This window comes from Uloborus diversus, chromosome 1 (assembly GCF_026930045.1).
Source record: "Uloborus diversus isolate 005 chromosome 1, Udiv.v.3.1, whole genome shotgun sequence".
Classification (NCBI taxonomy): domain Eukaryota; kingdom Metazoa; phylum Arthropoda; class Arachnida; order Araneae; family Uloboridae; genus Uloborus; species Uloborus diversus.
This window is the reverse complement of record NC_072731.1, coordinates 182969572-183089454: the sequence shown is the minus strand read 5'-3', so window position 1 is coordinate 183089454 and position 119883 is coordinate 182969572. Positions and strand designations below refer to the sequence as shown.

At 33.4% G+C, this 119883-nt stretch overlaps 4 protein-coding genes across 4 annotated transcripts; 2 read left to right on the top strand and 2 right to left on the bottom strand.

The window, feature by feature from the left end:
- Positions 1-1377: 1377 nt before the first annotated feature.
- On the bottom strand, positions 1378-41758 carry LOC129233923 (popeye domain-containing protein 3-like). The gene is made up of 8 exons (XM_054867848.1): positions 41656-41758; positions 33839-34027; positions 31894-32075; positions 27638-27768; positions 17269-17377; positions 16971-17123; positions 13708-13810; positions 1378-7688 (listed from the first exon to the last, which is right to left on the bottom strand). Exons 2-8 carry the CDS (start codon positions 34008-34010, stop codon positions 7618-7620), a joined length of 921 nt encoding a protein of 306 aa, XP_054723823.1. The 5' UTR covers positions 34011-34027; positions 41656-41758; the 3' UTR covers positions 1378-7617.
- Positions 41759-42140: 382 nt separating this feature from the next.
- On the top strand, positions 42141-53334 carry LOC129223543 (uncharacterized). The gene is made up of 3 exons (XM_054858071.1): positions 42141-42532; positions 49766-49932; positions 52106-53334. Exons 1-3 carry the CDS (start codon positions 42403-42405, stop codon positions 53306-53308), a joined length of 1500 nt encoding a protein of 499 aa, XP_054714046.1. The 5' UTR covers positions 42141-42402; the 3' UTR covers positions 53309-53334.
- A 10216-nt stretch (positions 53335-63550) lies between these two features.
- Positions 63551-89278, bottom strand: LOC129223526 (zinc finger protein 593-like). Its single transcript, XM_054858070.1, has 3 exons — positions 88984-89278; positions 80128-80190; positions 63551-63668 (listed from the first exon to the last, which is right to left on the bottom strand). Exons 1-3 carry the CDS (start codon positions 89175-89177, stop codon positions 63551-63553), a joined length of 375 nt encoding a protein of 124 aa, XP_054714045.1. The 5' UTR covers positions 89178-89278.
- A 693-nt stretch (positions 89279-89971) lies between these two features.
- LOC129217527 (E3 ubiquitin-protein ligase MYLIP-like) lies at positions 89972-90895 on the top strand. The gene has a single exon (XM_054851847.1). The coding sequence runs from the start codon at positions 90019-90021 to the stop codon at positions 90829-90831; it is 813 nt and encodes a 270-aa protein (XP_054707822.1). The 5' UTR covers positions 89972-90018; the 3' UTR covers positions 90832-90895.
- Positions 90896-119883: the final 28988 nt, after the last annotated feature.

The window sequence follows — 119883 nt, the reverse complement described above, 5'->3', positions numbered from 1 at the left end:
AAGGTCAAAAATAAGTTAAATAAATTAACTTTGACAAAGTACAATTGAGAACCAATTATCCGGGACCATCGCTATCCCGGATATCTGAATTTCCCGGTTTTCTGAATCGCTTAAAACCTCTGTTGGCCGATTGTTTATAAATCTTAAATTACTATAATAAATAGTAATACATATTAAAATAAGAAGAAAACAGTTCAGAAATGCTTATAAATACTATCGAAATATTAAAAACTACTAGTGAGAATGAATAATTTAAACACCAAAAAACTTCAAGTTATTCATAAGACCTGAGACCCTCACATTCAATATGAAAAAGAAAAAAAAACACCACTTTTCGATGTTTTAAAACGAAAAAAAAATGAAGGGAAGGGCTAGAAACAAGTTTTTGAACGGAAATGTGCGATTTTCTTGCTATTCTGTATGAAAAAATTTGTTTTCATGAACGCAGTTTTTTTTTTTTTTTAAATTTTTTATAAAGATTTGTGTGTTTATGATTACGGTGGTTATTGATAACTAATGCTTTTTGCAATATCAATAGGCGTTTGATTTATGAGTTCTTGCAGTATTATTACAGTCATGCGTTTAACGATTTCTAGATTCCACGATTAATTATCCGGAAAATTCGCGAATCTGGTTTTCGGCGTTTTCCGCAATTTCGTCACATTACTGACACTCTAAACGGCTTTAATTTTAAAGGCCATTCAATAAAATATTGCATTAGAGTTTGACATTATTCATTTCTTCATTTCTTTAGTTTTCAGTTAGAATAAAACACGAAAATTTCCGACTTAAGAGTGTACTTCTTAATTCAAGAAAATATTTCGGAAATTTTGCCCCGCGTAAAGGTTAACCCTTTGAAGTTCGTTTTTGTAAACATTTTCCCCAGTTTTACGTAAGTAATATGGTATTTACTAAGAAATAGTTCATATTCTTTTAGGTATTTCAAAAAAAAAACTTAATTTTTCAAAAATTGCCAAAAATGCGTATTTTAAAAAAATGACGGGAAAATCTGCAAACAGTTGCCGGTTTTCTGGTTTCCCGGTTTTTTGGTTCCCGGATAAAAGGTTCTGCACTGTAGTTACTTGGAGATTTCAACCAGTAGAAAGAAAATCTTTTGGAAAAGCAGATACTGTAAAAGCACTTATTATGCGAGCCTTAATTTTCGCGAAACTGAAGAAATTGAAGATTTTGCTTCGCAGCCTATATTTCGCGAGGCAGAAATTTTCGCGGCTGTGAAGGACTTGCGAAAATCAATGATTTTACAATTTTCAATTACAATGTTGTTTTTTTTTTATGTCTATAAAGTTTGAGTGAGTTTTATAAATGTCACGCAACATTTTTCGAAGCTAGTAAGAAACACAAATAATCAAGACACGCTGTAGAAAGAAATTTATAGCTTTAATATTTACATATATTTTAAACAAGCAATAAATTTTCCGACGTACATAACTTTTACTTGAATCTATGGAACTAAACGATCTCCCGTTACATACTTATAACAGTCTTTAGCAAATCAATATGTTATGTCGTATTCAAATTTGTGTATTAGAATAAAATATTTTAAAGAAAAGTGTCAACAAGTAAATATCCTTCGTATAAGGATACTTGATCCTGGGGTAATAAGTGTTCTTATCAGTGTTTAAAATAAGAATCATTGCACCCTATTAATTATTTATTCATTAAAAAATTTAAATTGCTCACATCAAATTGAAAAAAATAACAAAACAATAACAATAACTATTAAAAGTAATCTAACCAACAAACCAACTGTGATAGGAAATAACTAACATTGTTAAAGTGTACTTCTTCATGAGTCTTAATCAAGTTTTCAGCGGAAACTTTGAAGACAATATTTAAAAAATATTAAAACTTTAACGTTTTTATTATAAGTCCCGAGCAAAGTTAGTGTTTCAACGTCATTAACAATAAAAATATTTCAAATTCGCAATTTTAAAGAGCTGAAATTAGTGGTTCGCATGAAAAGATTCTCAAAAAAAATTTTACTTTCGAATTTATGTGACAATTTTGGAGAAGAAAAGCCTCCTACACGTTTAATGAATGGTACAGGATGATTCAAAGAGAATAGTGGAGTTCAGTGTTGGATTTCATTTACCAATGGGGGAGGGGTGTAAAATGTGCCAAAATCAGCTCCTTGCTACATCCTACATAAAAAAAAATGTAAAAATCATAGTTCTCACTCTTCTGCATCATAGTGCTTGGGATACTTTTTGTAACTTACCTGCTTTATATCTTGCATATTATTATTTAGTCCCGAATTCAGTATTTTGAAAGTTCTTTTGTTGTTGCTTTTCCTTTATCTTGTATTTACCGCATGCTTTCAGTCTGTTTAGTACAAGCAAAAATACTACACTGTCTTTGTTCGTTTTCTCTTTCTTGTAATTGAAAAGAAAAATTGTTGCAATGAGAAATCGATAGTGATTCAATTTTATTTCTTTTTAAGTGTATAAAACCAATTGCCCTTTTTAGAGATCATCTGACCTAACACCATGTGGTTTTATTTTATGGGTGGCCTTGCCTGCTAATTTTGACGAACAGAAAAACCGAATCAATGCAGCAAATGCTTATGTGACTATATGTACTGTACATGCTACAACGTGTATGGCAAGAGTTTGAATACAGGTTGGATACCGTTCAGATCACAGGAGAAAGAAATATCTTTAAAATGATTAAAGTACGTAAAGAAAAAAAAAAGTGTTTCGTATAATTTTTGCTTTTAGAAATACTATACACGCTTCACTAGAAATACTATATATCGCTCCACCATTCTTGTTGCATCACCCTGTAGATTTAAAAACTAATGTGGGTATTTTTTTTAATAATATGGCAACAGTTATAATACTATTTTTTTCTTTATTTTTCAAAATAAGTTGGCAACACTATATACAGTCAACTGTACAATCTTACAGTTCTGTAGTAACTGTTTGTAAATCACTCTTGAGAGTGCTGATTTTGAAGTTGTTGAAATCTCCCACCACCGTACATTATAATATTCTATGCAGTACAGTACAGTACATTTGTACATCATAGAAATCTTGTGGTGCTATGAAATAAAAATGACATTTTTCAAACATCCAGAAATTATATATTTCTTGTGCAAAGTCGGGCTATTTTTATTAAAACACTTTTTTTAACATCAAATTTCTCACATGGTTCAAAGTCACTCTAAGTAGCAGGATAACTTTAAATCAGGTTAATAATTCATTTTAAATAGTTTCCACAATTAGTATTTCTTAACTTCGGTTAACTATACAATACTTAAGGAGTGGGCAGGTAAAAGGCAGTAACTGCAAATTTCTCATTTTTCATTATTTAACACTTTTGTCATCTACTGTACGTTATCTTTACTGTACAGTGGTGGTCAGAATTATAAGGACATCAGAAAAATTGCACAAAAATATATATATATATTTCTTAAATAATTCAGTGAAATTTATGCACAAAATACCTCTTTATGCTAGAAATCATTGTGCCATGCAGAAAATTTGAAAATATGAATTATAAATGTATTGTCGTGATTAATAAAAAAATGTCATTGTTAAAACTGAACAAAATTACAAGGACAACGAGCATTTTTCCCTGATAAACCCTAGTATGGTGTGTAAGCGGCGATGCATACGTATGTCGTGTTTACATGAACACCCCGAGTTTTATCAGTCCCAACGACGGAGCTCTGGTATAGTCACTGCATGACAGGTACAGAGGGCCCTCGGAGAGTTCCAACGAAGCAGCAGTGAAGCGGCATTGCGCAACCAGGCTTAAAATTTAAAAAAACAAAAAATAAGTTTTGTAACTTGTGATTAGTCGAACACCAGCTTATTTTTTTGGTGGTACGTTATTCTCACACCATCCACCTACAAACTACGATAGTCATTTCGTTTGTTTCTTTTTAGCCTACTTTCCCAGTAAAAGTGAGAAAAAGAAGAAAAAAGCATGAAAGAAGGCTCAATGCATCTTAAAAATATCGCGAAAAACAAAAAAATGTAAAAAATAATTAAGTAAATATCGAAAAATTAAGAATTGGAAAGTAGGGTATTGAGATGGGGAAAAATGTCTGTCGGTCTGTCTGTCGGTCCGTCTGTCTGTCTGTCTGCCCCCCCCCCCTAATAACTTTTGAATGAATAGTCCGATTCGAAAAAACTTTTTTTTGTTCGAAAGATCTCGGCGAGGACACCTCATTCACATATTTTACTTTTTGATTTGAACTATTTTTTGTTCAATTTTGAACAGTTCAAAAAAGCTTAACATTAGCGTCTACGGGGAAATTAAAGGCAATTCGGAACTGTGAGGCGAATTTGCTTCAAACAAATTTTGTAGGAAAAAGCTTTTGATGAAAAACTTGTATGTAAAATATCTTTTTGATTTGAACAATTTTTCGTTCAATTTTGAACTGTTCAAATCCCTTAACAATAGCGCCTACGGGGAAACTGAAAGTCAATGTAGATTCCGTACTTGAAGGCGGATTTACTTCAAACAAATTTTGCTGGAAATAACTCTTGACGCCGAACTCCAGAGTTCGACTCCGAGAATTTAGGGGCACTTGACTCCGACACCGACTCCTGTGCCCGATAATTAATCGGACTCCGACTCCCCGACTTCGACTCTGACTTCGTAGCTTTGGCAAAAAATTAATACACAAATGACTAATGACTGACTCCGATTCTTAAATATTCGACTCCAACTCCTTTATCTCAAAATGAGATTGACTTCGACTCCGACTCCGCAGCTATGGTTTTAACTGTGAAATAATTATTGTTGATCTGACTTGTTTTTATTTTTACGCTAAAGTTTTAATTTAGGTATTCAGTTTTCGGCGAATGAACTCGAAGTCATTTATATTTCTACATAAAGATATGCGCAGACGATTTTTTTTTTGGACAATAAAAATTATTTCTTTAAGGTTTTTTTTTTTTTTTTGTAAGTGCATTAATTCATTTAAAAAAATGTTTTTGGCAAAAGGGGAAAAAGACGATTTTTTTTTGATATGATATATTTATTTTAATGAGCTCATTAATTTTAATTATTATTTTTTCGTTTTGAAAGCTGTTAAAGATTTTTTTAATGGAAAAAAGTGTATTAGCTGCTTTGTTTAAAAATTGCTGCTATTTTATTTGTTCGTTTTTTTTTTTTTTTTTTTTTTTTTTTTTTTTACGCATCTAATTTTTTTAGATGAATGAGGAATATTTTATTCCTTGAAATCAGCTTAAAGTATTTTAAAAATATGTTTGAAAAAATTTGCGACTTTAGCTATTTTTGAGAATATTGAACAGGTACTAGAAAGTAGTATGGGTATACGGGAAAGTAGGCTCGTCTAGTTCTAGACAGCACTTCTTGTTTTTTAAATTTAAGTTTATAATTATTGAAATAAAAAACGTGCCTTCAGGCAAGGCGGGTATAGGATTTAATAATGTAATAATTTATAATTTCTTGACTCATGTGTTGACTTAGATTTTCTATTTTAATAGGATAAGTATAACTTTAAAAAGTTATTTTTTAGGATGGCTATTAATTAGTCTATTAATTTAATCAGTAATTTCTTTATGTGTTATAAACAACTGTGCTGACTTTAAATTGGATAAATACGACTGTTTTATTTTTATTTTTATAATGGCAGGTAGCTAGTCATCTATTTTAATCATTTATAACTTCATATTTGATTGGCAAGTGTACTAAATCACAATTAGCTAAGCTTACCCGCTATTGGTTCCCTGGTAGGGCAAAGCGGGTTTTTCAAGTGTTTGTAAAGTTTGATAATAAATAAATACTGGGTTTGAAATAGTACAAATATCATTTTAAATTTTGAAGTTCAAGAACCCTGCTAGAAAATAAAACCGAAATTGTTGCGATAAAAATTTAAAAGCTACAATTTTCGAGCGTTTTTCGAAAACCTACCCGCTTTAGGCCACCCTCCCCTATCCACTTTTTTTTTTCAATCACTTTCATTAGTCTTGATGTCATGGAAGTTGAAGAACGTTCTTGAAAACTTATATCCTGGCTTTTTTCGATGGGGAAAAGGAGATCTTACTTGTTTCGATATTGAAAACCATTTTTTCATACTTTGGGTGCCAGAATGCCTTATTAAGTTTCCATTAAAGTTGGATTGAGCCTGTTGTCCGACCAGTACAGTAATTTCACAAAATCAGCATCATGCAATGATTTTGAGGTTTGAGAAACATGTAATTAGGCATTATTCTGCTATAACAAAAAGTTTAAACACGTAATTAACGGTGATTTTGGTGAGAAAAAAAACATTTTTCAGTACATCAACATTTCAGAATTCATTCTGCTCTGCACAAAAAATATTGGTATGGTTTCCGTCCGTTGCGAAACTTCCGCAGACCACTACTTAAGTGCCTCCAAACGTACGCTTTGAGATTTTTTTTTCCGTCAGAGATCGTACCAGATGTAGCATAAACCACCTAGTCCATCCTAATTAAACTTTTTCTCATCGAAAAGCATTACATTATCCCACTTTTTACCCATAACAAAGCATTTTTGGCACGCTCAACCCTTGGTCTCTTACGAACTTTTTTAAGAGTCTGTCATGACATAAGTTTCACATAATGAAACTTTTTTCTCTTTTTGTAAAAGATGTTGAATAGTTCGAGCACTGTATCGTTAACTTGAGTTCAAATCTAATATCTCTTGTTGATTTTTTTTTTCTTTTTTTTTTCTTTTTAAGAACAAGCTCGTCTTATCATCATTAGTTTCACACACAGAAATCGATGATTCCCTACCTTTTCGTCTTGGTCGACCTTATTTCCCGGAATTTTTGAGAAAGCTCAAAATGACTGATCTCTATCTATTCAAATTTGTTGCGATTCGACGTACAGTACGTCGTGAAATTCTTCAAGCAACCGCTTTCCTTGTCTCAATTTTTTCAAGTTTTATGCCTGAGGGATGACTGTAAAAATAGAATGTGCCTTCCACGATCGCTTACTAAGCATTTGTATCGTTAAGTAGCGCAGTTTGCAGAGCGAAAAACGTGCAAATTTTGCTTTTAAGAACACACAAATCTAATTGTCCTTATAGTTTTGTCCATATTATAGGGATGTTTAAATTCAAACTTCATTACGTGAATACGAGACTCCTATGTATTTCCAATAAAAGTAATTAAAAATCCTCGCTTTATCATTAGTTACAAGTTGTAAAATTTGCATAACTTTCCAACCAAATGCAGCGAAGAATTGGTGGTTTTTCCTTTGTCCTTATAATTTTGACTACCACTGTATAAGCTTACTTAATTGGTTTCCGCTGGAAAAAAAAAGCCCGAAAAAGCGTCCTACTCCATCATTTCCTTTTTTTTTTAGTATGGAATCTAAAACGCGTTTCTACAAATATCTCAAAATCTCATTTCTGCAGATACTGCCCTTTAATTGCCCTTGGCAGAATAATACACTGTTAAAATACGAGTGAAGCAGTTAAAAATAAAGGAACTGGGAATCAAAGTTACCCTGAATAACTATATTTTATCTGAAAGTAAATTCGATGGATAAACCAAAATGGAATCATTGCTTAAGGTTTCTTGTAAGAAACAATTCCATATTTTCCTCTGATCTCAAAAGTTTATTTATTTATGTTTCTTTGGTTTCTTCTTCTTTATTCCGATGCAAGGGGTCTTGTGTGTCCCGTTGCACTGGATGGTTTGGGAAATTCTTTACTTCCAAAAACTAAAATAAATCAAAGAAAAATATTTATCGTAAATGTACTTCAAAAATAAATGTTTCGCAATGCGAGAGTAAAACAAACTATTAAAATTATTAGTAATGATTTACGAAAGAGAAATCTTCTAATTAGGGCTTAGCTTCGAACAAAAAGAGTGCAGAAGCGCTATATTCTTGTCCACACGAAATTAGTCAGATTTTCATATTATGTATACATAAAACTTAACTGGAAGAGAAAAAGAAAGAACAGGAACTCAGTCCCCGTGAGTTTCCAATATATTACCACCTGATTTTAATGCTGATAAAAATATTGGTTATGAAAATTTTATTTAAAAAAAAATCATTCAAGTACATGTCAAACCGTAATTCACTCCAATATTTAAAAACAGCTGCTAAGATTTAAAACAAAAAACACTTTTTAGAACAAGAAATTTTTATAATTCGAAATGATTGTTTTTTTAACCTAAAATGCACAAGAAATAACGATAAATATAAAACATTTAGTTTCCAAACGCATTTTTTTAGATGGCCATCATGCCACCCCTCTGTTCACAAGCATTCAGTATGGCTTCTGCTAAAATCGCCCATTTGTTGCAGCAGCTCTGCAGAAATTCGTAGAACGTCTTCCTAAAGTTTCTACTAAACTGAACTGTGTGTCGAATAGAAAAGAAATTCAAAGAAATCTTTGAGCTTATACTAACTTCATTGTAAGTAATAGGAAATAAGACTATTTATAAAGCTGAATAAATACATTTGTGCTTGAAAAGTAAAGGAAGAAATATCAACGTTTAATCGCACAAAACTGCAGATTACTGCATACAAGTGTTTCGGGTTACAAGGAAACCCTTTTTCAAGGCAAAATAGGTGAGTTTATGGATGATTTTATCCATTATCTCACTTATGTATGCAGTTATGTATGTCTATGCAGTAATCTGAGTTTTTGCGCAATCAAAGACTATTTCTGTCTAAAATTGCATGTACCATGCTTGTGTACGAGACATCACTCAGATAATTTACTGTAAGTAAATTTTTTTTGCTCCAGATTTTAAACGAACAACTTCTCTTTGGGAAAACTTGGGATGATTAGATTTTAAAAATCAGTTCTCGTACTCTAAAAGTGGGGAGGGGGGATAGAAAAATGTAAGTAACAAGTAACGTGTTTGGCTGTTTAAAGCTGGTGAAGCCAGAAAAATTTTCTGGATAGGGTTTTCAAAGTGAAAAATTCATATCATCACGAAATACTACTTGTATGTACAAACTAATGTGCAAGTTCATGCGGTATAACACATGTACTTGTATATTAATTAGTTTTTTTTTTTTTTTTTTGAGCAATCACGATTGCTTATTGCTTTCATTTGACTGTTTTTGACGTCCTATCATTTTATTTTCCCACCAGCACCCTCTGCAGCACCACCGTCGACCGGCCGCCTCACGATGCTGCTCCTCTAGCGAAAACCGTCTCCAGGTTGCATCTATATCCTACACACACGTGCATACACACACAACTACACACACACACACACGCACGCACAAACACACACACATACACAAATACACACTCAAACACATACACACACATACAGACACTTACACATACACACAAACACCTATACACACAACTACCCACACACTCATGCCTGCACACAGACACAAACACATATACCTAACACATACACATTCCCCCCACACACAAACACTCATACCTGCACGCAGACATAAACACACATGCCTACACACATACACATATCTCCCTACACACAAACACACATACCCCCTCTCCACACACATGTAAACACACACGCCTACATACACACACACACTCGTGATTGCGAAAAACATAATTTGAATTCAAGAGGTCAAAATTCAAATTAATTTTTTTTATTTATTTATTTATTTTATTTTTTTTTTTACTATTTATTACTATATTTTGCTAAGCTTTGCTTTCAATCGACGAGTTGAACGCACCCATTGCTACATGAGGACTCTATGTGCTAAACTTATTTTAGCTTCTCTGGGTATCATAACAGGGCTGTCTGTATAATACACGCAGTTTTGCCTTAGCCCTGTCTTATAGAGCGGTAATTTATTCCTTATTACTTGCGTGTTTAAGAATTGGAAAATAATTTGTGACTGATTCCTCTCAGTAAGCTATTTTGTTAAAATCTATTCCGTTCAAAAAGTTTTAAATACTGTTTTACCCTTTATTTGTGGGAAAAAAAATAACATACTGGAGTTTTGGGAGGATTTTTAACTCCCAAACACCTCCCGTGGTTGTGCCACTGGTTCAAGAATCATCATTTTGTATGTTCCTTTGTGTCAGAAGAATGTTAGTTCATATGAATTCACCGTCTACATTTCGTGGGCACAAAATTCTTTCACAGGGACCTTTCTAACATAACAGCTTCTTTATGACCGAACATGAAATAAGATTTTGTGGTTTCATTTTTCCTTTGAAAATCCATCGAAATACGACCGCACTCAAAAAAAAAAAAAAAAAACTAAATATTTTTGAAGATAATAGTTGGAAAAAGACATAGCTCTGGGTCGGAAAAGCACTTTCGTTTCACATTTCAACAAACAAAACAACAAAACTCCATAAATTCGTGACTCTAAAGCAGACTAAAAAAATACTAGAAGTGAGAGTTAGATATTCATGCAAATTGAATGCATCACCCGCTGTTCCCTCGGAGGTTCTCTAATTTTATCTTTCAGTGCATCAGCTCCGTATTTTTAGTTTCGTTCAGTGGCGGATCCAGCCGATTGTTTTGGGAGGGGCCATTCGAAATTTTTGAACAAACTCCGAATTCCCTAGAAATTTTTATTAAAATGAAGTTTTAAAAACTCAATTTTCGGGGTATCGATACATTACTTGAGAGAGTGGTTTTAGGATTCTCCCCCGAAAATGTTTCAAAATTTAAAATTCCGAGTAATTTCTGAAAATTAGGAAACTAAAAACGCATTTTGTCTATTTTTGATTATGTACGGAGAAAGGCCAGGCTTCGGGCGCTGGCCCCAAAATACTTTTTGAAAATAAAGCTTAGAAACCAAAATATTCTGAATATATACATTGAGAAGTCAGAAGAGGAGGGGTGCTCTTCTAGCTCTTCAGCTGTCAAGCCTAAAAATGCACCTTTAGGTAATGTTTGCTTGTGCAAAGAAAGTGTGAATGTGTTTAGAATCCTTCCTTCCTGGAAATAATTTGCCTTTAAAACTCTAAAAATTCGATTTTTTACTATATTTATACATATTTCAGAAAGGAATGGAGGATTCGTGAGCTCCTCCAAAAATCTCCTTTTAAAGCTATCATCACGATATAAACAAGGGAGGGAGGGGGTCCTATCAAAAATCGTTTGTAATTAAAGTCCCAAAAAAATTCATTTAAGTTGCTTTTAAGCAAGTTAAGTGAAAAGGGCTGGATAAGCTAGCTTCCGTTGACATTTTTTCCAAATAAAAGACTTAAAATGCAATTTTTTTCTACATATCAAGGCATTTGTGAAAGGGGGTTCTTCCCCTAGTTTCGAAATTAAAGCCATAAAAACAAAAAGTTACGCTCTCTTTGGTCTTGTGAACAATAGGTATACTCTGAGAACAGCAGCATTTAGAGATCGTGCAAGTATCTGTAATTGGAATCAAGAAATGATTAAAATATGGAGAAAATTTTTGGAAATAAAAGTTTTGTTTTGAGGATAGGGACATAATTTATCTCCCAAAAAAAAACCTATGCTTCTTTTTCAGTAAAATGCATGTGTTAAATTTTGTTATCTTCTCATATTTTTTCTTTTTTTTTTTCTTAAAAAAATTCCTACAATCACAAGGCTTTGGGAGGGGCCATGGCCCCAATGGCCCCCCTCTAGATCCGCTCCTGGTTTCGTTATCATTGAAATTCAAAGTGCGGAAACTATGGATGGAAATAAAAAAACTTCTAACACATTTGGAGACAAAAAGGGAAATGGGGGGGAAAATGGAAAAGTTAGTTTGAATAAAAGTAGAAATGGTTTGAGGCGTCTTTCTGTGCGGAAACTGTGACTTTTTTCACAGATGCCATGATGTTCTACCCAGCAAAAAGTATCACTACAAGTTCAGCAAAGACGTAAAAACCAGGTCTGTCATTTGAGGGGTTAGGGGGTTGGTGTTTAGCCCTCCCCTCCCATTTTAGAAATTAATGGAATGTTATACAGTCAAACTCGCTTAGCGCAAAGGGTCCACGATGCTTGCTCGTTGTAACCATGTGCTCGTAAAAAAACAAGTTCGTAAAGAAAAATCATAAAAATTCATCAAAGCTGCGTTTTTGTCCCTTCTTTTTAATCACTGAGAAAAGAAGTTGACTGGTTAATTTGCTTTGAACTGTCTGAATGTCTCTTTGTGGCATTGTTTTTGAAGAATACACAAAATGCACATAATTTTTAAATGCATTTTAACTCCACAAATTCAAAAAAAGTTCTGCCATCGCTTGTTCTCCAGATTTATGATTGATCACTAAAATCCGGTTGACTTCCGTAATGTTAAAGAAAATGTACCAAAAAAGGACAAGCTGGGTTGGAAATCAATAGAAATTTCATAATTCACGAGATCTTGCTCGCTTTAACCGGGGTTTCCTCGTTAAAAGCAAGTTACGCTCCCATAGACTTAACATTGCGCCAACCAAGTGTTTCTGATTTCCCCGCTAAATCCGGGTTCTCGTTAAATCAGGGCTCGTTATAATCGAGTTCGACTGCAATGCATTTATGCACGTATTTTGTTCTCGTTTTCCATAAAATGTTCCTTTATCTTTTGGCAGAGAGCCCTGGAAATTTTTTATTAAAATTTTCTTATTAATATTATGAATGCGAAAGTGAGTTTGTTTGTAACGCTTTCACGCCTTAACTAATCAATTATCATGAAATTGTGCATACACATTGTCAGCTATACAGAAAAGGACATAGGGTACCTTTCATTCAGAAAAAAAGTACTGTTCTAGGGGGGAATTAAAAGGACTCTTTCTAAAGCGAATTAATCATCCAATTTTATAGAATATGGTGTATCGTTGAAAAGCCCACACAAAATACCCATTAAAAAGATTTTCCCTATGCTTCGTACAAAAGTTGCATTAAATTGTAAAATTTCCGCCAAATATATGAATTAGACCAAAAAAAAAAAACTCCATTAAAAGTTCAATTTAAAATAATCCACTAAATACAAGTAAATAAATTTAAAAAAAAAAAACTTTGAAAAACATTAAAATTCCTGACATATGGCGGATTATTTTTAATTTTAATGAAACCTTCTTTTTTATTTATTTTATTCATTTTTTTTTTAAATTTTAAAAGATTTATGATTCCTAGGATTTTCTGAGATTGATATTTTCTATGGGACCGTTGACGTTATTTAGGAACTGTTTCCCTCCTTCTAATAAGAATTTTTAAGTACTGTTGTTCTCCCTTTAATTCAGCTCTTTGGGAACTGTTTTCAAATGAGGATTTGTAGGGTCTGTTAACGCTATTTTGAAACTGTTGTCTTTACTATAATGGCAATTTTAGATACATTTCTTCTTATTTATTCAAGAAGGACGTGCATCACGTGATATACGTGCCTTCCTCCAACAGCAAAGGAGGCTAAAGCCCTGTACCGTATAAGTAGTGACATATCCGCCATCTTGGGGCTAAGTGCCACTTACTTTCTATGTCTGCTATAATGAAGAAGCTTGCTTTGCTTCTTGATTATGGGTTAACATGCAGTTTGTAATAAACCACATTTAAAGAAGCAAAGCATACTACTTCATCAAAGCACAGAGACATAGGAAGAAACCGGATTTTCAAAAGAAATGTTGATTTTGCTTAAGAACTATTGATCTTATTCGAATGGGATTTATAAGGATGCCCCGCGCAAATTTTTTCTCTGCTATTCTACACCTACACTTATTCCTGAATTATACTAAGCAGTTTACTTTTAATGCTTATTGCATCGATCGATAACCAGAATTGATTGAGAAAATTTTCATTAACACGAACAAAGCGATAAAAGCTAGTAGTAGTATAATTTTCATTACCAGACTCCGGCTTCTTCTTTGATGTTTCTTCTTGCGAAAATGCCAATGATCCAGTGAAACTGGGAAGGCGGATATCCAGATGGGAACCTCTCTCTGTGACCATCTAAAAAAAGTAAATACATAAAACTATATATTCTATTTTCCAACTACATTCTTTGAACACGGAAGTTCCTCACATTATTTCATTAGCGGTGAATTTTTCATGGTGAATCCTCATTTATATAATAACTAAAAGTACTTATCGAGTAACGATCTGACGTCACCAACAATGAAACTCGTGCTATAGCATGCGTTGACGGCATTATTTCATTGTTGAAATACCAAAACTTGAGTAAGTTATTTATAATTTTTACTAATAATAAAGATGAAAGTGTGTGTCTGGCTATCTGGATCTCTGTTACGCGCATAGCGCCAAGATCGTTCGGCCAATTTTCATGATATTTGGCACAAAATTAGTTCGTAGCATAGCGGTGAGCACCTCGAAGCGATTTTTCAAAAATTCGATTTTGTTCTTTTTCTATTCCAATTTTAAGGACATTTTACCGAGCAAATTATCATAACGTGGGCAAGTAAAGTACCAAATTATCATAACGTGGAACCGTAACATGGGCGAGCAAATGAATGCCAATGATCCAGTGAAACTGGGAAGGCGGATATCCAGATGGGAACCTCTCTCTGTGACCATCTAAAAAAAGTAAATACATAAAACTATATATTCTATTTTCCAACTACATTCTTTGAACACGGAAGTTCCTCACATTATTTCATTAGCGGTGAATTTTTCATGGTGAATCCTCATTTATATAATAACTAAAAGCACTTATCGAGTAACGATCTGACGTCACCAACAATGAAACTCGTGCTATAGCATGCGTTGACGGCATTATTTCATTGTTGAAATACCAAAACTTGAGTAAGTTATTTATAATTTTTACTAATAATAAAGATGAAAGTGTGTGTCTGGCTATCTGGATCTCTGTTACGCGCATAGCGCCAAGATCGTTCGGCCAATTTTCATGATATTTGGCACAAAATTAGTTCGTAGCATAGCGGTGAGCACCTCGAAGCGATTTTTCAAAAATTCGATTTTGTTCTTTTTCTATTCCAATTTTAAGGACATTTTACCGAGCAAATTATCATAACGTGGGCAAGTAAAGTACCAAATTATCATAACGTGGAACCGTAACATGGGCGAGCAAATGAACATTGGAAATTGGCGAGAAATTCATCATCCATTATTTGTAAATATACAGGGGAACCAAATGACCCTTTATTTTCTACTACGGGCGAAGTCGTGCGCGTACCGCTAGTTTGATAATATTTTTGGCAATGTTTCACATGCAGGGAAATGCTTTATTGTGACAAAGCTGAACTGGATCAGTTTACTTAACTGTTTTACTGGTAAGACTAGTTTTAGGAGAATGAAGAAACGCAAAAGCGGTGAATAAATTAACGCTATCTACTGGAGTTAGGGTTAAAATTTCAACTATCAAAATATTATCAAATAGTAGTTTTACAAGTTTCGCTCATGAAGTTTTACATTAAGTATTTGTTTCACTTTCAGGGTGATTCATGAAATTATATGATTGGCCGTTTGACCCCTCCCCCAGTCGATTCTATTCTCTCTCCTTTTTTCTTTTTATCAATTTATTTATTTATCATTTCATTTATTTATTTACTTCATTATATTACACAATTCATTTTTATTATTTTAACTAATTCATTTATAATTTTTTCTACAAGTTTTTAGTTAAAAAACTTTTTACATTCGCTAGAGTTAGTTAATTTGAATCCCGGTGATCCAAAATAAAAAAATTATTAAATCCGAATGTGTTTTTCGAAAATTTTTGAAATTTATTTTTCAATTTTTGAAAAGAATAGCCAGTATCAGTCACAACGGTCTTCTCATTGAAGTTATGTAATTAATGCACAGTAGTCTCCTTCAGATGTAGGTAATTTTTATTTAGAAATTGATGCTCCAATGTTTAACATTATGAATTACAGTGCAATATAGAACCGGTGTGGTCAATTATATCCAGATCTAATGCTCAAATATGTGAGATTTAGGCACATTCTTCCTGTAAAAGAACCGATTCATCCAAATTTTTAGTAATTTGGACAACGCCTGATCCTCGATTACTCCGAATTTACTGGTCTCTAGTCAGTTTATATACGCATAAAGAAGACAAAAAAGTATAGGAAAATCTAACAAGTATTATTTCAACTTTAACCCTTGAATGCCTGCCTTTTTCAAAAACATTTTTAAGAAATTGTTCAGTTTTTTTATTGTTTAAACCAATGGAAAAAATGCTTAACATGTCAGATTTTGATTTAAGTATGATTTATGATTTAAAAAAAAAAAAAGTTTAACAACATAGTGATTTAAACTGATTGAACAAGAAATATTTTTCAGTCAAATATCCCAAAGTATTGATAAATATTATTAAAATACCTCAATGTTCAAGTCAAGTAGTAAATTTTTATTCTTCACAAGATGACGTGAAGTATACATTCTCAAGAGTATCAAACTAAACAAAATATAGTGCAGTTCTGGTTAGTTGAGTCGTGACCTTGACTATATTTACCTGTTTTAGGGGAGTTTAGTGAAAAATAGAGGTGTTATTGGCTCGGATTTTAATTGGAATAGTATTGAAAAACTACTAAGAAAGTTTCTCAACTTAACTTGGCGCAATTACCCCTCCCTACTTTCCGAAACGGAAGTAAACATTGTCCGCGTCGGAACTCAACTTCTCGGAGCCTCACAATACACTTACTGCAAATGGTGAATCAATTTTTATCTTCTGGCAGCAGTTGAGCAGCTGTTGTGCAGATGAAAAGTTAATTTTGTCGTCTCTTCAGCTCCTTATTGCTTTTATTGGCAACAACAGAGCTTTAGTTTTGTTCTCATAAAAGACTTAACTAGGTAAGTTGCCAAATAAAAATACGCTTTATTTAAGAATTGAAGCATTTTTGATGAGAATTCCTTCCGCGTTCGAAACACAGAAAAGGCTTTATTTGCCAACTTTAACACTAAGAAATGTTTTACCGGCAAGTCATAAGTAGAGTACGGCTCTGATAAGTTGACTTCCGGTCTGCTGAAGCTTAAACGATTCCATTTGTTAAAATAAGGGTGAGGAAAAAACCGGCGTGCGTTATGATAGTGATTATTGGCGTTGGGTCAGTTAAATAATTTATCCTTTTTTAATCCAAACATAAATGAGCTCTTCAAGTTACCAGAGCCACAATATAGTGTCCCAAAATACCTTTTCGTTCATAGCATAGAGCTTTCTGGTTATGTCCCTAGATAGAAGGAGGGCAAGGATATTCGACAGGTGCATCTCCTTGATGAGCAAGTATTCCAAATTCTGCCTCTGCCACACAATGCAGCGACAAGGGTTGATGGCGATGATGGAAACCTAATATCACGGGATAAACATTAAAATGAGCTGAGGGTGAAACATTTGTTAGTTTTCATTGCCAAAGAAAAAGTTTATTTTTAACAAGTTTGTGGAATTTTATTCTAAATAGAGCTGAAAAATAAAGCTGTCTCATGCTCTCTACCTTGAATTTCTCTTCGACACCAGATCTACTCGATTCAAATTCAGGCGAGTCCAAGAATTCTTTTGCTTGAATATGGTGCAAAAAGTGATGACCGGAAATAACATGGGCTCTGTTAACACAAGAAATAGAAACTATGTAATATTTTTGAAATAAATTAATAATAATATGTAGAAGAAGAAGAATAACATGCTGCTAAAATCTAGCTACATACTATACAAGATGTTCGAAAAGTTCTTGACACATTTTACAAATTCATAGAAGAGCAATTGTTGTATGAATATGCGATTTACGTCATAATACTTCACAGGTTTATTTATTTAAACCCCACCAATCACCACCGCACAGTGGCCAATACAGCCGGCGGGAAACCGAGCATTTGCCCGGTGGGCTGGTCATGCTTCGGGCCGATCAACTAACAGCAAAGTCTTTCGGGCCTGTCTACTAACAGCAAAATGTAAATTTTGCACGCATGTGTTTAGAATAACGCTAATTCGCAAAACACAGCCTCAGCTCCTCTTTACACATGGGCTAAAAATTTTGCGGGTGGAGGGAGGCAAAGCCGTCACCAAGAGGGGGGAGGGGGAATTTCTGAAATGGGGCTGCCCTGGGCCTTATTACCACACAGGCTGACTAGGCCTAGGCCCCCATGTTCCTAAGGGGCCCCCCATTTTTTTTTAAAGAATTATGCATAACATTGCAACGATATGAAAAATACATGTATTTTTTTAAAAATAAAAAATTATGACTTATTAATTGGAAAACAACTTCTTTAAAGGGCAATTTTTAATCATTCTGCCGGTACGAATTTATTTGGTCACGATTATGAGGGGGCCCAAAGGGGATTCGTAAATGCACATAAGTGATTTATACATAGTTGTATGATTAGACAAAGATGCCTCCAAAAGTGCATTCGTGCCTTAAAAATGTAAATCAAACACTGCATAGTCTTCAAGGGGCCTCCAAATTAATGTGGGCCTAGGGCCTCACTTTTAGATAGTCAGGCCCTGGGGCTGCCAATATATTTTTAGTGGTATAATAAAAAATAAATGAATAAATTAAAAAAGAAAGGAGAAAAAACAGAAAAACCTCATCGATCGTAAAAATTTAAAATACTTTTGGTCTCTCTGACACTTTTATTTATAAATGACGATTCACAATTGCTATAAAATGCAACTTACAGCGAGGGCCGACGTGAGGTCATATCAACTTAGTTAGAGAATAAGGGCCCGGCTCGGAAGGAACTCGTGCAGAGGGTAAAATATCCTAATGGTGAAAGGTGTAGAAGGAGGGGGCTTGTGAAAAAATTGACCTTTGGTCATTTTCTACCCGGATCTGCTTTTGCTTTCGGCGACCATGTTTATAACAATTGTAATAAAAGTGACAAAATAATTTTTTTCCGTAAAATTATTTTAAAAAATGCAATCTTAAAATACCATTGAGGAGCATGAAAGACTCTACATTATTAAGACTATCAAATCAAAGGCCAAAAGCCTCCGAAATGTGAGTTTCAAACATTTCTTGATGAAACATAAAGTATTCTGTACGCTGTACAAACTCACGGTTTCGGGCCCCTCAGTTTAAAAAGAAAATAAGTTGCTAAAAACCAATGCCGAAAGAATTCCAGTAGTCCGCAGAACCTCCCCCCCACTCCTAATATCATCGAAGATCGTGTAACATTTAAATTTTTGGACTTCAATTTTGAATAACTTCATAAGAGAACAGCCGAATCCACTCCCGCCATAACATGGAATTCCATGGTTGGGCTGATGAGTGCTAATAAGCACGAAACTGCAGTCCTCGGCTGGAAATGACTGAGCTGGCGGTGTATTTCACGTATTTCTGCTTTAGCTCTGGCTAATGGGCAGTAATTTACTGAATGGAATTCCAGTTTCGAAAATTTGCTGGAGGAAAGCACTCGAACCTCTCCCATTTTTTTAAATTCCAAAAGATGGTCTAAAACTGTGTTTCTAAATTAACAGTATCAAAAATTTTCTGGGAAAGTGCCCCGTCCCCTCCGCTCTCTCGGCATCATCAATGAAGAACGTTTTAAATCTCGTTTTTAGTGCTTCAATTTCGAAAATTTTCCGTGGTGAGACTTCTGAAAACTCCTTTTCCTACATCACTGAAGATAAGCAGAAATTTCGTTTTTGGATCTTGACTTTCGAGTAACTACCGGTGTCCTAGTTTTTACCAAAGGCTTTTAAGACTTCAATTTTAAAATTTTCTGTTGGATGGCCTCGGAATTTATCTCGACTTAAAATCCCCAAAGATTTTCTAAAACTGCGTTTTCAGAGCTTATATTTTTTTAAAAAATTTCAGAAGAAAGCCCCCCCCCCCGAACCACTCTTTATACCATATACTCAAAAATAATTTAAAATTCTGTTTTTGGATTTCCCCTTCCGAAAAATTGCAGCAGGAGAAACCCTGAACCTACGCTCCCCTAACATCACCAAATACTGTCTAAAATTGAGTTTTTAAGACTGCGATTTCGAAAATTTTCCGGGGGAGAAGCCCCCGGACCCTCCTTTTTCAATCTTTCCATTAAGTTTATATTGCTAATACTTTAATGACTCCCAGAAGCCAGAAAGCTAAGTCCACTCTCCTTTTCTCTTTGTATTGATACATGCGTTTGAAAAAAAAAATTAAGGGGCTGCCAAACTCGCACCCGACCCCCTCCCCCACCAGGTTTTTGACCTCGCATTGAGTCCGGGGCTCGTCAGGGTATGGCAGTATAAAAAAGGGAATATTTATGACAAGGACCAGTAATGTATGTTTGTGTCAAGGGACCCATCACGTTTTTTCATTCACGTTTAGATCAATTTCATATAACAGGGCAATTAAGTTACTTGTTATGACTGCAGAAAAGGACATACTAGCCAAGCAGCGTTATCATTATGGAAATATTCATATCAAGTTCCGGGCAATATAAAATTAATTAAATGGACAATTACAATCACAATTTTCCCCCAAAATAAGGTTTAGCTAATAGAGTTTCAATTTGTTCACCATTAACCGCAGAAGTGTTAATATCTGTTAAATTTTGTTTAAATAAAACATATTTAGTTGTTAAGAATTATTTCCTTATATTTAAGTGATATCCCAATCGTTAGGTAAAATTTAATATCTATAAGAGCTATGGGGCCGCTACATCTCCAAACGCCAGGGCCGATTTTTTCAACCAATCCGCCACTGCTCTGGTGGTGGTTTGAGCTCTTTTGAACGGTCTGTGTGTGTGTGTGGGTTTTCGGTAAACCTGGTGGCCGACAGTCCCGTCTTCCTTTTCTGTCACAAGAACGTCGAAGAAAGGTAGCTGATTATTGCTCTCTTTCTCCATGGTGAACTGTATGTTGCGGTGAATGCTGTTCAGATCAGAGCCGTGTCCAAGAGGAGGGTTTAAGGGGTTAAACCCCTCCCATTAGGGGAAAAATAATAAGTCAAATGAAGAAAATGCATATTTGACTTAATTAACTTTAATGTTGAAGCTTAATGGGGGCCATAGCCCCTCCCAGAGCCTTGTGGTCATAGGAATTTTTTTCGGAAGAAAAAGAGAGAATGAAAATATTATGAGAGGATAACAAAGTTACAGAGAGTAACAAACTTCAAAAGAAATTAAGTTCTTGATTGGGAAAGAAATTATATCCCTCTCCTAAAAGCAACTAGTATTTTCAAAATTTTGCTCCATCATTAACACCATTTCTTGATGTCAACTTAAAAGACACTTGGACGATCTCTAAATGGTGCTGTCCTCAGAGTACCACCTATTGCTTGCAAGAACAATGGGAGCCTAAATTTGTGATTTTATGAATTTAATTTCGAAAAATTTCCGAGGGAGAGTTCCATTTTCCCGTGCTCCTCCTCTAATGCTACAAACGAAAACCAAAAATTGCATTTTAGGACTTTAGTTTGGAAACGTTTTAGCTTACTTACCCTTTTCCCTCAATTTGCCTAAAAGCGAACTAAATGGCCCTTTTGGGCTTCAATTACAAACGATCTCCGATTGGACCCCTCCTCCCCCTCCTCCGACTAAAATCGTGATGATAGCTTTAAAATGGGGTTTTTTGGGGAAGAACTCACGAAGTTCCATCCTCTTCTCTAATTCGTCCAAAAATAGCTTAAAATTGGATTTTTAGAGCCTCAATGACAGAATATTTCAAGAAATTGGAAATTCCAAGCAAGCTCTTTTTAATGTCAGCAAACATTGCCTAAATGTGCATTTTTCGGCTCGATAGCAAAAGAACTAGAAGAGCATCCACCCCATCTCCTAATTTCTCAACAAAAACGGCAGAATATTTCGGTTTTAAAGCTTCATTTTCAAAAAATATTTTGGGGTCAGTACCCCAACTCGGACCTTTCTTCTTACGTCATCAAAAATAGCCTAAAATGCGTTTTTAGGACCCCAATTTAAAAAAAATTACCTGAAAATTTCCATTTCGAAACATTTTCAAGTTAGATTCTTAAATCAATGCCTTTCACCTAACGTCCCCAAAGATAACCTAAAATTGAATTTTTAAAACTTCATTTCAATAAAACTTCTGGGGAGTTTGCTCAAAAATTTTGGATGGCCCCTCCAAAAATTAACGGCTAAATCCGCCACTGTACCAACTAAAACAATATTTTAGAAAAACTATGGTGGAAAAACCGCTAAATGGTCTACAAATGCAAACCATTAATATTGCTTATTGTAAGGAGGTTATGAAGAATTTGGCATATGTTACAGCTATGAAGACACATTAATGATTGTGTTTGGTAATGTAATTTGCATCTGTAATAAGCTCTTTCTTGCTTAGTTTATAGGGCATTCATTATTTCAGAACATAAAACCTAATATACATTCTACATTATAAAAGAATTTGTGGAGAGTTTTTAATACTTATTGCAATGTATCGCATAGTAAACAGATTTAATTAAAAAGAAATTTGAAGTGAACTTGTAAAATAAAGGAATACTTTGGACACTTGTGCAGTAATTATCAGGGGCGGCTCTAGCGCCGGACAAACCGGACCCCTGTCCGGGGCGGCAAATTTGAGGGGCGGCATTTTGGTTCGAATGTCTAAAATACATTTTACATTAGGAGCAAATTTGTATGAGAGTATTTTGCGAGCACAATAGCTTGGGAGTCTGAAAAATACGTGAAGGTTTTCTTTCCTCTTCGTTTATTGTACCTTAATTGCTGTCGCCGACAGCAAATGGTCAACAGTTGCCTGTTTTGGTTGGGAAACGAGACTGAATGGGTGGGGGGTCAGGGCGTCAGGGTCTGATTACCAGAACTCTCGCCTGATTCTGGGATCTGCTGGGCCCTAGTCTATGTGCTTTACTGCCCTATTATTCATCCCTGATTATTCCATGCTCTCTTCCTCTCTTCCTGTCAATTGCTTCGCCGACTCGGGGGTTTTGCAATAGCAGGAACCGTAGCCTTTTTTTTTTCTGCTTGGAGATTTAGGTAGATATTTCAATGATGTTTTAGTATTAAATAACGTATCATCCTAATACTAGTTACATTATAACAATTTAAAGTATATTATATATATATATTTATTTATTATGTAAAATACTTTTTATTGAACTTTCACTTAAAATGGTATATATTATTGCCAGTATTAGTTTTTATTTCATTATAAACACAACTACTATTTTAACTTTTGAATTCTTATAGCTGAGATAGAGTAACATTCATACATGTCCCGTGCATGACACAAATTAAATAAATTTGTAATTTTTCTAATTAATGTATTTGACCAAAAGGCAAGAGAATTGGATAGAAGCACTATAGCATTTGAAATTTCAGAATGAATCTTGATTTATGATCCAATTGCAAAAAAATATGAATTAACATCCTTTTTAACTGTTTTTTGCACTTTAAATGTCTGCAAATATCCCGTGTATAACAGGAGAATGACCCTTCTACATTTGCAATTTAATAGTCAAAGTGGCATTAAAACCGGATAAATCCACTAAAGTAAGGGGAAAAATAAAAAGAACGCCCTAAAAAAGACTAAATAGGGGAGGGGGAATTATAATACAGGCCATATTTCTGAACAAAAATCATGTTATGTGACAATTATTTTTTACTAATTTTTTTATTATGATAGAAATGCGTAGAATTTTTATTCGAAATTAAAACATAAAATATTTAGTAGCCCCCCCCTCCCCCCTTAGCTGCATTTCTATGCTCAATAGTTATATGGTATAAAATTTTAAATGGCATAAATCCAATCAGTAAGTTATTGCAGACCATAGACTATGACCTTCCATCCGCAATAGAACTCATAAAAAACTGTGGAGATTTTTTTAAGGATCTGCGATCCGATGCATCTTTCGAGGAAATGCTCTCTGATGCAACGGAATTGGCTGAAGAGATTGACATCCCGGCTAATTTTGAGCTGACACAACCTCGTCATAGAGTAAGACGAAAAAGTACTCATTTTGTGTATGAAGCACGAGATGATCCAGTGGAAGATCCGAAATTAAAATTCAAAATAGAGTTTTACTTTTTTACAATAGATCAGGCAATTAATGCCTTAGAAAGTAGGTTTGAATTAATGAGTACCCACAGCAGCTTTTTTAAATTTTTATACAATGTGTATGACTTAAGGGACACCCCAAAAGAAGAGTTAATTAAACACTGCAAAGATTTAGAATTAGTGTTGACGGATGGAGATTCACGAGACATAAGTGCAGTGGACTTAGCAGACGAAATAGTGTCAGTTTCCGCCTTATTACGAAAAAGGCAAAGCCCAATTGAAGTTTTGTCGTTAGTTTCAACTCTTGATATCGCACCACATTTAGCTATTAGTTTGAGAATTTTATTGTCTTTTGCCAATAAGTGTGGCAAGTGGAGAGAGGAGTTTCTCAAAACTAAAATTAATAAAAAATTTCTTACGCTCCACAACTCTTCAAGATAGGTTAAATGGTTTAGCTACATTGGCTATTGAACATGAGTTAGCTGAACAAATAGATTTAAAAAAAAATAATCACTAAGTTTGCAGAATTAAAAGTAAGAAAAAAAGCCTTTTAAATGTGTTTATTTAAGGTGCGCAGTAGTAATAATTTAGAGGAGGGGGGGGCGGTACACATTGAATTCTAATCTTTGTCCTGGTATTCTTTTTCATTTTTAGTTATTTAACAGACTTGATGCAGACTGAACTTTTATTATAAGTTACTACAAGAAGAAAAACATCGGTAAACAGTAATCTGACTTCTAAAACTTTTGTACAACACGAGAAAGTAATTTTCATTAAGCTGTCATGAAAATATGCACCAATACAAAAATTGTTTAATTGCATTCCTACTTTATGATTATTTTTAAAAAAAAAGATGAGTTAATGTTTTTAAAATAACGATTCTATTTTTTTCGTCCATTTTAGTATTTTGCTTTGCTGTCACTTTAATTGTCAGTAATGCATAGCACTTCCAAAATCCTGTCTGTTCTCAAGAAATATTGTTAAATTAATTAAATACTATAATTGTTTTTTTCTTCCAATAATTTGATAATCCAGCTATGTTTCGAGGTCTTTAATACAAGACATGTTAATTTGGTGTTTGTTTTGAAGTGCCCTTTTTTTTGTCTAGTTTAATGTACAGCTTTAATAAATTTGATTTCATTTCATTGTGCTGTTTATTTATTGGCATGATCTATTAAAGGTTTATTGGCATGTATTTACTGTCAATTTATCCCTTTTTATTTTTTCCCGTGGGGAGGGGCGCCGTGGGATATTGAAATTGCGGAGCAAGTAATTATTATATACCACTAAAGTAACGTAAAGTAACAACGTCTAAAAAGCACAAATTCGCAGAATTTGTGCTTTTTAGACGTTGTTACTTTATGTTACTTTACTGTTCAGCACAAAGGTATTTATTTATATTATTTACCACGTTTTAAATAATGATACATATTTGACGGTCCAGTTTTTAAACTTCTGCATGTTGTCGGAATTGGATCGCGCACAGAACTCCTCTCTCTCCCCCACCCCCTTCCTAGATTGAGCATTTTTAAAAAAATGTTCCATGCTATTAAAGAGAAGAAATTAATGCTCCTTAGGGAAACAAAGTAATTTTAATTGGAAAAAATATCGATTGTCGTGAAAAAGTCTTAATTTATTTTCAAAAGAAACTTAAAATTAAATTTTTCTATAGTTACAGATTATTTCTTAGTTAATCACACCCCACACTACACTTCATATTTGTTTTACCCCCACCTCTCCTTTTTTTTCTTTTTACTTTTACTAGACGATCAAAAAATAAGAAAATACTTAAAATTCTACGCTTCGGAAGCCTCCTCCCTCAGTTAAAATCATTAAAGTGCTCTTCAAATCTCGTTTCACCCTGCTTTTAATATCATACAAATCGTCTAAAAACGACGCTTTGTTGAGGTGCTTAGCGCGAAGTCCTCTTTTAATACATTGAGACGATGCTCCCGTATGCAATCTGAAAATGAAAAAACTATAATTTCAAAAAATTAAGATGAGACCTTTTAACCCTCACCCCAGTCCTTGAAAATGGCTTAAAAACATCGCTTTTTATTACTTCTCTTTTGGAATGTTTCTTGGGGAGATTCAAAGAGCCCTTTCCTGTAATCATGAAAGTTTGTCGGTAACTGCCTTTTGGAACTTCAGTGTCAAAAAATTGGGGTGAAAAGTTTACGTCATCTCAAATCTATTTAAAAAAAAAAAAAAAATCATCGAAGACCCAACCCTTACTCTGAAGGCAACACATTTCGCCTATAATCGTGTTTTTAAGACTTCAGTTTCTTAAAATTCCCCCCTCAAAAGACCCCCTGAAACTTTCCACCGTCTAAACCGCCACAGAGCGTCTAAAACTGCGTTCTTAAGACTATAATTTCAAAAAATTCTCCGAGGGAGAACCCCCAGACCCCCCTAGCAGATACGGGTATTTTTTAAACGTACCCCCCCCCCCATAAATATTTTCTGGTGGCACAGCCCAAGTGCAGGAAAGCCATGGTCGTACTTAGGATTGATGAATTGATGAATACGTGAAGACAACGCGAAACTGCTTTCAAGCATGACCATTTTAGGGGGTGGGGGTGGGGGCTTATCGTTTTTTTTGAAAGAATGTTTTATATTTAAAAAAAAAGAGGAATTACCAAAAAGAAAGGACTATATTTGTAATGCAAAAATTGTAATGTTTGATTTTTTTTACCGTGGAGAGGGGCGGCACTTTGGAAATTTGTCCAGGGCGGCAAAACTGCTAGAGCCGCCCCTGTAATTATTATCCTTCTTTGGGGGCGAGGGGGGGGGGGGTACAGCAGTCCTCACAGGTGTATAAACCCGTACCAGGATCGGCAAGTTAAACTAATGTTTGTGAAGGGTTGAATCCCCCTCCCCCACAGGTAAGACTAAAACCCCTCCCTTTATGAAAACCTGGACACGGGCCTGGTTCAGATGTTGAAGAAACAATTGCAGATCTTCTTCACCATGGCTCCACACCACAAAAGTGTCATCGACGTAGCGGAACCAAACTCCGGGCTTCTTCGGAGGCAAGGGCTTTTTGTTCGAAAAACTCCATATAAAAATTAGCGATGACTGATCTTAAAGAGTTCCCTATGGCGACTCCATCCTGTTGCTCGTAGAATTTTGAGTTCCACCGGAAATATGTGGTCATTAGAATGTGCCTGAATAGGTTTCCGATGCCAGGAGAAAAAAGTGGATTAATCAGGTTCAGGACATCTTCAAGTGCGACTTTTGTGAAGAGCGAGACGACGTCAAAGCTAATGAGCAAATCGGAGGGTTGGAGAGTGATTCACTTGATTTTTTGAACAAAGTCACTGGAATCTTAGATGAAAAATTCCAGTTACCCCTCTTGAATAATGTCCTCCCACTTGAAATGTAATACTCTCCAAAAGTGGCCTATCCCCATTATTGACGTTACAGACATAAAATCCTTTTCGAATCAAATAATATATGAGAAGCATGGCTTCAAAATTTTAAGCAAAAAACCTTAAACTTTCTTAAATTTTTAATAGCAAAAAATTCCAACTTTGGCTGAAATGGGGCGTCAATTCAGTACAATAAGCAGATTTTTTAAATTTTAGCTTAAAAAATTTTCATTTATTTCATGTGTGGATTATAAATATAATCGGAACAATTCTCAACAGCAGCTTGATCCCTCTATCCCGCAATATGTATACTGAAGCCCTTGCCTCTCCTCTGCCCTCTCCACCCCTCCCCCTCTCCCTACAGTCTGTCCAGAAGAGACGAGACGGACATTTGTCAAATAAAGAGTCGAACATTTGACCTTTTTATTACCATACATATATTTGTGCCTCCAATATTTTTATTTATTATCGCGGTTCACCTTAAAGTAAACAAACGTGAAAATACTATGCTATACTAGAACACAATCAGAATCTTACCTTCCAGAAACGAGGAGACCGAGCCTATCTGTTCTCGTTAGTCCTTGCATGGCATACGCCTCCCCGGGATGTAGGGACATCATCTGCGCACATTCCGGACTCACCAGTTTCTGGAAAGTAAGCCGAGATACCTGCAGTAAAAACATATATGTGTTAGTAAAAACCAGTCATCTCACAAGTAATGATTGGTTCGATTACATTGCACAAAATGTTTTCAAAAAGTTTCAAGATGAAAATAGCCATTTTCTAATGAGCTGATCTTGATCATGGTTGCAACCTATTAAATGTTCATATTTTGGCTATTGCATATTGTTAATTGACCCTCAAAACTAAAAAATTCACCATCGCCGAATTTTAAAACACCGTGGTTGATTTTTAATGAATTTTTAAAAATCCACGCGCAAAAGTGCGCTCTTCTGAAACGTCACGAGCCTACGTCACAGGGCGCGAATGGGCAGCCTTCCGCCGAAGATCCCTTGTTTTCGCTAGGGACATTTTGAGCGCGCTGATATTTTTATTTTTTAGAAATTCAATAATCCTTTTGAACACACTATGGAGGCCGGATTCGTTAAAGCACAATCTAAATAATCTTCCTCAAATAATATCAATGGTGATATTCGAATATTTCCGAGAGGATGAGAGGTTTAATGTTCCAGAAACGCGAGGAGTTTAATGCGAGGAGATAAGCCTTTTACGTTTCATCTTCGAAGTCGAATGCACGTTCTTCGGTTTCTCCCATGACATGGGAACCGGTTCGCTAGCGTTTCTCTCCTATCGGACGTCACTTCCTATGCCATCTGACGTCACAGGCGCTTGAACTTTAAAAATTAATTAAAAAAAAACTACTTATCGTATCGCAAAAATTTTTTCACCTATGATGTTCATACATGTTACTCTATCATATAAAAATAAAATTGAAAAATCAAAAACTTCCCTATTGAACTGAACACTTTTTTCTTTTTTAGTAATGCAAATTAATTAGAGATATTGTATTTATAAATACACATTAGGAGTATCTTAATCTGTTCTACTATTCTTTAATTTTTTTAGGCCTGCATAGCTGGTAATTGATGTGGAGAACGTCTCTGATGTGCGTCCGACAGTAGTCACATAGCATTGCCGTGAACCAATTCCCTGGTACTATTATTCCATGTTTGCAATGCCCTGACGGAAACGTTTACCGAGCTCATCTTGACGTCACATTAACTAAACTGCTGTTATCAGAGAAGAAATTCAAATGAGAGTTTCGAAAGTAGATTTTTAAGAACTTATTATTGCCGAAAGCTTAAGCCTCAACCCAAGCCCAAGTCCTCAATCAGATCTTTGTGGTTTAGCACTTTGCATTCCCCAGGAAGCTTTTTGACAAGACTTGACAGAAAGCATCTTAAATATTTTTTCTTTATTTTGAAGAAGTCCCTCTTGGGGTCTTTAACTGTCTAACTTCTGCCAGCGGGAAGCAAGCCGTGATCCTTGCTCCGGGCCACTAAGCGGCATCTTCTGGGGACGACGAACTCATCCTATTTCTTGGACAGATGAGGGGGGAGGGGGTCCGCTGTAACTTGAATTTGATGTACAACTTGAAAAAAGATAGGTAAGGGCAGCAGTTTCATTTTTTCCCCTTTGGTTCTCATTTCTCAGGCTTTGAGATATAAAAAAATTGCAGTAAGGAAAACAAATCTGGAAGCAGCAATTAAATGTCTAAAAACTGCTTTAACTGAAAGCCGTTACCGAGTGAACTTCACACAAACTAGCTCATTTGAAGGTGCGTCTTTTGTTTTTTCGTTCTTAGTTTATTTATTTGAGTTCTAATTGAATCGATTATTTCAAAAAGGGCGCAAGTCCTACGGGAATCCATCGGACCAACGCCTCCTAAATACTAAATGCCTGTCGCTTTCTCCATTTAGCATAGAGCAAAATGACCCCAATACGTCACTGAAGTTGTGACGTCACAATATGGCGGCTGGGCAATAACAAACTTGTTTATGTGCCCAAACGCATTGTAAATCAGTCTGTCATCGTGAATAGTTTATATTTAAGAAAATGGTGCTTTGTTTTGCAGCTTGTTGTAATCATCAAACTGTAAAAAATCAATGTTCATTTTTTAGATTTCCGAAGGATAAGAAGTTAAAAGCATTATGGACAAATATGTCTAGGTGTGTATTGCATGTCTCGATAAGCTAATATGTACGTGTTTTCTTGTATTGAGTTTTAGTAAATTTAAATGTTATTTGTTATTAATTTCGACGTACGTTTGTAAAATGTGGAATAGTCTTTCTTTTTTTTTTTTTTTTCGAATTTATTTTGTGTTTAAATTTAATATTAAACTCTGGTAATTAAAAATGCAAACCAAAAACTTATTTCTGTGTGCAAAAGCATGTAGCAACAACTTCAATATAAGCGGACTACCCTCCGAGTTAATTTTTAGGAATTATTTATTTATTTAAATAACAACCTACTATTATGCATCAAGAGAAAAATTATAGAGTATTCTGCACATTTATATAACCATATGCAGTCGGACCTCCATATATCGAAGTAGCAAATTGCCGGAAAAAAATTCGATATGTTGAAATTATCTTAGTTTATCATAAATTTTGGCCAACTGTAATGCCCTTTCATGTTTTTGAGTGCGTTTACTGTAAGTTTAAGCCTACTTTTATTAGTTTTTTGATTTCTCATAATAGCAGGAACTCTGCTTGCGAAAATACTAAATTTACCAGAAAGGACATTGTTGCGCCTTCATACACCTTCCTTTTTCGGCTATTCAACTTGATCCGCAACATTAGGGAATTTTCATTTTGACATTGTAATCGAGAGAAAAGTAAAAAATCAATCTAACTTGAATGATTTTCGCTGAAGCTAAAAAGACTTTCAATGATAATCAACAAACAATATTGATAACTTGAAATTGACTTTACTATATTACTGGTTGCAACGAAGATTTGAAATAAACTTGAGAGAATTTAAGAACTCTATTAAAACTGAGTATGTAGTATCCCGCATTGATGCTTGTACAGTTCCTCGAATATCTTCCTTTTCGGGATCAAAAGTAAAACTTTGAAGATGAGAAGATTTCAAATGGTTTTCCCCTCGTTCAATTAATTTAATATTTTCGGAAAAAAAAAGACGGTAATATCGTAGAACGAAGCCATTCTCGACAAACACTGCGGTAGTTTCAACACACTAATCGTTTGTTGTTGCCCAGCGCCATGTTGTGACGTCAGGCTTCAGCGGCGTATAAGCAAATTTCGGTACTCTTGCTACTGCCATCTATCGAAGGTCAAAGGAGTTAGAAATCAATAGCAAAGTTAAGCAAGTATAGTTAACTTCTAAATTTGAATTTTGGAATTAACCAATCAACAATCAGATTTGAATTGTTTGGATCCATCGCCATAACAACGCTATCCTCTATTGCCACCAGGTAGCGTTGAAAGTGTACCAGCGGAGGATCACTTTTTGAAGCAAATATGATAGTCATTTAGTATTTATAAGGCGTTGATTGGACTTACGCCCTCTCTGAATTATTCGATCGAATTTTTTTCTTTACTTTGTTTAATAGTTTGTGTTCTTTTGTATGTAATATTTTGGAGTCCCTCCCCCCCCTCTGGTTTTGTTTGCAGAGATTTCGGGGAACTCGTATCGCATTTTTTACGCATGAAGCCGGTGATACTCACGAAACATCTCATGCCTTTCACTACCCGGGTAGTCTTTCCTGATAAGGTTCCTGGGTTTTTTGTGACCTTTTTAATCTTTTCGTGCATTAAATTTCTAATTTTTAATTTATCATTGCGTGTTGTGTACTAATTTTCTTTTATATCAACTATCAGTCTCAATGAGCTGTCTTTGGCGTCTGAAGAGCTGAGTGGTTACGCAAAAGGTTTTTTTTTTCTAATTTCCTAGAACTTAAGTTCAGTTTCCTATTCATTTTTACTTTGAGTAGGTAGATAGATAGACAAATAGATATACGTACGCAATATCGATAAGTTTACATCGGAAAGGAAAATAAAAAATTGGATTGCCACGTTTTCACGGAAAATCGTTCTTTCTTCCGCAGACAGGTGTACCTAGCTTATTTTCAAGTAAGGGATCTGTGAACGTTTACTTGGTATCCCAGCATCCTGACCTCAATTTCAGTGAATTTCAGCCCCCAGTCATTCTTTTTCTTTCTCTCTCTCACTCTCTTTTTCCTTTGTTTGTTGTAATGGGAAAATTAATCGTCGTAAGCCATAAATAATAATTCTTTTCAAATCTAGTACCTGCAAAGGCTGGAAAACAGTGCGATAAATATCCTCCAACTCTAACGGGAATTTCACTTTTCTCATGGTGTAGAGGATATAGAGTATCTGTCCCAAATTCAACAGCACAAAGAAAAAGTTCCAGGAAAATATATTAGGTGCGCAAATGATATTCCATGCCCATGCAGAATATAAGAGAAAACCTGTTGGGGAAAAAAAAAGACTCGCCTTAAAACACAATTACTAAATTGCTTCGTGCCATGACAATCAATAATTTTAGGGATAATTGGCTAACAACTTAAGTGTTGAAAATATCAATTAATTAAAATTATTGAATAAGAGTTCATTTTATCCCCATAAGTTGTGAATATTTTCTATTAATTCAATTCAACAAATGTAACAGTTAAAATTATTAATCACTGACTCTATATGAAACCTATATCAGGTGTTTCAAATACTTTTAAATAGATACAACATTTAAAAAAAAAAAAAAAAAACATTTTTCTGGCAGTGATACTTTTAAAAGTATAGCCATACTTCATTAAACTATGAGAAGTATTTGTACGATAATTCTTTTGATATTCATCTGTGAGAGAATAACTTACCCACTCCTTCTACCTGAACTTGAACGAACGTATCTTAAAATGAGCTTTTTCATGACATCAATACAAAATAATTTTTTCTACCCGCCACCCCCCCCCCCTTCCCCGTCCTTTATTTTCTAACGTCGCCAAAGATAACTTTAAAATGCTTTGAGGAAGGAGAGCTCCCGAAACTCCTACCCCTCCCCTAACATCTCTACAGATAGTTTACAATTGCGTTTCAGGACTTCAATTTCGAAAACGTTCTGGAGGAACCTTCTGAAACTCCCACCTTTTTTCTAACGTTAGAATCAAAGATAGCCTGAAGAAATGTCGAAAAGATTTCAATATCGGAAAATTCTGGAAGGAAATTCCTTAACCCCTCCTCCCTTCATACCTAAAGTCTCCAAAAATAGCATAAAATTACAGTTTTAAAACTGCAATTTTGAACAGTTTTCGAGAGCAAGCTCCTTCCATCTCCACTCCCTCTCAAACGTCACAACAGATAGCTTAAAATTTCCTTCTCGGACATTTTATCAGGAGTATTCACACATATTTCCTAGACAAAGGTAAATTAAAATTGACTTCAATTTCAAAAAAGACATCGGAAGGGACGGGAACCCTGTACTACCATCCAACTCGTTCTTCTTTACTTTACCAAGCAATGCTTTTAGGACGCCAATTTCAAAATTTTCTTAAAAAAAGTCGCCTGATTTAACTTTTCTTGACGTTAGGGCCCCTAAAGTTAACTGAGATTGTCTGAAATTGCGCTTTTCAATCTTCAGTGCTTAAAACGCTTTGAACAACGCCTCTGAATTTCCTGCATTTCTTTAATATCACCTGAAATAATAATGCAATGAATATTTTAAACTGGTTAATGACATTTGGTTTTTATCTCTTACTCATTTCTTTCACAGAATGGCTATTTTTGAAACCGACTGCGCATAGTGAAGGGCATCCCTCCCCCATAACTTTATAATCTCTCCGCATCACCCGGCAAGATTGTCATGTCATATCAAACTGCATTATACAATTATCTTCGGTAAAATGAGCCAAAAATAACATACTTCCTCGGGTCCCAATTTGCATTGTTAGTGGTGTAGGACAGCATCATTGAGAAGAGACATAATGGAGGGAGTGAATACTTTCATTCGGAGGTGAAGCATAGAACCCAAGTCACGTGATATATTTTAAAGAAAAGCATTGGAAGCAATCAAGTTTCTTTCGCTTGTTTCACGCAAAAGAAGTCACCCATTCGTCGTTTTTGAGTCACATGACTTGGGGGTCTTTGCCTCAGCTTTTGTTACGGAAATGATTGGACTTGCTCCCTCCATTTACCAATTCCTGCGTGAAGGTAGCATAAATACCGAAAACGGGTGTCTTACCAAAGATAAGCAGTGCATGCATGAACAGCAGTCCCTTGGGGTCACCGGGCGCCAGAAAGGAAATGATAAAGCAGATGTTCGCTAGCTGGTAGAGAACATGCTGGGGCTGACGTTCTTCCGCTGGACATTCCCCCATAGTCGTTCCATTGCTCCACGATACGTTCGAATGCATAAATATTTCGGGAATGACTGAAAGAAAATCAGAATGTGATTTTGAAAGATTTTCAATTGGAACTAATGACATTATTTCAGACTTCAAGAAGTAAGTTGTGTGTGACCGATCTTAAAAATCCGAAAATATTGATCGATTTTTCTCCACTTCAGCCACGTTTTAGAGTATTATAGAGATATTTATCGGCTGAACTGGTATTTTTTGTTGACTATCACAAACTTTTTTACTATATTCTTTACATGAATACTTTGATTTTTTAAAACTGTGAAGGGACACTTTCCTCTTTGATCGATTGCTATAACAACTAATCAGAACCAGTTCACAATGGTATAACAACTTTTGTTTAGTGCTTTACATTTTTCGTCCGATTCAGAAGCCACTTTTATCGACAAAAACGTTTGATAGTCCATAACTCTTGAGTTAATTCGTGATTTAAAACAAAACAAAAAAAAAATGTTTCAGCTACTATCGGCGTATCAGTACATCTATTATACAGCATACTATGAAAACCCAACAAAAAATTATTCTTCTTTGGTAGAATTCAACGAACTACCATCTAGGACAGATATAGCTGTTTAAGCATGTCGAACACGATTTTTTTAAGCATTGCTGAGGAACCTACTGCTTAAGAGTCTTTTTTTTTTAAAGCTCAGCAGGCCCTTTATGGGGGCCTGATAGTTGACATCTTCAGTTTTCCTGAAACTTTCAGGACATTTTTACTAGTATGGTGATAAGAAAAAGTGAAGCTTCTTTCCTCTCTAATTTGACTTGTTGGCCCTCGAGTGGAGGTCAAAGTTTAGGGTCGTGAGAAAAAAGAGTAAATATATGATTACTTTGCTTCAAAAGCAACGAGTGATCCAAGCCAATTCTTTTAAATGTGGATACTACCTGATACTAGGTACATGCTAGTATAAAGACTTTGGTGGCTCACTCATGGCTTTGATTGCAAAGGTCAATTGAAAATGCTAAAAATGCGATTAAAGTTTTTGACCTCTAAACTTGGGCATTAAAAAAAAAAAACATCGACTCGACTTTGAGACCGTTTACTACTAAAGAGAAACGAAAGCTATTTTATATTTTTCTTAGTACTATATTGTGGTGAGTAGTTAATCATATACTTATTTCCGAGGGTTACTCACGACTTTAGCAGATATCCGGGCCTAAACAAGGCAAAAAAAGTTTAAAAAGTAGCATTTTCAATTGACTTTGCCCTCAAAGCCATGAGTGAGCCTCCAAAGTCTTTATGCTAGCATGTACCTAGTATCAAGTAGTACCCACATTTAAAAGAATTGGCTTGGTTCACTCATTGCTTTTGAAGCAAAGCAATCATATATTTAGCTCTTTTTTTTTCTCTACCTTAAACTTTGACCCCTACTCAAGGACAAAAAAATCAGTTTTCTAGAAAAAGAAGCCTCACTTCTTTTTATCATAGTACCATTAACACATCCTAAAATTTTTACGAAAATTGAAGACATCAACTATCAAAAGTGTCCAGCTCTTAAAAAAATGACTCTTAAAGTAAATCAAGAACCTCTAGATAGAATACGATTGGAAGTAAGGGGCGTAAGCAAGCCCCTCCCAAAGACAAGACGAAATTCAGAAAGGAACATTACCTCCTTCACTAGACCAAAGAGATGGCCTAAAATTGCGATCTTAATTCTGGAAATTTTATGAAATGGTTGAAAATTACTTCTCTTGAAATGCGGCTGATGCTAAAATCTTTTGCCGAGAGACTTACCATTCATGAGGAGAGAGGTCATTCCATTTGACGGAACGGGACATTTGGAATAGTTTTTCACAAGATTTTGTTTCATAAATACAAATAATACAAGCTAGAAATTTTATTTTTGATAGCAACAGTAAAGATTTGTCATAAGAACTATGTAGAACATCAAAAGTTAGTCCGTTTGAAGAAAATAGTTGAACAACATGCAATAAAATGCCTGTGACGGAACGGGACTCGGTAAGTGTCCCGTTCCGTCACATGCATTTTTATTTCATATTCTTTGATTATTTTATTTAAAAACGATAACTTTCAATGTTCTACGTAATTTCCATGACAAATCCTCACTGTTACTATCAAAAATAAAATTTCTGGTTTGTTTTGTTTGTATTTATAAAATAAAATGTACTGAAAAATGTCCCGTTCAACCAAATAGAAAGGCCCTCACCACTGAGCTTCTTCTTTTTCATTAAAAAAAATGATATTCGCTGCATCTTTCTATATTCAAGTTTCCCCCCCCCCAATTTGAGCATAATTAGATAAATATGTGTCTTTTATCATTTGCAAACTTTAACTGATTTTGTAGTTCGATAGATAGAGAGAGAGAGAGAAAGCACTATTTTTTATTCTTCTCTGAAATGTTATTAAGTTGGTATATAACTAAAATAAAACTGTGTAATAAAACTTTACTAATACGAAATTAAAAAAAAAAAAAGTGGAGAAGGTGGTTAAAAATTAACTGGTTTTGCCTCTCACTACTCGAATCCGAGTTCCTTAAAAAATGTCGAGCCCCTACCAGGAAGAAGTCCTGAGAGCGTCACTGATTATGAACGCCAATTTCATAATGGGGTCGTTTCCAAAATTTTGAAAGTATTTTTTTTTTTCTGAAAGAGCATGTTTAAAAACATAGGATCTGACCATTTTTGATAAATTTGTTTAAGTTTAATTTTTTTAAAAAATTACTTAAATCGGAGCGCTTTCACTGTTTACGGCTTCTGCCGATGACATCACAAATGATGAAATGCCATTCAGTGTTGCCATTCAGAGTGCAAAATATTTAATTCGCATCTTTACGTATTGGCAACGATATGGTTGATAGCAAGCGTAGAGCGCAATATTTAATTCGCTGCTTGATTACCATAACGTGGAAACGTAGTAGAAAGATGCGGTAAAGTGCATCATTTGTGACGTCATCGAGACCACGCCTTGTTTGGAAAATCGGACATTTTGAAAAATTAATTTAAAAAAAAAAACTGTTGGGAAAATGAAAGTTTTTTCTGGGTTCATGTTTTTTTTTTTTTTTTTTTGCTCATTCTATCCATTTCAATGACTAAAAGTAGTACTTTTGACTGAAGGAAACCACTCCATTATCGAAATCTTCTTGCTTTTGCGAATAGCAGAATTTCGTAGTAGCGGTTAAATGAGCGATTATACATTAGATCCAAGAATTCATAAGATAGATATAGAAGAAAGTTTCGTGATGGTCATAATATGCTAGTTAATATTTGACTTCAAATTTGAAATGCTTACAAAGAGGTCATATGACCCTCATAACTTTTTTTTTAAAGTAATGTAAAATGAACAATTTTTAGAACTTTTGTATGTACTGTACACTTATTTAGCGCAACCAACCATTTATTCTCAAACGTTAATAATATTACCCTTTATTTAGGGATGATTTAAAATTTTATTTTTTGGAATATCATAATATACTTTTTCTTATTTTTTACACATTGCCAAAATGTTTCTTGCTAAATGGCCACAATAATTACCTTTATAAGTATAAACAATCATTTTCCTATGTATCCGATAGAAAATATTTTGTGATCTATCACGTTCAACATGAAGAAAATTCTTTATCATATTTTTTTTAACATGCCCTAAAAATTTTAGTAGTTCATAAAATGCTTATCCAATTCGGTTTTGTTAGATGTATCCAACTGATTGCAAAAAAAGAAAAAAAAGGAAATATATATAAGTTGTTTTAAAAATGGTATCTTTAAGAGAAAAAAAAACTAATTGGTTTAAAATGCTTCTAAACGCACACACAACACACACATAAGATCACTTAAAAGTTTGCTTTTACTAAGTTTCAACATACATGACCTAAGGGCCTGATTATTGAATAGGCCAACTAGGCCGTGTCTAGGGTCCCCATGTTTTGGGCCCCCCAATTTGTTAAAATTATTTTAGTCAATGCTAAAATTGCAACGTTTGACAACAGTTTGGCCTAGGGCCTCTCATTATGTTAATCGTGCCAGTTAAAGCCAAAAAACTTTTTGAACAATCGAGCTGTCGCAATGAAATTTGCTTCCGTGTGTTAGTTGTAAGTTTTAAAATAAGCAATAAAAAATTTGATTATTTTAAGGCAGCCTTTACCTTTAATCTCCCACAGGTTGTCACGGTAGGTATTCTGCCGCAAGGATGGATACAAGGGAGGTGCGATGGGGGCGATCGCCACTCCCTTAAAGGATCCTGTCCCGGCATTTTTTCCGAATTGAGGTCCTAAAAAGAATGTGTAGATTGTACTTTTGAAATGACGTTGAAGAAAGGAATCGGGTTCGAATTTTCTTTGCGGAAACTTTCTGGAATTGAAATTTCAAGAAGGCACTTTAGGCGATCTTGGAGATGTTAGGAGTAGGATTTTTTGGAGGCCTTTTCCCACACATATTTTCAAAATGTAAGTCTTATTAAAGGCGTGATCAGTCGCGGATCCAGACGATCCTGTTGGGAGGGGCGATTGAGTAATACATTATAGGGGACCGGGCGGGGAGGGTGACTAATGAAAATAAAAAAAATAAGAAACTGAAGCGCACTTTTTTTTTTTCAAATAATGTGTATTGTTTAAAGAGTTTGAATGAAAGTTATAAGTGTTTCGAGTATCACACACACACAATAATAAAAAATTGAAAAAAAAAAAAAGAATTTCTACGAATATTCTCTCTGGATCTATTATCTAAATTAAACCCTTTTCACGTTTTGATTCGTTTGAGGACTCGTGAAGTATTTTCAGTAGCCACTCAGGTCCTCAATTGAACTTTTTTCCTTATAAAAGAAAGGTTGCAGAAAGAAAGGTACCCAACATAATGAAGAGAAAGGTACATGAAATACTAAAATTGCATTTTTAAATACAATTTGAAGATATTTATGAATTTGTTTGTTGATTGAGTTGTTTAATATTCGTACATAGGTAGGAGTCTTTGCAGGCTCTCCCCCAAAATTTTTTGTCAGGAATGCATTTTTAGACTATTTGGTGGTTAATAAGAGAAAGTGTGATTTGGAGGTCCCTCTCCGGATTTTTTTTTTTTTTTTTTTGAAATTTAAGGGTATATTTCTGAAAACGCATTTGTTTGCTAGCTTTCTTTTCTTGAAAGGAAAGGATGAGATTCAGGAATTCTCCCCAATCGTTTTTCAATATTAGAGCTTCAAAAATGCAATTTTAGACATCTTTAGTGATGCTAAAAAACCAGGGGCTTCGGGGGACTTTCCCCCGGAAAAATTTCGGAATTACAGTCCTAAAAACGCAATTGTAGGCCATCTTTGATGACGTAGCAGAAGACAGGGGGTTCTGAACTTTTCCCCAGAAACTTTTCGATGTAGAAGCTGCAGAAACTTTATTTTAGACTATCTTTGAATGATATTGAAAGATGAGGAAAGCAGAACATGGGAGCTCCTCTTTTCGTTTTCAGTACTACAAATTTTTCGAAATTGTAGTACTGAAAACGCAGTTGTAAACTATCTTTTAGGACGTAGGGGAAAGGAACGGGGTTTGAAACTTTCCATCGGAAATTGTTCGAAATTGACGCCTTGAAATGCGGTGTTTCGTCAACTTTGGTAGCGTTAAGGAAAGGGATGGGTTCAGGAGCTATCCTTAAACTTTTCAATATTGAAGTTTCAAAAACGTTATGTTAGTGGGTCTTTTATTGATGTTAAGGGAAGGACTCGAGATCGAGGGCTCTCCCCCGGAATTTTTTCGGAATTGAAATTCTAAAAACGTAATTGAAGGCCCTCATTAACGACATTTTCGAAAAAGTTTTCGATTCCGGCGATTTTTTCGAAATTGAAGCTCCAAAAATTCAAAATTTTTGACGATCTTCGATGACATTGGAGAAAGAGGGTTGAGGGACTCTCCCCTGGAAAATTTTTGGAATTAAAGTCGTAAAAATACAATTGTAGGTGATTTTTTGTGATGTGTTTGGAGGGGGAGAAAGATAGTTTGGTGACCTCTTCCGAATTTTGCGAATTTACAAATCTTTTGGGGGGGGGGTCGCCCCAATCGCCCCCCCTCTCCTTTGGATCCGCCACTGGGCGTGATTGTAGACAGCTCAGGTAGTGTTAGAGGAAGGAATAGGTTCAGTAACTTTCTTCAAGTAATTTTGAGAACCTGAAGTTCCATAACGCAGAATATTAGACAACTTTCGGTGATGTTAGAGGGAGAGGTTTCGAAACATTCCTACCGAAATATTACGAAATTGAATTTCTAAAACTCAGTTTTAGAATACCCTTATCAACGGAAAAGGAAAGAATAGGTCCGAGGATCTCCATGGCTAAATCTCAATATTTTACTTGTTTTAAATAAAAATGATGTGACACCCCCCCCCCCCCTCCATCTAGCAGTAAATTTGTAGTGAGAGGTCAGGTAAAAACAATATCACTCTCTCCACGAAAAAAAGTTTCTGGATCCGCCCCTGTTCTGCCGTGGACGAAGTTGCATATGATAGCACCATTCAAAAAAAAAAGAAAAAAAGCCATTATATTTTATTTTCTGCAGAAAGTGAAAGCTTTATCTTTCCAAACTTTAAAACAACATTTTTAGACTTGTTCTGCTGGGATTCGTTTTTCTGTCATAAAAATCTTCTATTAATTTAGTATAAGTTAATGTTACGTAGTAAAATTGTATTCATTGCACTAATATAACCAGGGGTGGACTGGCCATGGGGGAGAGGCGGATAATTCCACATGGGCCGTACCTAACTTGGGCCGTTTTCTTTTTTTCAATGTGTACGTACCGTTTTTCTCAATTTTATTTCGGAAGAAAAGTATTTTAGCTGGGCTGGCCGTTCTAAGACCCTGGGCCGTTCTCGTGTTTCTAGAGTCAGTCATAACTGTAATTGGGGGAAAAGGATGTTGATGGTTTTCCTTGTTACGAAGGGAGGAAACAATGACTTTAAATTTTGGTGCTAAACCGCTCCAATAGGATCTCGACTTCTTTCGTTGTCATGGAGTACTCTCACACCGAAGTGGAACCCTGATGGGAGTTCATGGGGACCACTTTGGAAACATAGGAAATTCAGGGGTGCCCAACGAAGGGAAGGGGAGGGTCATGGCGCAGACTGTGTCATTAAAATTTTTAGGGGGGCTAATTTTAGAGGGTATTTTGGCTTATTTTGGAGAGGGACTCGTTCTTGGGAGGTGGACCTGCCGAGATATGGGAGGGGGGGGGTTGCCATAATCGCCAAGATGGTCACACCAGGGAAATTTAAATTATTTCAATTAATGACACGATAATAGGCACATAAAAACAAATCTGCAGATTCAGAACATCAGAACTGAAGTTCTTATCGTGAAAAGAAAGATTTATAGATCTAGAATATTTCTTAAAAGCACTAAAATTAAGAGCATTTTGCAAAATTCTGAAGACTTTCTTTTCAATAATTACTCGCGGTTTTATCAGAATATTGATGATTAATTAAACTAAACTTGTCATGCAATATGAGCATGCAATATGCAAGGGAAGAAAACAATTCATTGCTCATCAGAATACAAAGCATAATCATTCAAAATAAAAATAAAAATCATTATTGAGTACTTTTAGAACTATTTCATCAAAAACCTTTATAGTTGAAAATGTGCCAGCCTATTTAAGCACTCAAAACGACTTACTATTCTAGTTATATAAAACGGTATACTTTGACAGATTACCTGTTTATTACCATATGTAGATGGAGAGAGCTGAGCTAAGTTCGCAGTAGTAGCTTTCAATAGGACGCATGATTATATTACATAGGAAAATAAGTATCTGGACATAAATATATAAAGGCAAAACTTTCAACAGATGGCAGCACTACACACGTTTCTCAAATTATTGATCAATTCTCCCAAATTATTGTTTTATTCTCATGTTGAATTTCTTTTGCAATTAAGTACTTTCACAAAAAGACGGTCTGTCATTATTGTTAAGATTTTAAAGGAAAAAAAAAAATGGAGAAATACGAGTAAGAATCCTCGAGCGACGTCATGAGTGCACATTAGAGTTGGGGTATGTTCGAATGGAGCAGCTGGTCAACCGGTGACTAACCAAAGAGCAGAGGTGCTCATCAAATGAAAGAACTCCCCAAGAAAGAGACAAGGCGCTACCCACTATCACGCGCGTGTGTCTCTTTCTTTTTCTTTCTTCTATATTTTAGCGCATAGCATGCTCCCAGAAATTTTCAGTAAAATCCTGCCAAACATGATTTTATTTAAAAAATTACTGCCAATTTTATCAATGTTTACATATTTGCTTTTGCAACCATGACTGTTTAGGACCCCACCATGGTAATATGATCATGATGGTAATTTCTTAATCTACGTCTTAAAGTTTATGACCTATAGTATTGTCAAAACTTATAACTCGATTATCGACTTCGAGGGTATAGCTAGGTGTTCCTTAATTTAGTCAATATCAATATGTCATGCCAATACGAAGGAAGCTTACAGTCTGTTTGTGTCAAAGTCATTGCACACAATTTTGACAGATTTTTTAAGACATTTGAATGTACTAGAAATAAAGAATTTAAATTGGCTTCAGAAATCATTCGTAAGTATGAAAATTCTTTAGCGTCACATCTTTAATTCACCTTGTGAGTTGAAATTCTTTAAATTTCATAATCTTTCGCTAAATGTCAGAACTACCTTATGCAAAATCTTCCTGTAAATCATCTTCAATTTTTTTTGGAGATTAAATGTAGCTATGGGTACGCTTTTCTTGTAGTTTCAAAGCTTTGAAACTTATACACTTGGCCAAAATAAAACTTTTTAAGAAACATTTTCTCATTATAATTATTTTATTGGGTTTGAGATGATATATGTCTAAAGAAAAATGAATTATGGCATACATTTTTCCAGAAAAGTACATGTTAAGTTTCTGCCTACCCTTCCCGCACAGTTTTATCTTCCCTGTTTTGGCAACAAAAGCCTTTTTCGAGTTGAATTTCCTACATGGCGTTTGCTATTTTAGCATTTCCTTTCACAGCTGGCATAGAACTTGTAAAGCAGACTGACATCATCACTGACTCAACCCATTGTGGGTCTTGGCTTTTTCTATAAGATCCTTCTCGTTGGAGCTATTCCCCCCCCCCCCCCGACTTCTCCAATTTGGGGGTTTGATAGTTTTAAAGTCTCCTTCGAAACAATCCAGCTATCTAATTTTTGGTCTTCCTCTCGGACGTTTGTCAGCTGGTCTTGCATTTAGGATCTTAAGTGGGATGATGGACAAAGTAAAATACATTAAACTGCAAAGAATGAGACTGGCAGGACATGTTATCTGCACATCTGCTGAGTACATCCCACTTAAATATTTGTACAGCTCAAAGTTAGACTTTTTACTCCTTACTCGGTTTATTTCCACTAATAGGTGTAGCGTGACCAGACGTTTTGGAAGGCACCCGGGCCGTCGCCAAGAAGGGTTTTGCTTCCCTACCCTCTCAGTTTTTCAGAAATGGGGGTCATCAATTTCATTTTAGTGATGAAAAAAAAAGCAGAAAAGAAACTTTTGAAATCTTAAGAACATTGAACAGAAATAATAGGTGAACAAACAGAAAAAAATGTGGGTTTTTTCTGTGAAATTTTGAAAGCAAATGCAATCTTTAGGGGTCTGTCCAGGATTTTTCACATGGTCCGTTTTTTGTGAAAAATAAAATAATTTTGTGAAAAATCAATTATTTTTGGGAAAAATCAAATAATTTTTTAAAAAAATTTCTTGTAAAAACGAAAGTTTAGACTCTTAGGATGGTGGAAACTGCATCATTGACACTTAAAGTTGAGTGTTTTCTCTCTTTTCTGTTGAGAAGATCATTCTTGAGTGTTTTTCTAGTATTTGGGGAGAGGGGGGAGGCATCGCTCCCTGGGAGATGGGCACCCCTCAAGTATCAATATTTATCTACCATTCTACATCATGTTAAATTATACTAGAAATGTTTTTTGTATAGTATTTAAAATAACTGTAAGAAAAAAAATTAGGCAGGGGTTCAGCATTTAACTTTTTAACCCAAGACACTGTTTAAGAGCACAGAGTTTCGTTCAAACCTTATGAACTCCGTGATTTTCACAAAAATAAAAAAAATATTTTATTTCTTTACCTCTTAACTAAGCGTAGTAAACATCGAAAATTCGAAAAATCAGATTTCCACAGCGGATGCAAAGAGATTGCAATCCTCAAAGTGAAGGAATCATAAGTATAAAAACAGCTTGTAAAATAAATATTTTTGATAAAATTACTTTTGAATTGCATTTTAGAGTCCTATGATAAACATATCATTAATATCTGGACACAGTTGAAGCAAAAATAAATAAAATAAAAATAAACCATCGATTCAGCATTTTAATTATTGACTCATAAAAGAAAATGGAATTCCCCTTTAAAAACTTGAAATAAGCTTTGTTACAAAAATAAAGAGACTTTTCATTTATTTGCATCCTAATAAAGCGAAGTTAGCTTGAAAAAAAAAAAAAATATAATTCTCATATCGGATGTAAAAAGATTGCGTTTTTCAAAATGTAGGCATCTATAGAAAAAAAATAACGGTAAATAAAAGTTTATTTAAAGTTAATTATCCTTTTTAGTATCGAAAAACCAAACCCATATAACTTTCTCCCAAAATAACAGTTTAACATTGCACCACCAGACACAAAATGGCTATAAGTTTGAATTTTGTAACCCTATCTGAAGCAATCACATCCGCCCCACCTATACTATCCTTTGCAGTTCTAAATTAATTTTGCTGTATATTATTGATGATTAAATCATGAGTGGGGAGAAAAGTGCTTACTGCGCCTATTCAGAGAATGTTGACGCTTTTCCAAAGAAGTTTACAACAAATCTCCTGCATAAAACAAACAAGCAAAATTATAAACCAAACTGACTTTCAGCTGTTAATTTCTTTCAAAGAAACCAACAACAGGCATTATATTTATTTGGTGGTAGTAATTATTTATGGCTTGCAGGAGCATCACAAGAGTGCCGTTTTTTTTTCTTTTGCAAAATTAGCTGATTTTGTATAAGTTGATTCCTCTAATTTAACTTTAAATATACTGTATTATTTTAATTTGAGATTTGCTCTTTCAATAAACAATTTGTGAAAGATCCGTTTTTGTTTATCAGAATTTTGTGAAGGGTCCGTTTTGGTTGATCGGATTTTTGTGAAAGGTCTGTTTTGGTTGATCGGATTTTTGTGAAAGGTCTGTTTGGTTGATCAGATTTTTGTGAAAGGTCTGTTTTGGTTGATCGGATTTTTGTGAAAGGTCCGTTTTGGTTGATCGGATTTTTGTGAAAGGTCCGTTTTGGTTGATCAGATTTTTGTGAAGGGTTTGTTAATGGACCCAAATTTGCTCTGGCTAGACCCCTGATCTTTGTATATTATTTAGGAACATCCAAGGTTACCACAATTTACCTAACTGAGGAGCGCTGAAACAAACGTTTCAAACATTTTTTAACAAAAAGAAAGTATTCAGTGTATAATATAAACCTATGACAAGCGTCAGTCAAATAAAAAATGAATGAGTAAATAAACATAACTTCATAGGGGCTACTTGCATTTTTAAATTTTTATCTTTTTTTCTTTTTCTTTTTTGTAAAAATAACATCATGAAAACCACGGTTAAGTAGAGAAAAACATATGTGCCTCCAAAATATGTTTTAAATAGAGAAAAAGAGCAGAGTAAGGTGAGATTAAAAAAATGTCATTACTAGTCACACCACTAGTTCTAAATGTTTGAATATAAAAGGCGAAATTAACCCCCTTGCAGTTGAACAGTCCCAGAATTACGTGTTAAATGGACGAGATATCTCGTCATAAACTGCAAGGTGGTTAAACAAAAATTTTATAGCGATATTCAGGAGACATGACATTTGAAACAAAAGAAAGTGTAAAAAACTTGGATAATTCTAACCATATGAGTTCAAAATGTTGAAAGTATTTTTTTTTTATTATTATTATTTTGACGGGGGCCTCAAATGCTTGTATTTCAAACATACAAAAATATAAGGCTGGAAATTGAAAATTTCATTCTGGAAAAACCAAAGCACTCACTCTAATAAATTTGGGGAAAAAAAACCTAGTGGCAAGTTTTTCAGAATATTTATCAATATTTAATCAAATAAAAACGATAGTGACGTTGTCAAAGAAAAAGAGGAGGAAGAGAGATCCCAAACTCTATTCCTCTATTTTAAGCCATCAAACTTAGCCTATAGAAAAGTGATTTTGAAACTTTGATTTTAAAAACGTCTCTGAACCCCATCTTTTCTCTTATCACCTTCAAAGATGGCCTACAATTACGTAAGCACTTTGATTTCAAAAAACTTCTAGGAAGGCGCCCCAGCCAAAACCCTCGAAAAACAGCCTGCCTCATTACTAAAGATCATTTAAAATTCCGTTTTTAGGACTTAAGGCAAATTCTGAAGGTACCTGAACCTTATCTCTAATATCACCAAAAACTCTAAAATTTTGCATTTAGGGTTTAAATTCTGATAATTCCGGGAAGAGTCCCCGAACACATTGATAACATCATTGAACATCTTATAAATTTTTTCTCCAGCCTGTTTTTCTGTCGTTACAGGAGATTTTTTTTTTTTTTTTTAATCAAATTCTATGATTTACCCCATCATTTTGAAGCTAATCATATCTGCTAATGATGAAAAATATATCCAGTCTAAAAATTGCTTTTTTTAATTTGCCAAAAAAACTTTTTTTTTTTTAAATCGCTCATTACTTTAATGAATAGCAGCCGAAAGCGAAGACACATTGGCTTGGTTGGATAAAGCAGCGTGCAAATGAGGGAAGAGTGTGGGTTCAAATCTGGACCGAAAAATATTTTAATGTGTTTTTTTTTCAGCAGGATTTTTATCCAAGTTTCCATTAACATGCAAAGTTATACTCATAGTAGAATTCTAAGCTGTATATCTGTTTGTAAAATCAGGAAACAAAACATTGATTTTAACAGGCTAAATCGCAGTTTAACTTTGTTGAAGCATAAATTTCAATTTATTGCTGCTTTATGACGTATTGCTTTGGTCTATAGCTGCATCGGTCTCGAGGCTGCATTGGAATCATAAACTTCTTGCTTTGAGCGCGAATGTTTCGTGCCAGTCAACTAGTCCGCCCCTTCCCCTCCTCCCTTGCCAGTATAATTTAAAATAGTCTTAAATTTTGTTTAAGCCCTTAAATTTCGCATAATTACTGGGGTTAGAGCTCCCGAAAACTCTCTCCTAACATCATTAAAAGTCGAATAAAATTGTTTTTGGAGCTCCAATTTCAAAAAATTTCTGGTCCTCATAACAATATCAAAGATGGCCCACAATTGCATTTTTTTAATTGTTCATTTTTGAAAAATTTCTGGGGGGATGGCCCTCGGCTTTCTACTTTCCTTAATCTCTCTGAATATCATCTAAAACTGTTGTTTTATAACAACAATTTTGAAAAATTTTCGAGGAAGAATCCTAAAACCCCAATCTGTGTAACGTATTAGAGGGAAAATATAAAATTGTGTTTTTCAATTTTGAAAAATGGCGGGGAAAAATACCCCCAGGCCGCCGTTTCACCGTAGCATCAGCAAATATCGTCTAGAAAGCATTTTTAAAACCATACAATTTAGAAAAAAGATTTTTTTTTGTGCTAATTTTTTTTTATAATTCTGGGACACAAGGTCCAGCAAGTTTGAAGGGAGGCATGTGCCCCCCCCCCCCCCACCGACGCTACGCCTATGTTTCCACTCCCTCAAACATGCCATGGAGAATTTTTCTTTCGCAAAATTGACAAAAGTGATCTTTGTTTTTCGTTCATTGCCCATGCCTCTGAGCCATAAGCCACAATTGGCCTAGTGATGGTTTAATAAAGTAAAACTTCTGTTTTCACCTTAATAAGTTTAGACTTGAAGTATTATTTCATACCATAATAGGCTCTGTTTGCAGCAGTTTATCTCTTATTTATTTCTGATGCTAAAGCATTCTGAGTAAATAGACTAGAGTCTAGAATTGTTTTGGATACAATATTTATTTCAGTTTAATCTGAAGAAAGACATTTTATGATTGGAGGTTTGCTGATATTGGTTGAGAACAAAATCAAACAAAATGTGGTATCCCCTAACCGTAAATTTTAATTTTGAAGCCTTAAACTCTCCAATTTATTAATTCTTATTTCTTCTTTAAATTGCTGTATATTTTTTCAATTTATTTTTATAACAGTTTTGATATCTTGGTTTTTATCATTGCCATTGCTGTGATTGTTCCCTTTGAGTACCCTAGTATTTCTTGAGCAATGTCGATCAGTTAACAAAATCAAAGCATATAGTTATAACAATGGTGTTTGTTTTTTATAACTCTTGACATTTGTTATCAGAATTTTTTTTTAAACAGTGTTCTAATATTCAGTACATTCTAAAACATTATGAAGAAATTGGGGGGGGGGGGGGGGGCATAGTACAACCTGATTTATCAGGACTAACTTGGATAAAAAGCAATCTGGATAATTGAAAATTGCGGTAATGTAGATAAATAGCAAACAAAATACCTAAATAAGTAAACGTACTATTTATGCAGAATTGTTTACAGGACAATAAAAGATATTGAAATAATTTTTCACATCATTTCTCAAGAAAGAATTGGCCCAATGTATTAAGTTTCAAACATGGGTGGTATTTGATTGCAACATGGGCACAGAAGCATATCATCAATAGAAAACAAAAAGTAAATGTTTAGCATACTTATAATCATGTTCTTATTATTATAATATAAAAATTTTCTGTGTAAGCATGAAATTAAAAAAAAAAAAAAACAAAAAACAAATCTTGAAATTTGATCAGGATAAAGGAACATTAATTTATCTATCAATATAACAGGTGACAGTGTTTTTTTGTTTTATACCCGAAGACCCCATAGCACCTACAGCCCTGAAACTAGGCAAAAAAATTTGAACGTACCTCGGGTCCATGCACCTCGAAGCCGAAATTCTAAATTTCAAATTAGTTTTTTCTAATTAATTAAGCTAAATTTCGGCTAATTAGGGGGTAAAAAATCCCCCTACCCCCAAACATTATATATCATTAGAAAGGGTTTTCCTTCCCAAACAAGATGATGTTTGTTCCATTTTTTTCAATTAATTAGAACAGGAGATATAAGCGATTCTAATTTAGCCAATTTTCAAGGCTTCTCTTTCGAGATATTGCTATAACACTAGGTCCACTTTCCAAACAATTTTCAACTATAACACTAGGTCCATTTTCCAGATATTTTTTCAATTACTTTCTTTTAAAACATTTTGGAGATAGTTGCCTATGTTGCTTATGAATATTTTACTGTAATTACTTGATTTTAAATTCATTGTGTGTATATTAATTGATTTTCTTTTTAATTAGAAAGTCGCTTGGTGAGTTTGGTGATGAATTATGGAGATTTTTATATTTGAAAGCTACTGCAAATGCAATTTTGATCTAATTTGTTTTTCTTTAATTCAACGGATTTTCTTTAATTTTTAACACAGGCATCGCTGTGCGGGTTCTGCTAGTGAAATATAAAACAACAAAGGTTTGTCCACTGTTCCCTCGAGCCAGTGCGCCACTTCATTAGTGCACACAATTTACTTTTTTATTCATTAACATTTAAAAAAAAGGATAAGGCAAAATTTTAAAGTGTTTGATTTTATTTTTTTAGTACATTACTGTTTCTTTTTTGTCAAAAAAGAAAAGAAAAATACATATGTATGATCCACTGACCTGGCTCCCCTAATTAAATTCTATTATTTTAAGTTAACTATGCATTTTTTTTTTTTTCATTATTTAGAAAAACTGTATGGAAATGATCTTACAAAGAAACTTTATCTGGAAGGAAATATAAAGAATGAGCATTTGGATTACTTGATTAATAGATATACTAAAGATTTAGATGTGCAGTGCTTTGTGAATTGTGAATCTAATGATATTGAAGAAAGAATTCAGCAAATTGGAAATGTAAGTGACTTTTAGCATTTATCATTAAATTCATCTTTATAGAGTTTCAAAATAATTAAAAGCATAGCTGTGCATGAATTTGTATTTTCACAACATTCGTGGGCATCAGGTCCGGATCTACAGACCCTGCAGTGTGGCTGGTGAGAGGGACACGTCCAGGGCCTGATTAACGCACGGTCCGGCGGGTCCGCGGACCTGGGCACCACAAATTAGGGGCACCAAAATAGCCTAGCCTAAGTCCACTTACTTACTTCCTTTCTTTCTTTTTTTTAAAGCTCATTTTACTTTTTCTCAACTTTAAGGGAGAGGGGGCTCAAAATTTTTTAAAAATCAGCTCAAAAACTCATAAAGTTGAAAAAATTTCGCATAAAGAAGTCGTTGTCCCTTAACTTTGGAATTTCAAAAAATTACTCAGATGACATAGATGGACATTTTCCAGAAGAATTAACACACTTTCAAATTTTTGCAAAAGGTAACCCTTCTGCTGGAGAATGTTTTAAAAGGATAAGATCACTAAACATTACACATACATTTTCGAATGTGGATTCACCCCTTGCAGCTTCTTCTTACCTTGCCTATCAGCAGCTGTTCCAGTGAACGTTCCTTTTCATTTTTGAAAAGAATAAAAAATCATTTGAGAAGCTGCGTTTCTAAGGATAATTTACAGGCGTTTTCCTTATTGACCACTGAAAATGCTGTGACATCAAACATAGATTTCGATTATTTGATCGACACATTTGCCTGTGTTAAAGCCAGAAAGAAGCTTTTTTAAAGCTTGATGTCAGAATTAGTAAGATTTTTTTTGCAGTTTTAAATTGTTTTTTAATTCTTTTTTGCCTTAAGAGGCAATTTCAACTGTGATTAGTTTGGTGACTATCAAGTGTTTGGCATTCAAATCCCAGGTTTCCTTTTAAATGTAGTAATGTTCCTTTAAAATATAGTTTCTAGTATATTGGGCTTCTAGTATGATACATTGACTTTAAAATTGTGCAGATTTTCTCATGGAGGGGGAGGGGGCACCAAGTTCTACTCAGGACCTGGGCACCAGTTTGGCTTGATCGGGCCCTGGACACGTCACTCTGCTCAAAAAAACTTTTTAAAAAAATCAACTGATACACAAATTTTAAAATATTTTTTTCAATGTTTCAGTTAAAAGTTGAAGAAAAATTGGAACTCAAATGAATTTAGGAACATCAGCAAATCTTTAAAAAAAAAAACTTACAAAGATGGGAACTTCACCCAAGTTTTTTAAAAAGGAAAAAAAAAAAAAAATCCAAAAAGTTTGAAAATATGGCAATAAAAAGTAGCCTTAGTGCTAAAAAAGTGAACGTTAAGTTATACAAAAGTAAGCATGTTTTAAAAAATGGAAGTTCAAGCATTGTACCTCTAACTTATATTTAATGCTATGTAGGGTAAAAGCACCAATTATGGGTTGCTTTGCGATTTTTTGTCACCTACAACTGAGACGATTAAGAAAAAAATATAATAAAATTAAGTGAATATTAGAATTTAGGATTCTGGGATTAGGATCATATTAAAAGCTTTTAACAAAAATTTTAGCTATGAGTTTTCATTTTGAAAACTCATAGTTGTTTACATGGGATGCCTCATATTATAGGGTACCGCAAATGTGACATTAGGAACCAAGTGTTTGCATTGCATTAACTATAGGCAATTCAAACAAATAATCTCTTATTTGCATTACTACCAGCAAGTCTATTTGGAGCATTTTCGGCATTAATCTACTTGTTCACCCTGTGATCATTTGAAGATCACCTAGTGCAACGAACACTTTCTTCTTTCCTTTCACTTCTCCACTCTTCTTTTCCTGAAGGAAAAGAAACTTGTTTCGCCCTGTATTGAGTATTTTATCCATATCGTGCTCTTCACCAACCTGATTTTCATTCTTAATCACACTTATTAACGGTGCAGTCTGATTAGTGTAGTATTGTAAAACGTTTTTGGAACTGTAAAGCAAGCTAACACCTTTGTGCTTCAACTGCAGCTCAGACTACTGTTTCTGGTCACAACGGAAATCATCAACCCTTACACAACTAGTTCCAACACTCTGTGCGGTTGAAGTATTAGAATAAGCTGCTGAACTTTAAAAGACAAATTTTATTGTTTTTAAAGTTTTTACTCTTATTTATTATGAACTCTTTTCTTCTTGCAGGTCATCACCAAATTTACCATGACTAGAACAAGGCATTTTGATGTCAATAATTTTCTAAGGCCATTGTGTAAAGTGCAAAGCCTTATCCTTAGTGATACAAATTGTTCAGATAAATCTCTCATGACCATTGCAGATGTTTGTGTAGACTTGAAAGAACTGGACCTATACAACTGTGAAAAAGTTTCAGACAAAGGATTAATATATCTTAGTGATAAAAAGCCTGCATTAGAATTTCTAGATGTTTACGAAACTTCTGTTACTTATAAAGGTGTTGCTCTAATCTTGAAAAACATTTCTACAATTTCTGAACTAAAATTTAATAATGTGCCAAGAGCAATATTTGAAGCTACTGGTTTGCATACCACTTTAGAGGAAAGTGAAGAAAGGACTTTCAATTTAAGAAATCTTGTAATCCTAAACAATCCAATGAGGCCGGAAAGTCATTTAACTGCAATTCTGAAAGTTTGCAGTACATTTTGTCCTTATGTAAATGATCTTACTGTTACCGAAATTATTAATGAGGAACAGCTCTACTTGTGTTCTACATTTGTAGAATTGAAAACCACTCGACTATCTTTAAGCAGTGTAGTACAACCAAAACTTAGCATCAATGAGTTGCTTGAAAGGAGAGGAAGCCAAATAACTTCTCTTTCACTAACCTCATTTGCACTTTCAGTAGATGTGCTAGCTGAAAGCTGCCCAAATTTGCAATATATTTCATTGAGTTCACCTTCGTTTGAAGATACACATTCGTCAACCATCAATTTCCCTTGCCTTAAAATACTTCATTTCCGACACTCTGTTTTGAAATCCGTAGATGGTAATAACTTGTATGAAAATATTATTTCATGTAGTCCTAACTTAGAGGAACTTCACATAGTATCTAGTGAATCTTTGGAAAGTTTAACTGATGTTATTTTAGGCTATCCAGAGAAACTTCGAGTTTTAAACTTTAGTAATACTATTGTTGATATCGACTTCATTCAAAAAGTTATAAAAAAGCATGAGAAATTATCCACTTTAAATATTGATAACTCTGGTGTATCTTGTGCAGATTATGATGATTTAATGGACATGGTTGACGATATGGGTAGAAGTATACGAATTGTATGGGCTGATTATTCATCTGCTATCAGAGAACTGTACAGTACTGACTTTGGATTAGTTTTTCAAAGGCTGCACAGGCATGTTTTGAAATTGTAAATATAAATTGCTCTTTCGGTATAAAATCAAAAACTATTTTGTTACATTTGTAAAAATTGAATAAAGTTTTCAAAATTTAAAACTGTTTTCTTCCTTTAAGTAACATTAGTGTGTTGGAAAATGAAAATAGCTATTCAATGCTGCATTTCATTTATTCATCAAATTAAAAACTTAAAGCATGTTAAAACACTTTGTGTGTATACACCAATACAACGAAATATCAGTTTCAACTATGTAAATTTTCAGTCTCATTTTGATTTCCATTACACATTGCTGGAATTCTATTACAACAAACAAAATTTTTGTCCCCGAAAGTTTGTTGTAACAGGATTTTACTGTACACTAAGCAATCCATGGAAATGGTTGCAAAACAAGGGCATATTGAAAGGGGAAGTCAAAAGAGTTCAGGCCCTTTACGAAATTAAACTTAAAATAGTCATTGTTAATAAGGATTTTGATATTTTTGAACTCATATTTTGCATGGGGCCTCTTCTGAAATAAGTTCCTATATGCACTCCAGTTGTAAACCATATGATAAGAAAAAGAGTACATTGTGCAGTTATGTGAAAAGAAAGATTTAACTTATTCAAAAATGCTACATCTGCATGGTTTGCTTAGCTTGCCATTGTGAAAGAAGTTATAGTATCATGTGTTTGGTTTTGGCTTTCGGTGGGTGTTGCAACACGAGTAGGGTCTTAAGTTTTGCATTAATCCAGAGGGGACTCAAAGATGTTTTTTTTAAAGCTTTTATTAACACGTACAGCTTTGGAGCATTGGACCGTAAGATAATGGCTATTTAATGAGTTTCAGATGTAGAATTTTTTTTCCCAAGGGCAAAGGGACTCTTAAGAGTCTCTTTGCTAACACTAAGATTTCGATTGGTGAATCCATCTTTTATTTAACTGGATTGACTTTCTTTTGTTTTAAAAATTTAGCTTGGGAGAAAAAATTAATTGTATTTGTTTTGCTGTGTGAATGAGCTTAAAGATTATATTTGAATAAAATTACAAAAAAAAAACTTTAAGCATGAAAATTATTACAATAATGTATATATTATGGGTTAAAATAAGTATTTTGTAAAAATATAAAAATCATTAAGTCATAAAAACTGTTCTGTTTTTCCAACAGTTTTCAAAAATTTTCATTTATTCTTCATCATAAATTATTTTGTAAAATGTCAACACAAAATATTTTAGAACCATTTTCCCCCCTAAAATTACTACATTTTTTGCACGCAGAAATCCTCTAAATAAATTTAAAATTTACATTTCATCATCACATTCATCAAGTAAAAAATTACTGTTTTTTTTTATTTAGAACCCGATACCCCCCCCCCCCTCCGAGTTAAAAACTCATTTCAAGGGGAGGGGAGTCTAAAGTTGAAGTGCTGTTATAAATTGAGTAATAAGTTGTAATGGAATGATTACTGTCACTGAAAATTGATTTTAATCAAATAAAAATAGGAACTATTCATGTTTCAACCTTAAACAATTTTAACCATAATTTGCTTGAAAAACAAAAACATGTGCACATAAATGGCAGAAACAATAAAAAGCACCATGATTTTTTTTCTCCTCAATGCTGGTAAAAACGATGCCAACCTTGGTTGCTGGCACTTATTTACTATTCATTTCAGAGATATTAAAGCACATAGGTCTCTCTTTGAGAAACAATATTGTAATCTCTACTCCTTGAAATAAAGGATTTTTTAAAGCTTTGAGGAGAGTTTTAGTATTTAAATTTAATCCAGAAATTTATGAGAGCAATATCAAGAATGTTATAAACGTAAACTGGCCATCTTCTTGATGCCAAACATATTGTGTATGGTCCGCAGATTTGATTCAGCATATATACTCAATACTACTCAGAATTGTAGAAAACTAGTTTCTGGAAGATTTCTATTTTTACAGTTAAATGCATAGTGCCTAAATGGATTTTTTTTAATGTTTAGTTTACATCAGTGAACAGTGTTTTTGTCCTTAGTAAGTATTTTTGATGAGAAGTGTGCTGTAGCAAGATCGTACCTTTTGGTCTTACTACCAAAAGACACAACCTTGAGAGTCACAGATCTGGATAAAATTCTGGATTTAGGTCAATGTGCTCTAGAGAAGAGGCCAGATAAAACAGTTTGATTGCATAGACCCTAGTTTGGCTGCAACGGGGGTCCAAAGTTGCTGGTTTAGCTCCAGAAAAGCAATGTTTCCTTTAAAATTAAACCTTTTAAACCCTTTTCAAGCCGAACACATAAATACACAACAGAGTAAATCCCCTCTAAGTTATACTGACAAAAACCACCAAATGTGCTAAGAGAGGAAATATTGAACCTAAAGTTTCAAATTCCAAAGAAAACACCATTGAAGTTCTGGAGTCTTGGAAATCAGTCTGGTTCAGACCGCAAAATCTTAAGGGTCATGGATCTGGATTTAAGTCTATTTGTACCAAACAAGAGCACAGTTAAAATCTTTTCAGTGCACATGTTCTACTTCGGTTGCAAGGAGGGTATAAGTTTGCTAGCTTAACTGTAGAACTACAGTAGCATTGGAATTAGGAGCTTTTGCACATAGTTTGCCCTCCAAACATATTTAGCATATCTTGCCAGACTACGTAAAAAGAGGAGGATTTTATTCTATTTTGTGAATGCATTCATTTTGCTCAGTGGCGCACACAGGAATTTTGCAAGGGGAGGGTCCAAGATCGAAAGCCTCATTCTCATATCATACCCCAATACGCCGTCAAACATATTGACTTGATTTTATAGTTTCTCGAGAACGAAAAACAGTAAAAAATAAACTATTGAATAAATAATTAGCATTAATTAATGAACTATACTTAAATACATTACCAGAAAGCAAAATAATATATGCATTAACTTTTCTCATAATTAAAAAAAATGATTCAGCAAAGCAAATTCATTGTTGCAGAAGCACCATATGATTAAAGAAGTTCATAAAATGTCACTTAATATGATCTGTTATTACAAAACTAAAAACATGGTTATTACAGTGTATTCATTTATAATCACCATTCTGCTTGTTATAGGCAATTTGTTATAGGAAAAGTGCTCAATATTTTTTTTAAATCTTTTAACATGAGGATTTTATTTTTTCACTTATTAAAACTGAAATTATTGTTACCTTTTGTTTGAAATTATTTTAGGCACAAAATACGTAGAATCATAATCAATCGGGGGAAAAAAGCAAGACCTATGGGAGGGGTCCGGACCCCCTGGACCCCTCCCTTGTGTGCGTCACTGATTTTGTTCATTCTGTGATGTAATAGCAAGAAAAGAGTGAAATAAGTAATTTCAAAGGAAAACCCATGGCTTTCATGGAACTATACCAGCAACTCTGGACCCTTGTTGACTCTCAAGGTCGTGCCGTTTTGTAGTTAGCAACTCAGGGCGCGTTTATAAACTCTTGATCTTCGGTTGCTCCGTTCTCGACCGGTCGGGGCTCTGACGTCACGGTCATCAACTGAATCGAAGGAGTTTATAAACAAACGCGCGGTCGTTCCGGTCGATTTCGCTTATTTGCGTTATGGAGTTTACATTTTGAAAGTCAGTGTTAAGTACTGTGAAAGTTCGCATTTAAAATTCAGGAATAATAATATCCTTTTGTTGTTTTTGTGGCAGTCTAAAGAAGAGGCTTGTAAAAAGTCAATCGGATGAATTTTAAGTATTCTGTGGCTTTCGTCAATTTATAATCATGGAAGCTTTGAAAAAAAAACAAGAACAGCTTATTCATTAGCTCTTATTTGAATTTGATTGATATTTAGCTCTCATTACTAATTTTGTCGAGTATGCATTGTAGCCGTAAGAATCAAAGAAGGTTTTTTCAAAAAGTGTTTTGTTTCAGTCTTTATTTTGTTTTCAACGGAGCATCGTTTTTTTTAAATACAAAGTTAGTCAATACTACGCTACTGCATCAAACGAGCTTTATTATGGAAATATCGATAACAAAATGGGCAGCAAAAGAGAGTGCTAGTATACTTCAAAATCTAACATACTCTATTGCTGACCTTTTTTGTTCTATATGCTTCCTTTTTTTGGATTGTGACAGGTAAGTAAGAATAGTTCTTGTCCAATGTTACTTCAATTATGGTGTTTTGATGTTCGTTCTGTCTCAATTGCTTGCACAATGTAATAATCATGATACATTGATAATATTGATTGTTTTGGTGAAAAACTCTATTAACAAACAAAATTACTTGATTTTTCCCGCATGTTTTGCTGTTTCAAGTTGATAGGATTTTATTGAAATCAAAAATAACAATTTCAAGTACACAATAACCTCAACCAGAATCTTGATAAGATTTAAAACTGTCTGTGATTCAAATTATATCTTAAAAAATTTCTGCGAAAAAAAGGCTGTACTTCTCCCGAGTCTAGAGTGCCATATTATGACGACAGCAAAAATGTCCTTAGTAGAGTTCCACAATGATACCAGCATATTTTTTCTGTTATTCTTGTTGCTTTTTCAACATTGGGAGTACCTCAAAATTTGTGAACAACCTTTGTTGCTCACCCAGAGCCGACCATGGCCATGTCAGGAAATGTTATAAGTTTTAAAAAAGCGGGACACCCATCGACCAAACGGACAAGGGGCCCTCCTTGGCTCTCTGTTACCCATAAACACTGTCTGCAAAGAGTTTTCCAGTTCATCCACATCTTCAAAACTAAATGGGTCTAAAATCCAGTCAGGAATTTGTAAGTTGATCAAATCTGCAAACCTTGATTTCATGTTCTTTTTTAACTGATCCAGATGACCAATAAAAATTAAAAATATTTCTTCAGGAAGTTCATCATCCACGATTAAACTTTTTTTTACAGTCGGAAACAGAATAAATTCTTTACGGCCAATATTTGCCTTGTTGATTTCGAATTTGGCAATGAATGCTGAAATTATGCTTTTGGTCTTGATGAGGTTCATCTTGTTTCCTTGAAGCTTAATGTTGACTTCATTCATTTTTTCAAAAATATCTGCAAGATACGCAAGTTCTAATTTGCGCTGTTTCAAATTCTCACTTAAAGCAGGATCATGCAAGTCGAGAAACTCAGCTACAGAGTTGAATATTTCAAAGAAACGGCGCAAACAGTTTCCTTTGGAAAGTCATCTCACAGACGTATGTAAAAGCATGCTTCGAATTTTTCATCATTTTCATGGCAAAGCTCTCGAAACAGGCGATCATTGAGAGAATTAGCTATGATCTTGTTAATACCAGTAATGACTAACTGCAAGGTTTCATGTAAAACACCACTCAATTTTTTTGCAGCCAAGTGTTCACGATGAATAACACAATGGATGGTAATCACTTCTGGCACTTCTTTTTTAAGGTGTGTAAGAAACCCAATATGACGACCCGCCATGGCAGGGGCACCATCTGCTGCGCAGTGGCGGATCACCGCATAGGCGCATGAGGGGACAGCTGGGGCCTCCAGAAAAGCAGGGGGCCTCGGAGCTGCGAAGTGGCCTATCCTCGAAACCAAAATTTTTTGTTTTGAGGATTTGCCGCTGACAGCAATAATTTTGTGTGGAAAATGCTCAAAACTCATGAAAATTGATATTTAATCATGAATTTTAGGTGCGGACTGATTGCTTCCAATAGGGCCCCCAGAGGCTTAGGGGGGCCCCCTGGCTTCAGGTACCTTTGTTTGGATTTTCCTCTTTCTTCCCAAAATTTCAGCATAAAATTGTGTTGTAAATGCTCGACAAAATTATTCTGATGAAATGCACAGTTAGTCTTGCTAGCAGGCCCGAATCTGCGTACCCCCAAACCCCGCAGTGCAGAGGGGGGGGGGGGACACGACCTAAAAGGGCCCAACGTCCCAAGAAATTGAAAAAAAATGAATAAATAAATTAATTAATTAAAAAACTATCACTAAGTTCTCATTAACGGTACGAATGTACACTGCTGGCCTCTGGGGTGGTCCTACAGAGTTTTTGCAGGGGGCCCCAAAATTTATAGATCCGGGCCTGCTTCCTAGAAGAACTTTTCCCGTTCCAAGTAGTTCTTTGACCAGTTACCAGTCGGCTTCGTCTGAGTAAGGAGTATGCATCTTGTGTATATCAATAGAAAAGCACTATTGATATACACATGATGATATTTGCTTTAATTGGAGTAGTCATACAGTTAGGAAGTGTCGAGAGGGGTGAGGCACCCCCCCCCCCAAACAAATGTTAACCAGTCGTCATTTTTGTGTCAGTATTATATCAGTCCTCAAAATATACCAGTCGTCATTTGTGCGATTATGCCCGAGTCGGTGTTTATCTAAATAAAGGTTAGCAGACAGCAGGATTTATAACATGGGGTGTAAAACTCGACCTTGGAATGGTCACTTTTCTTGACGAACAATTATATTGCCTTTCCTTATCTAGAATGCTGAAGGGAGAAGAGACAGATCTGTGGGGGGAAGGGGGGGTCCAGATCGAAGTCGTTTTCACACGCCCGGCACAGCTGTGTTTTCTTTCCTTATTTTTTCCCACTTTCTCACTAGTGACCAACCTGTAACAAGATAGTTTTATGACGCATTTAACTAAATAAGTAATTTGAAAAAGGCGGGAATTTTTTCTTTTTTTTGAAGGAAGAACGAAGAACCTATGTTATTCGCTGTTTTGATTCAATCGTGCTCCTGAACGTGCTTTTGCTCTGTATCTTCATTCAACGACAATGCCATTCCTTTTGAGATAAGTTTAATATGTTTTAATAACTATTTAATTTTTTGAATTATGCTGCAATCTTGGTGTTAAATGATAAATTTCGAAATATAATAGGCTACAATTAAAGTGGTATAAAGGTATTGCTTTTGAAAAAAAGAATATACTGTTAATTCTTCTTTAAATTATATTTCCATTACAGAGAAAAGGACCATTTGTCAATTCATTACAAATACGCTTTATAAAATTACTATAAAAATTTTAAATGCCTTTGCAGCGAAAGTAGTTGATTTTGAGTGTTCTCCTTCTTTCACTGGTGCCACTTGTTTGTAATATATTTTACAATTTCAACTTCATTAAGATTGATTTACTTATTAAAGACAAGCGTTTTATATTAAAACTGTAGTTGGGGCAAACCTAACCTCATAGGGTCGTAATGCAATAATTAAGATCTGCGTAGCTTTCTTAATGCTGCCAGGTTAGGTTCTCCCCAACTATTGAAGTGTTTCAGCTTTATTTTCAGGAGTGTACATTAACATTTGCCCTGTGCTAAAGAGTAAGTTTCAATACTTCAAAAAAAAAAAAAAAAAAAAGGAAAAAGAAAAAAAAAAGATAATGATTATAGGGAAAAAAAAAACACAGGCTTTAAGATTTGCTGGAAAACTTCCGAAGAATCAGGATTTTCAAGCCTTAAAGGAAATTAAATTATGAATTTTGAATTTCAGAAGTATATAAATATTTCAGGAAAAGTAAAAATATGAGAGAAAGAATTTCACTTGGATTTATCATAGTTGTTCGCGAACTCATTATACTTTTCTCCTCATCACCCCATTTCTTAGCGTATGCCTTAGGATTACCATCCGGGGGGCTCCGAAGGCCGATGAACTCTTTGAATTTCAGAAAATACTCAAGCAAGAAACTAGAACAAACTTTTTCTTTAATATCATAAAAAATTAAGTTTTTTGAACTACAATTAGAAAATAATTAAATGGTAAAGCCCCTGAATATAAAATATTACTGAAGTTTTTAGGACCATAGTTTTGAAAAAAAAAATTCACGGAAGAGCCCAGCACCTCTTTCCTGTAAAATTTTTTATCATGTAAACTTTGTCTGCAATTGCGTTTTTGAAACTTCAATTTCGAAATTGGGAAGGAGGGAGGGGCAAAGAATTGATTTCGATCTATTTATTTTTTTTTTATAATTGGGGGCATTCCCTGGGCTCCATCCCTTACCCCTAACGTTAAATGGCCTATAATCGTGTTTTTAAGACTTCAACTTCTACTACATTCCGCTGAGACAACTGCATCTTTTTGTCCCTAAACATCAGCAAAGAAAGTCTAAAATGGCGTTTTTAAACCTTCAAGTTTCAAAAATTTTCCGGGGGAGAACCCCGGACCCCCCTTTTCTTAGCAGATCAGAAGTTTTCTCTCTTTTTTTTTCTGCTAAATGCCTCACCCTCCTTGGACTTTTTTCTGATGGCACCACTAAATTATACTTGCATTGGAAAACTGGAGAAAGCTGGGATTTTGCTAAATGCCCAGGGGTAGGAATTGTTCTAAAATTCCAGGTTTTGTCCTCACACTATATTCCCAACTTCTGTAGAAAAATGAAACTTTTCATGATGATATGCCTGTATTTTAGGACAAAATACACTTCGTAGACCTTAAGAAAAAATTTTTTAAAGAAAGAGAGAAAAATCTTTGCTGTTGCTACTTTTTTTCTAAAGAAAGGCGGGGGATGCAGTTAACAAAAAAAAAAAAAAAATGCTCAATATAAAACTGTTTTATCTATACTTTCTAAATCTTGCAGTCATTCCTCTTCTACAAAAAAGCTAAAATAAAATAAGAACTCAAATGTAAGCACTTGGTTCAAAAAGTATATTTAAAACAAAAGTTAAATGGTTTGTCCCCGGGTGTACTGGGAAGTAATATTTATTTTTATAGTGCTTATCTTGCGTTGTGGTCTGAGCATTAGCTTGTTCTTCCAATACAAAGAGTCAGTTTGCTTTGTGTTTCTGTTCAGTGAAGTTGCATAATTTCTTGCACATATAATTTTTAAATTTAGTCACTAACTTTTTGTTTTTAAAATGTAAATAGTAATTTGTTTTATTAAAATGCCATGGGAAACAAAATTCTCTTTCTTATGGTTGAAAAAGTAGGCAGAAATAGATGCAAAATTAGCACGTGGTGCCATGCAGAAAGGGATGAATTTAAAGCATTTTATTTTCACAGGTACTGTCTCATACTGATGCGGCGAGACATAAGTGGTTGACAAGTAGCTTGAAAAATTAAGCTGCATTTTAAATTCCATGTTCGTTGTCTTTTACTGAAAACAAATTGGTTATGATGAAGCAATCTAAAGTTTTTATTTCGAATTCACTCCAAGATAAAATTTCGTAAGCGGAGGTTTTCTTATAGTTTTAGTTGTCATAAAAAACAATTATTCATTAGCATCTTTAAATGATTTATCTGGAATTTACAGGGATATTTTTGATGATTCTGAGATACTAAAAAGTATCAGATTATCTGATAAAATAAAAGAATGCAACAAATTTTGCACTTGCACCTTGCACTCTACTTTTAATCCCTTCTTATTAAGGACATTTTTTCAACAACAACAAAGCAAGTAAAGAAGCAATTGGACATATGTACATTTATTTTTACTTCATACTGGTCACTGTGTTAAAGAATAAAAGATTGAATGCATTGTATTGTAATTTTCAAGATTGAATTTGAAACGTTTTATCATCCAATGGGAAAATCAAGCTTATAAATCGCGTTTAAGACAAAAAAAAAAAAAACTTGAAATTTGTTGTCCTAATAATTACTAAGCTTTTATCAAAATTGTGTCTTAAAATTTTTGAAATCACTACTCCGACCCCTGTAAATGCCAGAAAGCGGAGCTCGGAGAATCGCCCGCCCCTGTACTGACTAAATTACGAACAAATATAGGAGGCAAAATTTTTCACTGTAATGTGTTTTTTTTTTTTTTTTTTTTTTGTCAGAAATGTTTTTTTCCTCTTTTAAATAAGAATGTAACTGTACCTCCCCCCCCCCATGCTTGTTCGTTTATCCAAAAAATAAAAGAAGTTATGATGTCCTGCATTGTTAATATTAGTAAGACTCTATTGTTTTTGTTGTGAGGGCCTCGGGATCAGGCTGCGCCTGGGGCCTCACAATCCCATGATCCGCCACTGCTGCTGCGCAAGCACTTACATTTGTCAATGGAATTTCTCAGTTGTTCTTACGATGCAGAGAATGTAAAAGGCTCCTAAAGGGAGACGACTTTAATCAGGATTGAAGTATATCAGCATGTGTTCCTCTAGGGCACCACAGGAAGAGTTTGATGAAGGTCACCGTCAAATATGAAGGCGACACCTCTCATTATTTTTCGAACATTTTTCTTTCCTTTTAGGGTGATATCTATGCCTTCTATAGCGAAACGGTGGCTCATTGAAAATTTGTCATTATAAGACACCCTCTTGAAGAATTTCTCCCAATAATTGCCAGTTTTTCTTTGGGTAATTAAAAAAGATTTACTTAACACTAAAAAGTATGTATTATAAAACAATATTTTTAAAAAATATATTTTATTCCTTTAATTCTTGTGTTTCAACTTTCCTTTTCTTTGGAGCAGTATAATTTCCTATTCCTGCAGCTGCTTCTGCTTCTTTCTGAGTATAAGGCTCTGTCTCTAAAGCTTTCAATCTGAAACAAAATTTAAATTAAGTTTACTAATACAACCTCACAAATAATGTTTCTATAGTTGGAGTAAACTTAACCTGGTATTATTATAATGCCATGATTTAGAATCTGAGTAACCTTCCCAAAGCTGCAAAGCTTGGTTTGCCCTGAGTATAGAACTTCATTTTTTTTTTTTTTTTTAATACAGTCAATTCACAAACACTCCAATTTTTTTTATCAGGTCACGACTTTTTCTCAAATTTCATGTTAAGTATCTCTCATATCTTAGTTTTCACTTCTTTTAACTCAAATATTTTCTAAAGATGGCTCAAAATGTAATAGCTAAAATAACAGAAAAAACTTACAAGGAAAAATGTGAAAATTCGTTCACCTTCTCTAGCAATTTCTATCCCAAAAGCCAAAGAAAACACCTGTTGTAGCAGTGTGCAGTAAAGGAGTAACATTTGTGGAAATAAGTAGCTTGTTTTCTCTTGTTGCATTGTTTGTACTTAGTGGTGTGTATGGAATATCAGTAATAGGGTAGGGTTTCTTTCAGAAGAAACCTGGTCTCTGCTGGCCCACAAATCGAGATAAAATTTTATTCCACCACCAAACTCAAATAATTTCTTTAAAAATTTTCCACAAAAAACATGCTACACTTCTCGAGTCTTAGATGGTATTCAACAGCAAAATTAAACCAGGATTTTTTTCATTTATATATGCTCCTCTTTCGGTATCAGGCTTGGAGCAATCACCGTTTATGTAATCGTAATCTGATTAATTGATTAGGTTTTTGTGTAAGCGTAATCATAATTGTAATCTGTCAATGGGATACTCTTCCAATCATAATCAGGTTTTTCATGCGCAATCGCAACTGTAATCTAAGTTTTAAAAAAAATCATGATTTCAACTTGTAATTGTGTAATCTTGACTTTCTGAAAGTGGAAAAATTTAAGCCGCACTTTTACTATTGTACGAAAAGATAACATAGTTCAACAGTAAGATAGAAAACAACTTCAAGCTATTCAGTGCTCGTCTCTGTTTGCAAATGAGAGTCATAAATCGAGATCTATCTTAAGTAGTTAGTAATATATGTATTTTTTTTTTTTTTTTTTTGCTACATGACACCTAATCTAAACCTCATCTCTGGAAAAGATTTTTTTGTTTGCTTCCAAAATAACTTCTCACATAGTTTTATCTAAAATTTATGTTTTATATGTTTACAGCTGATATTATCTTTATTGAATAAGTTTATGAAAGAAAAAAGTTTGCATTGATAGATTTTATAAAATTTGTTTACGTTTTATTGTATTAATGAAACATTTTTACCAAAATTTTGAAATTTAATTAATCTTTTTATGCTACTTTTGAAACCTTTTAGCACTTGTAAATGTGCAATTCCTTTAGTAAGTGATTGATTCAAAAATGAATTAAAAGCACATGTCTAACACTCATTTGTACCCTTTGGCTAAAAAAATAATACTTCCGAAGTATTTTTTAATTTCCGCGTCATCTGCACCAGTGCAACAACTGCTTAGAATTGTTGGAAATTTTTTCAGTTCTCAAAGAACGACAAAGAAAACAGATCTTTAAAGCATTTATTACATTTAAATGCATTTAATTCCCCCCTTTTTTTAATTTTCAATTGTTAAGTTCCATACCTTTTATTTACACTTTCTGCGTATTTTATTACATTGTGGTTTTTCTGCATAAAGAACCATATACAAGGTTCTATTTTTTTTTTAAATATCTGCGTATTAAATTAACTAATGTTATGCTAAATAGTTGAGAATACAATGCTGAAATATACCACACAATTTTCAGAAATTATAAACTCTAAAATGTTGAGCAGTTTAGCAGTAAGTAACCGCCCTTAAGGCTCTTCTAAACCTCTCCGTAAAATCAGATTCGACGAAAACACGAAATCTGTGGCAACACAGGGGGTGTATCTGGGAGGGGCTAACTCGATTTTTTTGCACTGCTAATTGGTCAGATTTCATGATTGACAACGTCAATCATTGAGTTGTTGAAAGGACAGTCGTAAATCTAAGCTGTCCCCATCGGTACTCCTTTACGGTCGGACGAGGGCAGAGAGCGAGCTAAGAAGGATTCTGTTCCAAAACATGTCCCCCACCCCTCCGGCCTGTTTCCCACCACGACAACAGATCGGGTAGAAGGGTGTAGTATGAGGGTGAAGAAAAAAGAATCCAATTCTCCTATTCTATTCTACCACCCTTCTCACTTTTACTTGAAAACTTTGGAACCGCGGGACAATTCTACACATTTACTCTTCGAATCGAATTCTGTATTTGTTTTGCAATTCATGGGCGGCATAATCTTCGGGTTTTTTTTATTTGTTTTATATTTATTCGTTCAGTTCATTCATTTATGTATTTTTCAATATATAATTGAGGGGGAGAGGGCTAGCGGAACACTGATGACCTTTATAACTTTATCGATAAAAGATTGCTTTACTTTTTACAGAAATTTCTGAAACTATTCTTGAAAAGAAAAGCAAATTAATCATAGAAAAATGTCGAAGAATTTCTGCGGATGTCGGTGTGAGCATAAAATAAAAACATTTGGTAGTTGTGTAGTTAGGTTTGCTGATAGCTAGTTTGATGAATGTTACAATTAATAAAAAGGCATAAATAGTAAATCTTTCGAAAACAATCGCGCCCTGTACAAGGATTTTCTGTGCAGTTTTTAATTAGAAAATTATGCTTTTGTTTTGTCTATGAATTTTCTGCGCATCAAAAGAGGAAATAAAGAAACTGACGAATCTGCATGTTGGCACGATAGAAAACAGGAAAAGAAAAAAAATGCTGTTGTCTTGTTAGTGATCAGAAGGATACCATATTACCAGTGGCGCACATGAATTTTTTAAAGGGAGGGTCCAAGGTCGAAAGTCTCATTCCATTATTACGCCGTCAAACATATTGACTTGATTTTATCGATTCCCGAGAACAAAAAACAGTAAAAAATAAGCTAATGAATAAATAATTAGCATTAAGTAAAGAAATAACCAGAAATTAAATAATTTAGGCTTTTATTTTTCTCATAATAAAAAAATGAATTCAAGTTCAAAGGATCTCATTTCAATTTGTAATCACAAAACTAAAAACATACTTATTACTGTGTATTCATTTATAATCCCCATTCTTCTTCTCATAGGCTAAGTGCACAATATTTTAAAAAATCTCTTAACATGCGGGTTTTATTTTTTCACTTATTAAAACAGAAGTTATTGTAACCGTTGTTTGAAATTATTTCACGCACAAAATATAGAATCGTAATCGATCGGGGAAAAAAGCAAGACCTATGGGAGGGGTCCTGACCCCCTGGTCCCTAGTGTGCGCCACTGATAAATACCCACTAAGGTTTTCATTATTTATACACGTGTACTAAATAATTAGAATGAAATGACACCTCTCAGTAATGCTAAAAGCAAATTATTGCAGAGCTTAGTATTTTTGACAGTTGCATGCAGAATCAACGCTTGATTTAAATCTGAGAAAAGCCATGTTACTGCGTACAAAAGCCCTTTATCACGCTCTGAATGCAAATTGGGAATTTTACTGTTGTTTTTCTTGGATAAAAGCCTACTTCAATTCAAACTTTCGTCGATGTGCCTATTCATCAACATTTTAAGATAATTTCAATTCATTGAGCGTATTGTTGAAAGAATAAAAATTATATGTTCACAAATTTTACCAATGCATATAATAAAACGTAAGTAATTGAACTCTAATGGTTTAAATATACTTCGAAAGAATGAATGAAGTGTAAGAAAGCGTACAGTGGTTCAAAATAGTCAGCAAGTGGTATTTAGGAATTTCCGTATCATAAAAATTTGATTTCTTGATCTTGAGGCAAAGAATGTTTTTTTCTTTCAGTTTGACACTCTCTGTTATTTAAACATTTTGTTCACATAGTAGGAAATAAATAAAATTCCTTATGAAAATAGAGTGGCGTTAAACAATATGAGTAGCACAGTATACAAATGAAAAACGTTATCTATCATGAAAACGTCTCGAAAAATATTTACGTGTACCAACAACTACGCTGTTGTAAAAAGATTGCCATCAATCATGAAACGAGAAAAAAAAATCCTAAAAAAGGAAGGAACATGGTTTTGTTAATATTTTCGAAAAATATTTTCGTTTAGAGTTGAAAACTGTCATATGACAAAAAGAAAAAAAAATGCATCGATTCAATGAATCAAATGTATGATCATGTTCAATATCGAGAATTATAGGAAAAAATAGATTGCAAAAGACACAAAATTAAATAAGCATTATTCGAAAGGAGAGACAGTGAGGCACTCAATTTATGTGCCGAATTAATTATCACTATGAGGAACTTTCTTGTTCCCAGTCTCATTCGCTGTACGCAAAAGAGAAGACTTGTTTATCCAAAGTGGGGAAACAAAGTGCAAAAGGTGAGAAAAAATTATACATGAAATCAAATGAATTGATATCTTTCCATCTTCAGTATTGGAGGCAAACAAAATAATATGAAAATTCAAAAAAAAAAAAAAAAAAAATGAGCAAGGAAAAATAGTACTGTGGCCCTAAATTACTGTGACAGTATCACCATACTAAACTTTCTTGTTCGCAGCCTCATTTCTTTTCATGCAGTCACGATGATTGACAAATTCGGATTGCAAAAATAAACTTTATGTAACATGAAAAGATTTCGGAAAATGCATTGTAAATCGTGAATAGAGTTCTTTGATTGTGAGCATGCGCAAATGATCAAGACGAAAGTTCAACTAATGATACTTCTTGAAATATGGAGAATGTTTTTGATATGAAGTGCTGCTGGCGTCATTGCTTTCTGGATTCTTTGAAAAAAATACTTTCAATTAGTGTTTTAAAGAGCCATTTGGGCGGAAAAAAGCATCACTTTATACATGAAATTGAATGAAGCAAATATGATCTTGTTCCATCTTGAGTATTGGAAACAAACAAAATAATATGAAAATTCAAAAAAAAAAGAGCGAGGAAAGAGTACTGTAGCCCTAAATTACTGTGATAGTATCACCACACTGACTTTTCTTGTTCGTAGTTTCATTTCTTTTTCATGCAGTCACGATAATTGACAAATTCGCCCTGCAAAATTCGTATTGCTTTCTTGACTCTTAGAAAAAATATACTTTCAACTGGGGTTTTAAAGAGCCATTTGGGCGGAAAAAAAGCACCAATTTATTCATAAAATTGAAGGAACCGAATATGATCCTGTTCCATGTTGAGTGTTGGAGGCAAACAAAATAATATGAAAATTAAAAAAAAAAAAATGATCGGAGAAAAAAGGTTGTGAGGTACAAGGGCGGATTCAGGGGAGGGTCAAAGGGTCAGCCGACCCCCTGTGAGAAGAATGTCATTATGATTATTATTAAACTTCAATTCTTTACATCCGAAAAAATAGTACATGGAATCAATGTCAACATTTTTTTTTTTTTTTTTGCTCGGTTCTGTAAGGTAGTTCTTTTTAGCGCGTCATAATTCAAAGAATTGACTGGATTTGTTTACTGAGGCATTGCTATTTTGATTTCTTTGTTCATTTTCAAAAGCGCAAATTTCTCTAATGAGCTTAACTTTTTCCTCAGTTCTCCTCCCCCTCAAACCACATGTTGTGCGTGTTATGGGTGCTTTTTATTACTTTTTATAGATGTTCTCATATAACCAAAGCTTACGGTGACATGACCAGCATATCTGCCGAAAGAAATGTGACTTTTGATGAAAGTTTGAGGGAATATGATCCATGGCTCAGGCTGTGGCATTGAAAATTTAGGGGGAGGGGAGGTAATTTGAATGGGTTTTGACTTGGGGGGGAGGGGAGTGCTTCGTAGCATATGAGGCGGTACGCTCTCCTGCATGGAATGATGGGCAACCCTGATTAACTGCTACTTTTTTACGTAGGAATAATAACGATATCCATTGAAACTTGACCCCCCTTACAAAAATTTCTGGATCCGCCCCTGTTGATGTACTAAATCATACTTGCTGATGACAGTATCACCGTACTGAGCTTTCATGTTCACAGTCTCATTTCTTTTTCATGCAGTCATGATGATTGACAAATTCGCATTGCAAAAATAAACTTTATGTAACCTGAAAAGAGTTTGGAAAATGCATTGTAAATTGTGAATAGAGTTCTTTGATTGTGAGCATGCGCAAATGATCAAGACGAAAGTTCAACTGATGATACTTCTTGTACTAGCGAGAATGATTTTGATATGAAGTGCTGCAGGCGTCATTGCTTTGTTGATTCTTTGAAAAAATACTTCCACTTGAGGTTTTAAATAGCTATCTGGCCGAAAAGCATCATTTTATACATGAAATTGATTGAATCAAATATGATCCTGTTCCACCTTGAGTATTGGAGGAAAACAAAATAATATGAAAATTTCAAAAACATTGATCGTAGAAAAAAGGTTGTGAGGTACTAAATTACTTGCTGATGGCTGTATCACCACACTCAACTTTCTTTGTTCGCAGTCTCATTTTTTTTTCACGCAGTTGCGAAGATAGACAAATTCGCTTTGCAAAAATCGACTTTATGTAACATCAAAAGAGTTCGGAAAATGCATTGTAAATTGTGAATAGAGTTCTTTGATTGTGAACCTGCGCAAATGATCAAGACGAAAATAAAAGTAATGATAATTATTGAAATATGTACAATCTTTAAAGGAGAAGCATTTTGATACGAGGTGCTGACTTTGCTGATTCTTCGAAAAAATACTTTCCCCTGTGGCTCTAAAGTCACAGGGGAGGAAAAAATGCATGAAATTGTGTATGTATATATATATATATATATATATATATATATATATATATATATATATATATATATATATATATATATATATATATATATATATTGGATTAATCAAATGTGATCCCTTTCCATTTTGAGTATAGGAGGAACACAAAATAATATGAAAATTTAAAAAAACAATTATCTGGGAAAAAGATAGATACTGGCTGATGAGAGTACATAGTGAACTTTCTTGTTCGCAGTCTCCTTCTTTCCTTTTTTTTCACACAATTATAATGACTGATAAATTGATATTGTAAATATAAAAAAAAATAAAAAGAAAAACCTTTATCCAAAATGGAACATTAAAGAGTTCGAAAAAACCATTGTGAATTAAGAGAGTAGATCCATGGTCGCGCCGTCCTTATGTGCGAGGTCGTGAGGCGCACTACGGCGCCAGAGTCAAAACGGCGCCTTTCACTACCAATCAAAAATGTTCCAAATGGGGGGAATCTCTCCAACCAAAGAAGGAAAAAAAAGAACTTTTCATTAAATCCAGTATCCAACAGGGCCCGGTCAGCCCAAAGTGATGCCCAGGCCCTGGCAAAATTTGGTGCCCCCTCTCACAGGAATATCTGCAATTTTTTTGTGTGGAAGTTTTCAAAAACGGGAAGAAATAAAGAAATTTACCCCCATTTTGGTGCTCCTAAAATTGTGGTGCCCAGGTCCATGGACCTACCAGACCGTCAGTTCATCAGGCCCTGATTATATATCCTATGGTGGCGGAGAAATTACACTGCTCACTGAAACAAGCAATCCTCTCGCTGCCTATCTAAAATGAAAAATTATTGCCATGTTGTGTGTCTAAACATGCTTTTCAAGAGTGCAATCTTTTACACTGAAATCACGTGATGCTAGTTAATGCATACATCAGCATTTTTCTTCTTCGTGTGGAGGCGTGAATGCTGTTTAGGGTTAATAGTACACGAAGCTGAACATATGAGGCGCGAGAAACTTTCTATTCTTCATTTTGGATCTTGAGGAGAATATGTTGTACTATAATTTGTGCAATATGTCTCTTTTTGATTTTAAATTATTGCTCGCGGAAATTCGACTATTTCATTTTATCATACATAAAAATTATGGTAAGTGTATTTGCATATATTTTACTTGTGCGTAATATTTGTATATTGTAGACTACAATTTTGGCTAACTTTTTAGTTCCAAAAAGTAACGACTTGACCATAATTACTCGATTCCTCTCCCCCTCCTTTTTTTTTTAACTATTTGTGTGTCAGAAAAAGAGCTTTGGACAATGTATTTGTTTTAGATATCATATTCAATTCCTTCCGTATTTTAGAATTGTTAATATTTAAAATATTTTCTTTTTCCTAAACGCATTAGCATATCAGAGGAGCTACTGAACTCGAAATAAGTTCGAGATATGAAGTGAAACTGTAATCACACACGTGCACTGTAATCCAAAATTAAATACACATTTTTTTCAAAATCAATTAAATGACAAACGCATTTTTTTCTACGTCATATTGGTCTACAAAACGTCAATCCAGCTGTTAACTATATTTTCGCCGAACGCCACTGCATAAAGGCGCTCAAAAGACATTTGCACAACGGCGTTGATCAGGCTTGGCGCGGACCTGAGTAGAGCTCTTTGATCTTGGTTATGCGCAAATGATTAAGACAAAAGTTCAAGCAATGACAATTCTTGAAATATGTATATGAATCTTCAAACGAGAAGACTCACATTTTTTCCCATTATAAGATGCAGTAATTTACACAGATTCTTTAAACAAAATAACTTCTACACTCAAACGGTGTACTTATATTAAAACAGCATTGAAAAATATATCACCTAAATAATTTCAAAAACTTATCGAGGAACTCGAAAAAAGAAAAAAAAATGCGTTTTCTTTTTAGAACGGATGTCACCGTCGAGTCACATAGATACAAGACCAACACAAAAAACGACAAAGAATGAATGGTCATTAGTAGGGATCCAGTTTATTGCCTGGCGAGGCCTGTGGCGAGGCAGAGGGGAAAAGCGGAGAAGCAGCCAAAGACCCTGGGGGAGAAGAGAAAGTGGTCCCTCAAAGTGGGGTGTGGGGGGGAAATGGGTGTGGTCTGGTGGAAGGCGTGTTTTTCGCAGTTTTTCTCAGTTTTTCGAAAATAAGGCTTTACTCCGTGGAGAATATCAATAGAACAAATTGTCTCAGAAACAAACTCAAAATATGTTTTTAAAGAGAAATGTTCAATCTCTTGCGCTCCTTTTTCCGTTTTTCCATATCATTTTTCAAACGTGTGAAAATAGTCGTTTAAAGTTTTAAAATGCTATTAAAAAAATTTCAAAATAACTACAGAAAAAATAAAAAAGAGCATCTGTAGTTCTAAGTCATAGCCATCGTTTAAAACAAACCGCATGAAAATATTCCAGTAATTTCTCGTGTTATGCTTTGTATAGGTAGCAGATTTTCCCGTAGAGAAAGCATTAGCGTCGAAAACCAAGATGGACGGTATAGAAGAGCCTTAAGCCCGGGCTAAGGCAGAAATACCAAAAAATTTGCTATTTTGCAAAAAAACTTTAGAGGTGAATGGATGATTAGTTTTTCTATTTAAATATGAGGGAAAAGAAAAAAATTATGCATACATACTGCCTGTAAATTTATTCCAAAAAAAAAAAATTAAACTATAGAATCCATACAACATTACCTATAATAATTTATACAAATATTATTGAAATAGTTGAAGAAATTACTAAGAAATAAATTGTGAATCAAAGAATCCATACAGTAGGCTCTCTGTTTAACGACTTTCTCTATTTAACGATGGCTTTTCACGGTCCCAGATGGTCCACTGTAGTGTTAAAAGCAGTCTATTTAAGGACGTTTTCTACTTAAGGACGATTTTTTGTGGTCCTTTGAAAGTCTTTAAACAGAGAGCCAACTGTATTTGCAGTGTGATAGTTGGGGACATAACAAAAAGCAGTGAATAAAAAATTTCACGATTTAAAAACCTCAATCTGTTTGTCAAACAGTACGTCAAGAACAACTCTGAATGCATTATATAAGAATAAAAAAGAGTGTCAGTAATAAGAACCTAGTCCTAAGAGAAAATCTTAGGCACAAATCAGGCACTGGGGGGGAGGGGATTTTGCAAAATAAAATCCCACAAAACAAATTTTAGTCGATCTTCAATGATGTGTAGGGGCTCAGCTCCAAAGTTTTCAAAAGTGAAGTCCTAAAAACCATGGCTACAGAGTCGAAGTTGTGGAGTCAGACTGATTTTGGGGTAAAGGACTCAGGGTTGGTCATTTTACATCTGGGTCCACAAGTTTCCCCCTTTGAGTCCACAATCAGTCATACCTGCAAAGTTGGAATGATTTTGGGGTAAAAGAGTCGGAGGTAATAAAGTTCACAGAGTCAGGATTGGCCATTTTTTTTTCCAACATCACAGCTGCACTGAAAACGAATTAGTATGCCACATTTGAAAGTCTGAGGGAGGGAATGATGCAACCTCCTGAGAACCAACATTAAAAAAAAGCAAAATTATTTTGAAATTATATTTAAAATGATTTAGGTACTTTGAACTTGAGCAAAAATACACTCCTGTTTGTGAAAATTGCAACACCACGAAGGACTTATGCGAGTAAGCTGAAAATTGCAGGAAATGTAAAGTAGGGCATGATATGCAAATGATTAGAATTGCAGACCGGTAGCGCATGCATATGCTGAGCAGTGCCCTCTGAACGGCGGATCGAACCGAATATAAATAGATGGCTGTAGCGAGGCGTGTATGATTATCGGTGGTTCGTATCGGTCAAATCCCACCTTGATTCGCAGCAGGTACAGCTTCTTCTTTGGCCTGCATATTCCCCAAATATGTCACCGATTGAACATGTGTGGGATTCTTTGGGCAGCATCTCGCTCATGATCCTCGTCCTGTTGCTTCAACAGACAAACTTTGGTTGCGCATACAAACAATATGGAATACTCTTCCGCAGGCAGATATTCAAACTTTGTTTCACTCCATGTTGAGTCGTGTAGCAGCTCTTATTGCGGGGCGTGGTGGCCACACAAAATACTAATTTCTATCTCTTTTTATTGTTTATTTGGTTTGAAAATGTAATCATTTGTTTGTACTAGGGTAACACCCTCAGTAATTGGCAGGTCACCAGTAATTGGCACTTCCAACAAAAATGTCCTAAAATAAGATTCACATCTAATCTCTTAAAAGTAGAAGGCTATATACCAACTGAATGTACATTTACTTAAAAGATTATAACTTCAATTCATGTTACTGAATTATAGCAGTGCATAGGAAAGAGAAACAATTGTGCCAAATCGACCATTTTTGTTACAAAAGCTTCTTCTCTGGCTTAAGGGAAGCACATAAATGCATTTCAGAAAATTTAAATTTTGAGGAAACATCGATTTTTTATAGTTACACATGAAAAGCTTCGCTGCAATCGTGATGAAGTGCAACCTTACACACATTGCAGCGACAAATAGTTTGGCTGTGGCAATTCTTGCAGCGTAGTCTTTTATTGTCTGTCGACCTTACGATAAAATGTCCCCCAGATACAGGCATTAGTAAGCTGAATTTGCTTGGCCATCCTGTAGCTGGACTATTCTTTTTCATGTTACTATCATAAGGGGTCTGTAAAAGATGAAGTGCAACCTCTCGCCTAAAATCCAATAGTGACTTTCTATTTTCTTCTTTCCATAGTCTTGAAAGTTTCCAAGCATTGGTTAATGCAACATCAATATAATTGGAGAATATTGGCCACCACCATTTTTTCCCTCGGACTCTAATTCTGTAATTTGAAGCTAAATTGTCACACAAATCAACACCCCCCATTTTCATGTTGTATTGCTCAATTATACAAGGTTGAGGAACAGAAATCTTCTTCCTCTGGTTTCTGGAATAGCGAGAAACGTTTTTGACAGGCTCAATTTTCCATAGGTTGAACCCATAATCACAACAGCGTTGTCATTCCATCATTTTTGCTGGGCATACAAATTTGTTTGTTCTACAAGATGCGATAAAACATTGGAATAAAAAAAAAAGATTAAAAATATCAACACTAGCCTTACCTTCTAGAGTGTGTCTTAAAGCAGAGGTCTGTCCAGGATTTTTCACAGGGTCCGTTTTTTGTGAAAAATCAAATAATTTTGTGAAAAATGAATTAATTTTGTGAAAAATCAAATAATTTCACAAAAAAAAAAAAAAAAAAAAAAATTGTTAAAACGAAATTTTAGAATTTAGAGATGGCACAAACTGCATCAATTGAACTTAAAGTTGAGTGTTTTCCTCTTCTTAGTCGAGAATATCATTCTGGAGTGTTTTTTATATCGTTCTGGATATTTGGTGGAAAGGGCGGGGGGGGGGGGGCATCGCTCTCTCAAAAATCAATATTTATCTACCATGCTACATTATGTTAAATTATACTAAAAACATTTCTGTACAGTATTTAAAATATTTGTAACAAAAAAATAAATAAAATTTAGACAAGGGTTCAGCATTTTTAACTTTTTGACCCAAGACACTCTTAAAAAGCACAGAATTTCGTTTAAAACTTATAAATTCCGTGATTTTAACAAATAATAAAAAGATATTTTAATTGTTTACCTCTTAACAAAGCGTAATAAACATCAAAAATTCGAAAAATCGGATTCCCATAGCGGATGCAAAGAGATCGCAATTCTCAAAGTGAAGGCATCAAAAGTATAAAAACGGCTTGTAAAAGAAATATTTTAATAAAATTATTTTAAAATTGCGATTTAGAGTCCTATGATAAACATTTCATTAATATCTGTGGACACAGTTGAAGCAAAAAAAAACATCTATATCTATCCTCATAAAAGAAAATGGAATTTTGCTTTAAAAACTTGAAATGAGAGCAACAAAATGATGAACAAAAGTAAAAAGACTTTTCATTTTTTTGAATCCTAATAAAGCGAAGTTAGCTTGAAAAAAGAACAAAATATGATTCTCATATCGGATGTTAAAAGATTGCATTTTTCAAAATGTAGACATCTAAAGAAAAAAAAACGGTAATTAAAAGAGTTTATTTAAAGTTAATCATCCTTGTTAGCATCGAAAAATCAAAACCCATATAATTTTCTCCCAAAATAAGTTAAACATCGCACCACACCGCACCTTAAAAACGCAAATATTGACAAGCTGGTAAAATGATGAGAATTGTTTCTAATCAAGTCATTATAAAGGTTCAACGCCAGACTGCCAGACTCTAAGTGGTGATAACTTAGAAGTTGGTAACCCTATCTGAAGCGATCATATTTTCCCTCCATCCTTACTATCCCTTTGCAGTTCTAAGTTAATTTCGCAGATATATATTATTATTGTTTATTAAATCATGAGTGGGGAAAAAAGTGCTTATCAACGCCTTTTCAGAAAAGTTTACAACAACACCGCTGCTAATTAGCTGTGATAAAACAAACAACAAGCATTATATTTAATTGGCAGTAGCAATTATTTATCGTTTGTAGGAGCATCTCAAGAGTGCCGTTTTTTTTTTTCTTTTGCAAAATTAGCCGATTTTGTAGAAGCTGATCCCTCTAATTTGACTTTAGAAAAGGTTCCAAAAATTATCCGTTGTACACAGAAATATGCCTCACTTTGCTTTCAGATTTGCTCTTTCAATAAACAATTTGTGAAAGATCTGATCTTGTTTATCAGAATTTTGTGAAGGGTCCGTTTTGGTTGATCGGGATTTTGTGAAAGGTCCGTTTTGGTTGATTGGATTCTTGTGAAGGGTCCGTTAACGGACCCAAATATCCTCTGGCCAGACCCCTGTAAAGCTTGAATGGGGACCTGTTCTTCATTTTTTGGTTGATACCTATCAATTGGTTCCTCTTTTGTCCATTGCCAATCTTCTGTTTTTCGTTTTTTAGTTTTTTTACTACGGGATTTGGAACAATTGAACTTTTTTTTAAAGTGGACTTCAACTTCGCCTGCAGTATCGCCCAGTAAAACTTCATTATCATTATTTAAAATGTTGTCATTGCCTTCTTCTTCATCACTAGCTTCTGTAATTTCTAGTGGTACAACAACAATATCTGTTTCTTCATTTTCATTGTCATCATCATCTGAGTTTTGTTCGAAAATCTGTTCCAATGCTTCTTCCAAAGTTAGATTTCTTGTTCTGGGCATTTCGAAAGGCAGAGACGAAAAAAAAAGCTTCCACAGTCAAAACGCACAGAATAAAAATGAAATATAGTTCTACCCTAAAGCGATTGAGACAGTCAGTCTACCCCTTTTTCGCTGACGTTGCGTCAACGCAACGCTGTCAAAATATTTGATATTTTTTATTTGTTTTCTTGACTTTCCGGTACTGGGGAAATGATATTAATAATACTTACCTATTTTTATGTGAGGGGGACTCTCCATGTCTTGACGCCGCACTAATTAAATACAGTCCCAAAACTTTCGTTCTTTCCTGCATGCGTAGTAAGAAAAATGTAAACAAACCGCACGGTGCTTGATTGATGGTTCAGTTAAAAATCACAGTGAAAAAAATCTTGTCCGTCAATGTAACGGTTTCAACGAAATTAAGTGTTGCCAAAAATATTTTTTTGAGTTTTCTTAGTGAATTTCATCGAACTTGCAACCAAGAATATGTAAATTGTGTGGAACGTCATCGAAGCAGTATTTAAGCGGTGGACATCTGCCCATCGATCTCGCTTTCCCCTGTTTCAACTACCAGGATGTCTCCTCCTGTATAATCTGTTGTAGTGGGCTACCAGCCCTGGGATCCATCGTCCGGTCGATGATGGAATCGCATTCCACTTGATCTACCTGCGAAATGAATAGGGCCGGCCGGCCTTACGTGGATGTTTCAAGACTTCGTTTGGATTCACCTGGCGGAAGACGATTCAAGATCACTGGACTTTTCTTCCATTATCAAGATGAACTTTTTAGGAGCACCTGTGGTATAACTATTATATTTATTGTTCATGTTCGCCGCAATATTTTTATTATTGCTGGATAGGATTCTACAAGAATAATATATTTTTAAGAAGCCTTTTTTCTTGCTAACATGTTGTATTTTAGTACTAATAAATGTTAATGATTTACTTAAATATGCTTTCTAATTTGACTCAACCAAGACACATTTGTGCGGTCCACCAAAAACTTTAATTAGTTTTTCCTCCTGACAAACGCCAGTTTTTACTTCCCCCTCTTCCCCAGTAGAAGCAGTTTCTTTGAGGAATAATCTGATAAGAAGTGACCTTGACTAAAAGCATTTCATATCTAAACCAAAACTTTTGTTTTTTTTTTCTGACAGAAAACTGGATCACAAATTTAGTCAAAAAAAACCATGTGAGGGAAACAAATTTTATCATATATAAAAAAGAAATTTAAAGCAATTTTTTTATTTAACATATTTCTACTAATATTCTTAAATTTCAATTAGCAATCGATAAAAAAATTAGATTTCTAGTTTAGTTTCTATGGATATTTATTATAACCGTTGCGTCAATGCAACACCAGCGGGTAATGGGTTAAAATATATTTTACATTTTGGTTGTCAAAAGTTTTGTTCAGTTGAAGGGTATTACTTTCAGTTGGTAGAAGTAAATTTTCGTCTCTTTTTGGGTTTTTGAAAAATGATGGATGCCATTTAGTGGAGCTTCAGTTTTGCTAGTCCCCAGTAATTGGCACATGTGCTTATATAGTCCCTAATGTGTTGTGAAATGTATCACTAGTGTGGTTTCTGATACTTTTGCAGCAACGATATTAGATAGGTTCTACTGTTGATTTGAATCCTCCGGAATCTACTATTAAATTTTTAAAAGGAACAATAAAAAACAAATATGTTTGGTCATTACAGTCGGATATTGCAACTGTTAAGAATTACTCCATTTTTTATGGTCCCTTTGAATCACACGGTTAATGTTTCTTTTTATGTGAAAACAACTATAATTCGTATAATCAAAACTGCATGCCGACTGATGACACAGCAATAATCCTGATATGTTTTTCCATATGCAACATTCCAAATTTTTATTTCTCAAAAATATGTTTTTAATGTCAAAATTGTGCGATTTAACATTAATTGATGCAAAATTACCCACTTTAAATTAACATTAATTATGTTTCTTATGATGATAATTTGTATGCAATTAAAAAGTGAAAAATGAAGAGATTTTTTAGTTCTATTAACATGTGCCAATCACTTTATCACAATGTGTCATACACTGGGGTATCAGGTGCCAATTACTAGTGATTTTGGTAACTTTTTATACATATATTTTTATAAAAATATCTATTCAAATATTAATGCTTTTAGTGAACTAAAGAGATGCACAGATGTACATTCTTTGGTACAAAAATATTTACAAGTAAATATTTCTTTTCTAAGAAATGAAAACAGAGGTAAATTTAAGGACAAACTCTTAAAGTGCCAATTACTGGGGTTGTTACCCTATTACCACTCAACTGTGTATTAAATTTCATTCAACTATGATGCTTCCTTCATGGTGTTGCAATTTCCACAAACAGGAGTGTAAATACAAAATAAAATACAGAAATGTTACTTATAATAACTTGTTAAACTCTATTCTGAAAAGTATTTAAGCTCTTAAAATATGTATAAGTTATAACGCATTTGTAAGTTTTAATGAGGTCATGAAAATGAACATTTTTGAGAGAATTTACCACACATAAAAAATATTTTTACCTTCTCTTATGAACCTTTGAACGAAAATGTTCCTTCATAGCATGGTTGTCTATGAAATATCTCCTGGAAAAAGGAAAAAAAAAGAATTAATGACTTAATTTTTTACTTATCTGGGCTTGAAATCAACAATGGTTGACTGGTCCAGGATCACAAAAATATTAATTAGATCAGTAGGACTTAAATTGTAGGAAAAGTATTAAGTACAGTTTGGCCAAAGCAATGAATAACAACACTTTAGCTGTTGTGCATTTCGAGCATTGAACATATGACAAATGTATGTTATGATATTATATTTCATATGTTTTAATCTTCTTAGAGTTATGCAACAACTCACTGTGTCTTCTTTTAATTAACTTCACTAATTAAGGCATTTATTTTTGCTTTCGACTAGTAGCACCAGAAAAAGACATTTCTAATGTTTAATCCCAAATAAGTAGAGATGCAATGAATATCATATTCTGCCGAATACTAAATGTTTGGTTAAAGTTCGAACTGAATATTTGTTTAAAATTTTGCTCCTGTGGCATTTGAATTTTACACTAGTTTAAAATAGAAAACATTAATCTGTTTTGGGAAATGTATATCCACTGCCATTTACCATTGTAAATTGAAGTATAACTATTAATTGAAAATAAATCATTCCAAAATCAACAATTTATTAATGTTGTAAATAGCTAATTTGGCTTACATATATATCTGTAATTCTGCATAAATGGATAATTGCTTTGTTTCCTGACATATAATTTGATAAATGATTATCATAGCAACAAATGTATTGTGTCATAAATAAAGAATCTTGCATTTACCTCATATACAAATCTAAGTTGCACAAAATATTATTAATAAATTACTATTTTTTAAAGTGATTTTCTGCTATGTTAATCTTTTTGGTAAGAGATAAATTTTATTATCATTACATTTCAAGAATGAAATTCAAATATTGCCAAATACTTTTTTTTTCCTTCAAGTGCAAAGGATTATTAAACTTTGACAGGGTTCGTACTCAATTTCAGAAATTAAATGAAGGAATTTTGAAGGAGTAAAATGAGGGTTTGAAGGAGTACATACTAATGGGCTGTCCTTAAATGTTGTCGCATTTTTTTTTCAACATCTTTGACCCCCTACCCAATTTGTCACAAAGTGTCACACTTCATCTTACTCCTCCTCTTGTCACATGTCATTTTTATAAACACATTGTTATAATAACTGTGTGATGTCACTTCTCGTCCCCCTCTCTTCCCCTTGTCACAATTTCGTGGACCAGTCTCCCCCTCAAGGGATGACATCACTTGTGGGTGACCCATTTTACAATATTGTAACTGCCATTTGCTAAACAATTATGTTTTTAACACAATCACCTAATATAGTACATCTGCTTATGTATCTTTAAGTAATAATTAGAGAAACCGACTTTTGCAGCTGAAAGTGTGGTGGAAGGAAATGCAATAATCATGAAAAATACTTAAGCTCCCATTTAAGCATGGTTTACTTCAATTATGAAATGTCTTAGTCATCTAATAATATTTTCGCCCCTTCATCACCCTTATACCTTCGCCCTTGTGACAAAGTTAAGTTGTCGATCAAAGTATGTATTTTAAGTTACTGTCATAGAGGAAGACTATGTTGTCTTCAACTAAAAAAGAAGGAGTTTTCAAACCAAAATGAAGGAGTTTGAAGGGTTCTTCAAAAAAATTTCCCAAATGAAGGAGTATTGGAGGAGTTTTGAAGGAGCGTATGAACCCTGTTTGATTACATTACAATAATAAATTTTAACTAGGTTGCTTTAAAACAATACTATTTCAAATGGTGTAGGGGAGAGGGGGGGGGGGCACCTTTGAACAATTTTTTGAAAAATCAACATATTTCTCATTCAGATTATAATTATTAATGTTTAAATATTTTATGATAAAAAAGAATGCATTTCTCTATCATATAAATCAATATCAAAATTTTTACTGATAAGTTAAATATGATACAAAGCTTAAAAATGCTTGACTTATAGGGGTTCTAGCAAAATGTGTGTCAAGTTAGAAAGGTTTTCGGCCATTGAAGTTAGCATTAGGCCAACCTTAAGAAAAATAAATGTTGAGTCACCTGGATTATCAGTATGTCCAGTTACTGAAGTTTCACTTATTTAAACTGGAATATATATAAGGTTTATAAATCATTTGTACAAAATAAAAAGTGGTTTAAAAGAACATACTGCCATTGATAAAACTAATGCAGCAGTTGAAAGAGGAATCAAGAAAAAGAAAGGGTCTTTTAAATAAAAAGTAGTTAACAATCTCACAGTCAATATATGAGCAACTAACTTAATGTAAACCATACGGATTGCTGATCAGCTGTCATCTAATACCAGTTGTTCCTTTATGGGAGCTAGTAAAGCAACCGTAAAGTTAGGGAGGCGACAGGCAAATATATTAAAAAGAAAACAAAACATCTAAAAAAATTACTAGTGAAGTGTAAAATAAAAATACCTGTCATTTGTACAAATGCCAGGTTATTAGAATCCCTTTATGATCACAGAAACACTTAAGATAACAAAACACACTTTTAGGGTCAAATGAGATTGTTGCAAAGCCTTAATTGTAAATATTTAGGCCAATGGTAATCATTTTAAACTCATATCCAATAAATTGCTATGTTAAACCAAAACTTTTCTGGGTTATTCCATTAGATCAGAGATAAACAAATCCAAGTTTTAGTTTGATATTGCAATAGATTAATGAAACAAGTTAAAAGCTCTGAGCTGGTATTTATAGGATTTTTAATACTTTGCATAAATTGCCTAATTATAAATCAGAATTAGTTGAAAAGTTTTAATTTCTATGTTGCCCTAAGTTTAACAATAATTTTTAGCATGCATAAACTGTCGTAGGAAAATTTTGAATTTTGCGATATCTTACTTCTATTATTTATTATTAATTAATTTAATTAATTATTTTCAATTCAACGAAACCTTGAGTATTTAAATGTTTAAATTTAAGTTCAAACACCAATGTATTTCAATATTTAAATTTTCTTTAATGCGATTATTAACTTAGTTTGTAATATTGCGATCAACTTTTTTTCATTTATCAAAATAGGGGGCAGGGGGAGGGGGGGAGAATCCCTCAAAGTCCCCTAAAGATTTTCATTTTATATGTTAGCACACATGTTAATGATCATTAAAAAAATATATAAAGTATTTTAATTTAGACTCTCTGGCCAAAATTTTCAAATTTTGACTATCATGTTTTTATTGAAAAAATTTTAAATTTTTCAGTTCATTAATTTTTGACATATTTTTTTCTGAAATACTTGAAATCTTAATATATAATATAAAAATTTTCAAAATTTTTATCTTTAGTAATTGAGAAATAATTTTTTTTGCAAACAGCTGCTGTTCATTCTCAGAAAACTGTAACAACTAACACAAAATCGCAAAACTTTGAAGGGTCAAAAAATAAAAACTATTTTTAATAGAGAAGAAATACTTTAGGAGGTTACTTAGGACTATGAAAAGTAGAAGTATACAAAGTTTCATTGAAATCTGAGATGGTGGGTGTTGGGGTGTGGTTGAACTGACATGGAATGACCCTGCAGTGAAACAATAGTAATGTGCTGCCATACACATTAGAAACATAACATTTTTTTTAAAGATAATATTTACAGTGTTCAAAGGTGCCCTGCTCCCCTACTGCAAAATATAACACCCATCACCCAAGTGTTTTCCTTTTTTTATTTTTTACTGCATATTTTATATAAAAATTAGCAATTAAAATGAAGTAGAAAAATTTGATTTTAAATATTCATTAGTAGTCATGTTTTTTTTTCTGGTTACTGTGTCATATTTAAATGAGTTTCTAATAGTGGGCAAAAGTAATGTGTATTTTTTTTTTTTTTAATGAAAAGCAACAAAATTTAAATTTAATATCTGAGTGTTTTCTTTTACATTAAAATTAGTTTGAATGTGATTAAATTAATGATCAACATCTTGAATTGATTTTGTACTGTGATACTGTGTCGTAACTTTTATTCAATGTATAAAAAAAAAATTTCCTTTACGAATTATTGAACATTTCAATGTGCCTACTATTTGGTTGTTGAACATTGAAGTGTTCGGCTGAACCAAATCTTTGGTTTTCTGCGGAATATGCGGATTATTGTATACCAACTGAGAGAGAGAACATTTTATCCATCTCTACAAATAAGTAATATGAAGCATTATTTGGAATACTATAAGCATGCTCTGCAGTCAAGTGGATGTTTATAATGACTAGGTAAAATGTCTGGAAATTTTTTTAAATTTTTAACAGTATTTTCTTAGAAAGAAGAACTATTTAAAAACTTTATTATTATTTTTTTTTTTTTTGCAGTTATTAAATAAATCTTTTTGACAGTAATTTACAGGTGGGTTAAAAAAAAGTGAAATATTTCAACAGAACTCTGCTATTTTTCAGTTTGTTACATGCATTTTGAAAAATGCGTCTACATGTATACACACACATTAAATGGAATTTATTAGAATTAATCATTTCCACTAGTTACCATTATTGATATACAGTAGCCCTTTTTTATATCTCTCGCTTCTCTCTACCGAAATGTTAAAGTCTAAAAGAAAACCTTGCTTTAAGTTGGAAACTATTTTATGAAAATGTATGGTATTATTCAAATACTCAGAAATCAGAAGAGGTCTCTTCCTTTTTTATTTTGTCAATGAACAAAACGAAGATGCCCCCATTGTTCTGAATTTGCTGGAAAAGCAGCGGCTATCCCTATCATCCAAATTTACATACCGGCAGAATATTTCAGTTTAAGATGGTTTGTAAACTACTTGACATTTTCTTTTTTATTGATACTAAAGCCTTTACAATGAGTGAGAGACATCAGGCAGCAGCTGTCATACAGGCCTAAATGGAAGAAAGCATATGTCCTTTTAGTACAGAAAAGATTTGCGTTTGGTTGCACAGATCTGATTTGGACGGTTGAAAGAGTTTTCTGATGTGAACAATATGGTTACTTTTACTTTTCACATCCTTTCTACAGTAAATCAAAGGGATTAGAAAGTCTATTGGGAATAAGAGGGTATTGGAATGCTCACTCTTATCTCGCGGTAACTAAGAAAGATCATCTTCATCCAATATGTACCAGTGAAATGTTGTGGCGATCAGTATGCTGAACCAGCAATTTATTATTTTTTAAGAGCAAGGACAAAGTTTTGAAGAACAATAAAGTATTTTGTGTTTCTGAGTGATATCATAATAAAGCATGATAGGGATTTTTCAGGACCAGCAGTAATTTCTAACGCTGCTTCTTTTGGGAGGAATGCAGCACAGTGAACTGACTGGCAAGCCCTGGCTCTCATCAGTCCTGGTCAAAGATGCATTCACTTATGAGCAGGGTTGGCAAGTTTCGGCCTAGGTGGTTAAAACCACTGGTAGAAACCGGTTAAAACCTGCATGGCAAAAACCACTTTCTGCCACATTTGTGGCAAAAACGCACAAAATGACAAAAAAATTTTTTTTGCCATACAATAGAAATGCATGGAAAAAATATTAATTTGCTAACCAAAGCACAATTGTGAGAATTACAATATTATCACAATTCAAAATCAAATGCTTCATTACTAGTGATGTAAAATACCCGGGTACTTATTTTTAGGGGTAAATACCCAGGGTATATACCCGGGTAAATACCCAAAATGGGTAAATACCCGGGTAAATACCCAAAATGGGTAAATACCCGGGTATTTATTTCAAAAATTTATATTCATCTAAAATACTTTTCTGTATGTATTCCATTATGTATATATACAACCAACTATATACAAAACAATAAATTTTTGCCCAAAAATTGTATTTTGATCACATATTTAAAGAATTATTGTGTGAAACAGCTTAGCAATCTAATATGATATTCACATTAAATGTGTTGGATATGCCTAATCAATGTTGATAGCCAAATTTCAGATATAAAAAGCCATTCTACAAAAAGAAAAAAGTTTAACTGGTTACAAAAAAAAGCAAACATCAATTTTTTAAGGTCCTAGTCTTTTATAACCCAGTAATATGTCCCTGCATGACATCAAAATGTAACGAAATGTTGCTCAATTTATTATTACAATTTATTTACCTATATCTTATGCAGAAATTTCCTCCAAACTTAGTTCAATTGTTTAGGTGTATTCTGTATCACACACACATATATATACACACACACACATAATATACATAAACAGTTAAAATTCATTTAAAATTTTTAATCTTTTATTTTAGGGTTTATGTTTAAAAAAGATAATAGTCACCTTTTAATACTACCTAAAAATTTTTTGCAAAATGCGCAATCACTAGGGGATTTACCCTGCCTTCGGATAAATACCCAAAAAAATATTTACCTTCCCACCCTACAGGGGAGCAAATGCAAATGAGCAAGGCAACAGAAAAGAAAATTTTGCTTTTTTTTTTTTGTTTGTTTATTAATGTGAAAACTGTTTCTAGTTTCTATATTTTCCATGATATCACTTAAATATCAATAAAATAAATAACACCATAGTTTCTTAATAACTTCTCAGTTTATTCTTCCAAACATCCCTCATGCTTCCTTTTTTTTTCATTTTGGATATGACTAACCTAGATTGTGATTTTGAAATCCTGAAGTTCAGAATGAATTGCTTATACTTCTCCAATTATGACATTGAAAAGAAAGGTTCTTTGGTTCACGATATGTTTCTTTCATGGTTTCATCAAGTCTCCCAATAAAAAACATTATAAACTGTGTAATACATATGTATGTATCAGTTTTACCAATTATTTCATATTTAGATTTTAAAAAAAAATTCTCATTCGCTTTTTTGCATTTTTTATTAAATACCCAGTTTTTGGGTATTTACCCAGGCCTTGGGTAAATACCCGGGTAAATACCCAAAAAATATTTACCTACCCGCTGGGTATTTACCCGATCCACATCACTATTCATTACATAAAAAGTAGTCGAAAACTTTGTACTGCATAGTGAATAAAATATGACAACGTATATAAAGTACAAATTGAGAATGGAAAAAGGTTAAAAAACCAGCAAACAGTTGTTTCGGCACTCTAAAATACAAGTGCCATCATCAGTGCATTAAAAACGAAGACAGGTTCACCCGACTTAAACACAGTCGAGGCGAACAATGGAATGAGAGACGAGTTGTAAAAGATATGAGAGCAGTACCGGAAACGATGACGTCAAGGTTACGTCAGAGCTCCAGAGGACAGTTGCACTCAGGAGAAAACGTCATGGACAAAAAATAAAACAAATAACAAACTTCCAAACATTAGGAAAAGGGGGAGTGCTAGACAAATCATTGACGATTAAATTAGCATTTTTCCATATGTAATACGACTCCCAAAAATCTAAATCATGAATGGACGAACACTTGTGAATAACTTTGGCAGAAGAAAAAATAAAATTATGACCAGAGGACCAACAATGTTGAGCAATAGAGGAGCATTTGAGATCCTGTTTTTTGACGTGATTTTCGTGTTCTTTTATACGGAATTTGAGGGATCGTCGAGTCTGCCCAATGTAGACCAATTTGCACTGGCAGGAAACACTGTAAATGCCCCATTTGTCAAGGTTGTGAACAGGGTGTTTAAGCTGTGAAAATTTTAATTTATTAACAGGAGAAAAAGTGATGGAAAAATGAAACATTTTTAAGATTTTGGCAATTTGTAGACTGATTTTAGGAAAAAAGGGTAAGACAACGGAACTCGAATAGTTCACAGGAGCAAGTGTTTGATTTTTGTTAGTTGAGCTACATAGCTTCTTATAAATGGTATCAATAATATCTAATGTGAATCCCCGATCCACCGCAATACTTTGTAGGTAATTCAGTTGTGATGAAAGTAAATTGGAATTTGAACAAATGGCTAAAGCACGGTAAATAAAAGATCTAAAAGCAACCAATTTTTGTTTAGGAGGATGAACAGATAACTTGTGGGGGGGGGGGGGGAGAGAGAAACAGCAAAGGGTTTACGGAAAACAGTAGTTGTAAACGTATTGTCATGACGAGTGATGGACACATCAAGAAAAGAAAGATGATTACCAGATTCCAATTCAACCGTAAATTGAATATGTGGGTCAATAGTATTTAGGATGGATAAAAGGTTATCAAGGTCACTGACAGACAAGTCCAAAAGCACAAAAATGTCGTCAACGTACCTGACGTAAAAATCAAATTGTATCATTTTAAATAATTTAAGTTTGAAATATATTTTGAACTTAAATTATTTAAAATTATACAATTTGATTAATCCAAATATAAAAGTTTTAAAATGATGAAATGAAGTTTAACTTTTTAGTTTACTTAAACAAATATCATTTAGTAGTTACTTAAGTTATTAAAGACACTTAAGTTTTTGCCAGTTTCTGCCGGTTTTTACTGGTTATAACCAGTTTCTGCCACTGGCACGGCAAAAACAAGTTTCTGCCGGAAGAAAGCCAACCCTGCTTATGAGGATGATTAGTCTTGGTATTTTTTTAGAACATGAAGGAAAAAAAAATAAGCTAACTTAGCCACTAGCCAATTTAAAAGAATAACTAACTTTCTAATTATTAGCAACTAGTAAGAAGAGTGTATATGAGCACACTTTCATTGAATTAAACCAAAAGTTAATCTTCTTTTTGTTTTACTTTATCTAAGTCTGATTTTTTTAATTCTTACATTCAGAAAACGCTAAGAGTCTATCGAATCGAAATATTTCCAATCAACCTGTAAAAAGTGTGTGTTTGTGTTGAAAGGAACACTTACACAAAAATGATATAAAGAAACATTACTACAGATAATAACAGAAAAGATGTAGTAAGGCTGCTTCTACAATATTCTATACTTACGCACAGTGTATACAGTAATACTGAGCACACCCTGGGACATCAACATCGATTTTCTGATTTAGTAATTGCTTAGCATTTTCTGGTCTCATATCAACATCTATTTCATCTAGATCTCTCGTCCTCTTTCTCATCTTTAGCTGCTTTCGTTTGGCTGAATAGCCGTGATTACCTTTTTTTCTGGAATACCGCGTCATTTTAATTTACAAAAGAAAAATTACACTTTCGACAACAATCGACAACCAACAATATGGACGAGGACGTCGTGCACGTGCACAAAAGCCAGCCAATCATTGCTGTTTTCTGTTTCCATGGCACCGGGAAGGAAGTTTTGTTGCCAACAGTCAACGAAAAGTTAGCTCCCGTTCTGGGAGATTTGATGTGAAGTGACGAAGGTTTCATCATTTGAATTTGAAGCGTGATAGGAGGCCGGTGATTGTTTACATCTAAAAAATTATGTGCTAGATGTAAATTTGCTTGTTGAGGATTTATTTTTTGTGTCAGATGGCTTTTATGTTCCATGTAAATTGTGAATTGGTGAATACAGTCGTAGTAAATATCTCAACAAGCTCTCAACCGCAATTGTTTCGTTCATGTATAAACATGTTTTGAATTGGTATTACAGATTTGTCTTTCCGGTAATAGTTTATTAATTTGATAAGTGTGCTCAAAGTCAACTACTAATGTTTATATGAAAAATATATTAAGAAGTTAATATTCACCATGGTCATCAGCATTTTCAGTTATTGTGCTGATGCTCTTGGATGGTTACTTATAAACTCTGCCTTGTGTTTTCAAAAGTGCTTGGATATCAATTATTATGTTGTTGACTTCATGATGCAGTGGATGCAGTTCCTCTCTGATCATATGTTGCAAGGAATACGGACAGCATTTTATATACTTAACTGTTATTTTCAAGATTTTGTGCTGTTTTCTAATGAGTTTTCTATGATCGTTTTGACCGTCTTAACTACTGGGAAAAAAGTGATTATAAATATTGTTAGTTGCGTTTTGGAGTTTTTCTCGCTTATCCTACAAATGGTGGATACATTGTGCTTGAAAACTGTGATTTTCAGTAATGTCATGAGTGATTTTGCTGGAGTTGTTGCTGAAAATGTCATTTATGTGATTCAACTTATTTTCAGAGCTATTCTTTTAATTTTACAGTTAGGTCCTAATCTTATAATTTGCCTGTATCAATTAGTTATTTATTTACTCAATCATTTATGGGCTGCATTAAATATACTTTTATCTGCAGTATTAAATGTACTGTGCAATCTAGGGTTATATTTTCTTAATGTAATTTTTAATGTACCACCAAAGGCATATCTTGGTTTAATTCTTCTTGTTACATTAATTTACATGCACAAATATTTTTCAATGAGTTTAAAGATATATGCTTTATTTCTTTTAGCATTCATTAGTAAAGTAATTGAAATCATCATCCAATATGTTCATGCATTTTTGAAATCTACCACAAAGATATTTATAAAGTTGTTTAGAAGAAGAAATTCATCTCACTTGGTAAATGAAAGGAACAATCACCAACACACAAATAGAATAAGCAAGATTTATAATTGTTTGAGAGCTAAACGTAATATTTTGACATTTTCCTTTTACAAAACTGATGACATTGCTGATGAGAAAGTCAAATATTTGCAGCAAGAACTAACTGCTGCTATTGATCGGCAGCTTTGCATAATCTGTCATGAAAGAGAGAGAAACGTTATATTTTTTCCTTGTCGACATTTATGCTTGTGTAAAGAATGTACAGAAACACTACAACGGCTTTTTCAAGACTGCCCTATATGTCGTATGAGAATATTGAATGTGTTGCCAGTGTATACATAAGTTTCAGCTGAAAAATGAAAGTACAATTTAGACAAAAAAACAACTAACGCATGTTTGATTGACTCCATATTTATCTTGAACAATTATTATATTTGTATTTTTTTACCATCTATCATCTATGTATTTTTGAAAACGTAATAATGTTAGCAGTGAGCTAAATATATGTATATTTTTTATATTAGGTACATTACATTTTCAAATTCCTCCACTTTATCGTTGTAATATACTTAAATTTACTCTTGTATTACATTATCTCGATCTACTGAGTAGTCCCGAAGTGAGAGTCATACCCTCCCTCCTAATTTAAGAATTATGTAAGTTGCAGGGTTGCAGAAAGGGAGACTGGTTGACTTTTATTAAAAAGGACCAACCTTTTAAAAAAAAAATGAAAAAAAGACTGCTTTTTCTGGCCTTTTTAATTATATGCATTATTGCTGCTGAAAAACAAGTTTAACATGAAAAACAAGAAGTGATATAGCAGACTGGAAAGTATACTGTGCAATTTAATGCAAAGTGTTTTAACATGAAACATTATTTCAGTCCCTTAAGCTTTGTGTTAAACGTTTTCCAGCTGTATATTTATCTTTAGTGATCTCTACACATTTTACTAAGGTAACCAATGTCAATTTAAGTAATAAAGCAACACCTTTGCTGGGACTATAATGTTAAAAAGAATTTGTAGGCAAAAATTGTTAATTGTTTCAAACTTCTGACAAAATCTTACCCTTTTTTTTCCCACCTAAGAACCCTAATTGTGTAACCTTAAATCATGCACATGCAATAATATGCTATTTTTTATGTCTTATTATTGTTTTATCAATCAGTTATCAATTTGTCAAAAAACTGAATTCTGCTTTCATTGTAAATCTTCATTTTGATCTCTGCTGCTATAGATTAGCACCTTAATGTATGAAACTGGATGACAAGTCAAACACGAGCTGATGTGTGCATCACATGATTCCTTTTACTCCAATGTAATGTCATTTCCCCATTACTGGCAATTTTAATGTGATTCAATAGTTTACTCTCTAAATGCCACCAACAGTGGCCAAATTGAAACAGATTTTTAAAAAAAACTCCAAATTTGTCACCAAGCGACATGCCTTTCTTGAGTTATGCGACATACATACACACGTCACGAGAAAATTCGTTGTAATTAACCTCTGGAATTGTGTCATTACGCATATTTCGCGTGTCGATACATTCTTAGGCACTTACCCACGTCTGGTCGAGTCTAGTGATGTTCCAGATATTCGTATCCGTATCCACGGATATCCGAGGGAAAATAAAGATCCGTATCCGTTACTTTTTTGACGGATCATTTCTATTCTAAAAAATTTTAAATATTTGAATAAAAGACCCTTAAATTCCGTTTAAATTAGGTTTTATTCCCTATTTAAATTATAAGGTATCATTTCAGAAGCCAGTTTTGTATCTCCCCCCCCTCCCCCATTGCAAAAAGGAAGGGGGAATAAGTTTTTAAAGTGTATCAGTGTCTTTTTGTGGCGTCGTAGCTCCTAAACAGATGAACCGATTTTGATAATTCATTTTTAATTCAAATAGTGACTTGATCAGAAGTGTTTTTATCTTGGCTTCGTTTTGGTAGAATTAACTACCAGAGATATTAAAAACTGACTTAACGTTTTTCACAAATATGGTAGTAAAAATTTACCCTTACGCCTACTTTATGTTGGCCCTGATTGAAAGAACGAAGTTTTCTGCGTTTGATATTTATTTGAAACTTCCAACAGTAGAAGCTATAATCTTGTTAAGTAAATTTTAAATGCAATTCTAAGCCTTGATGTGCGTGATTGGTAGCGATTTCATAGTCGGAAGATAAAAAGAAAAAGCTCAATGATTTAAAATTTTTACCTGTTGTCAGTTCATATTTGTTAACAAATGTGTAATCTGACCTGCGAAATTCATCTTAATATGAGGTCGGCTCTCTGAGACATGTTTTGTTTTTTTAACTTTTAATTTAATATTAGTTTTTGTTATTGATTTGGGGTTTCTGTTATTCTTCATTTTTGTTTTTCTCGGCATCCTTCAAAAAAAAAAGGCGAGACTAAATATTCTATTTACTGTTTGTAAAGGTGTTCCCGGCTCTGTATTTCGTCGGTCGGAGTAAGTTCGGTGGAATGGGTCAGCGCTGCATTTATGCTGAAAATAAAATGCAAAAAAATTATTTCTAGCCTGTCAAGTAGCATCTTTACACTCTTGCTCCTGTATCCTACATCTACCGAGTAAGCCAGAAATAATTTTTCACATTCTATCTAAACATTAATACAGCACTGGCCCATTCCTTCCAACTCTGCCTCAATTTTAACGGAGATTTCTTTAAAGAGTAAATCATAGTCTTGATTATGTTTTTGTTGCAGTTGACATTTTTTGAAGAAACTGCCATTATTCTGACGGGAATACCTTCCATAACAAATTTTACACTTGGATAGTTGAATTGGGTTCAAAAAAAAATTGAGATCTGTATCCATATAGGGGATCTTGACACTAATGATCCATATCCGCAGATCTACTTTTTTAATGATCCGGAACATCAGTAGTTGGGTCAAAAATAAAACAAAAAAAAACTCAACATTCATTCGGGGTAAGCAAAATGGAAATTAAGGTCGACTTTTGAGAGAAAAAATTTTCGCGAATACAATACTTCCTTTTTTGTAAAAGGAAGTAATAAACTAATAAAAACACTCGATTTCTCACTTAAAATTGATAATTGCATAGAAGTTTACGGATTTAATTTTCAATTTGGTTCCAAGTGTATGTTGTCTTTTGTTACTATTTAAGTTAGTTTATGACAATTTATTATATTGTTGCAAATAATAGAAATAAATACTTAAAAGCAGGTAATTGACATTTTTTCACAAGTGCCAAAAAACACTCGTTGAGCAAAGTTTAGAGCCACATTATGTAAAAGTTAAAACATTAGCCATAGGTCTGTTAACTGGTTGTGTTTCTATGACACGAAAGGCTTCTCCTCCAGGTAGTTTCATATCTGCCGACTCTTGCGCAAGCAATTAATGACCTTGAAAGTCATGCAATTTTGTGATTTCTGCATTTTCAGAGTCAAATATTTCAATGCGCCAAATGTCAGCCACACAGATTGTTCTCTTTTTGGATATTACTCTTTGGTATGTATTTACTGAAATAGAGACTACTGTGGCTCACTGTTCGCGCAAGAAGATTTCGAGGGTCAAAGTTTCAGAAAAAAACTTTTCGTACAACTTTGAGTGACCCCTGTCCTTTGCATAAGTAGTCAACCACAATTAATTATGTACTAACAGATATCAAGGATATAGTAGAACACAAAATAATTGCCACTGTTCACTCATATATTAAAAAGTAATGGCCTATATAAATTGGTATGTTTTCCTTGAAAAAACGAACAAAATCCAACTTTAACCTCCAAAAACTTAAAGAAAAAAATTTTTTTTTGGAAAAATAAAAAAACACATGTTTAGTAGTTTTCAATAAGGGATATATCCTGAAAATTTCAGCAAAATCAAAAATGTCAACTATCCAGCCTGCCTGATACTTAAAAAAACTGGCTCTTAAATGAAGCTTGCAGTAAAGCGATACTTTTGAAGAATTGTTTCCAGGTACATATTGTAGCAGGAAAAGGAATGAAGTAATTTACTTATGACTGTGAGGATGAAGGATAGGAAGATTTGTGTTATTTTACTGAATACAATGCTGTTTGACAACTACCTACTTTTTACCCTTGTTTCTTGGAATTTGTTAAAACAGCTGCATTAAAAATAGAAATCTAATTTTCATTTTGATTAAATTAAACTACGGATTTGGGAACAAAGTTTTTTTTAATAAAGCCTGAGGTTTTCAAATGAAAGATAAATTTTTTACAAAGCAAAATTCAATTAAAAAAATAGAATTTTTTTCAATTGTCAAACAAGACGACCAGTGTTTCTGGCCTGGCTTCCGACAGCCCTGGTTAGTATAGTTATGGTTGGATATTTCTCATATACAATTTCTTTGAAGTGTTGAAATTTTATAAACATCAGTCTAACACCACACACGTTGTAACAAACAGAAATGTTTGTCTTAAACAAAGTGGTTTAAAAAAACCATGTGGTGTATTCCAAGCGTAACAGAGAGGACATCAGACACAGATTTTTGCTTTTAAGAAAAATCATAAATCTTTCTAAAGCAAAAAATATAGACGGTTCTTGCATTTTTAGGAACAATGCTTGATAAATTGACCTAAAATTGAAATTCCATTCTCATTTAACCTCGGTAGTTAAATTAAATGGGTATGTAACAGATGGAACAGAACACAATTTAACAAGCACTATAATTTACATAAAAGTCTAAATTAGAGCTTTTTAAAAAAAACTTGGTAATTTTTTTCTCAATCAAAATATTCAAATAATATCATCCATAAAAATCTCATTTCATATAAATGTAAAAAATAAAGTAACAGAGGGGACATGAGATGTAACAGAGAACTTACGAAATTGTACTGCATTACAACAAAATAAAGTCAAAAATGACTTCTGTTTAAAGTTGGAACAGGTCTGTTAAGGTTATGCAAGTTTGCTAAATAGTTTTTCTTTTTTTTTAAATCAATGCAGCTTTCCTATTAGGTACATAAATGTACAAGACGGACCAACTAAGTTTTTCTAAAATTACATGGAGAAAAAATCCAAGTAGCTTTTTTTTAAATTAATTCCATTATCATTATTTTTCAGCCTTTTGCATTTTCAAAATAGTCTAAAAAGCATATTTCAACCAAAACTTCATTTACAACCTGATTTGCTTGATTATGATTTATTGAGATAGATTATGTACCATTGAAGCAATGCATGTTTAAATGACAAGACAAAAAAAAAACTGAAGAAATCCAAGAGCACTTAAAAGTAGGCCACTATAAAATTGAGCTTAAACCTGCACATTTTTTTGCTTCCCCGATAGAGGATGCAGTCAATGCAAGAAAATAAATACAAATACAATACAATTTATTAAAACGAAAGAGGTTACGGGGCTAAAGTTTAGCACTGAAAACAGGACAAGGGGTCATTGTTTTAAGCTATTTAAATCTCAGGCTGACATGGATATTAGGAAAAATTATTATTTTAGCAGGGTAGTGGAACCTTGGAACAGCTTACCGGAAGAGGTGGTAATGAGCAAAGGAGTAGACAGTTTTAAGAGGGCCATTGATCTTCACTGGGGATTGTAAATTGACTAGGACCAGTCTAGCTGGGCCCAGAGCCTGTTGCTGGTCGTCACTTTTGTATTTGTATGAAAAGAAAATAAATAGAATTATTGAAAACAGTAATATTCATGTATCGTAACAACGGGTGAGAATGATACATACCCCAGTTTTGACGTAATAAGCGTTTGTAGTGCACTCTAGGGTATCCTAGTTTCAATAAGAGCTATTGTGCAACCTTCTCTGGTAATGAAAGAGTTGTTATCACTATCAAACCAGCCCACCAGACAAATAACCTGGTGTTTCTGAATGTATTTGTTGTGAGCAACTGGTACTATGTGTTTGTAGGTAGCTCAGAAATTTATGTTGGTGGACTTTTCAAGCAGAAGTAATCACGATTTCATAAGTACCTTTCACTTTCATATTACATAAAGAAAGTTACCTCCAATTTTCATTCAAAAATAAAATATTATGATTTTGCTACAGTTACAAATGTGTAAAGTTTCCAATTTGGAGGGTGAGTGTGGTACAGTAATTAGTCGAAATGAAATACAGTATGAAAAAAACGGCGATTTTTCTTCTGCTATTTTAAATACAGTGGGGCACTTTGTTGTGGATGAACTAGAGGTCGATACAGCTGGAAATCCTGGCCCTGGTCAGCTAAATGAACCAAAAAGGCCTGAACATTTTTTCTTTTGTTTTATGCTGTACCTGACTCTCCAAAGTTCAATTTTCAACATAACTTACATCTAAAACTCTCCCATTAAAGCATAAGAGAGGTAGAGTATGGTACAAACCACCAAAACCTATATGAAAACGTTGAAATATGTGCTGTACCATTCCCACCCGCAATGAGAGGGTGAGACTAGTACTAAGAAAAACTGCTCTAGGGGTGTGGGTAATCAAACAAAAATTTATCAACAAGTAGTCCTTAGAAGGTATAAGAGCTGATTCAATTTTGGCATCAATAGCTAAAAGGAGGGTGGCGCAGTTGTACATTTTTTTTTCATTGTGAGTGCCATATCTCAAAAAGTAATGCTACGTTCTGATTGAAATTTGGAATAAATGTGAACCCATATGTAAACAGGCGTTGGTTCAATTTTGGTGCCAATCGCTCCATGGGGGGAGGGGGGGGGGCTGATTTTTTTCTTTTGTGAATAAAAATAGCTTTATAAATGCAACAATAAGAAAGATAAATCATAATAGACTGTCGTCTGCGTATTTCGCATGATTTTAATTGTTGGAAAATGACCAGAAAATCGCGATGATTTAAACTTTTTAACTGTTACAATCTTGTGTTTATTAACACATAAATTTTTGTAATTATTTTAAGCAAGGCTTTTAAAATAATTTTCAATTTTCGTTCTTTGCTTTGCTTTCGAGATAAATCGAGAATTGGGATGGTCGTCAAGTTTTTGCGTGTGTAATTTTGTTTTTGTTGGGAATATTGCTTCCTTGTCAAGCATGGGGAGGGATCAGAATTATAAAAAAGATATAGAAGAAAGTTTCGTGAGATGGCCACAACATACTAGTTTTTAATTATTATTGTTACAAATCCTCTGATCAAATTTCAAGTGTAATTAGAAAGTATTTGTCCTATGAATTATTTATTCCAGCCATCATTTGCAGTAATACTTTTTTTTTTTGTCTCAAATGTACAGAATTTTGTCGAGAATGTTTTCTCATCAGTACATATAACAATTAATAATTTGTTGTCACCTGTATTGGTTTGTTTTCGTGCCACGCTTTAGCTTTATTCTTGGTAAGATAATATTTAAAGGGGTCGAAGTAGTCCTATATATCCTATATTTCCAAAAAAAAGCATCAAAATTGTCCTATATTTCCTATATTTTTCAAAAATGTCTTATATTTCCGTTTTATACCATATATATCTTTTAAAAACAACGGTAAATAAACTTTCTGACATCAGATTTTTCGCTGAAAGTACGTGCCCAAACGAATTTCAAATTAAAAAACTCAACTGACTAAATTCTGCAAGAGGCATCTTCTCTCATTAGCTACAGCAATGTGACGTCACTCTATAGTGGGTGGTTTTTCGAGAACTAATGTTGAAGTTGGTTTTAGAATTTTGCATTTGGGGGGCGGGGGCAACAGCCGTTTGTTTTGTTTTCCATCATGGTTTTCGTTGGTATATTTTTGCGTTCAGTGCATTTTCTGATAGGAATGTTCTAATTTTCTTTTTGCAATCTTTTCTTTTTGTAGAATTTTGGGATCGTGGAATGGTTAGTTCCTTATGATGTTAAAACGTAGTTTGTTGTAAAAAGTGGAATTATAATGGCGAAATCACATCGCTTAACAACATTTCGTGTGGAGTTGTTGAACCAGGAGGACATTAATTCTACAAATTTTGGTGCATGATGCACTAAAGGAAAAGATGATTTTTCTGCTTTTTGCCATTTTTGCAACTGTTCAGTGCCCATAAGCAATAGTGGATTTTCGCAATTGAGGCAACATGCTAAAACATTCAAGCATAAAGAGAACTCTGAAAAACGTCAGAAGGATCCTTCTCAAGCTCTGTTTGTTCTTAATACAAGTGGTAAAGGGTTCAGTTTAGATATAAAATCAAAGAGCAGTGAAATTAATACTTGGGTCATGAGTGAGGAAGAAAAAATAAAAATTATCTTTGTTCAAATTTTGTTTAGTTATTTAGTCTATAAAGTACACTTTTTTCAAAAATAATTCTTTCAATTACAGGAAATTCATTATAGATGTAAGGTATTTTGTTTAAGTTTTTTTTTTTTAATCCAAATCATTGATAAGAATAACTGAATAATATATGATATGTATTATTTCTTTTTTCATATCAAAATTATTCATATAATGTGTCCTATATTTGTCCTATATTTTTTGTGGAAAATGTCCTATATGTGACAAGTCGGTCACTTCTACCCCTGTATTTAGAAATTATATAGAGCCCTGAAAATTTGCATAGAGTTAAGGCATAATCCGCTGGAACATATTTTCAAATATTTACATAATTATAATTGTAAAGAATTTTGAAAAGAAAAAAAAAAGAATAAAAGAAACTAACCCAATCATATTTAGTTAAGTTCATCTTAACAAATTTAAGATTGAAACTTTGAATTGCAACAACCCTATGAGTGGACCACTTTTGCTTGGGCTACCCTATACTATAGGTTTTGCAATATATTTACCTACATTTTTTTATATAAATCGTGTGGAAACTCTATGAAGGTAAATTACTAATTTTGGGGCACCTTTTAGCCTTTGGAGACCCAGATTAGGAACCGGAAAAAAGTAGGCAACCACACTTTTGTGTTTTATTTACAGTTTTTACTCTTCATAAAGCTGTGATGAGGGTAAATTTCCTATTTTTGGGCACCTTTTAACCACTGGCAACTCTGATTAATTCACACGCAATAAGTAAGCAACCTTACTTAAACGTTTTGTTTACAACTTTTACTTTTTACTTTCTTCTATATCTAATATATAGAAGAAAGTATTGGATTCGTGCAAATTTTTGAATTAGAGGATATAAGAGCTGATTCTATTTTGGGGTCAACAGCTGAAAAGGTGGTGGCGCAATCGTACGTTTTTTTTTTTCCATTGTGAGTGTCATATCTCAAGAAGTAATGCTACATTCTGGATAAAATTTGGAATAAATATGAATCCATATGTGAACAGGCATTGGTTCAATTTTGGCGCCAATCGCTCCACAAGAGGCTGATTTTTTTTTTTTTTTGTGAATAAAAATAGCTTTATAATTGCAACAATAATAAATATAAATCGATATAAACTGTTGTCTGGGTAATTGGCATTTTTTCCCTGGAAAAATACGTGCAGTTAATTTTCAACGCTCAACGAACAAGATATGTTTCCCCCTTTTTTGACTACCCTCTTTTGGTTATTGTTTGTTTATTGTGTTGTGATATGGATGGGGTGGATGGAACTACCACTACTAAAAGAAATAATTAAATGATGGGTGCCTATATCCAAAATTTTAAGGGGTCGGGGGGGGGGGGGGGCTCAGACATTTTCCCCATGGAAATCGATTTCAATAAATATTAGAGTTACTAGCTGCGTGCCCGACGTAAAAAACGAAAGAGATGTCCAATTGATGTTTTTACATTACTCTGACATCAGTTTCTAAAGCGCTAAGGAGTAAATAAATACGCGTAATGCAAGGTTTGCAAAACACCAGTAGAGCATATTTTTGGCAAAAATCTCTTTAAAGTTAATCATAGTTATCAATAATGCAAGTTATGCATATTTTCAATTTGCACAAAAGATAAAAATACCTGCATTATCAATTATAATCTGTGCTCACTTTAAACTGAATTAAATCTGATAGACTATATCTGAAACATTTGTATGTACAATTACGATCAGCTTTTTACATAAAATGACACATACTTTTTGGTTGATTACGTGAAACTAAAGCACCAAGACTTAATAAATACCAATTAGCATTAATTTAATACCAAGTCATCAGATTCGAATTAAGCTTTAGTTAAAATCCTTTTAAAAACAATATTTTTGTTCAACTCTGTTTCACTTAAAGAAATTCAAACAATCTTAATTTAACATGTTCTTTTAACGATACAAACTGTATTTCAAAAATATAAACAGGAAGGAAAAAGAGAGTTATTACAATTCGAAAACTCACCAATGTGAAGGGAAAAAGTCGAACAAAATAAACAAAATTAGTCGCACATCCTAAATGTACCAAAATATGAGGTCGGTGAATAATAAACTTACACTACAATCAATAAACATAGCTAAAGAAACAACTTTCATATGCTGAAAAGAGTTAAGAATGTTGAATGTAAAAAATAAAAAAGGACAGACGATAAAATAAAGGCTATGTCCGAATAGGGCAACAAATTTTAAACTAATTTAAAATGAAATTCTAGATGGAAACGTTGTTTTAAGATTTGGACAGCAGCCAAAAACTCTCTTTTAAAACAATTATTAGAATTTTACTTGCTCGCGCATATGCAAAATGGCAACAGGAAGGAAATAAAAATTCCTGAATAACGTTATGTTAATTAACGTTTTAATTAATATCTCCACTAATTAAAGTCGCACAATTACGAGATTGGTCCTATTGTTTTCTTTGGAAAATTTCAATTTGATCAGTATCGCGTTTGACTCCCGATTCGCAGTGGTTCTAGAGAAGATAGATCTTCAGACAGACAGACGGACGCGAACAGATTTTAATATTATAGTGGATTAAAATTTGACATTTTTAATAACTCATTTATTAAAGGCCGGAGAAGAAATGTTTTTACATTTTAGGGGAGGCTTGAGCCCACACTTGCCCCCTTATATGGGCACCTATGCATTTAATATTTACCTATAAGGATTGACTCTTGTGTTTAAAAAAAAAAAAATTACATTGATTAAGAAAAAACAATTTTTTCTCGCCCTAATTCTTCATATCACGTCGGGAGCGCAGACTTCTGGGATGGTTATTTCTAGTCAAAACATTTGTTTGGCGCCAATGGATTGCGCAGGATGAAGCCTTTTATGTCATAAGTTCCAAGTGAAAGTTTTCACATCGGTTGCCTAGGTAAGATTTTTTCAATCTTTACTTTTCTCTACCAAATGAAGGATCATGTGGGTATTGCAAATTAAAAAGCAAAATAAATTATTTTTGCACGATTGAAATAAGTTTATTGCCATGAACATAGTAAGGCATTTTAATTTTCGAATCTTTAATTAGCGATGTTCGGCTATCATGTCGAGGAAAATTCGTCATGTCGGTAGCATCGGAATAGAAACTATTTGTTACCGAACTGAATTTAATTTGGATTTTGTTTGATTTTAAGATGCTTGCAATAAATTTCTAGGATTCTAGGCACTTCTGTAAAAAAAATATGAGTTGTTTTGAATCTCGATTTTTGAATTGCATATTATTCCTGAATTAACCTTTGTTAATTTTCAGATATAGTGTATAGTTTTTTTAAATATTTTTTTCTGTACTTAAATATGTTTGACTGTTTAGCTTTAGGGTTTCGAACACTTTCATCTTTATCTTATTGCCCCGTTTTCGGATTATACGAAAGTATTTTTTCTCTCTATCACTTAAACGTTCAAGCTGCTTATCAATCAATTTTTTAGCCTAATAAAAATATGTATAAATAATTTTAACTTCTTTTCAGTATTTCTTTTTGCACTCCTGCTCCTCTCCCGCTTTTTTTTGCTGTACAAAGTTAGTTTTATCATTATTGTTTCCTCAAAAAGATAAAAGTTTTTTTCTTTACTTGTAGCTGCAGAATATTAGTTACAATTGATCAATAAAAATTGAAATTTAAGATAGAAACAACTTTAAACAAAAGAAAAATGAAACCAAAAATACATTAAAATTTAGCTTGCACTGCTTCATTTTATTAATTGCATGTCTGAAGTACCGAAAAGTAGTGAATTAAAAATTTAATTAAAATAGCATTACTGAATTTCAAATGACGGAATTAATGTGATAACAAATACTTTCTCAGCACTGCTTGTGATGTAACTCAATAGTTGTGTTAACAGGGCCGTGCTTAGGGGGTGGCAAACTGTGCGGCCGCTAAAATATTACAAGAGAATAAAATATTTCTGTGTAAAAAAAATATCTTCTTTCTAATGGTACCAACGAAAAAAAGATGCAATGGGACAAACTTGAGCTACAGCACATTAAAAATAGGCTATTTTTCATGTGAACGATTTTGAATGCTGATATCTTTTGGAAAATCAATATTTATGGTCTGCAACTATAACCAATTAAAAGCATGTATATTGACAGTAGAATTACAAAGTAAGAACTTTTGAATCATTTTTATTCAGAGTTTATGACATTCTAAAATCTAGGAAAAGGTTTCCCCACTGCGTTTTTCTTGCGACTTAGCATGCGTGCTACACAAAAGTTAATGAACTCAAATTCATAAAAATACTAGAATGTATTGACAACCAAAAGTACTTTCAGGTCCTAAAATTTCAGGCTTCCGGTGTGATAAAATTTCCGGTAATCTGAACTTAAACATGGCAATTCGTTACGACAGGCAGAATTTCAAACTCAATTTTCTATCCTTATTCGAAAGAACACCATCGAAGCAAAAACTTATTTTGAAAGTAAGCAATCTGTTCTTTCTAATGGTATTAACAAAAAGAAGATGCGTGGTGAAAAACTTGAGCTACAGCGCAATGAAAATAAGCTATTCACCACTTGAACGGTTTTGACAGCCACTTTGGATGACAATATATTTTAGAAAATAGATATTTAAGCTCTGAAACTGTAACTCATTAAAAACAGGTATTTTTACAATGTTAGCACGAAGTACAAGCACTTGAATTATTTTTGTTCAAATTTTATGACAACGTGAAAATCCAGGAAATATTTCCCCGCCGCGCTTTTTCACGAGTTTACATGCGTGCTGTAAAAAAGCTAATGAGCTCAACTTTCCAAAAATACTTGAATGTATTTGTGAAGCCAATTGTACTTTAAGCCCCTAAAATTTAAGGTTTCCTGTGTGGTAAAATCTTCTGTAAACTTAATCTAAACTTGGCAATGCGTCTAACAAAGCTGATCCGCCGTTTTGGATCACATTTTTTGAAGATCCAAGATCCTCAGGATTTGGATCTAGGAAGCTGAAAATTTGCATAGATTAGTTTCAAAGGCATCTCTAGCAGGAGCGGATCTAGAGGGGGGCCATTGGGGCCATGGCCCCTCCCAAAGCCTTGTGATTGTAGGAATTTTTTTAAGAAAAAAAAAAAAGAAAAAATATTATGAGAAGATAACAAAATTTAACACATGCATTTTACTGAAAAAGAAGCATAGGTTTTTTTTGGGGGAGATAAATTATGTCCCTATCCTCAAAACAAAACTTTTATTTCCAAAAATTTTCTCCATATTTTAATCATTTCTTGATTCCAATTACAGATACTTGCACGATCTCTAAATGCTGCTGTTCTCAGAGTATACCTATTGTTCACAAGACCAAAGAGAGCGTAACTTTTTGTTTTTATGGCTTTAATTTCGAAACTAGGGGAAGAACCCCCTTTCACAAATGCCTTGATATGTAGAAAAAAATTGCATTTTAAGTCTTTTATTTGGAAAAAATGTCAACGGAAGCTAGCTTATCCAGCCCTTTTCACTTAACTTGCTTAAAAGCAACTTAAATGAACTTTTTTGGGACTTTAATTACAAACGATTTTTGATAGGACCCCCTCCCTCCCTTGTTTATATCGTGATGATAGCTTTAAAAGGAGATTTTTGGAGGAGCTCACGAATCCTCTATTCCTTTCTGAAATATGTATAAATATAGTAAAAAATCGAATTTTTAGAGTTTTAAAGGCAAATTATTTCCAGGAAGGAAGGATTCTAAACACATTCACACTTTCTTTGCACAAGCAAACATTACCTAAAGGTGCATTTTTAGGCTGGACAGCTGAAGAGCTAGAAGAGCACCCCTCCTCTTCTGACTTCTCAATGTATATATTCAGAATATTTTGGTTTCTAAGCTTTATTTTCAAAAAGTATTTTGGGGCCAGCGCCCGAAGCCTGGCCTTTCTCCGTACATAATCAAAAATAGACAAAATGCGTTTTTAGTTTCCTAATTTTCAGAAATTACTCGGAATTTTAAATTTTGAAACATTTTCGGGGGAGAATCCTAAAACCACTCTCTCAAGTAATGTATCGATACCCCGAAAATTGAGTTTTTAAAACTTCATTTTAATAAAATTTCTAGGGAATTCGGAGTTTGTTCAAAAATTTCGAATGGCCCCTCCCAAAACAATCGGCTGGATCCGCCACTGATCTCTAGACATCTATAAAATTTCATCTTGACACTTGACATGAATGACTCTTCTACATTTGCCAGTAGTAAAAATATGTGAAAAGGCAGAAAAAGGTCAAAACTTTTCATTCTTTTTCCGAACGTTTTTCTGAAGTTAGATATCAATTTCATACCCTGGATGAAAACAGCGCAATTTGGATACCAGTCTTTATTTCATCAATTACATCTCTTTCGAATTCCAAACATTTTCTGTGCAACCATATTTTGTGTCATTTTTTCACATTAATTTTGTAATTACTTATAAAAATCTCGAACTAACTTATGCAGCTGGATGACACAATAGAGCGGGTTATGTTTTAGGAGAAAATTAATAAATAACAAAAATGATTATTTATCTACTATTAAAACAAATTTCGCATAGGGCCGCTAAAACTCTGAACACGCCCCAGGGGTAAATTCAACCTGGCACCCTGGCAGCATTGTGAAGGCTACGTAGATACTTTCTAACCATAGCATTATGATGCTGCCAGGTTAGGTTTGCCCCAACTACAGTTGTGTGTCAACAGCTTTTGATCAAAGTATATTTTCGTTTTCTCTTTTCAACCTTTAGACCTTGTGTCACTTCTTATTATGGCATTTTGAATCTCTTTCTTTTTTTCTTCATTATGCAATTCAAATGTCTGTGAAGCAACCACATATTTTTTATATTCAATATTGCTGTGGTTTTTGTAAAAGCATCGAATAGATTATTTATTCTTTTGCAAATGCTAGCAATCTTTTCAAAGTATTAAATATATTTTAACAGTTATTATTTTTGAATAGTAAAGATTCTAATAACTTCGTGTAATGTATTCAAAGTTTGTTTTCCTTCTTTAAAAGTCTGTTTAAAATGCCCATCTTGGTGGCTCCTAGTGTGGAAAATTATTATTTTTTAAAAATTTGCTTTTCTTAAGTGATATTTTGGAGTTTCTGATTTTTCATACATTTTTGCTTAAATTAACACTAGAAAGACGGCGTTTTGCGTATACCTAGAAAGACGAGCAGCGGTCACTTTGACCGCCATACTTAAAATAATAGAAATATCCCCCTTTTGGGATTTTCAGCCATAGAAAAGATTTGTTTCATAATATCAAAGTTTAATTTAACAATTTAATCCTTATATAGTCTGCAAATAAGTCTCAGATAGCTTTTTTTTATTTTACGTTCGATCAAGAGAAATACACATGCTTTACACAATCGGCATTGAGAAAGAGGAAATTTGTACAAAAAAGAGGAAATTTTCTTAGCATGTAATAACTAACAAGTACTATAATCAACCATGCATGTGTTTGATTTAAAAAATATCTTAATATCGCAAGATACCGTACATTACTATCTTTTACAGTATTTCGAAATACTTATGTTATCACGTCACCTGTATATTAGTCATTAACAGTTTTTTGTTTGGAAGTTAGAACAAATGCTCATAGTTTTAGTTCCGCATAATTTAATTTCACGCTATTTTAATCTTTTTCCTGAGGTACTTACTTATTTATATGCAGCAAAATTGATCAGTGGGGATGACTTGGCGGAAATTGAAGAAATAGGAGTTCTGTTTTTGAAATTTTCTCCTTTTTTTCGGCGTCGGACCCTTTTCACTCTTTCTTTCACTACTTTTTAAATTTTGAGCATCAGTTTTTATTAGCGAGGTTTCTTCTCATTCTAACTCAGAAGAACAATCCTTTTCTGCAAATCTAGGCTCCGAAAAATATTTGCAATAATCTCATGAAAGCAAACTATCATCGCTAGAAATATATTTCTCTTCAGATAAGTCAGACTGTTCATTCAAACGATAATCTGTTTTAGATATAAATCTGCAACAGTTTCAGGAGTTAATGTTCCTATAAGTTTTGCTTGTCAACGGTTCATCTCGACATCATGAAGATAATTATGTGACTGAGCACTTCATTATCACCGAAGAAAATAAACGTCAATGCTTCAAGCAAAGCACATGTTTTGGTGCACAAAACAATTCCAGCAAACATTTTTGTAATTTACCTGTTTATATTTCCTTTTTTTTAGACCCAAAGTAATTTCACGTGTCCAGTCACATGCTTTTCAAATTTACCTTTCCCAACTTTGCCCCCTGTGCAGATAGCAGAAAACTGAAACCATGCAACCAGCAGGTGTTTCGCATTTTCCTAACAGTTCAAAGAATTAAACCTGACCAACAGGTACTACTCAAGCTCAAAAGAACATTACTCACCCTGACAACTAACAATAGTCCATAGTACACACAACTGATAAGCGAAAAAAGAAGAAAACGGATGCATAAAGAAAGGTTCACTTAGCGGTCAAAATGACCGTAGTCAGTCTTTCTAGGTATAAACATTTATAGCGACTATAATAATAATCCTAAAAGGAAAAAAATTACTGTTGTAAAATCTTAATAAATAGTTAGGAAAAGTCAATGAAGGAAAAAGAGTTTGAAAATTAAACGCAGCAAATATGAGCATTTGAAAATCGTTTGCGGTCAAAATGACCGCTTCCGTCTTTCTAGTGTTAACAAACATATTTTCACATTAAATATTTTGAGTGTGTTAGTTTGAAAAGAGTTTTTTCAATTTCATTGGCACGCACAGTGGTTTTTGCAAGTATACAGATCCCGGCCTGGTGGAGTGATTACCGTTTCCGTTTTATATCGTGTGTTACATTTTTGATCTTTTTGAATTCATTCAAAATAAAAACTTTTCACAGGTTCTTTGGTTGTCTTAACTTTTCAATGAAAAGAACTATAACATCGTATTTTAATGCTGATGCAACATTAGAAAAAAAGTCTAAAGCAGATGAAGGTTCCTCCAATACTCAAACTACAGCAACCGATGAGCCAGTTCGACACTACAATAAACAACGGGAACAGAAGTACAAGTGGCTGCAATATAGTGAAGAAAAAGGTGGTGCATTTTGCAAATTATGCCAAATCTTCATGCAAAATGATGCACAAGTTCTGCAAAAGACAGGTGGAGTTTTTATATCCGTACCATTTGTATCTTATAAAAAAGCACTTGGAAAAAATGGAAAATTAGAAAAACATGAACACTCTTCAGCTCATACTGTCAGTGTGGAAATGGAAAATCTTAAGCTGCAAGCCATGAAAATCCCATTCATACTCAAATTCTTCATCAAAGTAAAAGAGACTTAAATCGAAAATGTCTAAAATTTCTTTTGAGGGATTTATATTTTTTAGTAAAAGAAGTAGCTCATACCACAAAATATGAGAGCTTGATCGAAAATATTTTTGACAAACTGAATGAGGATTTTAAGATGTGGAGGGAAAAACAGAGTGAACGATCAAACTATTCTAGCAAGGATACTGCTTGTGAATTGCTGGAATGTATCAGTGAGGTACTGAGAGATGAGTTGAAAGAAACATTAAAAAACAAGTGTTTCTCCCTTTTGGCAGATGAAAGCACCTCTTTGAGAAATGAACCAGAGTTAAGTATAATGGTAAGAACCATGGAAGATAATGTTCCTGTAGAAAAATTTATTACAATAGTTAAAATACCTAATGCATTCGCTGAAACAATTTCAGACGTTATTCACAAGGAGCTGACAGCATTTGATTTAAATTATGACAACCTTATTGCCTTCGGATTTGATGGTGCTTCTAATATGGCAGGAAGGGTTGGAGGTGTGAGGAAAAAACTGTCAGAAAAAGCTAATAGAGGGATTTTGTATATGCACTGTCAGGCACATATATTGTCTCTAGAAATAAAAAAAAAAGGTTACAAGATTTTTTCATATCTTAAAGGGTATTTATAAGTTATTCAGAAAATCCCCAAAGCGGGAAAATATTTTGCATGAAATCCAAGCCATTATAAATGTTCCGGTTCTGAAAATTCCAGAATGCATTGAAGTAAGATGATTGTCCCATTACCGAATAGTTAATGCTGTATTTAGGAGCTACAAATCCATATTGATGGCTTGTGAACATATTCACGAAGAAAAAAGGTGCCGATCTTGCATCACTGGCAGGGGGAATCCTACTTGAAATATGAAATCGAAGTTTTTTCATCACTTGCTATGTTATGAATGAGCTTCTCAGTGCATTATCGAATCTCAGCACTACTTTGCAAAAGAAGAACTTGCATTTGTCTCAAGTAATCCCTTTAATTGCTTCAACAAAATTGCATTTGCTGGATATTGCAAAGCAGTGCAGAGATGCAAGCAGTGACTTACAAAAGTATATACAGCATGAAATAGCTACATTCCTTGAATCTGAAGTACTTCTACTAGGTGATGAAAGAATATAGAACACTTTCAAGGAACTACAAAAATACTGTGAAAATGTGGTCGAAGAACTTGAGAAGAGGTTGACCGACAAGTCAATCAATATGAAATTTTCTAGTCACTTCGTAAATTTTCTCAATTTGCTTAACCTAGAAGATGCGGATATAAGGCAGTTTTGTGGCTATTTTCCAACACTTAATGTGGAAGCTGTACTCGCGGACTATAAATCATTCAGATTTTTTATGAAGTCAATGCTTGATAGCAACAAGTATAAAGGGGAGGATAGTCCACTTGAGAAAATTTTAATTGCTGACATAGGATATTGTGAGTTGTGAAAGCTATGCGAAATATTGCTCATGATTCCTGTCGCAACCACCTCGGTGGAAAGATCTTTCAGCACAATGAACAGAGTCATGAATAAAATTAGGAATAGAATGCATCCAGAGACATTAATTCACTGCATGATGATAAGTATTGAAGGGCCTAAAAGTCCATCTGAGGGTTTTTTAAACAAAATGGTATATCTGTACGCGAAGAAAAAAAATCGTCGTATTCGACTTCTTTGAATCATACCACTTTTGGAAGTTATTTTTTTATTGAGTAATGTTTAATTTAATCAATTCTTTGTCATTAATGCGCGGATTACATGCAAATGCATATGTGCATGTGTAGTCGCTTATTTTGGCCCCTTTTGACATTTAGTACATAGAGTGATGTAAAATACCTGGGTATTTATCTTTAGGGGTAAATACCCAGGGTATATACCCAGGTAAATGCCCAAAATGGGTCTTTACCCGGGTATTTATTTAAAAAATTTAAATTCGACTAAAATACTTTTCTGTATGTGTTCCACTGTGTATATATATATAACCAACCATACACAAAATAGTAAATTTTTGCCCAAAAATTGTATTTTGATCACATATTTAAAGGATAATTGTGTGAAACAACTTAGCAATCTAATATGATATTTACATTAAAAGTGTTGGATATGCCTAATCAATGTTGATAGCCAAATTTCAGATATAAAAAGCCATTCTGCAAGCTTAACTGGTTCCAAAAAAAAAAAAAAGCAAACATCAATTTTTTAAGGTTCTAGTCTTTTATAACCCAGTAATATTTCCCTGCATGACATCAAAATGTAATGAAATGTTGCTCAATTTATTATTACTATTTATTTACTTATATCTTTTGCAGAAATTTCCTCCAAACTTAGTTCAAGAGTTATGCACAGTAGATACAATAAGTTACATTTATAACTTAAAAATTGAAGATGATGATTTATGCAATGCAATCTGATCGTCATTCTAATATATTTTTAAATACAGTAGCTTCGCATTTACTTTTATAACATTTACATCTATGGTAACACCCTTCTTTCAGGGTCTCTTTTGCTTAAACACTACTTTGCGAGCTGCATATTAAAACTAAGGTCTGGACTTATACGGATTGCCTTCTCTTGACTTTTAATTATATGTATGAAAGATTCACTCATACCTATAAGTAAGTATCATGCTACCTTCGACCCACTTTTTAGTTGTTCAAGCGTATAAAGAATCTTTACCTTTTCTTAAATTGTCACAAACTTTCGCTTTTTGTTTCCATCTTCAAACTTCAGATGAAATAGCAAGCCTATAGGTGCTACAATATTTCATCACCTTTCACATTTAGAATAAATAAATGAAAAATGAGGGGTGGTGAGTTATACACACTAATAAAGCTACATTTATAGTGCAGTGTGGGAACTTGCGCAGTCAGTGATGCTGAAGGGATGAAAGTACATTCATGAAGTCAATGTTTAGTAGTGAATAACAAAGCCGAAACTTAGCATCATGATTCCTTTCCAAATATTTTCGTGTTGAGAGGGAGGAATTGCTTTAGCTCTAAAATTCGTTGCTCCCAAAAAAACTCGTGTTATAGCCATTTCGCGTAAGTCGGATCCCATTGTAGAGGGAGTATATATATAATTATACTGTATATATATAATTATAATAACTGTATATATATAATTATAATAACTGTATATATATAATTATAATAAAAGTGAAAAATATTGAAAAGATCACGCCAAAAGCCCTTAGATGCGCAACGCAGCAAAACTAAAAAACCAAGTAAATATAAAAAGTATACAAGCCAAATAATAAATTTTAAACATTTTATACGAAAAATAATGAGGAGAAAAAGGAAAATACAAACAGCAATTTAATAGAAAAACATGAAAGGTTGAATCCAGAGCTCATCAGCTGTGGAGGATTCAATAAATATGCTCAAAAGACCAAAAAAAATAATTACAAACTAAAAAGAGAGTGAATAAAATATGACAACTTATATAAAGTACAAATTGAGAATGGAAAAAGGTTAAAAAACCAGCAAACAGCTGTTTCGGCACTCTAAAATACAAGTGCCATCATTAGTGCATTAAAAACGAAGACGGGTTCAGAAGAGAAACAATTGTTTCTCTCCCCCCCCCCCCACAGGTTATCCGTTCATCCTCCTAAACAAAAATTGGCTGCTTTTAGATCTTTTATTTACCGTGCTTTAGTCATTTGTTCAAATTCCAATTTACTTTCATCAGAACTGAATTACCTACGAAGTATTGCGGTGGATCAGGGATTCACATCAGATATTATTGATACCATTTATAAGAAGCTATGTAGCTCAACTAACAAAAAGCAAACACTTGCTCCTGTGAACTATTCGAGTTCCGTTGTCTTACCCTTTTTTCCTAAAATCAGTCTACAAATTGCCAAAATCTTAAAAAAGTTTCATTTTTCCGTCACTTTTTCTCCTGTTAATAAATTAAAATTTTCACAGCTTAAACACCCTGTTCACAACCTTGACAAATGGGGCATTTACCGTGTTTCCTGCCAATGCAAATTGGCCTGCATTGGGCAGACTCGACGATCCCTCAAATTCCGGATAAAAGAACACGAAAATTACATCAAAAAACAGGATCTCAAACGCTCCTCTATTGCTCAACATTGTTGGTCCTGCGGTCATAATTTTATTTTTCCTTCCGCCAAAGTTATTCACGAGTGTTCGTCCATTCATGATTTAGATTTTTGGGAGTCATATTACATATGGAAAAATGCTAGTTTAATCGTCAATGATTTGTCTAGCACTCCCCCTTTTCCTAATGTTTGGAAGTCTGTTATTTGATTTATTTTTTGTCCGTGACGTTTTCTCCTGAGTGCAACTGTCCTTTGGAGTTCTAACGTAACCTTGACGTCATCGTTTCCGGTACTGCTCTCATATCTTTTACAACTCGTCTCTCATTCCATTGTTCGCCTCGACTGTGTTTTAGTCGGGTGAACCTGTCTTCGTTTTTAATGCACTGATGATGGCACTTGTATTTTAGAGTGCCGAAACAGCTGTTTGCTGGTTTTTTAACCTTTTTCCATTCTTAATTTGTACTTTATATACGTTGTCATATTTTATTCACTATGCAGTACAAAGTTTTCGACTACTTTTTATGTAAAAAGAGAGTGTTTAAGTTTCAGTGTATGCTATATAGAGTAACATTGGGCTAAATGCACCACATGTTAAACTATAACAGGGTTCGTACTTCCTTAAAAAACCCTTAAGAAACCCTTAATTTCATCAAGCAAAATTAAGGTCCCTAAAAAACCCTTAAAAAGTCCTTAATTTTCTGAAAATTTCCTTAATATTTTAACCACTGTATCAAGTTTGGTCCCCTTTTTCTTATTTTTTTCGTTTTTACCCCTTCAAATCTTTATAATCCGCGATATGTGCCGAAAACGTATGTTTTGGAGACATGCCGACCACGTTAAACACGTGCTTCGCCGAAAATTGCTTGCCTTGTTTGAGATTGCAATCTTTTTGCATCCTGCAAATATTTCAATCTTTTTAAATGTTGGAAGGTTTTTTTACAATATGCTACTTTATATCTGTTTATTTTTTTCATTATTTCAATAATATTTTTATTTCTTAAATTTATTTTAGAAAAAATGCAAAAGACTAAATGCAAAAGACTATCGAAAAAATATGGTCCAACTCCCAGTCTCTGATTGTATTTAAACTTGTCATGGTTACTATTTTTATGTATTTGAAAAAGCTTTCAATATATTTATGGTGAATCTCTAAAGGTTTTGGTTAGGCTTTACAGCCTGTAAAATTTTTTGGAATTTAAAGATTAAATAAAGCAACTTCAGTTTTTTTTTTTAAATCGTGAAATAATATGAAGTTTTTTAAACCAAACTATGAGTTCCATTGCAAGGAAAAAGGATAATCAATTATATATATATATATATATATATATATATATATATATATTTATATTTATATTTATTTTCAAATGTTTTTTTGTAAAAGAAATGTTAAACCCCCTCTCCCAATATATATATATATATATATATATATATAAAATATTTATATTATTGAGTGATACAGCCAAGATTGAACTCTGGCTCCATCAACCGCTTTATTCAAGGACTCAGGATAGAGAAATAAACAAACTTGCGAGAAATAGTATGATATAGCAAATTTGTTCGAAATAGGATTTTAGTAACAATAACAGATCAAAAGCAATAATAACAAAACACTAGTTTAAATATCTTGAAGAAAAAAGATTTTAGTTATTTTCCTTCAATTTGCCTCTCATTCTAATCATGTATGCTAAATGATAATGCTTTAATATGCAACTAATTTTCTACAGCTATCCCCATTTTCCTAATCTTTTTTTATGACTGAAATTTGAGAATTAAATGTTATTTTTTAAGAACAATATGTGCTATCTATTATATCAATTACTACCCAATCATTTCAAGCCTAATTAATAAGGAAAAACTTTCGTATTATGTTTGAAACTGGTTAATTCGCCATTTTTTGTTGAATTTTGGAATGTCATGGACTCAAAGGGAACTCATGATCTCATCTCATTTCTGCTTGATTTTAAGAACTCTTTTTTTCTTGGGGGGGGGGGGGTTCTCCATTTTCCTCTTGGATCACTATGATGTGAAATTTTAAAATTTTATTCACTGATAATGGGACATCCCAGTTGATTGGGCCTCTCCCTGCTTTTTGGAAACTGATGCACTTGTGCATGTGTATATATATAATATGTGTATCATATACTTTGCCCCCCCCCCCCCGGAAAACTTTAAAATGGTATACGCAAAGCTATCTAGTTATTTTCCCGATAAGTCCTTTTTTTGAGAGAGAGTCCTTAAAAAGTCCTTAATTTTTACTTTTAAAAATGAGTATGAACCCTGTATAAACAATAAACAAGAATTATTGTTCCCTCATGCTTCCCTTTTTTTTTTCTTTCTTTTCATTTTAGATATGACTAACCTAGTTTGTGATTTGAAATCCTGAAGTTCATCATTGAATTGCTTATACTTCTCCAATTATGACATTGAAAAGAAAGATTCTTTGATTCACACGATATGTTTCTTTCATTATTTCATCAAGTCTTTCAATAAAAAATATTATAAACTGTGTAATACATATGTATCAGTTTTACCAATTATGACAGTCTTCTTTATGAAAATATATTCAAAGAGTATTTTCATACTGAGGCTTTTAATTAAAATGATTTTGTTTTCTTTGAATAAAAAATTGTATTCCTAAATGCATTAAACCAAGAAAAATAATGTCTACAATAGAAAACATAATGATTTTCTTAAAACCTACTTGTCCTGTTTCTGTAATTGTTGTCACTGATTCATTAGTTAAATACCATATTAACACCCATTAACCGACATGTCGGGAAAAGCGAGGTTGACCAGCGTGCCAAGAAATTCAAACTTTCCGGCATGCCGGATAATTTGAGGTTTACTTTTCCACAAAACAAAAGTAAATTTCCCCAATCAGTTCCAATCAGAAAGCAAACCATTGTTACTGCGATTTATTCATTTTTTCAAATAAATTATTTTTGTTTCCTTTTAGAGAAGTAAGTTTATATTTTTTTATTGAATAACTGTGGTAATTTCTTTAGCACTGGTTTAGGGTCGGTAACTTACTGCTTAAATGTTTGCTTGGTTTTAATTTAATTTTTATAAAGTTATTCTTGATTGAATAATATTTTTCTTGTTAAAATAACAAATGACATTTTTAATTAATATTTTTACAAAATTAAACTGTTTAAATAAGATATGTATAAAACTTATATCATTTTGCATGCTAAACATATATTTTTTATAGCATTAACTTTTTTTCCTAACCTCGATTTTTCCGGCATGCTGGAAAGGACCAAGCAAGTGTTATTGAAAATCTGGTGTCCCCTGAATTTTGTGGCACACCGGCTAGTGCAGGGTAATATGGTAAATTACATGTTTTGTAACTTTTTTAAAAATCTTTAAGCTAAATCTGTGTTGATCTTTTGGTTTTTAAAGATGTGTTATGTACATCAGACTTGTGATTCATTTGTAGATACTGCAAAATACTTTCCATGTTTAAGAATGCATGATTTTAATTTTACTTACATTTTTTTATTTATTGCAGATAGCTATGATTGTGAGGAAATTAATTTACAAGAATTTATTCTTGGTTATTTGTAATGGACAACAACAGCATTTCGTAAATTTTCCAAATTTTTATGCTAACTTATCGAAAATGATCTCCTGATTCTAAGAATCTAATTCTTTTTCTATACAAAAAATTCATTAATTACTTATTAAACATAGTAATTGCCGCAAGAAGAAACGAAACGAGATTGGCCTGATGTCATTTGTGCCAAAGTACACCATGCCCCTCTCCTTCGCAATACGTTTCTATGGGCCTTTTAACGCTGATGCTCATCTAAATTTCCTTATTTGTATGTACATTTAATATTGTGCATACATTTTCGATTTAAAATGTATGTGAAAGCTCAGAGGTTTGATTTTTTAGTTTATTTTTAAGTTAGTACTTAAAAAGTCGGGATAATTAATATAAATGAGAAAATAGAGACGGATGGGCTTGTAGAGTTAATAAGTTTGTGACTAAATCAAAGACCATATAGCTTGGTTTGACTGCCATCGGTGGATAGAATGCCGCGTGCATGCAATTTTAATTTCCCCTTTCAAATACAATGTTTTTACGATTAAATTTGAAAATTTATGGCTATGACTAACTACAAAATCCCTTTCAATACTTCTGCTAACTCAGAAAAAATTTGTTAGTTAAGAAAACGAAACACGTTAATGCCAAAAACATGTATGCGAAAAAAAAAACTAATTTATACAACAAGTACATTACTTCATTAGAATGTCCGAGATGTAGTTTGAAGCAAAATGTGATATATTCAATCAGTTCTAGTTCATTTTCATTTTCAAATACATTTCCCTCAAAAAAATAAATAAATAAATAAATAAAATAAAGCTACAGATTGTGGACAAAGGATGTAAGAACAAAACTCAATACAAAACTGTTTCATTTTGAAAATGTTTTTGTAAAAATATGCATTATGAAAAATAGTAAACATTTTAGTGTTCTTACAGAGTCTATATTTCCAAGATTACAAAGAATTTTAATAGGTTACTTTTCTTTTTTTTTCCCCGATTCTAATTTACCTAAGAGCATTTGTTGGCCATATTAATTTAAAAATAACACTAATAATGATAATTTTAAGGTATTGTAATTTTTTAAAACAATTTTAGCATTTTATTTCTGTTCTTAGCAATAATAATAAAATAATAATAATTTTAAAAAACACACACACACACACACAAATTAATATTTATAAAAATGTAAGAAAGGGCCTAAAAAAAAAGTTTTTGTGGAAGTTGTGAGAACTCATAGAACGTATATAAACTATTAAAAAAAATTTCATATAAATCAATGTTTAAGTGAAATTAAGTATATGGAGAAGTTTATATTAGACACAAAAGAGTGATAGTTCTTTCTTACTTTTGAGCTTTAAAAATTGGGTAAATCACTTTTGACAACTCTTGAAATAACTTCTATATTTGATGTATGAAATTAATTGAATTCCTGCCACATACCGATATGCTTTCAAAGCAAGATTAATTCCTTGATTATAATATGTTTCATGTTCATGTGATGCCTTCTGTTCTCTTCTGGTATGGTAAAACAAATGCCTCAAGTGACCATGGACCACCTGCAGGTGCACGATCTCTCAAAATTCGTAGAAAGTATCATTCTCCTTTAATCTGTACATTCTTTGCTTCCCTAGGGTAAATTGGGAGAATTCTCGAAACTTTGAACAATAGAGCAAGCAAGCCCATGGAAAGAATACTTGTAGAACAGTTCCTTCTGAATACACTGTGGATTTTATTTATTTATTTTTTTTTTTTTTTGAAGCTGTGGTTTGGAAACTGATAACATTCAACCATGGAATGATCACAAAAAAACATATTTTTGACAGATAAATAAATACCTAAATTGATTCCCCTAACTAAACACTGAAATACCTAAAGCACTCTACATAAAGCATGCAGTCGTCGAAGAAAGACATTAAGCAACTGAGAAGCAAAGGCATATCCCAAGTCACTTCTCGGAGAGTCACATGACATCCCATTTCAGCGGAAAACAAAACTAATCTAATTTTAGCTGTAAATAACTTTTAAAATATCATGCTGAGATGAGACAAAAAAATGTTTTCTGGCATTTTTAGGTCATTTTGAGAATATTAAAATTAAAAACAAAAAATGTTGTTGTTCTCCATTGATAATGGCTGATAATGTCAGGCCCATTTACGTATTGTATTTTGCATAATAGTTAAAGATTTTCAAACAATATTCTCCCATAGCGATCTCTACATATGAAGAAATAAAATTACCAGATTTTTACTCTTATTTATTTAACTGATTGCAAAGAAATTAGGTACAAATATGAATATTAAACATTGCTTAACAATTAATTCATAAAATCTTCATGGTTTTCCTTAAAAAAAAAGTGTTTTTCTTACAAATAGTGTTTGAACCAAACAAACCCGGTTTAAACAACAAAAAAAAATCTGGTTTAAACAAAAAAAAAAAAATTTTACGGGGGGGGGGGGGGGGGGGGGGGGGGGAATCTCAAAAAAATAAATAAAAATAAACTTTTTTTTTACCAACCGTGAAATAAACTGGTATTAATTAATAATTGTGTTAAACACTTGATTTAAATCAACACACCCTTCTTCTTTAGCTTTTGTTTAAAAGGTTTGGACCAAAATCATTGTAAAGGAATTTCACTACGCTACTTCTTTAATTCTGTTAATATCTAATATAATCAGAATAAATGCAAGTTTTGAACTTAGCTTTTAGAACATTTTAAATCTTGAAATAGGGACAGTCTAAAGCTGCTCATAAGTTCTTTTAAAATTTCAGATTGAAAAAATAGAAGCAAAAAAAAAAAAAAAAAAATCAATGTTGTTCCTTAGAATATTCATGTGATTATAATATCCTAAAAATGAAAAAAAGCAAGAATTAAAGTATACTAATGTATTAACATAAACATTGATACAGATGCAACTACAATAGTTTCTTCTTACTTTATATAATTTTGCTTCAATAAGAAAATGAAACTAATTTTATTTATAATTTAGTTATACACACATGATTAGAGAATTTTAATACTTGACACATAATGATACAGAACATGTTTCCAAAGACTCCTTTGGACTTAAAAAAAAAAAAAACAAGGAATAGCATTTTGTTTAATGGGATCTAACAAATATGTTAATTTCAATGCTTTTAGAAAAATACTATGCATTTTTACTAGCAAAACAAATTTCAAAAAAGTAAGCAATGCATAATTGTAAAAGTACCTACTTATTTTTGTGAGCCACAGTTTTTGCAAAATTGAAAATATCTGATTTTAAGAGCTAAAAATATCAAATTTTAGATGAAAAGTAGCAAAAGTTGAAAAATCTGGAAATTACCTAAATAAAACTCCTTTTGCATAAGACATTAAAAGAAACTTCCTGTTTTCAGAACAGTGTCTCCTCCCCTCTTTTTATTGCTCTAAGAAACTAAATAATAATAATTTAAAAAAAACAGCTGCAGGAATGAGTTGTATTTTATTTCCGTGAAACCTTTGTTTTACAATAACTGTCTATAAAAATAAACCTGTCCATAGCGATATTTTCCTTGGTCTTAGAAAAATATCAACATAAATAATCTGTAATATAGTCTATAAAGATAACCTGTCTATAACAATATTTTTTTAGGTCCCAACAGTATTGTTGTAGACAGGTTTTACTGTACTTAGTTGTACAGTATACTCTCGATATCACAAAGTCGAAGAGACAGTCAAAAAAATTGGAGATAATGAGTTTTCGAGATAACAAGTTCATAATAGTAATAAAATAACATTCTAAAAATTAGTCACAAAAGTTAAAAGGAATAGTTAAATGTAATAAAAGGAAACATGTAATAAAATTTTTAAAGTCTTAATATAATAACAAAAATTTTAATTTTTAAAATGAGCCAAAAATAATAGAGAAAAATGAGTGAACTAGCAAAATGTAATGATTTACCATGACTAAACTTATCAGAGATTTGAATTACCAAGTTGCAGAACGGTTTCAAACGAGTTTCGAGCACCCCGGAACTAAAGTGACAAAAGATTGCACCATTCCCTGTGTCTCTGAAGCGGTTCTCCGTTTATCAGCTCTTTTTACAGAGGTGGAAATAGGGTCAAGAAGTCCAACAAAATGGTATGAGAAGGGGGCAAAAAAGGGGGCTTTTTAGGACTTACATTTTCTGAAAACCCCGGCTTTAGAATGAGTGACAGTAGATAAGCTTCTCCAAATCATTCCTAACCCCAGAGGGAAATACTGAAGAGCATGAATTTTTTTTGGAAACATTCCTCAAGTTGCTTCAAGACTGCGGTTTTTCCGAAAAAATTACATTCGACTTTGAAAAATTTTCGACATAACAAGGTTTTGATGAAAAACTC

Excerpts from the sequence above, each read along its gene's own strand:
- LOC129223543 (XM_054858071.1), top strand. The coding sequence starts at position 42,403 with ATGTCATGCCAATACGAAGGAAGCTTACAGTCTGTTTGTGTCAAAGTC. Across the intron at positions 42,533-49,765 it reads ATTGGCTTCAGAAATCATTC|AAAAACTGTATGGAAATGAT; the intron begins GTAAGTATGAAA and ends TTCATTATTTAG. Across the intron at positions 49,933-52,105 it reads GAATTCAGCAAATTGGAAAT|GTCATCACCAAATTTACCAT; the intron begins GTAAGTGACTTT and ends TTCTTCTTGCAG.
- LOC129223526 (XM_054858070.1), bottom strand. The coding sequence starts at position 89,177 with ATGACGCGGTATTCCAGAAAAAAAGGTAATCACGGCTATTCAGCCAAA. Across the intron at positions 80,191-88,983 it reads TATTACTGTATACACTGTGC|GAGATATTTCATAGACAACC; the intron begins GTAAGTATAGAA and ends TCCTTTTTCCAG. Across the intron at positions 63,669-80,127 it reads TCAAAGGTTCATAAGAGAAG|ATTGAAAGCTTTAGAGACAG; the intron begins GTAAAAATATTT and ends ATTTTGTTTCAG.
- LOC129217527 (XM_054851847.1), top strand. The coding sequence starts at position 90,019 with ATGGTGGATACATTGTGCTTGAAAACTGTGATTTTCAGTAATGTCATG.
- LOC129233923 (XM_054867848.1), bottom strand. The coding sequence starts at position 34,010 with ATGCATTCGAACGTATCGTGGAGCAATGGAACGACTATGGGGGAATGT. Across the intron at positions 32,076-33,838 it reads GCATGCACTGCTTATCTTTG|GTTTTCTCTTATATTCTGCA; the intron begins GTAAGACACCCG and ends TTTCCCCAACAG. Across the intron at positions 17,124-17,268 it reads GTGTCGAAGAGAAATTCAAG|GTTTCCATCATCGCCATCAA; the intron begins GTAGAGAGCATG and ends CCGTGATATTAG.